Raw genomic sequence first — 121,896 nt, 5'->3', positions numbered from 1 at the left:
CCGTAAATTTTCCTTTGCTCCCTCCTCTAGTGATGTCTAAACACATCTAGTGAATCTGAATATTTAACCCAATGCATTAGTCTTGCCTCACAATTATCTTTCCTTTATTTTTATCACTGGTATTTGTTAACATCCGTTGATCAATTCCTGCTCTAGTTTCAATAGAAATGCTTACTGCTTCATCTCTATAATTACTTTCTTCATGCCACTTTTTTACTTCAATAATTTTAAAACTCTCAAGACCAGTCAACCCCATCTCTTCTTTTGTTTCTGCCTATAGTCCTGTTACACCTGCTTAAACTTTGTGATGCTCAACAATATGAAGGCTGGCTTTCCCCTCATTTCTTGGTTTCGGAAAAAAAAAATCGGTCTTCCATAGTACCGCAGTATTTTCTTAATACTAGTTTTAGCTTTTGATGGAAATTTGGGGCTTTCAATCCATTAACAAATTGGATTTTTTCTCTCATTGCACAACTGTTCAATGTGCTTGCAGTTGCTCTTTGAGATTTGGCATTGGGTGTCCCAATCTGCCAATAGGCGAAGTGGACTCAACGGAGAGCCTGTTATCTACTGTCTCAGGCTATATATCTCGATCAATCATACATTGTCATTGCTACTAACCCCAATAAGGCAAGCAAAGCAGGTGAGCTCAGTTAGCATAAGCTAGTCAATTGGAAATCAAGTACAGAAATAATTGAAGTGGGAAGTAAGGAATGGATTCAGAGATAAATTAAACAAAAACAAAAAATATTTAATTCCCATCGACAGAATAAGCCATAATATTTTCTGCCAGATTTAGTGGATGTGTATCAAGAGGCTACAAGAATTACACATTATTCCACACACTTCTATAGTTATTCTCTCAACAAGGAATGTTTCCATAAAGTTGGTGAAGGAGTAAGACTCTGCCAGAAGCTGCTGAATAATAACAGTTCATCAAGCTCATTGCGTTCAGATGTATTATGCTTCAAAAAAACATGCAGGACCAAGAAAACTGAGTAAAATTCTATCAATTATTTATTTCATTTTTTTTCACAACTATGTCCTGTAGACATACTGCTGTTCCCTCTATTTTCAACATCTCTCCAAGCAGAACATGGGCATCCTTGCATGTGAGACATCTCTGCATAATTAGACAATTAACAGCATGAGTAGCAAATGAACATTCATTACAGGATTTTTAAAATGTAGCTAAGTTTATAGAAAAATCTTCTTGAAGTGAGTTGGTATTTGGTGATAGTCAAGAAAAGTGTGCTAACAAACCATAGATCCCAAAAACAACCATGTAAGTTTCTTTTATTAAAACTTATTTCTGAAAGCTGGGCATCTCAAAGCTCTTCTTGAAATAAAAAAAAAATCCAGTTTGGAGCACTGGTTGACCTGTGCATAAATTATGCTCGCAAACACATCAATCTTTACTTTCTGCAAATCCAAAATTTGCGTCCCCAAAATCACTTCAGAATTAAATGTGGCTTCCCTAGTTTTGGTTCCTTAGGGTTGTTATAGCTGGGGGTGGTAATGGGGACAAGCCTTCACTACCTATTAAATACTCCCAGTGGTGTGTACCTCAAATAGTCTTTGACAACCAAGTCTAGCTCCTGGCCTTCACATGTGGCTTAGCTACTAAGCCCAGTGGAACCTTTTCTATTGACAGGAGAAGGAGTAAAGGTGGGTTACAGACGCCTTAAAACCAGTCGCTTCGGGCAGATGGGGCTCATCAGCCATGGTTGGCAACTCATCTAGGAGAAAGTAAATTCTGATCTCAAACCTCTGCTGCCTTGTGGCTATACCCACCTGTGAGGAAGCCTTCCGTAGTAACCCCAAGGGAAAAAATCCAGAGCTGGAGTCCCTAAGGCAGTCCTACACTGTGTTCAATGCTGACTGGCAACTCCTGCAATGCTGCTGGTACCAAACTGTATCGGCCTCTGCCGTTCCTTTTGGTTCACCAGTTGCTTGAAGAGGAGGAGCTTGCCATATGGACAACTGCACGCTCTCCATATCGTACTGCCCAGGCTTGTGTATCTAGACTGGTCAACTCTGTCTGACGGAGGGCTCAGATTCCTTTGGTGAGAAATAAGAATAAATCTATAATTCAAATATTTTTTTAAATGGGTGGTTTTCAGCCTCTTCCTTGGATTATTCAGGCATAAAGGCATATATCCTATCTCACCAAACAACCACAGGCCAGCTTGTATATGCTACTTTGTTCTCCATTCTCTAATGTATAAGCTTGGGTAAATACCATTTCAAATAAAAACATACCAGCTGTAAACAAAATTCACACTTCTTTGTTGTTACCAGTCTAACAAGACACTCTGAACCAGCAAGACTAAGTGGATCATTGCAGGTAGATACTGAACTTGTGCTACCTCATATGCTCTTTCCACTTCAGGAATCATGATTTTTTTTAAAAAACAAGCAAAATTCCATCTAAGCACTGTGATTCACACTGACTCATTTCAGCGCAGAACACGGTATAATTTACTTGAGGATTCACTGCTAAACCCAAAACCACTTCAGTTCAAGTTAATTCAGTTTTGCATTTTGTGTCAGCATTACCTGTTTTCTCCTGCAGTAAATATGTGATCAATTCAGCATAAACTCAGATTATTTTCCACACATTTATAAATATTTACCATATTTATCTAATGTAATTAGAGTGTAAGCATCTCTCTCTATGCACTACTCACAAAAGATCAACAACACCATTCAGCAAATCTCTGTGGAGGTTCTCCCATCTCGTGTGTTTGAAGGTGCAGTGTTTCATCCCTATACAGTATCTATAAAAAAAGTATTCAACCCCTGCATAAGTTTTCATGTTTTATTGTTTTACAACATCGAATCACAGTGGACTTAATTTGGCTTTTTTTGACACTGATCAACAGAAAAGATTCTTTCATGTCAAAGTGAAAAGTGCAAAGTGATCTAAGTTAATTACGAATATAAAACACAAAATAATTGATTGCTCAAGTATTCACCTCCTTTAGTACAACACATTATATCGCCACTGGTGCAGCCAATTGGTTTTAGAAATCACATGATTAGTTAAATAGAAATCACCTGTGTGCATTCAAAGGTTTCAGATGATTGTAGTAAACACACACCTGTATCTGTAAAGTCCAATGGCTGGTGTATCAGCACCCTGGCATAAACTACACCATGAAGACAAAAGAACACTTCAAACAGCTCTGCAAAAGGGTTATTGAACCGCACAAGTCAGGAGATGGATACAAGAACATTTCCAAGTCACCAAAAATCCCTTGGAGTACAGTTAAGGCAATCATCAAGAAATATTAATTAGCCTAGAGCAGGGCATCCTCAAAAACTGAGTGACCATACAAGAAGGGGACTAGTGACGAAGGCCACCAAGAGACCTGTGACAACTCTGAAGGAGTTACAAGCTTCAGTGGCTGAGATGGGAGAGACTTTTCAAACAACTATTTCCCAGGTGCTTCACTAGTCACAGCTTTATGGGAGAATGGCAAAGAGAAAGTCACTGTTGGAAAAAACCCACAAGAAATCCAGGCTAGAGTTTGCCAAAAGACATACGGGGAAACTCTGAAATCAGCTGGAAGAAGGTTCTATGGTCTGATGAAATCAAAATCGAGCTTTTTGGCCATCAGACTAAATGCTATGTTTGGTGTAAAAACCATGCATTATCAAAAACCCATGAAGCATGGTGGTGGGTGCATCATGCTGTAGGGATGCTTCACTGCAACAGGCCCTGGAAGGCTTGTGAAGGTAGACGGTAAAATGAATGCAGCAAAATACAGGGAAATCCTGAAGGAAAACCTGATGCAGTCTGCAAGAGAACTGCAATTTGGAGGAAGATTTGTTTTCCAGCAAGACAATGACCCCAAGCATACAGTTACAGAGGAATGGCTTAAAAGCAACTAAGATAATGTCCTGGAGTGGCCAAGTCAGAGTATAGGCCTCAATCTGGTTGAGAATTTGTGTCTGGACTTGAAAAGGAGAGTTCACTCACAAGCCTCATGCTATCTGCCAGAGCTTGAGCAGTTTTGTAAAGAAGAATGGGGGAAAATTGCAGTGTCCAGATGTGCAAAGCTGATAGAGACCTACCCACACAGACTCAAGGCTGTAATCGCTACCAAAGATGCATCTATTAAATACTGACTTGAAGGGGGTGAATACTTAAGCAATCAATTATTTTGTGTTTTATATTTGTAATTAATTTAGGTCACTTTGTGGAGATCTATTTTCACTTTTTCTGTTGATCAGTGTCCAGAAAGAAACAAATTAAATCCACTGTGGTTCAGTGTTGTAAAACAATAAAACATGAAAACGTCCAAGGGTGGAATGGTAATCATTCCTGCTACATAGTTGTAATGCTGCCATTTGATCTTTGATTCCACTATTGTGATGCAGAGAAATATTGAACTTGCATAGATAGATTCACTAATACTTGCTGACACATAACACATCTGCTGCATAACACTGTTGAACTGGTAATGCATGACTAGAATTTCATCTCTAATGCATCAGTAATTTGAAGATTGAACAATGCCAAAACTTAATATGAAATTAATCTTGCATGGTAAAAGAAGATCCATAATTTGCAAAATCTCCACCACATTTCTTTTAAATTCCCTTCTAAGCATTCTAAGCATTTAAAGTACATTTTGATGTACACAAAAGATATATACAGATAAGTTAACCACAATATTATGATTGCTTCTTAAAAAAATTAATGGCAGGAAAAAGAAACTTACAAAATTCAGCCATCATTCACATGCTTTATAGAAACAAATATATTATATTGACAGCTCCATTAGTGAATCACTGGCACTTTAACTTCTTGGAGCTATGTTCTTCTGTTTTCCTTTAAATAGTTCATGTGTCTTTCGTAATAGATCTAGAATAAATATTTCTAAATGCTTACAGTTACTGCAAGCAAGTCATGGATATAGGATATAGTCTTCCAATGTAGGATATTCTACAATCCTAATGCTGATGCAACTCACAGAATGTTGAATTCTGCAGGTTAAGTGATGGGTTGCAGTTTTATCAATGAATTTGCAAGTATCCCTGTACAAAATGTTGTTGTCTTTGTGTCAATATTGAAGTATGTGGTGATTACTAAACATATTATAAAAGAATTAACTTTTTTTAAAAAATTCTTACAAATATGAAAATAACATTCTAACATTTCCATTCTCAATGTTACTTCAAATCTCTGGAGTATCTTAAAACCTACCTAGTAACTCACACTTAAACATAAAATATTTACATTATGTTCTATGTAAATGATTTGCTCATGGATTTAACTAGCTTGCCATATCATACAAATCTATTGCATTCCGGTAACGTAAATGTGCGAACATTGTCATGAACATTATTATATTAGTATTTTTTCTATTATACTGACCAGCAGCCATTCAGAGTTCATTTTAATCCCAATATTTATAAGGCCAGGTGGAGACCAGCACCTAGTTCTGAGGTTCTATCTGAAACAGCAGAGAATAACCAGCTGCAAATGCCGAGGATCAATCCACAACACAAGTTAAATGACCTTCAACTGGCAATGAATTTGCCAGCACCAAGCAGGACCAAAACAAAAACACACATTCACATATAGTTCAGTGACCAGTGAAACTGGTGTCTATTTATGTTTTACTCTCATTGAAATTCATTGTCCTTCGTGCATGAATTCTACTCCACTGATGTCCAAGTCTCTTGCTCTTGAAGGTCAGTTATTGCAAAGCATCATACATTTGTGGCCCATTATAAAGTATTTTATGTCTGGGCTAAACCCTAGTTAGAAGTGTTGATCTGCAAGGAAAAGAAATACATTACTTCAAGCACATTCATAAGCAACGAATTAGTAAAAGAGGAAAATGGAAAAAAGTACTATGGTTGGCTTAAGTTGTTCTCTGATCTTGGCAATTTACTTACGAATGTTTCATCACCAAGCGAGGAGACATTGTCAATGTGCTGTTGACTGTGGTGTGTCCTCCAAATGTTTGACTTTTATATACTTTTCAATCAGCTGAATCGACATAATTTCTAAACTCAGTTGTGATGCGGCAAGGAAATCTCATCGCCAATTGACTGTGTGGCAAACATCATGTGTTGTTGTCTAGAATTTTGATCGCATCAGCTTACAAATATGATCAAGGATCAAAATCAGACTGAGTAAATTGCCAAGATTGGAAAGCAACTCAACCCAAGCTACACATTTTGCAAGTTATTTCCAGTACTATCAATTTTAAGTTTTATGACAAAAATCATGGCAGAATAATCATATCATTCAAAGACTTTTCTCGGTTGAATTATTACTTCAATTACTTCCAAACCACTGATTACTGAACGCCCAACATATGTAAACTACAATGGCCCTCCTAGGCATTAAGCTGGCCAATTCATGCAATCCTGCTCAGTCTCTCAACTCTCATTTCCCACAAACTTCAGATCATCCGTAATTCTGAGTTGTATTTCATGCCTTTTTACCCAGTCCTTCTCACACTAACCGGTAATTAAATTCCCGTTCTCATGGTTTCCATATTTATCTAGAATCTTGCTCCTCCCCATCCGCCATCTCTTCCAGTATAATGATGTTGCTCCATTTCTGGACTCTTGTCTATCTAATAACGTATTTGCTTCAAATTTGCTTGCTAAGCCTTTGCCTCCCAAGATCAATACTATGATATTTCCTCCAAAATTCTGTGCCTGCTTCCCTGCAATCCTCCCTTCACCCTACTCTCAACCACCATCCTCCTCAAAACCTACCATTGCTTGTCAGTTATGTTGTCATGCACTTCCGAGGCTAGATAAATATCATATCTTGAAATTGCAAAGCACGAGCTAAATTTATTTTAATGTTAAAACACTTACCACACAGTGAATTTCAGAATAGGTATGAGGCTAATTTAAATCATCAATCATCAGACCTCTACTTGTGCTATTATTAATCCTAATATCTGTACTCCTGAGGAAGTCCTGTCACCACCTGTCTTGCAGGTGAACCTGCCCTCAAACGGGTCAGGGCAAGAACCTTTCACAGAAGTTCCACTGCCCAACACTTTTTATAAAGGGATGAGTGTGGGTTCATGCCATTTTTAAAGCAATTACAGGATTTCCCTTTGCTTTCTTTTGTTTTTCCAGTCTCAAGCATCTGTTATGGTTTGGCAGAAGTTCAATGGAGAACTAATATGAAAGCTTACAGTCACTAATAGATCAAAACATGCTTATCCCATTGATCCTCAAACAAAAGCATATGAAATGAAAAATATAATTATTTCGTGTTTTAAGTATATGAATTACTGTGTAATAACTTGCTCATGAGGATTAGAGTTTTGATGTTTACCTCAGAGTCTTCCACCTCTCCTTTTCAACATGATTCTCTGGGCTTTCACTTTCATAGGATGCCAAGTAAAGTGCTAAGGAATAAAAGAAGAAGACACGGCATTATATTATTGTGATTGTCATAATCCAATACTTTGTACTAGACCCTCAGGGCTCATTCCACCAGGTTCACGAACAGTTCCTACCCCTCAACCATCAGGCTCTTGAACAAACAGAGGATAACTACACTCAATTTCATTTGCCCTACCATTGACATGTTCCCTCAACCTACGGACTCACTTTCAAGGACTCTTTATCTCATACTCTTGTTATTTATTGCTATCGATTTGTATTTGCATTTGCACTCTGATCTTTCATTGATCCTGTTATAGTTGCTATTCAATAGATTTGTTGAGTATGCCCACAAAAAAAAATCTCAGGTTGTATATGATGACATATAAAGTAGATAATAAAATTTACTTTGTGCTTTGAAGAATGTCGGGAAAACAATATGGGATTACTTTGGGATTGGTGTAAATAAATACTGCTTAGCTGATGGGCACAAGGACCATCTCTATGCTGGGTATCTTGTAACAGACTAAGAGCAGAAGATGTGCGTTTGGCTCTGAGATCTGTGCCAGTGCAACTCTTCAACCTGCAACCCTTTTTTTCCATTTCATTTAATCCAACCTCTCCACAGATCAATCTATCACAAATCTCCAGAAAGGTCTTCCAAGCTTTTACTTTAAGAAACCTGTCTCTGTGGGCTCTTGGTTGGATAGTGCTCCCTGTGAGTTCTATTGAAAGAGATGATTAGAAAACAAGAACAATATTTTATAGACTTTCATCAGCCTACAGCACAGTCTGAAGAAAGGAGACTTGCTGTCAAGTTGCCAGCTGTTACTGAGCAGATCCACACTTGCGATGATGCTCACATCCCATCAAAGCACTGATTCCAGGTGCGATTCGGGGAGGATTTTAGACAGCAGCACAGAAGACAAATGCAACGTCAATCACTGACATGAGAAATTCTGCAGATGCTGGAAATCCAAAGCAACACACACAAGATGCTGGAGGAACTCAGCAGCATCTATGGAAATGAAGAGTCAATGTTTCACACCAAGGCACTTCTTCAGGTCTGAGAAGGAAAGAGGAAGATGCCAGAATAAAAAGGTGGGGAGGGGAGGGGAAAGAAGCTAGTTGGAAGGTGAAGACAGGAGCATAGGAAAACTCCAGGGCTGGAGAAGAAAGAATCTGATAGGAGAGGAGAATGGACTATAGGAGTGAGAGGACCCATGGGGAAGTAACAGGCAGGTGAGAAGTTAAAGGTCAGAGTGCAGAATACAGGAAGTGGGGAGGGCAAATTTGTTCACCAGAAGGAGAAATGCAATGTCAAGAGGACTGGAACTTAAAAATATACTGCGGAGGTTTCATCAGGTGTTGGTCAGACTGTGTTTGGAACACTGTGGACAACATTGGGCCATGTATCTAAGGAAGGATGTGCTGGCCCTTGGGATAGTCTAGAGCAGGGCACAAGATTGATCTGAGAAAAGAAAGGCTTGATGTATGAGTAGTGTTTGATAACTCTGGGTCTGTACTCAGTGGAGTCCAAAAGGATGAGGGGAATCTCATTGCAACCTATCAGATACTGAAAGGACTCATTAGAATGGATGTGGAGAGGACGTTTCTATCAGTAGGAATGTATAGGATGAGCACACAGCCTCAAAATAGGACACTCCTTTAAAACTGAGATGAGGAGGTGGAAAATCTGTGATTTGCTGTCACAGAGTGTTGTGGAGGCAAGTCATTGGGCATATTCAAGACAGACTGATAGATTCTTACATGGTAAGGGGGTTAAGGGTTTCGGGAGAAGACGGTAAAATGGGTAGCCATGATTGAATGGCTGTGCAAATAGACTGAATGGGCTGAATGGCCTTACTCGGTTCCTATATCTTAAAGTGTTATAGATTCACTGTTAAATGCCAATTAATAAGGCCATAAGGCATACTAGCAAAATTAGGCCATTTGGCCCATTGAGTCTGCTCTGCCATTCAATCATGGCTGATCCTTTTTCTCGCTATTCAACCCCAATCCCTGGCCTTCTCCTCTTAACCTTTGATGCCATGTCCAATCAAGAGCCTATCAAGCGCTGCCAATGACCCGGCCATCACAGCTAACAGCGGTAATAAATTCTACAAATTCACCACCCTCTGGTAAAGAAATTTCTCCGCATCTCTGTCTTAAATGGGTGTCCCCCTATCCTGAGGCTGTGCCCTCTTGTCCATGACTCCCCCACATCTACTCTGTCTAGGCCTTTCAACATTTGAAGGGTTTCAGTGAGATCCCCCCTCATCCTTCTAAATTCCAGCAAGTACAGACCCAGAGCTATCAAACGTTCCTCATATGATAACCTTTCATTTCGGGAATCATCCTTGTGAATCTCCCCTGAACCCTCTTCAATGCCAGCACATCTTTTCTTAGATGAGGAGCCCAAAACTGTTCACAATACTCAAGGTGAGGCCTCACTTGTGCCTTATAAAGCCTCAGCATCAAATCCCTGCTCTTGTAATCTCTTCTTGAAATGAATGCTAACGTTAGAGTCCTTATCACCGATTCTACCTGCAAGTTAACCTTTAGGGTGTTCTGCACAAGGATTCCCAAGCCCCTTGCCACATCAGATTTTTGGATTTTCTCCCCATTTAGAAAATAGTTTGCACATTTATTTCTACTGCCAAAGTGCATGACCATGCATTTTCCACCTTGTATTTCACTTGCCACTCTCTTGCCCATTCTGCTAATCTGTTAAGTCCTTCTGCAGCCTTCCTGTTTCCTCAACATTTCCTACCCCTCCATAACGGTCTCTCCTTTGGGCCTGTTCTTTCTCCTTTTGACTTGTATCCCAGCAATACCTTGTCATATTATGTCAGTCACTTGAGTAAACACTCAAGTCAGCCTGGAAGATTGCTTCCAAATCTGGAGCTTGAAATCTTAATCTTGATAAGATTCCGTCACAACAACTCTTAGGTCAATATACTCCTAGGTAATTGCTCAGTTAAAATAAAGACAAATCAGGGGAGGAGAAAATCCAGCTGTGTGAAACATGTTATTTTTGATCATAAAAAGGAGACAAAACAGGTAACACTCAATGGCCTTATTTGCCCAGCCTTGTTACAGACGTTCAGCAGACATACAGTTTCAATCTGACAGTTTTGTATAATTGAGAAAGTTACTCTTTTTAATCTCTTTTGTTACAATTTGAAATTCAAAGGCAGCAGGAGATATATCTCAACTCAGGCTGCAGCTGTGGTTCAGCTTCCCTCTTAGAATCCAATAAAGGGACCATGTTTTATTGCTTAAAAATCATCTGATTCAGGAAACGATTAAACATTATAACATTCACAGCTGTAAATCAGGATACTTCCAGCAACTACCAGCCAATCCAATTAAATATTATTCCTCTGTTTTTGAAGTTATTACTTGATATTTTTAGTGGGAAAATTCTTAGTACTATATCACTGAATTGCTTTCTCATTTTAACATACCATTGCATTTAAAAAGTTATAATCTCACTATTGGCAGCCTTAATTTCTGTGCTAAGGATATGAACAGATAATTAAACTAACTGGAGCTTATTCCAATTTGTGTAATATATTCACACAAAATGCTGGCAGAACTCAGCAGGCCAGACAGCATCTATGGGAGGAGGTAGTGACGATGTTTCGGGCCAAAATCCTCCTGATGAAGGGTTTCGGCCCAAAACGTCGTCTCTACCTCCTCCCATAGATGCTGTCTGGCCTGCTGAGTTCTGCCAGCATTTCGTGTTTGTTTATTTATTTCCAGCATCTGCAGATTCACTCGTGTTGCCTTGTGTAATATATTCATGACTTCTAAAAATGCTAAGATAAATAAAAGATATATTTTTAATTTTATTAATCCTAACTATCAAGTTGTGTTTTCTGCACCTCACAAATTAATTGTAAGCTATTGATACCACTGGTTCAAGTGGGACAAAAGCATTATTATAAAATGGGAGTAACATGATCATATTTAATTATGGAAAGCAATTAAATTAGTACGTTTGTGTGTTTTTGTTTTAGGAAACTGATAAAAACCTTGGATTAGGTCAACTTGAAATTCAAGTTTATTGTCATCTGACTGTGCATATATAGAATTAATTCATTGACTGTGTGGATAGTCAGAGGCTTTTTCCCAGGGCTGAAATGGCTAGCACGAGAGGGCACAGTTTTAAGGTGCTTGGAAGTAGGTACAGAGGAGATGCCAGGGGCAAGTTTTTTACGCAGAGTGGTGGAATGGGCTGCCGACGACGACGGTGGAGGCTGATACGATAGGGCCTTTTAGGAGACTCCTGGATAGGTACATGGAGCTTAGAAAAATAGAGGGCTATGGGCAACCCTAGGTAATTTCTAAGGTAAGGACATGTTCAGCACAGCTTTGTGGGCTGAAGGGCCTGTATAGTGCTGTAGGTTTTCTATGTTTCTAAGTCTTACCTGCAGGCAGAGTGACCACCCCCACCCCCACTGCCCCTTCAGAAAAGATGTTATCCCAGATGATTTGAAATTCACTATGCTCTGGGTGTCTATATAGTAGTATATTATAATATGTAGTATATGTATATCTAAGATGGCTGGAGAGCAATGTGTATATTTGAGTTGAGATGCATTCTATTTTGAATTGGAGTTCACAGCTAAGCAGGGAAGAGTGTACTATTTCAGCAAAATTCGAGCAATATAGTATATCTTAACTGTTTGATTAAACATACTTTATTTGCTTCACCTAACAAACAAAGGGGAAAAAACTAAGCAGGCAAGTATCCTGGCTCCTCTGTTTTTCTTTCAATTATTTTCTGGAGTTACAGAACATAACAAAAACATGACCAGAATGAATGCTTAACAGATGCTCCTCTGGAAACTAAACATTTAAGTGCAATTTGTCAGAATTATTGTTCCTGAGCAATTATAATTCAATCAAGTTACATCATTGCCGCGAGTAATGTCTCACACAGTGCAGCTTATGATCTGCGCCTCAAACATAACGAAAGTGCTGATCATGAGCAGGAGGTGCAATGATATAATCCAAAAGAAATCAAAATGCAATATTGGTGTTTTAAAGTATCTTGCAGTGAGAAATTAACTGTCTATCATTGTTCAAGGAATTCAAAGATAAATGTGTGAACAATTCACAATATATCCATCCTTAGAATAAACTCATTATCCATTTCAGTCATCACTGTGGGATAGCAGAATCTTACATTTTTAAACTCTGTCCCTTGACAAGTCCAGTAAACACTATTAAAAGGCATATTGAAGTATTGATGGATACCACACACTTCTAAAATAAATTGCCATAAACTAATCAGAGGAAGTTACTTACCAAGTCTGGGAACAATTTTTATATATTTATTGATATAAAGCAAAGAAAAGGCTCTTCTGGCCCTTCGAACAACAACCCCTGCTTTAATCCTAGCCAACTCACAGGACAATTTATCTACCAACTGGTACACCTTTGGTCTGTGGGAGGAAACTGGAGCATACAGAGGAAACCCACACAGGCAGAGGAAGAACTCACAAGCTGCTTTCTGACAGTGGCGAGAATTGAACCCGGGTTGCTGGTACTGCAAGGTGTTTTGCTAACCACTATGCTACCGTGCCACCCCTCAGCCATATAATAAAAATACCTGAGCGGCAGAGTAGTGTTAAAAGGTATGAAGAAATCTAAGGCAATGTGATTTAATTTTATTGGAAATGCAATCACATATAAAATATGTTCAAAAATTATTTAGTTAGTGAAGTTGAAAGTTAACATTTGGACTTCAATAGCCTGCCTGATCCAAGCATGTAGACCTCAAGGCCGAGAAAGCTCGCTCAACAACACCTCCTCTTCTTTAGGAGGCTAAAGAAATTTGGCATATCTCCAATTTTTAATTTTTAATCATTGCACCATAGAAAGCATCCTATCTCGATGCATAATGGTTTGATATAGGAACTGCTCTGGATGTGACCACGAGAAACTGCAGATTTGTGACACAGCTCAGCAAGTCCTCTCCATGGACTCTGTCTATATTTCTCACTGCCTCAGTAAAGCAGGCAACACAATCAAAGACCCCTCAATGCACTATGTAAAGAATTGATCTGTTTGAATAGTTTGCAAGACAAGCTTCTCACTGTATCTTGGTACATGTGACAATAATAAACTAACTCTATTCTCCATTTCCAACACAGTAAATGGAAGTCTAATATTGGAAGTGATGTACTCACAAACTTCCCACTCATTAAATCTCAGTTTCAATTCCACCAGAGGTACTCAGCTCCAGATTGTATTTAATACCTGCCGCAAATATGGATAAAAACTCTGACTTCTAGAGGCAAAATCCCTGGCACGTAGGCAACACTTGAGTAATTGAAGTAACATGGAGTAAAGGATAGATGGAAAGGCTCCCACTGGCTGCAATTGTGGGAAGTTAATCTCTGCACCAGGACATCACCGTAGTTTCACAATGCGGTGTGCCAGATCCAAACATCTCAGCAACTTCATCAACTGGCCTCTCTCCATCACTTCAATACAGAATGTTGAGGACCACACATTTTTCAGTTCTATCCAAAGAAAATCTGGGGCCAATATTCAAGCTTGGGAAATATGTAACTGCAAAACGTACCTTCAGCAAGACAGAATCCATCTTCCCCAATGCACTGAGTGGAGTTACCGTCATTTAACTCATGACTATTAACGCTTTTGAAGGGATGCAGGGGGATGATATTACCACTGACCGGAAAATTACTGACAGCAGTCATATAGATACAGTAAATCCAAGACCATTTAAGTAGTCTTGTACTCTGTAACATGATATGTTACTAAACTTCCAACCATTCAAAGGCATAAATAATTAAGGAATTCCAGGAATGAAAGGGTTAACATGTGAAAGCACTTGATGGCTCTGGGCCTGTAATTGCTGGAGTTTAGAAGAATGAGGGAGGAAACTTATTGAAATCTATCAAATATATAAAGGCTTAGACGGAGCAGATCTGGAGAGGATGCTTCTTACAGTGGCTGAGTCAAGACCCAGAGGGCACAGCCTGAGAATAGAAGGATGTCCATTTAGAACAGAGATGAGGAGGAATTTCTTCAGCCAGAGGGTAGTGAATCTGTGGATTCATTAACAAAGACAGCTGTGGAGGCCAGGTTATTTGGGTATATTTAAAGCAGAGGCTAATAGGTGCATGATTTGTCAGGATGTCAAATATTACTGGGAGAAGGCAGGAGAATAGGGTTGAGAGAGATGATAAATTAGCCATGATGGAGTAGTGCAGCAGACTCAATGGGCTGAACTGCCTAATTCTGCTCCTATGTTTTATGGTCTAATGGATTGAATGTTCTTTATTTGTTTATGGGAGTACGGGTACAGCAACATTCAAACACAGTATCATTTAGCACCCACTGTAGTTACAGCAGACATAAGAAATAGGAGCAGGAGTCGGTCACCTGGCCCGCAGAGCCTGCTCCGCCATTCAATAGGATCATGGCTGATCTGACCATGCACTCATCTCCATCTACCTGCCTTTTCCCCATAACCCTTAATTAACTCTACTATGCATAAATCTATCAAACCTTATCTTAAATATATTTACTTAGGTAACCTCCACTGCTTCATTGGGCAAAGAATTCCACAGATTCTCCAGTCTCTGGGAAAAGAAATTCCTCCTCATCTCTATCCTAAATCTACTCCCCCAAAATATGAGGCTATGTCCTCTAGCTCTAGTTTCACTTATCAGTGGAAACAACTTTCTTGCCTCTATCTTATCTATCCCTTTCATAATTTTATATGTTTCTATCAGATCTCCTCTCGTTCTTCTGAATTCCAGTGAGTACAATCCCAGGGGACTCAATCTCTCCTCATAGTCTAACCCGCTCATTTCTAGAATCAACCTAGTGAACGTCCTCCGCACTGCCTCCAAAGCCAGTATATCCCTCCTCATGTAAGGAGAGCAGAACTGCATGTAGAACTCCAGGTGCGGCCTCATCAGTAGCCTGTTCAGTTGCAACATAACCTCTCTGCTATTAAATTCAATTCCTCTCACAATGAAGGCCAACATTCCCTTTGCTTTATTGACAGCCTGCTGCACCTGAAAACCAACCTTAGTGAATCATGAACAAGCACTCCCAAGTCCCTCTGCACAGCAGCATGCTGCAATCTTTTTACCATTTAAATAATAACCTGATCTTCCATTTTTCCTTCCAAATTGGATGACCTCGCATTTACCAACATTGTACTCCATCTGCCAGATCCTTGCCCACTCAGTTAACCTATCTATATCTCTCTGCAGACTCTCCGTATCTTCTGCACAATTTGCTTTTCCACTCAATTTAGTGTCGTCAGCAAACTCAGATACATTACACTCGGTACCCCCCTCCAGATAGCTAATGTATATTGTGAGAAGTTGTGGGCCCAGGACCAACCCCTGCAGCACACGCTCACCACTGATTGCCAACCAGAGTAACACCCATGTGTGCCAACTCTCTGCATTCTATTAGTTAACCAATCCTCTATCCATGCTAATACATCACCCCCAACTCCATGCATCCTTATCTTATGGATAAGTCTTTTATGTGGCACCTTATCAAACGCCTTCTGGAACTCCAAGTTAATAATATCCATCTGTTCCCCTCTATCCACTGCACTCATTATATCCTCAAAGAACTCCAGCAAGTTTGTCAAGCGGGACCTGCCTTTGCTGAATTCATGCTGCATCTGCCTGATGGATCGATCAATGGCTCGCTATTTCTTCTTTAATGATAGCTTCAACCATTTTCCCAACTACAGATGCTAAGATAACTGGCCTACAGTTACCTGCCTTTTGGCTACATCATTTTTTAAACAGTGGCATGACATTTGTTGTCTTCCAATCTGCTGGGACTTGCCCAGAGTAAATTATCACTAATGCCTCTAGTATAACTTCTGCCATTTCTTTCAGTACCCTGAGATGCATTCCATCAGGACTAGGGGCCTTATCTATCTTCAGGTCCACAAATTTGCTCAACTCTACCTCTTTAGTGATAGCTAAAGGTCCTCACCTCCCACCGCATCCATAACATTTCTCTTTATCATGTTAGATATGTCCTCCACCATGAAGACTGGCACAAAATAGTCATTCAAAGCATCTGCTATTTCCTCATTATCCAATATCAATCCCCCTTCTCATCCTTCCAGGGACCTACATTCACTTTAGCCACCCTTTTCCACTTCATATAATTATAAAAATTTTTACTATTTGTTTTTAATATTTTGCGTTAGTTTATTTTCATAATCTATCTTCCCTTTCTTCATTGCTTGCTTTTTAAAGTTTTCCCAATCTTCCAGTTTCCCACTACTCTTGGCGACTTTGTATGCATGAGCTTTTAGTTTGATGCCTTCTTTTATTTGCTTAGCTATTCAAGGCGGGCTCTCCCCACCCTTACTGTCATTGCTTTTAACTGGAATATACTTTTGTTGAGCACCATGAAAAACCTCTTTGAAAGTCTTCCACTGTTCCCCAACCATCCCACCACATAGCCTGTCTTCCCAGTCTACACTAGCCAAATCCTAACTTATCCCATTGTAGTCTCCATTGTTTAGGCATAGTACACTGGTTTTAGATCTAACTATTGTACTCTCCATTCGCATGAGAAACTCAATCAAACTGTGATCGTCCTTTCCAAGAGTGGTCATCAGTGAGACATTCCAAGTCATCTTTCAGCAACTCACAAATGCACCTTTGACAGCACCTCCCAAGTCCAGCACCTCTAATGCTGAAAGGACAAGGGGAGCAAGGATACAGGCCATCCATCCCCTCCATTATCTCATACGACCTCAGATTGGAATATTTCCATTCCCTCTCAGTCACCAGATCAGACTGAGGCTCCTCACCTAACAATAATGAGAAGACACCTTTACATTCTCCTGGCTCAAGAAGGCGGCTGACCTTCTAGCACAATCAGAAATGGGCAAAAAGAACCAGCCGCTCAAGTGTGAACGAATATAACTATAAGCTTACAATCATTGTAAGGCTGCTTATATAATGATGTTATTTGAATTTTACGCATTAAATTTATAAGCAGCATCAAAATCTACATGTTGTAATAATAACATACGCAGATAAATTATCATTAGAGAAATATTTTTGATTGGCCTAAACCCTACAGAAAATTAATTAGTCATTTTCATTATATATCTCTGTTTGCCAGAGGTTCTTTCTCTTTCATTGTGTTCGATAAAATGTATGGATTTTATCAACTTAGCAGCACAATTCATTTTCAGATGTATCGAACGACTTACTATCTTCAGAGAAGACAGGAGCTGTGAGAAGATACTGAAGGATTTTACGATCACGCTCAAAGGGACATTCCACCTGCTTCCAAGTCATAAACTCACTGACTTGCTTTGCCAGCTCCCAGAATTTCTAAAAGAAGCAGAAGTATTAAATCAAAACCTTTTAAACCAAGTTGGGACGATGATCTTGGAGGAGATTCAAGAACATCAATCCTGCTCGTTGGCAATAAATATTAAATAATTCACCAAAGTGATGCATTTGGATCAAAAATATACCAATGGTCAGGACCACGAACAAAAGAACAGTGTGAGTAAGTTACCTATAGCTGAGCATACACATATCTTGGTATTACTGATTGCATTTTCTATCTTACAATCTTTCTTTAAGGGATTCAGTTTAAGAAGTCCAAATGACATGGTGGTTGATATGTTAATGGACATAAGGTAGGTGGACTTAAGAACATCAGAGTGGAGCTGATAGGCATGTAAGAGAGAATAGGTTCCAGAAAACAAGTGGGAGAATGTGATTGGTAAAATAGTTCTGAAAACAGGCATGAAATTGATGGGCCCAATGGCCTCCTTCAAAGTCAAAATAAAATTTATGAATAACTGCTCATTCAGACCTATTATTAGAAGGTGTAACTCCTTCACACACTTTCAATCTCTCTTGTACAGGAGTGGAATCTGCTGAATTGGCATTTACAAACCCAGTAATCCGGAGATGTGTTAAATGAGCCCACAAATTGCAGCAAATGTCTTGCCAGAAGCTTTCCTGAGAAGCTATTTGTGGAGCAGCACCAGCAGCATCTTTTATGCCAGTAAGTAACCTTTTTAAAAGAGTAAAACTCAACCCCAAAATGAATTCTTTCATATATTAATTCCTTTTATCCTCATCAAATGAGAACCATGAAAAATATGCAACTTCTCAAATATAACAGATTTTATATGAGCTATCTGTGAGCTATCTATAGATATACTAAGCATCTCCATTTATCTAACTACTGTCTTAATTTCTTATTCTACAAAGGAAACAACATCACATTGTTTATCTTGTACCTTTTTCATCAAATGTGCTACGTAACTCATCTATTTAGAAAAATCTCTCATGTCACCTGTTCTGCTTGGATGTGGAACTTTCAAAGCTGACACGTTCACATGTCTGACATATCCACACATTCTTGGAATTACACATATTGGCCTGATTTTCACTTTTAAAGTATTTATTTTAGCCTTGCCCTTTTACTCTAGCATTTTCTATAAATGTTTAATAAATTAAATTTTTGGTTTTACAGCTTCCTATCAATTTGTTTGTGTCTTTAATGTTACACCAAATTATGCACCAAAGTCCAATCACTGTCCTTCATTAAGACCCTAAGACATAGAAGAAATAGGCCATTTGGCCCATCTTTTTCTCCCCTCCTCAGCCCCACTCTCCAGCCTTCTCATTGTAACCTTTGATGCCATGTCCAATCAAGAACCTATCAAGCTCTGCCTTAAATACACCCAACGAACAAGCCTTCACAGCTGCTCATGGTAACACATTCCACAAATTCACCACGATCTGGCTGAAGAGATTTCTCCACATCTGTTTTAAATGAATGCCCCTCTAACCTGGGACTGTGCCATCTTGACCTAGATGCCCACACCATGGGAAACATCCTTTCCTCATCTACTCTGTCTAGGTCTTTTAACATTCAAAAGATTTCAAAGAAAGCTTCCCTCATCCTTCTAAATTCCAGTGAGTACAGACTCAGAGCCATCAAATATTCCTCGTATGATAACCCCTTCATTCATGGAATCACTCTTGTGAACCTCCTATGAACCCTCTCCAACGCCAGCACAATTTTTCTTAGATGAGCACCTGACAAGTGTTTATACAGCCTCAGCATCACATTCCTGCTCTTGTATTCTAGACCTCTTGAAAAGAAAGCTAACATTTGCCTTCCTCAGCATTGACCCAACTGAAAGGTAACCTTTAGGGTGTTCTGCACAAGGACCCCCAATTTTGCATCTCAGATTTTTGGATTTTCTCCCTGTTTAAAAAATAGTCTACACATTTAATTCTACTACCAAAGTGCATGACCATGCATTTTCCAATACTGTATTTCAATTCCCACCTTCTTGCCCATTCTCCTAATCTCTCCAAGTCTTTCTTCAGCCTTCCTGTTTCTTCAACACTACCTGCATTTCCACCAATCTTCATATCATCTGCAAACTTGGCAACAAAGTCAACTATTTCATCATCTGTTATTGATATACTGCATAAAAAGCGGTTCCATAACTGACCCTGCGGAACACCATTAGTCACTGGCAGCCAAATAGAAAAGAATCCTTTTAGACCCACTCGCTGCCTCCTACCAGTCAGCCAATGCTCTAACCATGTCAGTAACTTTCCTGTAATACCATGGGCAGTTAACTTGGTAAGCAGCCTTATGTGTGGCACCTTGTCAAAGGCCTTCAGAAAGTCTAAATATACAACATCCTCTACATCCCCTTTATCCATCCTACTTGTAATCTCCTCAAAGAATTCCAACAGGTTCATCAGGCAAGATTTTCCCTTAAGGAAACCATGCTGACATTGTCCTCTCTTGTCCTGTGTCACCAAGTACTCCATAACCTCATCCTTAACAATTAACTCCAACATCTTCAGCTTAACTGATCTATAATTTCCTTTCTGCTACCTTCCTCCTTTATTAGAGTGGAGTGACATTTGCAAATTTCAAGTCCTCAAGCACCATGACAGAGTCCAATGATTCTTGAAAGATTATTTCTAATGCTTCCACAAACTCTTTCAGAACCCTAGGCAGCAGTTCATCTGTTCTGGTTGACTTAAGCAAGGAAATCCTGTTCTCTTAATATCTATGTTTTTATACTGTTGGGAAAGAGAATCGTGTGGTGTCCCTGCTTTACAACAATAAACATTCTTCAAGGCACGTTAAAAGCTCAACATAAATAATTAACCATGAGGTCTTGTAAATAAACCATCAGTACTTTTGAATAAACTTCATACGTCCTTCATTTAAATGCATTTTTGGTCATTACATACTCCTTCCATTTCAGGTCATCAGTGACCTGTCACTCTCTGTCAGGTTTTCCCCAACAACAGCTCTTTACTTAATTATCAAAAGCTGTTGCATTTTCTTATTTACTGAGCTTAGACATAGTCTGATCCACACATATTGAGACTTGATCAAAATGTTGCCCTATCACTGACAACAAGAGCTCCTAAATACATTTTATAAACACGAGAAAATCTGCAGAAATCAAAAGCAACACACACAAAATGCTGGAGGAAATCAGCAGGCCAGGCAGCATCTGTGGAAAAGAGTAAGCAGTCAATGTTTCAGGCCAGGACTCAGATATATTTCATATCTTGGCATATTTTGGAAGGGAACTGTGGGTAAGATGCAGGAGTCACTTTAGAATGCAGATTGGAATCAGTAGTAGAAGATGAAGCAATAGGGGCATTGAGTGCCATCAGAGGTGAAGAAGTTGGAACAGGGCTCTTTTGGCCTGAAGGAAGTCAGCCTCAACAGCTAAGATGAACTCCTGCTAAGATAAAAATGAAGCATTTCAATAAGAGTTTTGAAATATTAGTAAATGGTGATGCAGGATAGTTAAATTACGAGTCCAATGATTCTTGAAAGATTATTTCTTCATTTTTGAAATGTATCTATCCTGTCACTTCCCCATTTTCCCAAAAACTCACACTATTGCTGCTCTGCTGTCATCCCTGCCAGCATTTCCTTCCAATTTACTTTGGCCAACTCCTCTCTCATATTACTGTAATTTCCTTTACTTCACTGAAATACTGCAATGTCAGACTATACTTACTCCCTATCAAATTTTATTAAATTACTAAAATTAGTAAAAATAAATTGTAGTTATGAGACTGAATTCCATTTTGCTTTTATTCAATATTTCTCCTGATGGTTTTCCCATATTTAATTTTTGAACTTTCTGATTTGTCTCATATTTTCGGACCTACCATAAAATTGCTTTCAAATTTGAAAGAAATACTCAAATGGCAAAATAGTACAACCATGTGTCAGGTGTTGAAGGGAGTGAGGGAAGAGAAGTGAGTGCAGTTACTATTACAAGGGAGAAGCTGCTCAAAAAGCTCTTGACTGCAAATTCCAGCAGCTCAATTCTTTTTTTTTCTCTCTTTAGCCCTCACTTTATTTCCCTGTAGCACTGCAATCTGTCCTTTTACACATGCCCAGCAACGCCCCCTTTTAAGGAAATTTGAATATTTGGTGAAAGGCAAAAGTAGAACGTGCAAACTCCACAGACTGAACCTGTGTTCTGGAAGCTGTGAGGTAGCAGGACTGCCTTCCTAGTGCCCCTTTGTATAGTCTAATGTAGCTGAGTGGATTGTGAGGCCACCAGGAAGACAGTTCTGGGTCAACCATATCAACTATGGTGTCAGGAACTTGGAGTGGTATTATAGGGCAAACAGAGCAAAGGCAGCAGGTTTCTTTCCCTGAAGGGGATTACTCAACCACACGATGAAGTGCCTGCCTCTGCTTGAAACGTCGACTGTTTATGTTTTTCCATAGATGCTGCCAGACCTGCTAAGTTCCTCCAGCATTTTGTGTTTATTGCTTTGATTTCCAGCATCTGCAAACTTTTTTGTGTTTGGGATTAATCGACCACGTGGGTTCTTACAATGATCTGGCAGATATGCATCACTATTACTAAAAAATAAACTTTTAATTCAAGCTTAATTACGTATTTCAGTGAATTTACAGTCCACCCAACAAAATATGCATCAAATCCACTTCCACATTTTTTAGTCCAGGCTTCTGTCCAGTAACATTAACACAATGCTACATTCTCTTTGACATCATTTTGTATTTCAAAAGTGAAAGTTTTGTGTTTTTGTTAAATTGGATAGATTACTTAAAAGGAATAAGTGTAGTTATCAACTGGCAACTAATTGCAATCTCTTCATGTGCATCTATTCTTTTCTTCAAAATGTTTGATTGCTTTCAATATTTTATTTGCAGTTGCCTCGACTTTTTTTTTGCAAGACTACTTTATAAATGGGAAGGGAGCATCAGATTTTCTTACCTCAAAATTGACATGACCGTTCATTAAACGATTGGCACAGCCCTCATTTAAAAAGTAAATATCCTTGATCAGTAAACTGCAGAATGGAATCACAATCTGTCAAAAATGTAAGTGGATACTGTTAATTAAGTACTTAATTTACATGGTAAGCTTCAGCTAAAGAATTCTTTTAATTAATTATGGTATTAAATACAGATATTGACAAGCCTTAAAGGACAACCTTGTCTAACCGAAGATGCAGCAGGTTACAATGTAATTGAGAAAAAATGGTTTCTTCTAACACCATGCAATTATTAATTAGCAACTCTAATGTCTTGTGTGAAATTCTGTTTGCATCTTCCATTAGTAGAGGAATTTTGATAAGGAGTTTCATTAGGGAGCTTAATGTAAAGGAACCCTTAGGAGGCAGTTATTGTAATAAGATTGAATTCATACTGTAATAGGAGTGGGAGAAGCACAAGTCACATGCAACAGTATTGCAATGGAATAGAGGGAATTACAGAGGCATGAGAGAGGAGCTTGCCAAGGTGGATTGGAGGAACAGCAAAGCAGAGATAGCTGAAGTTTCTGGGAAGACGCTGGATAGATATGTCCTACAGAAGAAGTTGTTCTCAAATGGCAGGGCGAGGCAACCGTGGCTGACAAGAGAAATTAAGGATTGCAGTAAAGCCAAGGAAAGGGCAAGTGAGTGGGAAGTTGGATGATTGGGAAGCTTTTAAAATCCAACAAAAGGCAACTAAAAAGCTATAAGAAGGGAAAAGCTGAAATATTAGGGCAAACTAGCCAATAATATTAAGCAGAATACTTTTATCTTTGATGCTAGACATGTTTAAAAAAAGGAGGAAGGTGAAAAAAGGAAATTATAGACCAGTTAGCCTAACCTCAGTGGTTGGGAAAGTGTTAGAATCTATTATTAAGAATGTGATTTCAGGGTACTTGGAGACTAATGATAAATTAAGTCTAAGTCAGCATGCTTTCTGTTAGGGAAATCTTGCCTGACAAATCTGTGAGCATTCTTTGAGGAAGTAACAAGCAGGGTGGGCAAAGGAGAGTCAGTGGATGTCACTTACTTGGATTTTCAGAAGACTCGTGATTAGGTGCCATGCATGAGGCTGCTTAGCAGTATAAAACCCTATGGTGTTACAGGAAATATACTGGCATGCATAGAGGAATGGCTTGCAGGCAGGAAGCAGTGAGTGGGAATAAAGAGGGCCTTTTCTGGTTGGCTGCCGGTGACTAGTGGTGTTCCTCAGGTATTGAGATTGCTACTTTTCACATCGTTTATCAGTGATTGGGATAATGGAATTGATGGTTTTGCGGTAAAGTTTGCGGATGCTACAAAGATAGGTGTAGGGGTAGGTAGTGCTGAGAAATCAATGTGTTTGCAGCAGGACTTAGACAAATTGGAAGAATGCTCAAAAAAGTGTCAGATGGAATACAGTGTTGGGAAATGTATGATAATGTATTTTGGTAAAAGGAAAAATAGTGTGGAATATTATCTAAATGGGGAGAAGGTTCAAACATCAAAGGTGCAGAGACATTTGGGAATCCTCATGCAAGACTCCCAGAATGTTAATTTACAGGTTGAGTATGTGGTAAAGAAGGGAAATGCAATGCTGGTATTTATTTTGAGGGGAATAAATAATAGAGTATCAAAGCAAGGAGATAATGCTGAGGCCTTATAAGACCCTTGTCAGGCTGCACTTGGAATATTGTCAACAGTTTTGGGCCCCATATCTCAGAAAGGATATGTTGTCGTTGGTAAGAGTCCAGAAGAGGTCCACAAGGATAATTCTGGGAATGAAGGGGTTAACATACATAGACCATACAAACTTATAGCACATTGCAAGTCCTTCAGCCCACAATGTTGTGCCAACCATGTAACCTACTCTAGAAACTGTTTGGTATTTCCCTAGCGCATGGCCCTCTATTTTTCTAAGGTCCAAGTACCTAGCTAAGAGGCTCTTAAAAGCCCCTATTGCCAGCAGTGCATTCCACACACCTACCACTCTGTGTGTGAAAAGACATCTCCTTAGTACCTATTTCCAAGCACCTTAACACTATGCCCCCTCATGTTAGCCATTTCGGCCCTGGGAAAAAGCTCCTGGCTATCCACACAATCAATGGCCCTCATCATTTTATACACCTCTATCAGGTCACCTCTCATCCTACATCACTCCAAGGAGGAAAGGCAAAGTACACACAACCTATTCTCATAAGGTACGTCCTCCAATCAAGGCAACATCCTTGTAAATCTCCTCTGCGCTCTCTCTATTGTATCTACATCCTTCCTGTAATGAGGTGACCAGAAATGAACACGATACTCCAAGTGGGATCTGACCAAGGTTTTATCTAGCTGTAACATTACCTCATGGCTCTTGAACTCAATCCCACGGTTGATGAATGCCAACATACCATACGTCTTCTTAGCAACACTGTCAACCTGCGCAGCAGCTTTGAGTGTCCTATCGCCACAGACCCCAAGATCTCTCAGATTCTCCACAATGCAAAGAGTCTTACCATTTATATTATATTCTGTCTTCAAATTGGACCTACCAAAATGAACCACTTCACTATCTGGGATGAACTCCATCTGCCACTTCTCAGCCCAGATCTGCATCCTATTGACGCCCTGCTGTAACCTCTTACAGCCCTCCACACTATCCACAACACCCCAACCTTTGTGTCATCAGCAAATTTACTAACCTATCCCTCCAATTCCTCATCCAGGTCATTTATAAAAATCACGAAGAACAGGGGTCCCAAAACAGATTCCTGAGGCACTCCACTGGTGACCGACCTCCATGCAGAATATGACCCATCCACAACCACTCTTTGCCTTCTGTGGGCAAGCCAGTTTGGGATCCACAAAGCAATGTCCCCTTCGATCCCATGCCTCCTTACTTTCACAATAAGCGTTGCATGGGGTACCTTGTCAAATGCCTTGCTGAAATCCATATACACTACATCTACTGCTCTATCTTCATCAATGTGTGTAGTCACATCCTCAAAAAATTCAATCAGGCTCATAAGGCATGACCTGCCTTTGACAAAGCCATGCTGACTATTACGAATCATATTATGCCTCTCCAAATGTTCATAAATCATACCTCTCCGGATCTTCTTCAACACTTGCCCAGCACTGAAGTCAGACGCACTGGTCTATAATTTCCTGGGTTATCTCTACTCCCTTGCTTGAGCAAGCAAACAACATTTGCAACCTCCCAATCCGCTGATACCTCTCCCGTCCCTATTGATGATGCAAAGTTGATCGTGAGACGCTCAGCAATCTACTCCCTCACCTCACACAGCAGGCGGGGGTATATCTCATCCAGTCCAGGAGACTTAACTAACTTGTTGCTTTTCAAAAGCTCCAGCACATCTTCTTTCTTAATGTCTTAATGTCATTAAGACATTGTGCCTTAATGTCACAAGTGTTTCAGTCCACTGTAAGTCATCCCCACAATTGCCAAGGTCTTTTTCCCTGGTGAATACTGAAGCAAAGTATTCATTAAGTGCCTCCACTATCTCATCTGGTTCCATACACACTTTTCCACCGTCACACTTGATTGGTCCTATTCTCTCACATCCTATCCTCCCGCTCTTCACATACTTGTAGAATACCTTGGGGTGTTCCTTAATCCTGTCCACCAAGGCTTTCTCACTGCTCCTTCTGGCACTCCTAATACCATTCTTAAGCTCCTTCCTAGCAACCTTGTAATTTTCTAGAGCTCTATTAGTGCCTCATTTCTTGAACCTTTTGTAAGCTTTTCTTTTCTTCTTAACTAGATTTTCTACATACTTTGTACACCATAGTTCTTTAATTCTACCATCCTTCCCCTGCCTCAATGGAACATACCTATGCAGAACTCCATGCAAATGTTCCCTGAACATTTGCCAAATTTCTGCCGTGCTTTTCCCTGAGAACATCTGCTCCTGAGCTCTTGCCTCATAGCATCATGTTTCCCCCTACCTCAATTAAATGTTTTCCCAATTTGTCTGCTCTTATCCCTCTCCAGCACGATGTTGAAAGAGATAGATTTGTGGTCACTACAGCCAAAATTCTCTCGCACCAGGAGATCTGACACCTGACCAGGTTCATTTCCCAGTACCAGATCAAGTACAGCCTCTTCTCTAGTTGGCTTATCTACATATTGCTTCAGCAAACCTTCCTAAATACACCTAACAAACTCCTCTCCATCTAAACCCCTTACGCTAAGGAGAGGAATATTAGGAAAGTTAAAACATATGACGAGTGTTTAGCACCTTTGGGCCTGTACTCACTGGAATTTAGAAGAACGTGGGCAACCTCATTGAAACCTACCAAACGTTGAAAGGACTAGATATGGTGGATGTGGAGAGGATGTTCCCTCCAGTGGGGGTATCCAGAACTAGAGGGAACAGCCTCAAAACTGAGGGGTGACCTTTCAGAACAGAAGTAAGGAAGAATTTTTTTCGCCAGAGAGTGATGAATCTATGGAGTGATCTGCCACAGACTCAGTGGAGGCAAGTCCATGGGTATACTTAAGGCAGAAGTTGATAGATTCCTGATTTATCAGGGCATTAAAGGATATGGTGAGAAAGCAGGTGTATGGGGTTGAGAGGGATCAGAGATCAGCCATGATGGAATAGCAGAGCAGAATTGATGGGCTGAATGGTCTAATTCTGTTCTTATGTCTTATGGTCTTAATTTCTCTGGTTTGACATTAACCTTCATGTAGTATTATTTCAAAGTTATAGTCTTGTGCATTTTCCCTAAATATTTATACCTGAGAAAAATCAGCAACCAAGCTTGCATATTTCATAATTATCTTACAAAATATGGAGCTTAGCATATCATTATTGAACAGAGTCTCTGACAAAGTTATTTCAGTTAAATTAGTAGAAGCTGCAACGTATTCCATTCCAAAAGACTATAAGGTATAGGAGTAGAATTAGGCCATTTGGCCCATTGAGTCAGCTCCACCATTTCTTCATTGCAGATCTGTTTCCCCCTCAGCTCCATTCTCATGCCTTCTCCCCATATCCCTTCATGCCCTAACTACTGAAGAACCTATCAACCTCCGCCTTAAATATACCCAATGACGTCCTCCACAGCTGCCTGTGGCAATGAATTCCACAGATTCACCACTCCCTTGCTAAAGAAATTCCTCTTCATCTCCATTCTGAATGGGCATCCCTCTATTCTGGGGTTGTGTCCTCTGCCTTAGACTCCTTCACCACAGGAAACATATTCTCCAAATCGACCCTATCAGAGCCTTTCAACTTTCGATAGGTTTCAATGAGACCCCCTTCATTCTTCTGAACTCCAGTGAGTACAGGCACAAAACCATCAAACACTCCTCATATGACAAGCCTTCCAATCCCGGAATCATTTCCCTGAAACTCCTTTGCACCCACTCCAGTGTCAGCACATTCCTTCTAAGATATGGGGCCCAAAACTGTTCACAATACTCCCAAGTGAATGTGTTATAAAGCCTTAACATCCTAACCCTCATGAAATGAATGCTAGCATTGTACTTGCCTTCATCACCACCAACTCAGTTTTTTAATTTTTAGTTTCTCATGCTTTACAATTTTCCTAGTTATTTGAGCTCTACTGTGAAAAAAAAAACAGGAGCATGCAATGCACAAATAAAAATTCTCAGTGAAATTAATCAAAACCCATTTGTAATATTCATTTATGTGAACCAACAGTAGTGGGCTGAATACTTTGACAAGGCACTATATCTGAATAATGTCAATATTACTTTGACAATGACAATATTTATCATCTGCCTAGCCTTAAAGAGAGTTGACTTTCCTCTGATGTCTTTCCTCTATTATCAAATAGCTTTCATTTGACTTGTTTTTTGTCAATCCAGTTACAACCAGGTAATTACAACAGCCATGCACTTCATTATTATCTCTGGCATTCCCCAACGATTTACACTCACTTTCCCCTGAGTTTTTATCTATTTTCTGCTCCTCAGCAACATATTTAAAAACATAACACACGGCTTCTTAAGCACTCATTCCTGTATGCACCTCAGCCATATGTAATGTGAAACGAGGAGGTTAAACATGCCTTTGTAGTTATTTCAGTGCCAACTCTATTCATGAGGGCTTTGCCAGCACATCATATGGCGAGTTTGATTTCTACACGCAGTTATGTATGAGTATACTCTGGAAGTTGTTGTCAGCAATGAAAGGCTTCTCATTATTGTTATCACAAATTCTGGGCCATTATCTATCAGGGATCTCTAAATTAGGACATGAAGACAGGATAAATAATAAACCCAATCAGCATGTTTACAAGTCACTCAAAGATAAAAATTGGTTCTGGTTACTAAATGGACCGTCATGGCTGTTTTCAAAATCTGTTCCACCTACAAAAAGTGGTGTATACAGCCCAGTCCATCACAGGAAAAGCCCTCCCCACCACTGAGCACAAACACAAAGTGTGCTGCCACAAGAAAGCAGCGTCCATCATCAAGAATCCTCACCTTCTCCGTTACTGTCGGTAAGGAGGTCGAGGAGCCTTTGGTCCCGTATCACCAGATTTAAGAACAGTTATTACCTTTCATCCAGGAGGCTCCTGAACCAGTGTGGATAACTTCATTCAGCACAACATTGGACTGATCACTGATTACAACCTACGAACTTACTGTCAAGGACTCTACAACTTCAATTCTCAGTGTGATTTATTATTATTGTTGTATTTGCAGAGTGCATCTTCTTCTGCATACTGGTTACTTGTCAATCGTGTGCAATCTATCATTGATTATATTGTATTTCTATGGTCTCCTGTGAAAATGAATCTCAGGGTAGTATAAGTTGATAAATACGTACTCCAATAATAAATTTACTTGGAACTTTGAACCTTTAACCTCAATTGTTCTGCTTTGAAATTGGTTATACAGTATATTTTTCTAAGTATTGGGTTGAAAGAATGGGAAAGGTGGTGGTGAGATAGAACTGGGTATCATCAGTGATTCTATGAACACATACATTGTTGCTTTTGAATATGCCACAAAGGAGAAACATGTAGATATAGGATCTACGTGTCTCAATCTAATTTCTCAAAGAGCCTCACAATCGTGCTGTTCCCTGCTTCGTGAATGCCTAGAAATCTCATTTTGCTTGAAAGGAAGGTTTTGCGGGGAACCCTCAGCTGAGATGAATCCTTGAGAAGTTGTTAATAAGTCATCAGTAAGAGCAAAATACAAAACAACAAACTGAAGAAGCCTCGATTTTATTTAAGACTTTTTTCATGTTAAGGCTTATCAGAAATCAAATGACAAAGGATTTTTAAATGCTCTTATTGTGTATGATCAAACCCTACCTTTTCCCTGGTGCTATGGGCTGTTGTTGATCTCTGGGCTGCTCCTCGCAAAGCCGTCCTGTAATTGTAGAAATTACTAGAAGGATCCATTTGGTGCTTAAAAGGAAAGCAAAATCAATGATTAGTTTAAAGTTGAAAAGTACACATTAGAATTATTTTCTACAATATGAATTTAATTGACTAACTTGAAAAAATTGTTTCTCTTATTAATCACACTCCTATAATATTTATTTCAATAAAATTCAGATCTTATAGAAAAACAAAGAACGTTTGAATTATACTAATATTTAATTTAACAACACAGTGGAATTGATTTTCTGTTTTTCCTAACTATGATTTAAAGTAACCTGATCTCAATTAGATTTGTTGATTGAATATATACCGTGAAACATAAAGCAAAGCTACCAAATGATACCCTAGCGATCAAAGAAGGAGAATTCTGCCAAAGGCAAGCAAGGAAATATAATTGAAAATAATGTCATTAATCAATATGATATTTTACCTGTTCAATCAACAGAAATAAATAGTGTTCTGTGTACCAGTAAATCTATCAAAATATGAAATGATTTGATATTACACATTACAAAATATAAGAGCAAAGATTTGAAAAATAATAATGTCAATAATTTATTCTAAATGATTTGGCTCATCAAGGCTGTACCATCTCAACGATAGAGCTTTCCAAATAGTCCGTTCTCTTGGCCTCTGCCTAGAGTCCTGTAAATACTACTCTTTCAGACAAGTATGTATTTAGTTTCATAAGAACATAAAATAGGAACAGTAGACCATCTGGCATGTTGAACGTGTTCCACCATTCAATATGATCATGGCTGACCTGGCCGTCAACTCTGCTCCACCTACCTGCCTTCAAGGTTAAGTTCAAGAATAATTATCGTTCAACCATACATGAATACCCATGAATAAAGCCAAACGGAACAGCATTACTGCAGGGCCAAGGTGCAAAACATAACACCAACAGTCAGACACAAAGCACATATAAGATAGCAAACATATACAAGATACCAATAAAATACAGTCACACAAAAATGTATGTAGTCCAAGGCCCTGAGTCCATGAATGTTTAAGCAGACTGCAATCAAATATAATACAGCTTGACTTCCTGCCGAGCGAACACTGGGGGGGCAGCACTGACTCTGGCTTGGATGCCGCGCCACCCTTCCCCCGATACTCCAGTGGAACACACCGACTCCAACGCCCCTCTCCTGAGCGACTGTAAACAGGCATCGCCACGACTTGACGCCTGATCCACACTACGACCGATGCCATGCAGCTAGCTCCACATCCCCCACCGCACCTGCTGCCCGTCAATAAATCAGTGAATCAGACTTCCAACATTCCATATTAACAATGTCCAACAGGGTCTTGCAATCACAAGAAAAGTGACTAAGAGAATCACTCACTGTTAGCTGCACACCACCTTCGCACACCGACTCCTCCGCCACTTCTCTGACGCAGGCAGCATCACAATCTGTACCAAGCCCAACTCTTTCAGTTTCTCTGTCAACGAGCAACTCGCTGATGGGGTAGACCTGCAGTACTTTAAGTTCTTAATGTCCTGCAGGATCTTGCAGTCGTAACACATACATTTATAAAAGACAATAACACCTCTGGTTGACCCTGTAGAAGCTGCTGAAATTGAATGCCTTTTCCACAATTATACAAGGATTCATTTAACTATGCTTAAACATATTTTAATGTTTAGGTAGCATCTATTGCCTACTTGGGTAAAGTAGCATCCTTGCTCCTAAATTCAACCCCTCTAGAAATAGGCCAGCATTCCATTTGCTTCTTGATAACCTGTTGCACCTGTAAACTTCTATGATTCAAGCACAAGCACACCCAAGTTCCTCTGCACAACACCTACTGCCATTTAAGTAACAATTTTATCTTCAATTTTTCCTTCTAAAGTGCAAGACTTACATTTATAGCATTGGACACAACCTCCCAGACCCTTCCCACTCACAACATATATTTTCTTTATGACCCTCTGCATCCTTCCTTTTAAATATGACCATATTTCCTCGTAGAATTATTTTTGTTCTATCAGTCATACTGTGTCCCTTGTTGTCTGACTGTACCATAAATGGGAAGTTTTCTCTCTCTCCCTCTCTCATATTTCAATGTGCTTTCTGACTTTACCTATATCAGACATGTTAGGAATTGCCTTTGTTCCATTGAGAATAGCACCACATCTTATAGTCTTTTCAGATATCTACAGTCTTTTTTTCCTGTAACCCTTTCAGCAAAACTACGCATCCTCTCTGAAACTTTTACATATTGTATTTCCTAAGGTATGATTATAACACCACAAGACATATGAACAGAATTAGGTCAAACAGGCCATCCAGTCTTCTCCGACATCCCATTATGTTGGTTCATTTTCCCTCTCAACCCTGTTATCTAGACCTCTTCTCGTTATCTTTGATATCTTTACTAATCCAGAACTTCTAAATCTCTGCTTTAAAGTGACTTGGCCTCCACGACTTTCTTGAGGTAATAAATTCCACAGATTACTGAACCCCTGGCTTAAAGAATTCTCCTTCACCTCTGTTCTAAGGAGAGGCCCTTTATATTCTGATGCTCTGCCTTCTGGTCCGGGACTCTCTCACTAATGGGAATGTTCTCTCTACGTCCACTCTGTCTCAGGCTTCCTTCTAAATTCCAACAAGCACAGGCCCAGAACTAAACAATACTGTCTATAAGCTATCATATATTTACATGTACTGTGTTGTTTTATTATTGTGTTTGTTATCTCATTTTGCATTTTTTGTACTGTATCAGATGGGGAGTAACAATTCATTCTCCTTTACACTTGTGTACTGGAAATGATATTAAACAATCTTGAATAAAACACTCCTCATGTTAACCCTTTCATTCCCTGGAGAATTTTCATAAACCTCCTCTGGACCCTCTCTAATACTAGCATATGCTTTCTTAGATATGGGGTCTAAAACTGCTCACCATGTTCCAAATCTGGTCTGACCAATGCCAGATAATCTCTCAGCATGTATGGTATCATCCCCAGTACAGGAGATCCTATTCTGGTTGTGACCAAACCAGTCTATCTTTTATAAAGGTTCACCACAACTTCATGACTCTTTCACTCTGATGTCCAGGATCCTGTGTGTTTTAATCACTTTCTCAGCCTACTCTGTCACTTTTAATATAGTATGCACATGATCCCTCTGTTCCATTAACACTTTTAGAACTATGTTCTCTAATTATACTGTCTCATTGAAACATAGAAAACCTACAGCACAATACAGGTCCTTTGGCCCACAAAGCTGTGCCGAACATGTCCTTACCTTAGAAATTACCTAGGGTTACCCATAGCCCTCTATTTTTCTAAGCCCCATGTACCTGTCCAGGAGTCTATCATAGTCACCTCCACCACCGTTGCCGGCAGCCCATTCCACGCACTCACCACTCTCTGCGTAAAAAACTTACCCCTGATATCTCCTCTGTACATACTTCCAAGCACCTTAAAACTGTGCCCTCTCGTGCTAGCCATTTCCGCCCTGGGATAAAGCCTTTGACTATCCACTCTATCAATGCCTCTCATCATCTTACACACCTCTATCAGGTCACCTCATCCTCTGTTGCTCCAAGGAAAAAAGGCCGAGTTCACTCAACCTATTCTCATAAGATATGCTCTCCAATTCAGGCAAAATCCTTGTAAATCTCCTCTGCACCCTTTCTAGGGTTCCCACATCCTTCCTATTGTGAGGCAACCAGAACTGAGCACAGTGCTCCACAGTATCTTTTCTCACTATTCCAACTAAATTGGAACACATTACATTCTTCTCAAAATTAAATGTTATTGCTATCTATCTATCCATTCTACAAGCCAGCCAATACCTCCCTAAGGGCTATTATCTCCTTACAATTACAATACCTCCATCTTCTGGGTTATTTGCAAAATTGGAAGTGGATCTCTGTTAACCCAAGTCTAAAGTATTAATAAATGTTAAGTAAAGCAGTACTGACCCTCATGCCCTATGGAAATTCTTGTACACCAAGTCGACTACTTTTCCTTATCAACTCGTCATTACTTTACAAACAAAACTCTATTGAGTTAATCAGTCAGAGATTGCCCCTAATAAATCCACATTTAATTTCACTAAGAGACTAGCATTTCTGTGCTGATGATTGTTTTTAAAACTTCCTTCATTACCTAATTTAAATTGCCTGATTTGGGCTTCCTCAATTTATCCTTACACACTGACTTAAACAAGTGAACAACATTTACAATTTCCAATCATTAGATATCTAGATTTATCTGAGAAATCATAGCTATGATCTCAGCAACTTCCTCATTTACTTTCCTCAGCAAATTAGGATGCATTCCATCTAGACCAAGTGATTTATTGCCTCTAACTAGCTTCTTTAGACCTCCTCTAGTCTAACCAAGTCCTCAATTACATCTTTCTCCACTTAGGCTCCAGTAGCATCTCTGTCCTTGGTGAAAACTCAAAGTACCTCAGTCTAGCAGATCAACCATGTCTACTTCCTCCATAATCAGATTTACTTTTTAAGCATAATTAACCAATACAAGATATTTCTATTTTGAAAATGAATACCCCGTGGTCTTGCCCATTGTAGTACACTCAGTATTATCAGGACTCAAGGTAGCTGAATCACAATAACAAATTTTGTGTTGGTTGAACTCACCTCAAGGATATGAAATTTGGCTGTTTTGATTTTGGCCCAGGTTTTCTTTAGTCTGGAAACAGGGCTCATGTTCATGCCAGCTGAAAAACACAAATTGAGATGATTCTGTTTATGTAATGTACTGCAGAGTAAAGCATGGTGACCTAATCTAACTCTTAGAAACCCCAACTATGAGTGCCAAAGTTGATCTGGGTTTTGAAAAAGTACTCAGGTTCAGTTTGGATCAACCTAGCTCAGTATTTTATCCAGATCAGAGTAATTCTACTTGGTATTATTCTCTTGTTTGAACGATTGGCATAGCAATTCTTTGCTACAGATTTTCCACAAATGCTTCTGGATCTGGTTGAGTCAGGTGTGGGAACAAAGGGTCTTAGTATTGTCAGACTGTGGTGGTTAGTTTGTACCAAAATTATTCTCTGTAGAGCTCTACTGCAGAGACCAAACTTCTTCAGTGATATTTCCCATGACTCTTGTGAAAGAGAAAGGAGGAATAAGTAAGTAGTTCTACAAATAATTGAGATACACTTTTCTGATAAAGGCTAGCACAATAATATGAGTGACAACACTACTAAGCTTAACACCACCCATATGTATACAATTCCTCCAACAGAGTAAAGTATTCAATGTAGAATTATCAAAACAAAAATCAGTATGAATTACATATTAGACCACAATCTCAGTCAATGAAGTCAGTTTTAAGAAATCTATTACAGAAGAAAAGTGAATCAAAAACTATTGGTGGAGAGAAATCAGAACATAGGACCTTGGAAACCCAAATGTATAGCCATCAATGTTAGAACAATTACATTTGGGAATGATGAAGAGATTATAAACAGAGACAGTTATCTGGAGGTTAATAAGTTTGAAGGAGTTTAGAGATAGGCTGAGGAAAGACCTTGAATGGACTTGAAAACAAGACAGGAATTTTAAAGCAAGGTATGATATATTCATAAGACAATGCAGGTGAGCAAAATCCAGGGCAGTAATTGAACAGGATTTGGATTTTCACGGATGTTCAAGTACATTGTTTGAACTCATGGATGAGCCATGGATGAAATGAGCTGAGAAGAAAGTAGAATTTCATGAATTTATAGATATGGGAACACATGGTCTCACTGAGGGTGCAGACATGTAGTCTGATGCTCACTTCTGGTTAAATATAAAATACTTGGTCTGTTGCCAATAAGAGTCATGATTAAGGAGAGGAAATTAAGACTGAGATAAAGGACAACAGATTCAGTCTAGAGGGGATTTATTCCTATCCAGTACAGTGCATCAGACAAGCAATCAATCAACATAGAGACCGCACAGGCATGGAAAAGAAATAATGGCTTGGCCAAGCTGGTGGCCATTAACTTGGCCACGCCGCCATTAGGGTTTACCAAACAATGCTGACAAGAAGTAGCAAGAAGTTGTAAAGGGTAGATTCTCAGGTAGTGGTGTGGATATGAGAAGAGAAACTGTAACTGCTTATTTTTTAAACAGATTATTGTACATGGTTCTTTGTATACTTCTTACATCTAAAACAAATGCTCATTACTGCTTTTCTATGACCTTTGATAAGAATAAGCAACCTGGCTGCAGGGATCCTTGACTATCGAATGCTTCAGCTTCACTTGTGGCATATGCTGTATATCCTACAGGTTACTGTGTGTGTGTCTGTGCATCCAAAATTACACTAGACTATTAGAAATTATTGATACATTTATCAACGTTGGACAGAGCCATGAACAGAGACCTGTTATGATGTACTATTGTTCAGAAATTTATTTTTATAATAAAAGATAATTTAGTCAAACTTGTAAGCTGCTCAATATTACTCTAGTGATTTATGGTTATAAATACAATTATGCTTGATTCAATTAATTTAGGTTGCATCAGCAAACCCATTTGTCAGCACGTTTGCTGAACATTTCTCTTTGACCACTTGCAGATTGAATATGAAACCAGAGATGTTGCTGTTGTGCACATACTGCAAGATCTCTTATAGCATTGCCCATAAGCACATCTTTGATTTTCGTCTACTAACAGCGATTGTGTCTGTATCAAACATCATTTAAATGCAAACACGAGGAAATCTGCAGATGCTGGAAATTCAAGCAACATACACAAAATGCTGGTGGAACACAGCAGGCCAGGCAGCATCTATAGGAAGAAACACTGTTGACATTTCAGGCTGAGACCCTTCGTCAGGACTAACCGAAAGAAAAGATAGTAAGAGATTTGAAAGTAGGAGGGAGAGGGGGAAATGCGAAATGATAGGAGAAGACCGGAGGGAGTGGGGTGAAGCTAAGAGCTGGAAAGGTGATTGGCAAAAGGGATAAAGAGCTGGAGAAGGGAAATAATCATGGGACGGGAGGCCTCGGGAGAAAGAAAGGGGGAGGGGAGCACCAGAGAGAGGTGGAGAACAGGCAGAGTGAAGGGCAGAGAGAGAAAAAAAAGGGGAGGGTGTCCGCCAGAGAAAGCAGGATCTCCCAAGGCCACATATTTTAATTCCACATCCCATTCCCATTCTGAGATGTCTATCCATGGCCTCCTCTACTGTCAAGATGAAGCCACACTCAGGTTGGAGGAACAACGCCTTATATACCGTCTGGGTAGCCTCCAACCTGATGGCATGAACAATGATTTCTCTAATTTCTGTTAATGCCCCTCTTCCCCTTCTTACCCCATCCCTGATTTATTTATTCCCCCCCCCCCACTTTCAAATCTCTTACTATCTTTTCTTTCAGTTAGTCCTGACGAAGGGTCTCGGCCTGAAACGTCGACAGCACTTCTCCCTATAGATACTGCCTGGCCTGCTGTGTTCCACCAGCATTTTGTGTGTGTTGCTTGAATTTAAATGCACCCTGATTGGAAATGCTAACAATAAGCTTAGGGGCTCATGCAGGCATACAGACTTCAACTTAAAACATGCAATAAGATGTGTGGTTACTTTATATTTAACCAGGCATTGTAAGAAGACAAGTTAAAAAGTGATATACCATAAAAATTCCACGTGGACATTTGGCATTTGACAAAACTACAGAAACATTTTAAATAAGAAATCACCAAACAGGACAAAAACACTTGCTTCTTCAGATTCTTTACAATTTGTACATCAACCTAATCTCTATTTATTGCCTTAAAAGAAACTTCTCAATGCTTTTTCCTGTTTATGCACAAGGCAGATATAGTGATCCTGAAATATTTTTATTTACTGTACCTTTTACCTGTTTGGACAGGTACTCCTATCAGTCCCAGAACAAAAATGTTAAATAATATAACATTTATAATCCTCATTCACAGTTCTAATCAGATTTGACTTCATCAGCCTTTTCATGGATATTAAAGAGAGTAATTTGTATAGACTTGTCTTCTAATTCATGCAAAATTTCTTCTGCCGGGGAAAAATTTATTTCATTGCCTTTGAGATGGTTCATTTTATAATTTGCAACTTGAACCACAAATAAATAAAACAAGATATCTACAATGGCATTTATTTCAATGTTTTGAAACTTGGATTGAGTCTGCATTTTTTTTTATTTTGCAATGAAATCATTTTTCCAATGAAAATAATCAGTTCATTGAATCTGGCTTGATATCAGAACCCCCTGAAGCCCCAACCCTGCCTGCCAATCACTGTTTGGACTGTTTCCAATGCACCAATGTCATTTTGAAGTTAAGGTCTAACAATCTCCAAATGTTGTTTCATTTGTGTTTAAATCAATGATCTCTAAAATTTTTGTATAATTTGTTTTGACTGATACGCAAATGCCCTTGAGAGTTAGTCTAGTAAATAGTTAGCATTGTTAATAACATTATATTAACATTTTTCAAAAGACATAAACGGTAATGGGGCATTTTGTTTACCATCCGCAATACCAACGTGACAACTTAGATCTAATAAGGTTACACAATTTTTTTTTTTCATTTACCTTCTGAATATTAAACTCCTAAATCAATAGCTTATCTAAAACTGGGAAATAGGATTGCCATGTCCAGGGACCAGTGCTGCTGACTGAATAAAATTTAAAGGTAATATGGATATGTTTTGCAAACAATATTGTTTGAATTTAATGAGAAGCTACTAAAGTGATTGATCTGTCCTGTATCTCATTAAATCTCATCTTATGAGCAATACTCACAAATAATTGCCATCAAGGAATTGAAGTTGCCGATGTTAAAGCACTCACGAGCAACATCTATGAAATATTCTATTACCCGTGCTCTGTGTTTCTTCTTTACTGGCTGTGAATGACAGGTGAGAAAATTAGACTTTAGGTGGAAACAGCGCCTTTCACTAAAAGGAACTGACAGTTGAAATGCATAATAATGAGAAACAATTATCGTGATAGACATAATGAAAGGATTCCAGTGTCGGAACCTGGTAGGTTCTCACTCACCATACAGATTTCTGTTGCTACGAGATAGCTCAGCCTGTTAAACCACTCTACATAGGCTTCCAGGTTGCTTGTTTTCTTCTTATCATTAAAGCAGGACTGAAAGAAGAAAAATGGAATAACAAACTGGTTTGCACATGGGACATACACCATGAAATACTAACTCATTTCAAGAATAATGAATTCCAAAAATAACAGATAAAACATCACAATTATGTGATGTTTTGTTTGAAAATGTAAGGCTGACAATTCAAAGCTAGGTTATGGTCTTCACAGAAAATGAGACACTTACATTATATGATTGTCCCTGCCATATTTCATTGTAATCTCTGTTGGTTATTTTTAATTAAACTGCAGGAAAGCAAAGCATGTGTGTCTAGAAAGTGGATTTAATGTGGCCTGGGCTCAATTCTCATAAAATATTTCCCATGTGTTTCAAATAACATCATCTAGTGCATGGTGGTCATTGTTATGTATTTAATATTAAAGTAATATCTGAGTAGTATTGTAAATATATTGTTTGATAAAGCATTTTTGTTTGTTTAAGTAATTCATTATGGTTATATGTATGAAACTATTTGTAATGTGAAAGCTTTCAAAGGTTCATTTATTATCAAACCGTACAACTCTGAAATCTGTCTTCTCCAGATAGCCACATCAATCCCCTCCCTGTACAAAAAGAACAGCATCTCGATCATCAACCCCCCCCAAAAAAAACACAAGCCCTTCCCTGCACAAAAACTAACAGAACACAACAGAACATCAAACCCCAAGTAAGCTTTGCTGATATCATGAAAGTAAGGCCCATCTTGCTTCAAGTAAAAAGAAAATTAGACTTGCATTCCAGATTCCCTTGCTTTTCTTTCAATTAGTTTTATGTTTTAAGAGTTACAAGACACACAATCATTTCCATCTTTGCCATCAGATATAATAACCTACTACCTGGGTAAAAGTCTGCAGCAATAAACAATCTCCTGGCAGATCTCAGCGACTCATGCAGCATCTGTGGGGGGGAAGGAATTGTCAACTTTTCAAAGTGAAACCTTGCACCAAGACCCCGCATTCGTCCTGATGCAAGTTTTTGACTTGAAACATTGAATATTTATTTCCTTTTTCTTTCCAGATTCTGCTCAATCCATTAAATCCATCTGGCATATTGTTTGTTGCTCCAAATTCCAGCATCTGCAGGTTCTTGTGACTCCACTCTAAAACTCTGCACTGTTGGCAAAGAGACAAAAGCTGAAAGTTTTCCACTGGGACATTAATGCTTTGCCCATAGCAAAGCACAGACTCATTCTTCTCTACTCCAATGTTAACCAGAAACATTACTTGGGATGACTACCGAACCTCCATATTAAGCACCTGAAATAAACAGGCTTTAATCAATGGCCCATTTTGATGTGCTCCTTTTTTTTTGCAAAACTACTGAAGTTTATTCACATAAAAATCCATGAAATACTAGCAACATTTACAAGACAGTAAACAAATTCAAACTAAAATACTATTACTGTCTATAAAACAGCCAATTCCCTGGGGAGGGCCCACCATTCGACGAAATCCCTCATTGTGGTGATGGCATGCCCCCTCTACAAGGACAGCTGGGCACAAAAGCATACCCCAAAGTGGGGCAGGCAGTTGGCCCAGGCAGAGCCGCTGTCTGCCCGCTGCTTGGACCCGTGAACAGCCATCCTGGCCCAGCTCAGGAGCTAGCTCGACAATAGATCCTCTGAGTGAACAATCCCATTCCATACTGAGTATCTGCCCATAAATCAGGAACACAGGGCTGAAGTGCAACAAATATCTGGGGAGCAGCCTCTTCAGATAGTCAAATGGGGGCTTTAATGTACTCCTATCTCATAGTGGCCTGTAGCACAACTCAAAGAGGGGAATGGTATCAGCCAGGGCCAGCAATCATGGCAGCCCATCACATGTGAGTGGCCTGATATACAAGAGGTCACATGGTGGGAATGCTGATACGCTATGCTAAAATAATTTGTGGGAGGTGGAGGAGGGAGGAATTATGCTGCTTGCACATGAGTAGGGGGCGGGGGGCTTTGGGGTTCTTGTGGTTTTTTTCTATCATACTTTCTTTGGGGGGTTTTCTTCTGTTTCAAGGATGCCTGCGATGAGTAAGAACGTCAGGCTGTATATTGTATACATTCTCTGATATTAAATGGAACTATTGAACTTTTGAACCACCTCTCTATTCCTCCACATCAAAATGATTATCATTGATACTGGTGTATTCTGCTTGCCATGAAGGCCTTTAATGTCTGACTGATTCCAGCATTCAGCACTGCAATGGTGTGGCAATTAGATGCATAAGTAGCCACAATCAAGACCCCACAGGTAAAGGTTTCGTACGTTGTTTGAGAAAAACCAACCTAAAGATTCTTCAACTGCTTTTTTTCATCAATTTCCTTTTTTGTTTGAGAGTCATCAAACTGAATGCCAGCACTACATTTATACAGCAACCCCACCCAGCACCACACAGTTAGTGAACTCTGCTTGCTAGCCATTATCTTGTACCACCAAAGTAAATCTATAGTGCTTTCTGATTATTTTTACATCATAATACCTATAAAAATTATAAATTTGCTTTGCTAGTTTTCCGTAAAACTATTCTAAAAATTGCACAACTGAGATGTATTTATTCAATAGTTGCAGACTTTTTTAAGAAAACGCCACTTTAGAATTTCATGTAAAAAGCACTGAGTGGCTTAAGCATTCTATCGAAAAAGCAAATGTTTGCATATCATTAAGTAATCTCATGTTACATAACAGGTGAGCTTTGTTCTGCAAAGAAAATTAACATGGCAACCCAATGTCGGAAGACCAGAAAACTAATCAAGAATCCAGAAAGTATAAGAACACACCTGAGGAAAAGAACTCTGGCCCTGAAGCAGTCATAGTAATTGAAAAACAAATGAATTAAACAGACAACTGATCCTGGCACATCTGTGAAAAACATGGAGAAAGATCCCTTATAGTTCAAAATTAACAGGAAGAGAATCAAAGTACAGGAATCTGAAGCAGCATGTGAGTATGAACATTTTCTGCAATTCCCATTCATAGGGCAAGACCTTGAGAAACTCTCAGGATGGCACTTAAACCTTCAAATATTTCATAAAATGAAGAGAATGCTTCAGAAAATGACACTGCAAATTTCATCAGGTGAGTACATTATCTTTCCTTCTCTTGTTTGGAACTTGACAACAATACTGGGTGCTGTTCCATGTTCAGCAGTCCTATAAATTACCCTCATATTCCCTCTGTAAAAGAGCTTCAGTGCTTTTGACTCGTTAGATACCACATTAAAAGTCATGCACCCTTCTGGTTTGGAAGTATATCAATGATCTTTCACTGTCATCTGATCCAAATGCTCAATTAATCAACAAGCACCAAAACCCGGGCCTCTGTGCCTCCCTCTGCAACCGGATCCTTGACTTCCTCACTGAGAAACCATAGTCAGTGTGGATCAGAAGTAACATCTCCACCTCTCTTACAGTCAACACTGGTACACCTCAAGGGCGTGTGCTTAGCCCACAGCTCTACTCTCTACACCCATGACTGTGTGGCTAGGCATAGCGGTAATGTCATCTGCATTCGACCCTCCTTATCTGTGGGGGATTGGTTCTGGGACCCCACCCCCATGGATACCAAAAAATGCGGATGCTCAAGTCCCTTATTTAACCTGCCTCAGTGTGGTGGACTTTAGGATCTGGCAGAGCTCCAGACCTTATTTAACTTGTCTCGGTGTGGAGGACTTTAGGACCCGGTGGAGTTCTGGAACTTATTTAACTTGTCTCAGTGTGGTGGACTTTAGGACCTGGTGGAACTTGGGACCCACTGCCTGCAGTGTTTCTGTTCCATTGACAGAAAACGATCACAACTGAAAATAAAGTGGAAGTAATAAAGCATTCAGAAAGAGGTGAAATGCCATCAGTCATTGGAAAAGTGTTAGGCTATGGTCAGTCAATGATCGGAACAATTTTAAAGGATAAAATGAGAGTAATGGAGCATGTGAAAGGCCCTGCCCCGATGAAGGCTACAATTATTACTAAGCAACACAATGGTTTAATTATTGAAATACATATGTTTCTTAAGTGTTCTATATGCATAGAAAAGTGAAATATATACTATATACTAAGACAAACGTTTGACTAACAGATACTAAATAATACCAGATGTACCTGTTCAATGAGTGCTGGAGAGAAAACTTCCTTTTTTTCTCTATCCCAATCCACAGTAACCCATGCACATCTTCCCGTATACTTTAAATCATCTCTAGATTACTTATGATATCTAATACAATGTAAATGTTATGTAAATAGTTGTCATACTGTATTGTTTAGGGAATAATGACAAGAAAAAATAGTCTGTACATGCTCGAACAACAAGTGCCGGAGAGAGAACTTGCGGGTTTTCCCAATCCGCGGTTGGTTGAATCCGTGCATGCGGAACCCACGGATAAGGAGGGCCGACTGTATATATTTGCTGATGACTCAACTCTGACTACACTGGAAGGATACTTTAAACAGATGCACAAATACCAGATATATATTACTTAATTGAACAATAGTTAATTAGGTATTATTCATGTCACAAATGCCAAGCAGTGACAATCACTAATAAAAATATCTAGCTGCCTTTTCTTGCAGTTACATAATTGACTCTCCCACCATTGATATTCTGGGGCAGACTGGTTACCATTGACCAGCCACTTAAATACTGTTGTCATAAGAACAGATTGGAAACAAAGCATCTTTATCAAATGGCCCACTTCTGGAGTCTCCACAGCCTTTTCACATCTCATACTGGGGGGAGGACTCATTCTCGTCAGCAGATAAGAACAATTCTGACAATAACTGAGAAACTGGAAGCCATCCAGAGTAAAGCAACCTGTTTGTTGGCACGCACTATACAACTCTAAACGGCCCCTGACTATCTCACTACCAATAATGTAGTTTACAAAAGGCAGTGCAGTAAACCAGCAGATTTCTCACAACCGCAAGCCCCTAGTTAGAAAAGCAAGAGCATTAAACGTATCAGAATGCTGCCATCCACATGCTCCCGTTCGAAACACATATACTTATGGCCACTGTTCTTTCATCATCATAAGGTCCAATCCTAACATTCCTTATTACCAGACCTGTGGAGCCGTCCTCAGCATAAAGGATAATGAGGGATGGGCAGTAAATGTTCACACTGTCAGCCACACACACATCCCATGTGAGACCGTGAAAGGAACAGTCAAGTTTGCCGCAGTAAAGCAACATACTAATTTGATTTATTTGATCATTTTTACACATTATGGGAGTTTAAGATTTGTTTTTATCTTATTTACCGATCTAATGTTCAACAACTCTTTTAATATTCTCAATAAAAAAATGCACAGAACAGCCTGGGCTTGGTAAGCACAAACTGTGGTATGGACAGGCCAGAGCTAAATAATCCAAAAACTTTCTGTTCCTGCCACTATCTGAAATTAGTACAAATTTCTATGACAGCACAGCTTGTTGTGAAGATACAAAATGCTGGCAGAACTCAGCAGGCCATACAGCATCTATGGGAGGAGGTAGTGACAACGTTTCGGGCCAAAACCCTTCATCAGGAGTGCAGTAACATGGGATGGTCGAGGGGGGATAAGAAGTGGGTGGAGGGATAAAGTAGAGAGCTGGGAAGTGATAGGCTGGAGGGAAATGGGCCGGGGGAAGGTGGAGAATTATGGGAAATAAAAGAGAAAGAAAGGTAGGGCTGGGGAGAGATTATAGTGAGGGGGGAAAACAGAGAGAGAAAGAGAACCAGACTAAAATAATAGGTAGGGATGGGGGTAAGGGGGGCAGGGGTATCAATGGAGGTCTGTGAGTTGAATGTTCATGCCGTCAGGTAGAAGTGCTACACCTGCCCCCACACTTCTTCCCTCACCACCATCCCAGGCCCCCGACAGTCCTTTCAGGTGAGGCACCACTTCACCTGTGAGTCAACTGGGGTGATATACTGTATCTGGTGCTCCCGATGTGGCCATTTATACATTGGGGAGACCCGCCGCAGACTGGGAGACCGTTTCGCCGAACACCGGCGCTCAGTCCTCCAGCAGTGGCGGGATCTCCCTGTGGCCACACACTTCAATTCCACAGACCAGTCCCACTCCGATATGTCTGTCCATGGCCTCCTCTACCGTCAGGATGAGGCCACATGCAGGTCAATGGATCAATACCTTATCTCCCGCCTAGGTAGCCTCCTACCTGCCGGCATGAACATTCAACTCACAGACCTCCGTTGATACCCCTGCCCCCCCTTACCCCATCCTTGTCTATTATTTTAGTCTGGTTCTCTTTCTCTCTCTGTTTTCCCCCCTCACTACATCTCCCCCAGCCCTACCTTTCTTTCTCTTTTATTTCCCATAGTTCTCCACCTACCCCCAGCCCATTTCCCTTCAGCCTATCAGTTCCCAGCTCTCTACTTTTTCCCTCCCCCCACTTCTTATCCCCCCTCGACCATCCCATGTTACTTCACTCCTGATGAAGGGTTTTGGCTCAAAACGTCGTCTCTACCTCCTCCCATAGATGCTGTCTGGCCTGCTGAGTTCTGCCAGCATTTTGTGTTTTTATTTATTTTCAGCATCTGCAGATTCACTCGTGTTGTTGTGAAGATTATTTGTTTACATTCAGGTGCATCTATTCACCTAACATTGGTAAGAGGACTCAGATGCGACAGAATTGGATATTTTTGGATGGAAGCTTGATAAACCGAGGCATAAGACCCCAGTTCAGGTTAAATGCACATCCTCATGTGTCCTGGACAAAGACATTCATTTGCTGGAAATATCAACGGCCCATGCTCTGGAAGGTTAAGGAGTAGTAGAACCTATATTTTGGGCAGAGATCGCCCCACCCATGCTATGCAGTAGGAGAGAGGGTGGGTAACCAGGAGAGCCAGAAGGTGCTGCGGGGATTTCCCTAATGCATCTTAGACCCAACCTGACATTCTTTTCTGAACACAGATAAGGGTGAGGGACATGGGTTCTCTGGCAAGCACAATTAGAATCATAGCTACATAGATACCTCAGGGTGTGGAGGAACTGAAGTGGTAGCGATATTTATGGGGTGGGGTGGGGTTTGCTGGCCACTGACATTGTGAGAGACAGCGCAGCAAGTGATAGAATTAAAATGATATCCACTTTCCAATAACAACTTAGTGAAATAAAAATGTACATAGTAATACTTCAAAGGGCAAACAGGAAACTATCTCTAATGCAAAGTAATGTCTTAGCCCTTACACTTCCTGTCCATGGAATGAGGGAGGAACGTTGCTGGATCCAGTTGTGTTGGATGAGTTGGTACCAGTGCAAGAACATTAAGGGAACAGAGATCATGTACTCATAAGGTTTATATTAATGAAGGTAAAGAAACAGGAACAATTTAAAGTAAAAAAGCTTAATTGGCAGTGGATCAATTTCAGTGTTTTGAAAATGGATATGGCTACAGTAAATTGCAATCAAAAATTGGCAGAAAATTCTATAATTAAACAATGGGTAGTCTATAAGGAGAGACTGGTTTGAATATAATTTAAGAATATTCCCATGAAGGCAAAATGTCTGGCAATGAAAACCAGAGCATCCAATATGATAAAAGGTGGGCGGGCATCTTGCCAAAGAAGGCATTTCAATTACTTGAGCTTCCATTAAGTATCCTGCAGCAGTTCAGATCCTTTCACACGATACTCCACCTAGATGTATCGTCAATAAGTGTTACTGAATAACAAGCTAGAGTCAGAATCAAGGCTGATTTCTTTCCATCCCCAGCTTATGGACAAACAGCATCCCTTGTACCAAGATCAATTAACAACAGGGATCGAACATTTGACATATTCGATTTTGCATTTAGTTTCAGCTTGGTTTTTTTTCATCATCTATATCAAAGACGTTTATTATGTAAACCATCTAGCAATAACAGAAATTATAGGAAAGATGTCAACAAAATAGAGAGAGTACAGAGGAGATTTGCTAGAATGTTACCTGGGTTTCAGCATCTTAGTTACAGAGAAAGGTTGAACAAGTTAGGTCTTTATTCTTTGGAGCGTAGAAGGTTGAGGGGGGACTTGATCGAGGTATTTAAAATTATGAGGGGATAGATAGAGTTGACGTGGATAGGCTTTTTCCATTGAGAGTAGGGGAGATTCAAACAAGAGGACATGAGTTGAGAGTTAAGGGGCAAAAGTTTAGGGGTAACACGAGGGGGAACTTCTTTACTCAGAGAGTGCTAGCTGTGTGGAACGAGCTTCAGCGCGGACTAGAAGGGCCGAGGTGGCCTGTTTCCATGCTGTAATTGTTATATGGTTATAATAAGGTGAACACTGACTATAATTGTTGTCATAATTTCTCTGTCTTTATCTTTTTAAGAAATACAATGCAACTCTTAATTGGGCACCTTTTTTGTTGTCCTCTTCTCATTGCTACTATCAGGAAGGAGGTACAAGAGCCTTGAGGCAAAATGTCAACGACTCAAGAACGGCTTCTTCCCCTCTGCCATCCAATCCCTAAATGGACATTGAACCCATGAACATTACTGCACTATTTTTCTCACAGTAATTTCACTATCTATATATATACTTATCTACCTTCCCCCCCCCCCCCCCCCACCAATTGGTGGTATATGTGTGTATTTTTCCCTCAATCTTGGATCTTCTACCAGAGGCCCGGGAACTTGAGGGTTCAGCGTGGTATCCTTGCTGTGCCTAGTAGTGTGCTCTTCTGGACTGGGATCTCAGATGTTGTTCCTGGGATTTGTTGGAGCCACTCTCCCAGTCCAGGTGTCACAGCCCCAAGTGCTCCTATCACCACCAGGATTACCCTGGCTTTAATCTTCCACATCCTTTCTATCTGCTCTTTCAAGCCCTGTAATTTCTCCAGCTTCTCACATTCTTTCTTCCTGATGTTACTGTCATTGGGGTTTGCCAAATCTATTACTATTGCTTTCTTCTGTTCCTCGTTTTACACACACACACACATATTCTTACTGTAATTCAGATTTTATTATTATACATTGCAATGTACTGCTGCCACAAAAACAAGTTTCACAAAAATTCTGGTGATATTAAACCTGATTTTGATTCTGATTGTTGGATAGACTCCTGAGACTTTGTTAAAATGATGAATTTCAGTGTAATAGTTTATACAAAAGGAATAGGATGGTCAAGTACATTTTAAAACTTGTCTTCAGGCAGTTGCCTTTCTGAGCAAAGTCTGTCACTTGTGTGACAATGTTGATTTAAATTCCTGACCTCAAGGACAATTAGACTGTGGTAACAGTAGATGCATTTTATGCAAAATTTCTGTTTTATCACATCTCTTTTGAAGTTAATAAGCTCTGAAGTTTGTCTGGCAAGGGCTGATTTCCTTGTCTATTAATGTGTGTGAATTGAAGTATTGTTGAAATGTTAAAATCAAAAGAAACTTTAAAAATAGAGTCTGCATTTTAGGTGACAAATATTAAAACCAACATTAATGTGTAACTGGAAACAAAGCATACCTCACACACAAAATGCTGGTGGAACACAGCAGGCCAGGCAGCATCTATAAGGAGAAGCACTGTCGATGTTTCGGGCCGAGACTAGTCCTGACGAAGGGTCTCGGCCCGAAACATCGACAGTGCTTCTCCTTATAGATGCTGCCTGGCCCGCTGTGTTCCACCAGCATTTCGTGTGTGTTGTTTGAATTTCCAGCATCTGTAGTTTCCTCATGTTTGCACAAAGCATACCTTATTATTGTCTAAAGGATCTTTGTGTACAAAGGTCTGAACAAATTCTTCAGGTCCAATATGACTGAGCCGTTCCTGCAGAAAACAAAAAAGAACAAGTCAAACTTAGTTTATAAGTCTACTTATATTTAAGGCACTATCATTGAAGGAGGCAATTTACTCTTCAGTCTATCATAGCTTTGAATATTATGTGCATGTACATGAACAGAGTTGGCAAATCTTATCTGAAAATCAACATTCCTGATGGTTCAGCAGTTCTTAAGGACTGAAGCGTCCTTGAATTATCTGTTCTTTCTACTGGAGAAGATCTTAAATGACAACAAGGCAATGTTAGCACAGCTGACAAAACTCGTAAGAATTACTCTTATGTACAGGGGTAATTAGGAACAGATAGCAAATGTGACAATGCTAGTAATGCCAACATCCAATAAATTATTAAAGGACCTCTCCTCAGGTACTAACTTTGTAGAAGAACACTAAAACAGCTTTCATAATTACTTTTTGTGTGAAATGATTGTTTGCTAATTTGTGAATATAATAATTCATTTTTAATTTATACCTGGTACCTGTCCATTGTATCTTGGAGTGAATCCAGCCACCATACTTTCAATGTTTTCTCAACCACTAGATAGGAAAAAAATCTAAACCTTACAAAAAGTATCTACTCAACTGTAATCTCAATGAAGAGAAAATATTACAGAGTACTCAGTAAATCAGTTACAAGCCCTATTGCTTACTGGAGAGACCTTTGTAAATTTAATTTGAGAAGCGATTAGGAGTGGGAATGTTGCTTGCTTGGTGGCACGACGGGTGGTGAGACAGCTGTGTGGATGTGGTTCTTGCAAGGACTACACCTACTGCTGCAATCCAGGCAAAGAGATTCCAGAGGCGGTGTAGCGTGGCGTCCATGCTCGGTTGGGGGCTGGCCTCTCCCAGTGGTGCTGCCCTCCAGTGTCCGATTGGTGGAGTGACAGGCTGGATTGTGTGTGTTTGTGCACTGCAGAGAACTGTACCAGCAATTTGCAGGACATATCAGTTTGTCAGTCAGGGACTTGGGCTAAATATAATATTTGCATGACTATGTTTTTGATATATATATATATATATGAAATAATTGCATGATTATGTTTTTTTGCTCAATATTTTGAATCTGTTGTGTACGTTTTACAACTTGACCCCAGAGGAAAACTGTTCATTTGGATGTATTGATGTATGATTGAATGATAATTGAACTTGAATTCGATTTGATTTGATTTTGAATTTGATCTATTCAACAGCACCTTTTGAAGAAAGCAGTGGTTGGTTCGAATTTCATCTGAACCAGCCACCGGGTTAAAACACTGCATTGCCCAATCTATTCTTTATGTTCTTTTCGTACATAACATTATATTTCTAATCAATACACATGCTCTCACAAACCAAATGTTAACTTTGTACAGAAAGCCTTTAGGATAACTTAGCAAATGTACCAGACACTGCACCATGATACTGATTGTCTTGATTCACCTTTGTTGTGAGCAAAATACCAGATTAGATAGATCTCAACAGTCCATCTAAGTTTCAACAGGTATCATAGAAACACTGTGTTCTTCTAGTACATTTAAATGGAGCAAGTAAATTAAACAGATCTTCCAAATATTATGAAAGAGTGCGAAATTGTCAGAGATGCTGCTACTCAGATGAAATTAACATACCAAAAATGATTGCATGCAGAATGCTGATTGTCAAGATTTCTCCTGAAATTTTGGCAAAATTCATCTTTCAGCCAATCCCACAGGTTGGAAATTGACTACCACATGGGTGCTGATCGTGGAGAAAATCCGGGATTATTTGTTTTAGATTGAACACGGTGGTGATCTGCAAAAGTTCCTTATCTTCTACCACTCACAATCCAAAGCCAATTTAACTCTTGAGGTTGCAAGTCTAGCTGCTCTGGATGGTGTTTCAGCAATAAAGGGCATTTTCCCATGCCATGAGATTTATACAATGTAACTGGTAACAATAAATGTTACACCAGCACCATGAACTCCCAGACATAAACTTCTAAAACTTGGGAAATGAGTACCTGGCAAATTGAGTGAGTTGTAAAGAGCATCACCATAATAAAATTTAAAAATGCAGCAGAAGTATTATAAATAACCTATCAATGTTATGCTAAATATAAGATACTAACCAGTTCTATGTGTGTTAGTTGCTGAGCTAAAGTATATGGGTCATTGCAGATGGTCACTATGTCCCTCTGGATGGATTGTGGTTTGGTCCTTAGCACAGTTAACCGGTCGCTGACTGACGTATTTAATTTTGTAAGAACTTCTTCGTACTGGTTAAGAGTAGCGAGCTTCCTGATCAACTTCTGAGTCAATTGCTGCACGGGTTTTTGATGTAGCTGTCAGAGAAGAGGAAGAAAATGTAAAGATAATGTCCGAACAAATCATTATATGTGTATCAAATACCTCTTTCAGAACTCCTGTCAATTAAATTACAGGAAATGTGCCCGCTCAGTTCAAGAGTTTTCTGCCCATATGTGAACAGCCAATTACAATTTGTCCACTTCTGAGAATGGAAGGTTCTGTATGACCCCAGATGACAGCACACATTGCTACGCAGCAGACAGCAAGGCGAATTATTAGCACAAATCTCTGAGGAGCTGTTCTGGAAAGATTTCAAATACAAAAGCCAATGTATTGGTCACAAAAAGAGCCAGGGATTAATATTTCAACCTGTATTGTAAACTGGATGGTGTTTTACAATAACTTGCAATTATATAATCCTACATGTTGTAAAATTAGTAACTGTCATATAACCATTCGGATAAAGCATTGAGCTTTCACTACAGCATTTAATCACTACAGTACATACAGTGAGCAATAAACAAAATTTGATGAATGAAACATTAGAATGAAGCAAATTTAGAGACTTAAAAGCTGCACATGCCTCTCAAAGTTCAACCCTACCGCCCTTCGTGAGAGTGGAAACGGGTAAAGCCAGCTAACAGGGCTCCGGTGAATTGAATAAGCCAATCCCATGTACAGTGGATGCAATGGATTGCAAAAGCATTGATGAACTCCAACCATACCATGGGCTTCAGAGGGCAGTGGAGGTGGGAGGTCATCAATGGCCTGTGCTCTACCTGGAGCCAAGGGCCCTGGTAAGTAAATAAGTACAGACTGCACGTAGATATAAAGTCATTCCCATAAACTGTGATGTTAAGCCCACAGACAAGTTGAATCCTATCTGCACTGTCAGCAACGCAGTGGCAACTCTGACTTGGAGCAATAACATATTGGCCAATCATTATACAGATAGCTCAAGTTTGGTTTACATGAAAATTAATGGAAATCTGGCGCAAAACGAAAAAATGCTGGAGATACTCAGCAGGTCAGGAAACACATGCAGAGGAAGCAGCAGACTTAATGTTTCTGGTTAATGAAAACTGAGAACTACAACAAGTTAAAACCATACACATTTTGAGTTGTAAAGAAGGGGAAAGGATGGGAAGAACAAAGGAACTATCTGTAATACAGTGGGGGACAAGAGACACTAGTGTTGGTGGTACCAGCTGAGAGACAGTTATTAGGATTATTGATCATTGCTGATCTCTGGAAGACATATAAGAGAAATGATTTGACTGAAAACAGAACAAGAAAGAGAATACAGTGCTGGAAATTAAAGCACAAAACACTGATACCAGAAATCAGAAATAAAACAGAACGTTCTTCAAATACTTGGCAGACCAGGCAGCATTTATAGAGGGAGAGAGAAAACCACATTAAAAGCTGACGCCTGCCATCAGAACTAGACTGCTCTGATACAACCTGCTCACCTAAAAGTGTTGAATTCTATGTGAATTCCCTTGTGTGGTTACATGCCTAGTCAGACCATGTGATGACGCTTCTTGAGTTTGCATTGAACTCTGTGGGGGCAAGTGTCAAAGGCATAGAGGTCAGAGTGGGAGTGGAATAGACAACAATGGAAGCAATCACAGGACATGCAGCAGCTGCCTGTTTAGCTTTTATCTTCCCATCTTTGAGGGACACAGATTCACGTGCACTGGTGGGGAATGTACTGCATTCAGTGCTCACAATGTGGTCCTCTCCACCCTGGAGAAACCAAATGCAGATTGCTACCCAGAATACCTCTGGTCGATGCACACAAATAACCGAATGCTTCTAGTTGCCTTTTCCACACTGCAGTCACCTTGCCAAGATTGCTTAAATATTTTTCTGGTTATTCACTTGTCGTACATATAAACAGGAGCAGAAGACAGATTCTGCATTGCTCAGAGAAGACCACTGAGCCTAAGGAGTGAATCTTCTGTCAATTATGTTTTGCTCCAAGCTTTTTTAAAACTGTGTTCACTCCTATCTAAATCGTACTCACACATCACCCTGGCTGCACTTGTCACTTAGATTGCACTTTAATTTGCCACCCCCTGCACATCATTACCATTCCCTCCCCATCATTAAATCCAGCACTTGTGTGTCTTCAAACTTCTCCCACCCAATACATCACTTTGAGACAAGATCTTTGTATGTGTTTGTAAAAGCAAGGCTACTTCCTTCACAATGTCTTGACTATGTGGAGAACAAAATATTGCTGATAGGGCTGTGCACAAAGCAGCCAAAGCCCCTCAGTACAATTAGTTAATGCTCTTCCGAGGTACAGGAGCACTTCTGAGGCTATTACTCGTTAAAGTCTTTCAAAATACTTCAAACTATGGTGGTACCTATAGACAAAGAATCATTGACAGTCTAACAGTATCTTTAGAAAACCGAGCCTCTTGTTTACTTTTGTTTCATTGTGAACAGAAGCTATAGATGTATTGCTTTCATATTAAGGATAATCTCACAGAAATGCTGACACAGTAAACAGATCAGTATTTCTATTCCTGGATAGCTTTCCAAATTCATCAACAGTATCCAGAAGGACCACATGGCTAATTTTGCACTGTGATCACACTGCCTGTGAGATAAGGGCTTTGTTAACTTCTGCATGCTGCACCTGAAACAGCTTCTTAAAGCTGCTTCAGTTGACTTCTAAGCACAAGCGTTGGGAGCCAGTCATCATTCAGTCGAACCCCACAGTATGAAAGGAAATAGAGGTCTACAAAGCAGGATGAGGTGAGAATAAGGCAACAAAACTTATTCAAAATGGATAAATCATAATACAAGTCAAACATCAACACTATACTTGTACTCATGTACTTCACTTCATTGTCACCAAACAATTGATACCGGAGCGTACAAACATCACAGTGATATTTGTTTCTGTTCTTCACGCTCCCTGAAGTACAAATCGAAGTAAATATAGTAAAAATTTAAATTATAAACCATAATTAGAAAATAGAAAAGGGAAAATAAGGTAGTGCAAGTCAGGTCCAGATATTTGGAAGGTACAGCCAAGACCCGGGTCAGGATCTGTTCAGCAGTCTTACCACAGTTGGAAAGAAGCTGTTCCCAAATCTGGCCGTATGAATCTTCAAGCTCCTGAACCTTCTCCCAGAGGGAAGTGTTGGCTGGGTGGGTCGTTTCCTTGATTATCCTGGCAGCACTGCTCCAACAGTGTGTGGTGTAAAGTGAGTCCAAGGACGGAAGATTGGTTTGTGTGATGTGCTGGGCTGTGTTCACTATCTTCTGCAGCTTCTTTCGGTCTTGGACAGGACAACTTCCATACCAGGTTGTGATGCACCCTAGAAGAATCTTTCTACGGTGCACCTATAAAAATTAGTGAGGGTTTTAGGGGACAGGCCAAATTTCTTCAGCTTTCGCAGGAAGTAAAGGTGCTGGTGGGCCTTCTTGGCAGTGGACTCTGCTTGGTAAGACCAAGTCAGGTCATTTGTGATATTCACCCCGAGGAACTTAAAGCTTTTGACCTGTTCCACCTGCGCACCACCGATGTAGATGAGGTCGTGTGGTCCGTTACTCCTTCTGAAGTCAACAACCAATTCCTTCGTCTTACTGACGTTGAGGGATAGATTATTGTCTTCGCACCATGCCACCAGGTTCTTAATTTCCTCTCTGTACTCAGACTCATCATTACCCAAGATATGGCCAATACAGTATAAAGTTCAAGGGTAGCACACTTAGCCCTTCCAGTGGCCCAACCTCAATTCTGTGTGGACTGTTATGTGTATCCTGTAACCACGTGATTTTTCCCTAGAGAGCCCCAGTTTCCAACCACAGCCCTCTCCCATCAGGAATACGATACAAAACTTTGAAAGGACGTCTCACAGGCTCAAGAATAGTTTTTATCCTGCTGAGACCATTGAATAGCTCTCCAGTATGAAAGATCAGCTTTGTTTGTCAGAAGTACATCGAAACATACAGTGAAAATGTATTGTTCGCGTCAAATGAAACCAGCAAAGATTATTCTGGGGGCAAAACTGTCACCACACTTTTGACACCAACATCGCATGCCATCAACTCACTAACCCTAACCCTCTTTGGAATAGGTAGCCAATGCTGAGTACCCCATGGTTGTTACCCCTCAGTAATGTATACCACGTTAGATACCGTTGAGGGGGGAGGGGGGATGACCTACCAGGAGAAGCCACAGTGACAGAAGGAAAGGGTGGAGAAGAGGTGTCCAATAGTGACAGGGGATTCAATAGTCAGAGGAGCAGACGGGAGATTCTATGGAAGAGGCACCTGGATGGCAATTTGTCTCCCAAGGTGCCCGGATTAGGGAAGTCTCAGAACAGGTCAGTGGCATTCCAAGGGGAGAGTGAGCAGCCAGAAGCTGTGGAACATATTGGCACAATGACATAGGTAGGAAAAGGGAGGACACCATGGGAAGAGAATATAGGAAGTTAGGCAGAAAGCTGAAATGCAGGACCTCCAGGTGTGTAATCTCTGGACTTCTGGACTGCTGCCTGTGCCATGCACCTCTGAGATAAAAATATGATGATTAGGCAGATGAATATGTGGTTGAGGTGCAGGGGGCAGGGTTTCAGATTTCTGGATCATTGGGATCTCTTCAGGGGAAGGTGGGACCTGTACAAAAAGGGACTGGTTACACCTGAACCCGAGGGGGACGTATATCCTCGTGGGCAGGTTTGCTAGAGCTATTGGGGAGAGTTTAAGCTAACTTGGCAGGGAGATGGGAACCAGAGCTGAGGGCAGAGCAGTTGATATACAAGGAGAAGCAGTGTGTAGAGAGACTGTGAGGAAAAACAGGCAGATAATGGGGCAAAATTGTAGTCAGTGGGATGAGTTGAAGTGTAACGTGAGGTCAAAATTGAAATGGGTGATGAATACAGGCTTGAAGGTGTTATATTAGAATGCATACAGTTTATGGAATAAGGTAGATGACACTTTAGTGCAGTTAGAGATTGCATGTGATGATGTTGTGGGCACCACTGAATTGTTGTCGCAAGATCATTGTTGGGAGCTTAACATCCAAGGATACACAATGTATCCAAAGAACAGGCAGGTAGCCAGAGGAGTTGGGGTAGCTCTGTTGGTGAAAAGTGAAATCAAATCCTTCAGAAAGAGGAGACGTAAGATCAGAAGATGTAGAATCTTAGTGGGTAGTTAAGAAACTGCAAGGGTAAGAGACCCTAATGGGAGTTACATACAGGCCTCCGAATAGTAGCTAAGATGTGGAAAACAATGGGAGATGGAAAAGGCATGTAAAAAGGGCAATGTTACATTAGTCATGTGGGATTTCAATACGCAGGTGGATTGGTGCCTGATCCCAATAGAGGGAACTTGTAGAATGCCTATGAGATGGACTTTGAGGAGTGTGTGTTTGAACCCACTTGCAGAAAGGCAGTTCTGAATTGGGTGCTGTTCAATGAACTAGATTTGATCAGGGAGCTTAGGATAAATGCACCTTAAACAGGCAGAAATGATAGAAATCACACTGCAGTTTGGGAGAGAGAAGCTAAAGTCAGATGTTTCAGTATTACAAATTCAGTTCTATGAAATAATGAGGGGTATAGATAGGGTAAATGCAAGCAGGCTTTTCCCACTAAGGTTGGGCGAGACTACAACCGGAGATTATGGGTTAAGTGTAAAAGGTGAAGTTAGAGTGATTTTTGTGTTTAGGACATATACATTTAGCAAATGACTTTGGCTACCAGTCTTCACATCTGAATATGTATTGTACATTTAATTTGGAGTGCAGCTCTGAACAATGGGTTCCTAAAAGCTGTGAATTTCAGACCAGACAATGCTGATTAAAATTAATTTAAATGTCTGTGGTATGGATGCAAATCAGGAGGTATGAAGGTTGTACATAGTTTTAAAGAAAGTATTGTCCATACATTGTAAATATGGAATTGTCCTTTGATGTTCAACCGAAAGCATCTCTGTATGATGCCTGTTGTACCTGGTTTTGTTGAATAGAGAAGCTGCTTTGATCTATCAGTAATTTTCTCCGGTGACTTCAGTCACTCAACAGCAGGTGAACACGAGGGGAAACTTGACTCAGAGAGTGGTGAGGGTGAGAAGCAAACTGTCAGCACAAGTGGTGGATCTGATTTTGATCTCAGCATTTAAGTTGGGATAGGCACATGGGTGGTAGGGCTATGGTCCGGTCAGTGGAAGTAGACAGCTTAAGTGGATTGGATAGGCTGAAAGGCCTATTTCAGTGCTGCAGCGTTCCATGACTCTACAGTGGAGTAAAGGGAATTACAGGGGCAGTAGAGAGGAGTCGGCCAATGGGATACTAGCAGAGATGATGGCAAAACAGCAATGGCTGGAGTTTCTGAGGGCAATTCAGAAGAAGCAGGATAGATACATCCTAAAGATGAAGTGTTCTAAAGAGAAGATGATGCAACCATGGCTGACAAGGGAAGTTAAAGGCAGCATCAAAAGAGGAGAGAGGGCATAAACAGTACTATAACACAAATTAGTGGGTGTTTAAAAAATTGGAAAGCTTTCCAAAACCAACAGATGGCAACTAAAAAGCCATAAGGAAAGAAATGATGAAATATTGAGGTTAGCTAGCCAATAATATAAAAGAGGATACCAATTTTTTTCAGATATATAGAGTAAAAGAAAGGTGAGAGTGGAAATTGAACCGCTGGAAATTGGCACTGGGGAGGAAGTTATGGAGCACAAAGAAATGACAGACATATTTATTTTGAGCCAGCCTTCACTGTCGAGAACACTAGCAGAATGTTGAAAATTGTGTCACGGGACAGAAGTGAGAATAGTTGCTGTAACTAGGGAGGAGACAATTGGGAAGCTGGAAGGTTCAAAGGTTGATAAGTCTGGACTAGATGAACTACACCCCAAGGTTCTGAAAGAGGCAGCTGAAGAGATTGTGGAGGCATTCGTAATGATCTTTCAGGAATCACTGGATTCTGGAATGGTCCCAGAGGACTGAAAAACTGCAAAGTCACTCCACACCTTAAGAATGGGGGAAGGCAGTTGAAGTTAGCCTGACTTCTGTGGTTGAGAAGATGCTGCAGCCTGTTATTAAGGATGAGGCTTCGGGGTACTTGGAGAAAATAGGCTAAAGTCAGCATAGTTTTGCAAAAGGTAAACCTTGTCGGAGAAATCTGTTGGAATTCTTTAAAGAAAGAAGAGGCGGGATAGACAAAGGAGAAAGAGTGAATGTTGTTTACTTGCATGTTCAGAAGGCCTTTGACAAGATGCCACACATCAGGCTGCTGAACAAGATAAAAGCCCATGGTATTGCAGGAAAGGTGCTAGCACAGATAGAAGATTGGCTGATTGGCAGGAGGCAAAGTCACCGAATAAAGGGTTTTTTCTCATTGGCTGCCAGTGACTAATGATAGTCCAAAGGGTTCTGTGTTGGTTCCACTTCTTTTCATGTGATATGTCAGTGATTTGCATTACGGAATTAACGGCTTTGTGGCCAAGTTTTCAGATAGGTGGGTGGGCAGGTAGTGCTGAGGAAGGAGGGTTTCTAGAAAACAGTTTGGGAGAACGGGTAAAAAAGTGGAAGATGGAAAATATTGTAGAGATGTGTATGGTCACATAGTTTGGTAGAAGGAATAAAGACATAAAATATTTTCTAAACAGGGAGAAAATTCAAAAAAAAACAGAGGGGGAAAGGGACTTGAAAATCCTTGAACTGGATTCCCTAAAGGCCAACTTGCAGGTTAAGTTGGTGGTGAGGAAGGTAAATGTAATATTAGTGTTTGTTTCAAGAGGAATAGAATATAGGAACAAGGATGTAATGCTGAGGATTTATAAGGCATTAGACAGGCCACACATGGAGTATTGTGAGCAGTTTTGGACCCCTATCTAAGAAAAGATGTGCTGGCATTGGAGAGGGTCCGAAGGATGTTTGCAAGAATGATTCTGGGAATGAAAGGGTTAATATACAAGGAGAATTTGATAACTCTGGGCCTGTACACACTGGAGCTTAGAAGAATGAAGAAGGATCTCATTGAAAAATACTGAATACTGAAAGGCCTAGATAGAATGGATGTGAAGAGGATGATTCTTATAGCGGGGAGTCTAGGACCAGAGGGCACTGCCTCAGAACAGAAGGATCATCCATACAGAACAGAGATTAGGAATTTATTTAGCCAGAGGGTAGAAAATCTGTGGAATTTATTGCCACAGATGGCTGAGGATGGCAAGTCACTGAGTGTATTTGTAGTGGGGGTTGACGGGTTCTTGATTAGTAGGTGTCAAAGGTTACAGGGAGAAAGCAGGAAAATGGGGTTGACATAGATAAAGCAACCATGATGGAGTGGTAGAGCAGATACAATGGGTTGAAAGGCCTAATTCTGCTCCTACCTCTTAAGTTCTACAGTTCTGTGCATTTTTTCCAGGTCCCTCCACAGCCTCCTCCACTACAAGAAAAGTATATCTTCATTCCAATTCTTAGCAGTGGTTAATAATTACATTTGTTTCTTCTAGAGATTTGAACAGTTCTTCTAATGTGAGAAATATTGATGTGAATACTCCTTGTTCCCTTAGAAATAAATTCACCATTAACAGTTAACTATGACCATTTTATTTATTGGTTATAAGTGTGCATTTTAAAGCCTTAGTTGAGTAAGAATGTATGGAAGATGAAAAAGGTGAGGCTAACCGGTTCAGATGAAATAAAACTACATTTTAGCTACCTTAGGGTGGATTTTATGAATATTTGGGTAAATAAATATTCCATATTCAAAACAAATGGAATAATATTTGGTTCAATGAGTTACTTTAATTACTTTGAAGGATTCTGTGCATACAATTATATAAAGTAATTTGTGCTTTAAAAATGTAGTACCATTATTCATCATGTGCAGCTTTCTCCAAACAAAGTATTAAGGTTCTGCTTTTTATTTATACAATGTATAATCAATAAGTGACATAAGTTTCTTGTGACTTCACTTTTGATCCAATTTCCATCTCAATCTGGATTACGCATTTAACAGAGAGTCTGAGATGATCAAATTCCACTGTTCGACTGGCATTGCCCAATTCCTTTGCTGGAACATTTCACTGATTAAGGAATCTTGACATTAACCCAATTCTATCAGTAACATGGAGCAGCTCTCTGGATTGGATTCAAAATCAGGATAATCTAATTGGCAGTTAGCCTTATAATTAAATGATGCCAACCCTGTGATCATCCATCCATTTATTTGGAACAACTCTGTGATAAGAGTTTATCAAAATTAAGACCTGATACTCAGTAGGCAGTGTATTGCTTATGGTTATTCAGAATGACATAAGGAGTAATATATTATGAGACTAAGCCAGATTCCTTTTGTTTTGATAAATATCTAGTGACCCCTGATGGAATGGGACAGTGTCTTTGTAAAGGAACTGGTTCCACCAACCAATTGTCCAGACTCACAAGTAGTTTGGATTGCACCATAACCCAACAAGAACCGATGCTATAAGTGTCATGGGTGACAGGTGACAGGCGAAGATGTGCCATTAAAATGCTGCTCCAATGTTGGAATACTCTTGAAGCAGTACACCACTGCTGAATGCTTAACCATGATGATCTCATGGCATTTGTATGAACTATTAGAGAAATAGTGAACTCATAGCATGTCAAGTGCATAAAATTAAAACAAATTACATGAAGAAAAGTAGAAGCATAATTTGCATTGTTGAAGAAATTCTTCTAAGAATGCCTAATTTAACTTAATTTAATCTGAATTGGATGTTGAGGTATTCACAAAGTGAAGACCAGAAAAAAAATAAATCTATTCAAATTTTGCCCCTCTCGTGGCAGCAGAATTTTAAAAAAAACTGGACTAAACAATCAGGAGAATTTTCAGCTACTGCAGGAAGACTTAACAGGTTCATAACAGATGAGAGTAGGTGCATGTGATATACAATGGGAAGCCAATCTAATTTCATCCATTCTACATCCCTGCATAATTGAGAGTTTCAGTCATTAAATGGCTTTTTTTAAGAAGGACAAAAAACTGAACAATAATGATGACATACCAACGTTACTGTTGAACCCAGGGATCATCCATTACAACCTCTTTCATTCTGTATTGCAACTTACATCAGTTAACAGTTTACACTTTCACTTCATTTACTGGCTACACTTTCACTGGTGTCAGCAATTTGAAAATAAGGAGGAAAATAGGCGAGAAGAGTAATTTCAATAAAACAACTGATGCATGAAACTTCAGCTGATGCCAAGGTCACTGAAGAACAGCCAGTTTTCTTTTGAACATCTTTAATAGTCTGATTTCTGAACACATCGGTTTGGTTATACAGTTTAGGAATTTGTGCTCCAAGAAACTTTATGCATCGAAAATGAAAACATCGTAAATTTTATATCCAACAAAATTAGTAAAATTCTATGAAACACAGCCTCAAATTATTTAATCCATTTACTTTAGACAGAATAGTTATTGGAAATTATGATGGAAAGATCTGTTCTAATTCTGATCCTGCCTTTTGCTCATTTTGGACTGGACAATTGAGGCATTATGTGAGCAGTTAACCCAGCCGGGGGTCTCTTCTCTTTGTGTCTGCTTTTCATCAGTCCATATCGTGCCAGAGAAATCAGCTGACAGAGAATTAAGGACAACAGTTGTAAACTTCAGGGCAGGATGGGGGTCAAAGAAAATGCTCATGAAACTATTCCATCATTTCAGGGCTCCACTTTCATTAGTTTCTGTTTGAACTCGACAACATTTCTTGGCTGCCAAAAAGTCAACAGGCAGGTTGCAATACAGCACAAATTATAGCAAGATTCATATTGCAGGAACATGCCTAAGAACAGCCAATTGCTCCAGGTAAGGCAGAAGATTTAAAGATTTTTTTTTTTGAAGTTTCACCACTTGCTTCTTCCCTGCCCAAGCAATTAACCTAGAATCTGTGCCTATAAATTAACCAAAATTATAATGACAACAACTCAATGGAATCAGCTGGTGTCATGTCCAAAAGCCAAGTGCAGGCAGAAGCCCTATCCCATCAAGTTGTGAAATAATGGTGATTTTAATCACCAGAATATGTCATTATTTATTATAATGATCCAATTTAGTGTATTAATAATTAGAATCCATTTTTAGAGTCATGGGATCCTACACAGCAGGCCTTTTTAGCACAACATGTCTACAATAACATCAAGTAGCCATTTACACTAATCTCACTTCCCAGTACTTGCTCTACAGCCCTCTATGTCCTACTGATTCAAGTGCTCATTTAGATACCTGTTAAATGTTATGCAAGTACCTGCCTCTGACACCAGCTCAGGCCGTGCATTCTAGATTACAACTACTCTCTGGGTGAAAACACTTTTTTATCTCAGTTCCCCTCTAACCTCTTACTCCTTACCTTACAGTATTTTGTTGTAGGGGTCCTTGAGAGAGGGATTTAAACATATTTAAATATCTGACCTTGCTCACAAATGGCTAACCAACTTCAACCCTGAAAGATACAACATTGTTCTGTTTAAGATAGGTGGGATCCTGTAATTTTAAGTGGCCACAGTCAGGGTTAAAGAATTAGATTGTTGTTTATTTTTGTTCTTCCAGGCACAGAGGAGGATCCAAGAAGATCTGATAAATTTGGACAAAGTTGATGGAGAGACATGATTGTATAGTGCCACAAAAACAACCTCTCACCCAACATCATTAAAACTAAAGAGCTGCTTGTTGATTTCAGGAAGTGGCATTAGGGCAAACATGTGCCAGTTTACATTGGGAGATCGGCAGTGGAGAGAGTCAGCACCTTTAATTTTCTGGGCATTGACATTGGATGATCTATCCTATAGATACATCACAAGGAAAGGGTATCAGAATTGTTACTTCTAGAGTTTATGGAGATTTAGTTTGTCACTGAACACTCTAACAAACATCTACTGATGTACTGTTGAAAGCATTCTGACTGATTGCATCATTCCCTGGTACAGCAATTTAAATGTGTAGAATCATTAAAAACTGCAGACATGGCATCAAAGGTTACGGGGAACTGGGGTTGAGGAGGAGTTAGAAAAAATGATCAGCCATGATTGAATAGCGGAGCAGATTCAATGGGCCAGATGGCCTCATTCTGCTCCAATGTCCTATAGTCTTAATATATCATGGACACGTCTCTTCCACCACTTGTTATATATACAGGTGGTGCTGCCTCAAGAAGGCAATATGTGTCATCAAAGAACCCTGCCAAGCCATCTTCTCACGGTTACCATCAGGCAGGGGGTACAGAAACCTGAAGGCTCACACTACCAGGTTCAAGAACAGCTATTTCCCTTTAATCATTGAACCAACTGGCAAAACCCTAATCATTAAGTAACACTATGACCAGTTTGACCATTTTGCACTTTTTAATATTGTAATTGTATTCTTTCTTTTGAGAATGGCATTGGTTTTTCATGTGCTTGCTGCTTATATGATGCTCTGCTCCTGTGATGGTACTGACAGTAAGCTTTTCTTTGTATACATATATTTGTAATTAGACATTAACTTTGTAGTAATAACTTCCATCACAAATTATATGAAGTGGAATCATATCCTCAATTCTGAGTGATTTTATAGTTTTCCAATCATAATGCCATAATCCTCACCTCAACACCTCCAACCTACAACTCTGACCCAATGGACTGCACCTATGCCGTCAACATATCAAGTTGGGAGCACAAAAGTTACATCTGAAATCTGCATTGTAGAAATTATATCAACACATTTTTTTCCCCAAAATGGTGACTCACAGAATTTTGAATAATAAAGAATGGAATTGTTCTCTGTTATACATTAATGTTTATACAAATTAACGCCACATATTAAAATTGCAAATGGAGCTAATTACATTTGTGAACAAATTACAGAGTCTGTAATAGACTGTGTACAATTGTGGCACTTAAGGAGCCTTTAGAGAAGCCAATGAATATGCAGGGATTGGAGGGATATGCATTGCTTACAGGCAAAAGAGATTTTGTTTAATTTGACTCCGTGTTCTGCACAGACTTTGTGGGCCAAATGGCCTGTTTCTGTGCTGTTCCGTTCTATGTTCTGTATCGGACAAGAGATAAAATATTGTATCCAAGTTGGATTCCATTCCCATTTCATGTCTCTTTTTAATTCCTTGGATGAGTTTTCTTTTACCCCTCTCTAGAAGTATTATTCAATCAATATTAATTAATTTTAAGTAGATAAGCTTAAGAGAGTTGCTGTTTTAAAATAACTGACCTCATCCATTGTCGCAATCTTGTGGGTCATATCATTTAAATTTCTCATCATCCGCTCATCTCGAAAATCATAGGGAAATGTTTCAGTCCAATCAGACAACAGCTGTACTACTTTAGCTGCAAATTTCCCAATTTTGGCCTGCAATTAGTCAGAAAATTGCATTAGTTATCAAATACTACAGTAGTAATAGATCTGAAGTAAAATATATAACATCTACTTAGCCTAAAGTACAACATGTGAGGCCATGTGAATGTAGACATCTGAGCAGTCCTTCTTCCAATTAAGATTCACAAGAGAAAACAGTTTGTGTTAATAACGCAACATCTGTCACAAACAGGACTTCCCAGTGGCCAAACATTTTAATTCTGATTCCCACTGCTGTTCCAATGTGTTAGTCCATGCATTCGCCTTGTGCCACAATGAGGCCACCCTCGGGGTGGAGGAGCAACACATCATATTCCATCTGGGTAGCCTCCAAACTGATGACACGAATATCTATTTCTCCTTCTGGTGAACAAATTCTCCTCCCCTCCCCCAACAATTTTCCCTACCCTGACCTTTTACCTCTTCTCACCTGCCTATTACTTCCCCCGGGACCCCTCCTCCTTCTCTTTCTTCTATGGTCCACTCTCCTTTCCTATCAGATTCCTTCGTCTCCAGCCCTCCTCCTGTCCCACATACCTGAGTCCTTCTATCACCTTCTTGCTATCCTCTTTCCCCTCCCCCAACCATTTTATTCAGGCACCTTCCCCCTTCCTGAAGAAGGGTTTCAGCCCGAAACATCGACTATCTATTCATTTCCATAGATGCTGCCTGACCTGCTGAGCTCATCCAGAATTTTGTGTGTGTTGCTTTACATAACTCAAAGCTGCAGTTGCTCTAATTATGAACACCCCAAAAATTGTTCATTTGTTGATATCTGCAAAGTCATTTTGCTTAAGAACAAACTTACCTTATCTAAAATGGTCTCGTTCAATCTCTGTTGTTCAATGCATATAAGACAAACCTTTGCTAGAAGCTCATAAGGCCGAATGAAAATTCGGGAGCTTAGCAGAAAGGTAAATAAGTAGGTCCTCTGTAAAAGAAAAACAAGACCTCATAAAAATTGTCACCTAAATTACTTTTAAATATTTGCACCTATAACTGGTCTCTTTTAGAAACTCTGATTCACAGAGCTTGCTGCTCTAAATATTCTTTCACAAAAATGATATGAATAAAAAATTCTTATCAAAAAAAAACAGAAGAACTAAATGCTCAATTTTAAAAGGAATTTTGTTTATTTTCGTTCCTTCCCATCTCCTTCTTTGGTCTTTTTACAATATTCACCTGGAATGATGAGCATGTCTACTCCCACATACCAGGCCTCTTTCCGTATTTCCATTGAATTTTATTGGGAAGCATTTTACCATTAATCTGTCCCACTCAACAGTGTTATGATATGTAACTCCAGAAAGTAGTCAAAGGAAAAACAAAGGAGCCAGGGTGAATTTGTCTACTCGGTTTCTTATTAGTAAGGCACACGTATATGACGTGGTGACGTAATAACACCTGCCATTCACGTACTTATTACATAAACCCATAATGTATTATGAAAACAAACAAGGAATGATTAATCAAACAATGTATTTACTGTATTATTCAAATATTGCTGAAATATTAAATATATTACACTTTATGCTGCTTAGCTATAAATTCCAACTACGTTTGTAATATAGAATCAAAAGAACTCAAATATTTAATGTTTTCCTCTTTACTCATTATATATATGTAAGGGAAATTTGCAGGCTTCTGATTCAATGTTCTGCTGATGATGCTCACAGTGACTTATTTAGACTCTGGACCAACCTTACTGCCAAGATGTTTGTAGCTGGGTGGTACAGTACAGATGTAATATGCCTTATTCCATTTATTTTCAGGAATGACTGGAACTGTTCCGCAACAAACTGTGGTCTATTGTCACTAAGTGCTGTGGAACTTCAGTGCTTGAGAAGAGGCTGCTCAACCCATCAGCAGGGTGCAGGGCTGAAGAGGAGGCTATTGGGGACACTTCTGGCCACTTTGTGTCGACATTCGCTACGACTAAAAGATTTGTGTCTGGCAAAATCCACATGAACTCTCTACCAGAGCAATGCAAGCCATTCCCAGGGAAGGAGAGGCTCTGCTCTCGGTATGTTCTGGACATGTTGGCAACCCAAACAGTGCATGGCTTCACACAAAGAGTTTCACTTTGACCACACATTGCTGACAGGCATGTAGTGTAGCTCCTCCAACACTAACTCTCAGCTTGGACATCACAACAACTCTCAATCCCCACATAAGGCAAACCCTATCAGGGGCAAGTTCACACTGGTGCTGGTAAAAACGGGGGAACAAGGAATTCTGCTAGACATTTCAGACATTTTGGGTGGCTATGCAGACCTGAGACAGCATGGGTTTTTTTTGGATTTCCCTCTAGGTCATTTTTGCCCTAATGGAGATACTTTTGATTTGCTTTAGGAAGAATGCATCAAGAGAAGTGTCCTCTGTTTTAACTTCTTTAGGTATTTCCTTTCTGAAGAACAGATGGGACAATCCATCTGTATTTTGGTAATTAGCTGTCCTCTTTAATGTTTATTTATTTATTAAGATACAGAATGCCCTTTGTGGGCATTCGAGGCCCACCAGCCAGTAACCCTAGTGTAATCCTAACCCTAGTCTAAACAGGGGACAATTTACAAAGACAAATTAACCTCCTGACCGGTATGCACTTGGACTGTGGGAGGAAACCCACGCGGTCAGAGAGAAGATACAAACTCTATAGAAGCAGCAGCGGGAATTGAAACCAGGTGACCTGTACTGTAAAGCATTGTGCTAGCCACTATGCTACTGTGTCTGCCCCTCCGCAGGTTTCTCTTTCGATCCTGCATGGAGCCCATCTCTGCATTTGTGCTGCTGCTGTGAGTGGAACACCAGTCTGTGGACCAGAAGTAGACACTAGTGGTTGATGATCAGTGGAGAGGGTAAACATTCTCCCATTCTAGTACTGGTTGAAACGTTTTACACCCCAAACCAGACTCAAGGCCTCTCTGTCAATCTGTGCAATATTTTTCTCTGTAGCGGTAATGGATGTGATTTAAAGGTTATGGGGCAGTCACTTCCATCACTCATAACATGTGACATGACTGCATCACAGGTATGCCACTAGATAATGTGGATTATCATGTGTGAGTAATGTCTGGTATTGCCATTTTCTCTGCCCTTTGCAAAGTCACCTGACACCGCTCTGTCCATTTCCATTTCTTCCCTAACTGTGGTAATGAGTTCAATGGGTGGAGCACAGTGTCCAGGTTTAGTAGGAGCCTGTTCCAGTAATTGACAAATCCTTAAGAACTGTGACACATCCTCTGGCTTTGGGGCATCCACCAATGCTTGAATTTTCTCAGTGTACTGTGTAATTCTTGTGCATCAATGGTGTGACCACAATAAGTAATACTTCATGTAAAGAATTTACATTTGTTATGTCATGTTCTGAACCCATAATCTTCTAATCTTTTTAATACTCTCTTGTGATTTTGGAGATGTTGCTTGTCATCCTCACCAGTAATGATGGTGTCATCCAGATAACACTGAGGGCCTGGGCAGCCTTGCAGCACCTGATTCATAGCTTTCCGCCAAAGTGCAGGTGCAGACGCTACTCCAAAAACATGCCTATTATTGCAATAAAGTACTTTGAGAGAGAAGATGGTGGAAAACACTTCGATCTCCATCTGTAGGTAGGCCTCAGCTAAGTCCACCTTTCTGAAGTGTTTTCCTCCAGCAAAGTTTGGAAAGATATTCTCTGTCTCCTGGGCAGAGGGCATTGATCTACTTTCTGTACTGTGTTGACGGTCTCCACAGATCCCAATAGACCCATGTTTCTTGGCTACAGGGACCACTGGCATTGCCCATGGGCTCCACAACCTTAGAATGAATTCTGTCAGCCTGCATGCGATCCAGCTCATAGGCTACTTTATCATGGTTAGTATAAGGAACCAGATGAACTTTGTAAAAGTTGGTTGTGCCATTTTCATTTAACACTATTTTACTCTTAATATGTTTTGTTTTACAAAGTCATCCCTGAACACTGCTGTGGCATCATTTAGAACTGTTCCTAATTCACTCTCAGCTGACTCTATGGCAGGGGATGTGACATGTAAATGGTGGATACAACTCCAATCAAGTTGTAGTTGTCTCAGTCAATCACATCCCCACAAAGGTGGCCCTCCTGTTTTTATCACATACAAGTCCAATGTGACTTGTTGATTGTTTTATTTCACTGTTATGAATGCTATTTCCAGACTTTTTTTTTTCAGTGTAAGTTCTTAGTTGAATATCTGCAGGCTTCAGCTTAGTATGTTTGAAATGCCATTCAAACTCACTTTGTGGAATGACTGAAGCAGCAGAGCCAGTGTCCAATTCCATTTTAATTAATTTGTCATTCACCTCTGGTATAAGCCATATTACTTGTCCATTGTTAGTTTTCACATTGTAAATCTCAAGGTTACTCAGTTCTATGTCTCTCTCATCATCATCAGATTTTTCATTAACAACATGCAGATTAGTGTCTTTTCTGAAGGTGCGACTTGATCTTTTATCTTTTCTCTTCCCTGAGCAGTCCATCTATTTCTTTCTACCCAACATGCTCTTTGCATGTATCCTAATTTGTTCCATTTTTGTAAGTTACACCTTTAAACCTGTATTGGCCTGGTGTATGAGAGCTCCTGCCATCACAGTAACACAATATGTTGGCCAGGTATTTTTGTTCATGCACACTTTTGTTCCTGCCTTTGTGGCTCTAGCTGCTGTTTCCATTGATACAGCAATTTCAACTGATGTTTTAAATATGAGTTGTGCTTCAGTTTGGAGCTGTTTTTGAATGCTTTCTTACAGGATTCCACAAACGAAGTGACCTCACAGTGTATCATTAAATCCATCACTGAACTAACAATGCTCAGACAATTCTTTCAATTCAGCCATGTAAGCTGAAATGGACTTCCCTTCCTTTTGATTTCCCTTATGAAACCTAAAGTGTTCTATAATCAACAATGGTTTGGGTTCTAATTGTTCCTCTATTACTTTCAAGCTATTAGCATACCTCATTCTGACTGGTTTAGCTGGAACAGTCAAACTTCTAAACAAATTGTAAGACTTTCCACCTATTGCACTCAGTAACGCTGGCACTCGCTTTTCTTTGGCCATTTCATTTACTTCAAAATACTGCTCAATTCATTCAGTGTACACCATCCAGTTATCTATTGCGCAATCAAACACATCGACCTTTTCGATATAGCCAGCTTTTTATATATTATTGTTATCACCTAGCACTCATTGTTTATGAACCCATGAATTTTGTCTGTTTACTGCTTTTTTTTCCCAAATGTAATGTCTTTCTCTCTCGTAAAAAAACACGCTGCACTTCAGCAGATAGGTAGTCGTCTCAGGTTCACTTTAAACCCATTTCATCACCACTGTTATGTTTTGGAACTGCAGAATCTGATCAAAACAAAAACACAGGAACCAGGATGAACTTGTCTGCATGGTTTCTTTTCAGTGAGGCAGCACACACGACATGGTTGCACAATGACGTATGCCACTCATGTACTTTTTATGTAAAACTCAATGGATCATGTAAACAAGTGAAAAATGCTTAATCAAGCAATATATTTGCAATATTATTCAAATATTACTGAAATATTAAATAGATTGCAAACAATCGGCTTGGTAACTCTTTGTTTGTAGAATTTCTGAAGTAAGCTTAGCGTTCTGCATTCAGTGGAGTTTTGAAGCAGCAAACTTTTGTTTTAGTGAAGTTGGTGTCTCCATTTGTCATTTTGTCCATGGACTGCCTTGTTTAACCTCTGCAAACAATGGCATTAATATATTTCCACAGTGTTGGCAGTGTCATCCAAGATACTAGCCCAGTGATGAAGAGATGATGGCGGTAAATTTCCACCAGCTAGGAAAGTGCATCTTCAAACTGAATTTTAAGGAGGCTGTATTTTCATGTGACTGCTACATTTGGTCCTTTTTATTTGGCAGTACTCTCAGGGTTGGGAGGTGCTATTACAGTGACCTTGGTGAGAAACAGACATGCCCATGGGGAGGAGGGAGTGAATCTCCACAGACAACACCCTGGGGTAAACGAGATGACAATCAAAAAATTGCCTTGGTCCTGGAAGACAGTGAGCTTACTGAGTGCATTTTGGGCTTAGTCATTAAAGTAACTGCACTGTAATCCATCCTCCTCCTGAATTGTAGGTAGCAAAGTGCCTTCAAGGGGCCCAGAAAAGTAACCTACATCTTGCTTTTGTTGTTACAGAATTTATGCTGTGTTAGCATCATCTCTGGTCAATTATAACTTCCACAAAAACCCATATCATCCACCAAGAACTGTGACTCATTTGAAGACTGCAATGCACTCACTGAATGTTAAGAGGAATTGGCTTGAGTGTCTACAGTAAGAGACAGCGTGAGCCTTCACACATTTGTGCTACATCTTTTACCTCTGTATCGTTGCATTTTCTCCAGAATCTCCTATTTAATGTTAACATAAACCGCAAAACTAATAAAACTTGGAGAGCAGTAAATCAAACTAAGAACAAACATTAGAAATGATAATGCTGTTACAAATAATATTCCCCATAACTCTTCAGTATTTTTCTGACCTTTCATTCTATACGTCCTAAGGTTGTCATTCATCATATTAAATTGCGCAATTTCAGAAATAATGAATTGTTAACAAATGCAGATAAAAAGTACCATAACAACAGCTGAATACTAATCTAACTTGGAAATGTACATGTGTAATTTTGGCATTAATCATCAGTGCTTAATATTGTAATAAAACAAGCTTGCTAACTCTCAGTGTTCATTCTGTGCTGGTGAAGTTTGAACGAATGCAGTTTTCCCCTTTCTCTCAGCAGCTTCCCTCTGATATTTTAATCACCTTCCTATCCACACAATCCTGTTAATTTTTTCTTTCTCACCAAAACTTCCCGCAGCCAAAACAGGTAAAAAGCATACTGACTAGTGTGCTCAGAAAGCAAAACAACTACTTGTTTCTATATGAAGTTTCTGATCAGCTGCCAGAGAAACACCAAGCCAACAGGTAGAAATTTTCAATACCTGCCTGAAGAAAAACTCAATTTCCCAGCACAATACATCTTGCTTTTGTTTTATTAAAAATAAAAAATGTGTGATGTGGCATGAATAAGGAATGTAATTCTTGCTTATCTATCTTAATTTTACATTGACATATGTAGAAGTGTTATGTGCCAAGGCCTGTCTTTTAAATCAGCAAACAGAACCCTCCTTTATGAATTGCCAGGTTTTTTTAATGCTCTCAGAGAGATCAGAATACTAATGGTTAGTTAGCTCCTGCACATCCTCTACTCTGATCAGTGCCAGAGGCCACACTCTTTCCATGTCATTGAGTCCCGTTGAAGGCTTAGCCAAATGAATTGTTCTGTGATTTATAGTAACATGCTGTCTTCATGCAAAAAATCTGTTGTGAGGCATATGCAGACAATTAAGTTATACATACGTCAGGATAGTAGTCTACCGTTGGCACAAGGTGCTGGATGAGTGCCTCCAGAGACCCTGACACAAGATTGTTGTCTTGGTAGAACAACCCTCCACAATTATCTTCTCGGGATGAGTACAGATGTCGGCTGTAACCACTGCTGTTAAACATGGCAGCAAATGTTGGTGTTTGCGGCATGGTTTCCTGTAATTTAAGAAGAAAGTGTCTGAAGCTGATCCATGTATCAGTTCAACAAGATGGTAAACTGTTTATAAGTGAAACTATAGTCCAGCTAAAACCATTCTGAAGCCTGGTCAACATTTTCAGATCATTAGCATCACCTCACCTTTCCAATCAGGATTTATTTTTCCATTGGTCCACTACCACATGAGAACTGGAAGGAGACGGCCTCATCCCGGACATGTCTAGCTGGTTACTACCACTTTCTGTTCTAGCAACAAAATCCACGGGCCTGGAAACTTAAGAATGAGGGGAAGCTCCTTAATTCCTCAAGCCTGCTCCAATATTTACTAAATTTATGCCTGATCAGTATCTTAACTCCACCCCCTGCTTTATAACCATAGAATGACAAATTTCAAATTATTACTTAAAACTACAACTTACTACAACTAGAATTCTAGACTTCTGTAACTTCCTGTATCCAAATTTTTCTTCCCAATCCACTGCATCTGATTTTAGCATCCACAGCATGAGGTGAAAGTGATACCAAAACCAATCCAAGGATAAGTATTGCCTTGCAACATCTTTAACTTCCTCCATCTAATCCTCACTCCCTTTCGGTATTGTTGCAGAATCTGTTGCTAACTACCAGTGTTTGCTAGACCTGGTCATTAATGGTTCTTCCACCAACTTCCTTCCTGTCTCCCTATTTGCTGCATCTCTGACTCACCCAGTGTCTAGGGCTGGGCAACGATAGGTTCGATGTTGTCAACAAAAGACTTGATAATAACATTGCTCTGCATGCTCATTGTGAACCCTCAACTGGGTCAGTTACTGGGGGATAAAAAAATAAAGCAGAAGATCCACTTTGTGGCCACAGAACCATCAGAAGGACAATGACAATGACAACTGCCCATCTTGGGGGTGAAATTGTTTTGAAGCAGTTGAAATTTCCTAAATGCACTGAAATTTATTCAATTCTAACAAATATTGTGCCAGTATTACAAACATGTAGGTAGAGTGAAATCCATCTAAATTCCCTCATATTGCTTTGCTAATTCCCTTGCTCAACATCCCATCAATTATACACTACATCCCTATACTTATCAATGAATCATGTTTTTCTTTAAATAAAGCTCTGTGACCTCTACTATAGCTAATTATAAATAAGTAAATTTACTTGGACTTAGACAGTGCTAAAAGCACTTGGCAAGTCAGGTAACATCTGTGGAAAGAGAAATATTTATTTATTTAGACATACAGCACAGTAGCTGGTCATACTGGCCCAAAGAGCCTGTGCTGTCCAACTAAACCCATGTGACCAATTAATTTACTAATCCATAAGTCTTAACATTTCAAGTCCAGGACTATGTTATAACTAAGGGAGAGAAAAAATAGGTGGTGTGCAGTGTCATTTTTTACAGTTTCCAATTGCCTGATCCCAACTGGTTTATTTTCACCAGAGACAGACATCTTCATCAAGAGAGTCTTAAATCCATCACTTCTCCCTTAATGAAGGCCCAACCAGTTCCCCGAGGCCAGCACACGATATTCTCTGTTACTGTTTACTTACAAGCATTTTGGCCATGTAGTGTAACACTCCAATGTCAGGTTAGTAAATTCATGATCTTCTGAGAGTTGACTTGCAGCACGAAGTACAGTATATTTAAATAAAATTAATTTTATTGAACACCACACATCACATAATGCTTTAACACAAAAATCAAAAAAACAAAATTTTGGAAATACTTAGCAGGTCAAGTAAAATCTGTGGCAAGCAGAAGCTATTGGTTGTTATTGGGTTGCTGCAGACATGTTTATAATATACAATGTATAATTGAAAAAGTTTTAACTGTGTGGTGAACTATATATACCTGTCTGGACACGCCCCCCCCCCCCACTGACTGCTCCTGTGGCTCCTCCCACTGACCCCAGTATAAAGGCGATTGAGGCCTGAGACCTGCCCTCAGTCTCCAGGATGTAGTATGGTGGTCAACTACTGCTTGTTCTTTCTTCCAGTCAATAAAAGCCAATATCTTTCCTCCTGTCTCAGAGAGTCATTGATGTTGCATCAAACTGAATGCTGGGAACCTTTTTTTGGTACTTTTAGTGACATCTTGCTAAATTATTTGTAAATAAAATAATAAGCAAGTCAAATGAGCTATTAATTGAAAATCATCTTAATCACTCTTCTATCCTCTTAATTTTATAAACATGGTTTTAGTTTAAATGTATCATTATAATTTCATACTTAATAGTCACAACGGATGTCACACAGTATCCAGGTAAAATCCCCAGCTCCACAAGTTTTTGATTTCTTCCATATTAGGAAGAAGCTGAGAAGAAAACGCTAAATATTTCTTCATAAAGAGAAAGGAAAAAGAGCAGAATTTCCAGATTTAGCCCTCCAAGGAGAGCAGTTCATACAAAACCTGTGAAGATGTAAAACACTGTAGACAAATCGAATCCTGGAAAATAAATCAAGTTATTCAGGACGCAAGTTGTGTCACAAGTTTACAGTGGTAAAGATCAAGCTTGAGACCATTATTGGAAAGTCTTGCTTCCAGCAAGAGAGGATTAATACTTGAAATTTACTGGAGTTAGTCAGTGATTAGGAGCCAAATAAATATTGTAACTATAAAAATTTCACATTGTTCTACATAGATGTATGAATAGGAACTTTCTTGGAAAAGGCTTATTTTGATCGAGAGAGACTAAACGACCATGGCAAAGTCCTGGTTGAACCTCCGCCACACAAAACTGTCATCATCAAAATTGTGCTTGCCAATCAGAAATATTAAAAAAATGTAAGTGTTAATATGTTGAGAAATATGCAAATATAGAGTTATCACATTAGGCTAATAAAAACAGCAAGAGAACTATCTCCTCCTTGGCACAGGATTTGAGAGGTGAATCCCCAGCGTCAAGCAGAAGGTGTGAGCTGCATAAGCAGACCATGTGTGGAGCAAACTTGACAGCTTTGGCATCCCCAATCTGTCAGAGAATCCAGGACTTCCATATTTGACAACGTACTGCCGCCACTTACATGACAAAACATTGGCAGTTTTATTCTGAACCACCAGCATTAAAGTTCAAAAGTACAAAAAAAGTCAGTGAGACCCAGCTAATAATTTGTTCTCTTTAAGTGAAGCTATTTCACTATCATAAAAGTTAAACTAACTGGATTTTAAATTACAGGTGGAGCTTGGCATCTTTATTTTTAAAAAATGGGATCTAGATCCCCCTTTGGGACTCGTCTATGCTGAACAGATGCCTGAAATACACTTTCTATAAGTCTCAGCAAATTCATCCATCAACACAAACAGGATAGGGCATAATGATATAAGGCCCAGTATCTAACTAAATCCTTCTTCAATCAATAATAATATTCATCTTGCTATCTCTTTTCTCTTTTCTGATATTTTCCTCAAACATCAAGCTGAAGAAATTATTAAATACCCCTGATATTTTGATCATCATCTTGATAATAGTCCTCTGTGCTCTTAACCCACTCTTAGGATTGACTTCAACACACCTTCTGATGTCATCTTACAAAATTTAATTTTTTTCCTTTGCTTCTATTTTCTTGTCTTACTTTCTCACATTCATCTTCAATTATGTTCATTATCACAATATTCACATTTCTTATAAGGACTTCGCAGAACTCCGTCCAATCGAACATGCCACGCAGGTTTATCCTCTTTTCATTTAGATACTGTACCATGTTGTGATCACTACTCCCAAGATAACTGCAATCAGCTCATTTCATTCCAACAAAATGCATCCATTCCTTTGTGTTTGAGAAAGGAGCTCTGAGAAATATTTTGGCAACTCCATTTCATTTTCAGTCATTCATTGATTTGAGTATTCAATTTACTCATTTTCTTGATCTGGTCATTGATACAGTCATAGAGTCAGAAAAGTACAGCACAGAAACAGGCCCTTCAGCCCATCTAGACTGACCTTAACTATTTAAGATGCCTAATCCCAATGACCTGCACTGGGACCATAGCCTCCATATCCCTACCATCCACTTACCTATCCATACACCACTGGCAGCTCATTCCACACTCTCACAACCTCTGAGTGAACTTTCCCCTCATGTTCCCCTTAAGCTTTACACCTTTCACCCTTAACCCATGACCTCTGGTTGTCGTCCCACCCAACCTCAGTGGAAAAAGCCTGTTTGCATTTACCCTACCTATAGCCTTCATAATGTGCAATTCAGAAAACTGTTTCTTGCTTTTACCAAAATGACTACACATACGAATGAAGTGCAGCCTAGCTCCAAAATGCATTTCTGCATTGAATTATTCACTTTTTATGAAAGCATCACTTTTGTAAATCAAAGAATTACCATAAATAATTAACATCACCCAAAAATATTTCTAATCATGTCACTAATCTGATGGTTTACACTTCAGCATTCCTTCTTATTAATCTGTTAAAAATAATTCTAATGTAAATAGAGCTTTTTATAGCAATTCATTTTAACTCCTGTCATAACAGTAGGGGTTCAGGAGAATTTTGCACTGATGTCTGAATCAAAACAAAAAATGTTTTGTAAGCATCATAAACACAAGAGATTCCACAAATGCTGGAAATCCAGAGCAACACATACAAAATGCTGGAGGAACTCACCAGGCCAGGCAGCTTCAATGGAAATAATAGTCAACATTTCGGGCTGAGACACTTCTTGAGAAGTGGAAGGGGGAAGGGGGACTAGCTAGGTGAAGCAGACTGGGTGGGAAAGGTAAAGGGCTGGAGAACTAGGAATCTGATAGGAGAGAAATGTCTACCAACACCTTTTATAAACCTACCGATTTCCATGGCTATCTCTTCCCACACTTTCTCCTGTAAAAATGCTATTCCTTCATCTATGCCACAGCTGTTCCCAAGATGAAGCTTTCCTTGCCAGAACATCAGAGATGTCCTTCTTCAAATAGGGCTTTCCTTCCTGCACCTTTGATGCTGCCCTGACCCACATCTTCTCCATTTCCCAGACATCCACACTCACCCCATCTTCCCACCTTCTTAATAGGAATCGAGTTCTTCTTTTCCTCACCTACCACCCCATGAGCCTCCACATTGAACACATCATTCTTTGCAACCTCTGCCATCTTCAGCCAGATCCTTACAGCAAGCATCTATTTACCTCCCCTAATTCTCTGCTTTCCGTAGGAATTGCTCCCTCTGTAATTCCCTCGTCCATCCCTCCCCACTAATCTCCCTCCTGACTCATATTCCTGAAATGCTACACCTGCCCATTCACCTCCTCCCTCACCTCCACTCAGGACCCCCAAACTGTTCCTTCCAAGTGAGGCAATACTTACCCTGTGCATCTATTGGGTCATCTATTGTATCCAGGGCTCCTGATGTGGCCTCCTCTATATTGGTGAGATCAGACATAAACTTTGTTGAGCTCCTCCATTCCATCCACTAAAAACAGAATTTCCAGGTGGCTAGCCATTTTAATTTCTATCCCCATTCCAACGTGTGGGTCCACGGTCTCCTCCCTTGCCACAATGATGGCATGAACATTGATTTTTCCTTCTGTTATTTTAACCCTTCCCCTCCTCTCTTCAATTCCTCACTCTGGCCTCTTACCTCTTCTACTCACCTGCCTATCACATTCCCTTGGTGCCTCTCCTTCTTCCCTTTCTCCTATGGCCCACTCTCGTCTCCTATCAGACTCCTTCTCCAACCCTTTCCCTTTCACATTCCCTGGCTTCACCTATCATCTTCTAGCTAATCCTCCTTCCTCTCTCCCCACCTTTTTATCTGGCATCCTCCCCCTTCCTTTCCAGTTCTGAAGAAGAGTCTCAGCCCAAAATGTCAACCGTTTATTCACGTACATAGATACTGCCTAATCTCAGAGTTTTTTAAGCATTTTGAAGGCATCAGTTGTTTTCCCTATTATCATTCTTCACTCAAGGTATTAAAAAATCTAAACTAGCTAAGAGATTGTTAGAATACAAGATTGTTTCAACACAGTACTGTGCATGGTACTGCAAAGATAAAGCTTCTCTACATAGTTGTTAGTAGAATCAAGTCATGATTAATTGCATGGCCAATGATGTTACTTTAAGTCCAAAAAAACTGGCACAATTCATGCTGCAAGCCCAACTACTTTCTTTTTATTAATAATTTTTAGTTCATCTCTATGTCAACAGCAGTGTACATGCTGCTTATTTTTACCTCAGAGATATATACCTTTACAAACTAGTGTTTCAAATGGCACTTCAGACACAATGCTTCAGTAACAACGACCAGTCTATCTGTATCAATACCACCAACAGCAGCTGGCTTCTAAAGGAGGCTTTTATAAATTATAAGATTTCATATGGACTCTTCAGGTGAGTGAAGTTGATAGATTTTGCAACCTGTGATACAATAGTAGTATTCAGGATAATACAAAGCACAGGGATTTGGAAGTAAGTGGTAATAGCAGAAAATTACATCCCTACTGAGAAAGACTAATAGAGAAGTAAAAGAGAGTGCATTTCAATCTCTTGAAATCCTAGTTAATCCTTTCTTAATGCCAATAAAATTTACATCCGAATGAACAGTGAGTTCACTAAAATAACAGAAACAATTTACATACGTTTTATTTTGTGCTGAAGTTCTGGCAGCAAGGATTGGAGAAAAATAAGTGAGCTGTGGAATATATGAAGGCACAGCATGTGTTCGCCACCACAGAATCACATTCACAGCTTGCAGACCACATTGTCCAAAGACACTACACCACATACATTGAGTGGCACTCATTGTTAACCTTCTTTTCCTTCAGGAAAGGTGGAGCTTAACTCAGGCCTGCAGTCACTAACCCGTGCAGTCAAAGCACTTACAAAACCTAAGCCATATTGAGAAGATTGTGGTGACCTCGTCATCAGCAAACCCTGGATTGGAGAACGACCTCCTTCATGGTTCAGCGATGGACCCTCATGTTTCTCAACCCACAATTCTACAGTAAAGGCAGATGCTCTATACAGCAGAGTTGCATCACAGCCTGGTATGTAGCCTCCAATGTACCTGCAATTTTCTTGCAGGCAGATTTGTTACAGCAGTTGGGGAGAGTTTAAAGTACTTCAGCAGTGAGGGTGGGAACCGGAATGATGGGACGGTAAAAAGACAAAGATAGCATGCAGTCAGACTGTCAGGAAGAGCAGGCAGATAAGACAAAAATTGCAGCCAGCAGGGTGAGTATCAGTGCATTAGGAATGCAGAATCAAAAGGGTAGTAAATATAGTTCCCGAAGTGTTGTATCTTAGTGAACAGAGTATAAGAAATAAGGTGGATGATCTTGTTGCGCTATCACAGATTGTCAGGTATGATGTTGTGGCCATCACTGAATCGTGGCTGAAGGATGGTTGCAGTTGGAGCTGAATGTCCAAGGTTACACGTTGAATCAGAGGGATAGGAAGGCAGGCAGACTTTAGCCTATTTTATCAAAGTCAGCATGGTTTCCTTTTAGGAAAATGTTGCCTGACAAATCTACTGGAATTCAAGTATGCTAGACAAAGGAGAATCAGTGGATGCTGTGTACTCTGGAACCATGCCAGAATCCACTGATTCTTGAAAGATCATTACTAATGTCTCCATAGTCTCTTCAGTTGCTTCCTTCAGAACCCTGGAGTATAGACCATCTGGTCCAGGTGACTTATCTATCTTCAGACCTTTCAGTTTCCCAGCCCCCTTCTCCCTAGTGATGGCAACTTCACTCACTTCTGCCTCCTGACACACCTGAACTTCCAGCATCCTGCCTGTGTCCTCCACAGTGAAGACGGATGCAAAGCACTTATCCCGTTTGCGCGCCATTTCCATGTCCCCCATTACCACCTCTCCAGCATCATTCACCAGCTGTCCAATATCTACTCTCACCTTACTCTTTATAAATATGAAGAAACTTCTGGTATCCTCTTTAATATTATTGGCTAGTTTGCATTTGTATTCCATCTTTTCCTTCTTTATAACTCTTTTGGTTGCCTTCTGATGGTTTTTAAAAGCTTCCCAGTTCTCTAACTTCCCACTAAATTTTGCTATCATTTTATGTCTTCTCTTTGGCTTTTATGTTGGGCTTGACTTCCCTTATCAGTCTCAGTTGTGTCATCCTGCCTTTAGAATGCTTCTTCCTCTTTGGGATGTATCTATCCTGTGCCTTCCAAATTGCTCCCAGAAATTCTGGGCACTGCTGCTCTGCTGTCATCCCTGCCAATGTTCTTTTCCAATAAGTTCAAGCCAATTCCTTTCTCATGCCTCTGAAATTCCCTTTACTCTATTGTAATATTGATACATCTGACTTCAGCTTCTCCCTCTCAAAGTGCAGGATGAACTCTATAATATTATGGTTACTACCCCCTGCTTAAGGGGGCTTAAGGTCTCTAATCAATTCTAGCTCATCGCACAACACCCAATCCTGAGTAACTGATCTCCTACCAGGCTCAAACATGAGCTGCACTAAAATGCTATCTTGTAGGCATTCTACAAATAACCCATCATGGGATTCAGTACCAATCTTATTTTCCCAATCTACCTGCACATTAATATTCCCCAAAACTATCATAACATTACACTTTTGACATTCCCTTTCTATCTTCTTCTGGAATTTGTAGCCCACATCTTTGGGCTACAAAAATGTGGGAGGCTTGTATACAAGTCCCATTGGAGTCTTTTTACCATTGCAGATTCTACACCTTCCATTCCTGTCACCTCCTAAGGAGCTGATTTCATTTTTTTACCAACAAGGCATACCCTCTGCCTACCTGAAGTCCTTTCAATACAATGTGCATCAATGGATGTTAAGCTCCCAGCTATAATCATCTTTCAGCCATAATTCAGAGATGCCCACAACATCACACCTACAACCTCTAACTGTGCTACAAGTTCATCTACCTTACTCCATATACTGTATACTTTCAAATATAACATCTTCGGTCCTGTACTCATCACCCATTTTGATTGTCACCTTTTTCGATTTTGTCCTCCTTTTAAATTGACTGCAATTTTGTCCAAACATCTGCCTCTCCTTGCTATCAGTCTCACTGTAAACTGCCTCTGTTTGTAAACCATTCTCAGCTTTATCAGGGAGCCATTAAGGTAAATGTCGCAGTGAAATGCTGCAAGAAGTCACGGGAAGACATTTTTGGTGGTGAAATTTCTGTAAAGATGAAATTGTGGAGAATAATCTGTTGAATTGAGAGGCTGATAGGACAGAAGGCAAGAACCAGCAGAGAACTCTATGCCTGTTCTGTCATGGAGGAAAGAAGGTGACAAAGAGACACGAGAGATGGCAGCACAGAAAGAGCTTGTACTGATGCAGGTGCCCCATCATTCAGCCAACAGCTCACTTAACAGATAGAGGCTTAGTAGGATAGAGACAAGAACTTTGAATGATGGAGAGTCCAGAAGCAAGTGGTCGTCAGCATGGTGAATTAGATAGTGGATGTGTCAGCTCAGAGGACAAGTTTCCATAAAATGCTCAGTGAAAGACAAATGAGGAATAGTACAAGTATACTGATAGTAGAAGGCAGCTTCTTCAGATACCAATTACAAATTACCTGAGTAACGAAATACTTGAGTAACTGGAGCGGCTGAAAGAAAGCCCGCGGTCAATAAGAATCATAGAGGAACACCAAATAAAAAGAAAATCTCAGCCAACACCCAACCCAGGAAGAGAAAAGCTGGTGATCAGTGAAACAATTGGAATAATGGCAAAGAATCTCACTGAACTGCTCTGAAGAGTGTACAGAAGTCATTTATTAGGATGTTATCTGGAATAAAACATCTCGGATATAAAGAGGAATGTATTGTTTTTCTTGGAGTGGATAGGGACCTGATAGAGGCACAGTATCTAAAGCTAAAATGGACATAATAAGCTCAATATTGAGTAACTTTTTCTTCCTATAGCAGAGACCTTTCAAATCAGAGAGCAGTTATGGTGAAGAATAACCATTAGAGGGGAATTGAGAACTTTTTATACTCTGAGAGTGAATGTAATCTAGAATACACCGCCTGTGAAGGTGGTGGAAGTGGAGACTCACATAACATCGAAATCAACTAAAGGTTCAAAGCGTACATATTATCAACATATGCATGGAGTATACAACTCTGGGATTCATCTTCCTGCAGGCAGCCATGAAACAAAGAAGCACCAGGGAGCCCGTCAAACAACATGCAAAAATAGAGCAAATCGTGCAACTGGGCAAAACCGAGACAATAACAGTCTAAGAATGCTCCGTTTGGTTCAGTTCAATTCATACGGTATTGTTCATCGACTGCAGGCTGCAAAGCCAGTCCGCCCTAATCAAAAGCACAATAATAAAGAGGAGTAACCAGATAGCAGAAACATCACCAATCACCAGCATGAACTGCACCAATCAACCTTGCGCAAGGCTCCTGCACCTTCCTCTGGCAACATCAAGGGAGGATGAGAGGGCACTATTCAAATGCAGGCAAACAGCACTGAACACCCGCTCACCTTCCACTCCCATCCTCAATTATTTCAATTTTGCTCGATGGTTTAATTGGCAAGTTGATCAATAATTGGAGCCAATCCTGGACTCACACTTCACCATTGGGCTACAAGCTCGGTTCTTGACCACACTGAGTTCACTCAGAGACAGCAAGAGTGCCAGATCGCTCAGTCGGCCCAAAAACACATCATCAAAATGTAAGTTACAGGCTCCAGTCACACACATATTAGCAGCAGAAGTATATTTAAAAGAAGGGGAAGTGGTTTTGTGAACTGTCTGCTGGACATCACCACTAGTCATGCTGACGCCACCATGCAATTAAACATTAAGGCATAGAAGGCTACTGAACAAGCTAATATGAGATGGACATAGACAGGCCACGTACACAGTGGGCTGAGAGCCTGTTTCTGTGCTGCAGAACTATTGCAATGTAGTTTATTGTATGAAGTTTAGATTCCATAAGACCTTCTCAATGAATATTTATCTATAATGAAATCTTCAAAGTAATTATACTAATGGTCTCATTTCATAAACATATGAACTAACAATAGAATTACCAAATATTCTAGTTTCCTTTCAATTTGTATCCCAGTATCGGAAAAAGAAGGCAAGTCTGATTTCAGTATCTATGTTGGATCTATTCTGAGGTAGTATGTGATGACGTAGAACTAATTAACAGTCTTTTTGGAAAACAAGGAAATTTGTGCTACTTTTAAATAATATTATGAGGTCTACAAGTTGTTTGCCAGGTTATAACACTTTAATCAAAAGCGTTTGGTAAAATGTTTCTTATTTATTCCATTTCCACAAAAGGATTTTTTATTTTGCTGTAAGCAAGAACCTATAGCACATTTACAGCTCAGAACCCACCAGCAGGGGTTAGACTCATCTGGATATGGGGTTAGTCTCATTGGGATCTCTCGTCTGGATATGGGGTTAGTCTCATTGGGATCTGGGGTCAGTCCCGTCCGGATCCGGGGTCAGTCTCGTCTGGATCTGGGATGAACAGAAGCAGCAGTGAGTGAAAAACCTTAACGCACATCTTTTAACCACATTATGCAAAATCTTGGTAATTCTCTGTTATTCATTTGGCCAATATAATTTTAATGGTGAGCCAACCCCCTCACATACAAGTACCTGTAATAGCACTCTGTGATACTCTGCCTGGGGACAATGCAAGCTGCATTGTATAAGACAAAAAGCTGAACTGCCTCTTATAATCCATTATCAGAAGTTAATTAACTTAGACTCATTTTCAGTCACTATGAAAAGCTGAAATAAGTGAAGTAAATGCATATACTGTAAAGCATAATGTGCCAAGTATGGCTGAATATTGCGCCATATAGGAAAGCATGAAACAGCAGCGGCAGTAAGTCATCTAGCCCACCAAGCCTGTCTTAACATCGAGATCATGGCTGATCTGGCCATGTTCACAGCTCCAGCTACTTGCCTTTTCTCCAGAGCCCCTCTGGTGCCCCTCTGCTGTTCTTTCTTCCATGGTCTTTTGCCCTCCCCTATCAGATTCCTCCTTCTCCAGTCCCGTATCTCTTTCACCAATCAACTTCCCAGCTCTTTACTTCATCACCACACTCTCGCCCCCCCCCCCATTTCACCTCTCACCTTGAGTTTCTTCCTCCCCTCTTCCCACTTTCTAACTCTCTAACTTTGACTCCGCATCTTTTTTTCTCCAGTCCTGAAGGGTCTCGGACGGAAATGTAGACTGTACTCTATTTTCCATAGATGCTGCCTGGCCGGCTGAGTTCCTCCAGCATCTTGTGTGTTGCTTGTATTTCCAGCATCTGCAGATTTTCTCTTGTTTGCCTTTTCTCCATAACCCCCCACCTCTCTAATTGTGTCTTAAGTGCATTTAATGAGGAAACTTCTCCTCTTTCCTTGGGCAGAGAATTCCAGATTCACTACTTCCTGGAAAAAGCAATACTTTCTCAACCTCATCATAAATCTATTTGCCCAAATCTTGAAGCTATGTCCCTTAGTTCTAATTTCATCTCCTAGCCAAAATAACTTTCCTGCCTCTATCTTATCTATCCCTTTCGTAATGTTATGTTTCTATAAAATACCCTCTCATTCTTCTGATGAGTACACTCCCTGATGACTCATCATCTAACCCCCATTGTCATCTCTGGATTCAGCACGGTGAAGCTCCTCTGTCACCCCCATTGTCATCTCCTCTGTCATCTCTGGATTCAGCACAGTGAAGCTCCTCTGTCACCCCCATTGTCATCTCCTCTGTCATCTCTGGATTCAGCACGGTGAAGCTCCTCTGTCACCCCCCATTGTCATCTCCTCTGTCATCTCTGGATTCAGCACGGTGAAGCTCCTCTGTCACCCCCATTGTCATCTCTGGATTCAGCACGGTGAAGCTCCTCTGTCACCCCCCATTGTCATCTCCTCTGTCATCTCTGGATTCAGCACGGTGAAGCTCCTCTGTCACCCCCATTGTCATCTCTGGATTCAGCACAGTGAAGCTCCTCTGTCACCCCCATTGTCATCTCCTCTGTCATCTCTGGATTCAGCACGGTGAAGCTCTTCTGTCACCCCCATTGTCATCTCCTCTGTCATCTCTGGATTCAGCACGGTGAAGCTCCTCTGTCACCCCCATTGTCATCTCCTCTGTCATCTCTGGATTCAGCACTGTGAAGCTCCTCTGTCACCCCCATTGTCATCTCCTCTGTCATCTCTGGATTCAGCACGGTGAAGCTCCTCTGTCACCCCCATTGTCATCTCCTCTGTCATCTCTGGATTCAGCACGGTGAAGCTCCTCTGTCACCCCCATTGTCATCTCCTCTGTCATCTCTGGATTCAGCACGGTGAAGCTCCTCTGTCACCCCCATTGTCATCTCTGGATTCAGCACAGTGAAGCTCCTCTGTCACCCCCATTGTCATCTCCTCTGTCATCTCTGGATTCAGCACAGTGAAGCTCCTCTGTCACCCCCATTGTCATCTCTGGATTCAGCACAGTGAAGCTCCTCTGTCACCCCCATTGTCATCTCCTCTGTCATCTCTGGATTCAGCACGGTGAAGCTCCTCTGTCACCCCCATTGTCATCTCCTCTGTCATCTCTGGATTCAGCACGGTGAAGCTCCTCTGTCACCCCCATTGTCATCTCCTCTGTCATCTCTGGATTCAGCACGGTGAAGCTCCTCTGTCACCCCCATTGTCATCTCTGGATTCAGCATGGTGAAGCTCCTCTGTCAACCCCATTGTCATCTCTGGATTCAGCATGGTGAAGCTCCTCTGTCACCCCCATTGTCATCTCTGGATTCAGCATGGTGAAGCTCCTCTGTCAACCCCATTGTCATCTCTGGATTCAGCATGGTGAAGCTCCTCTGTCACCCCCATTGTCATCTCTGGATTCAGCATGGTGAAGCTCCTCTGTCACCCCCATTGTCATCTCTGGATTCAGCATGGTGAAGCTCCTCTGTCACCCCCATTGTCATCTCTGGATTCAGCATGGTGAAGCTCCTCTGTCACCCCCATTGTCATCTCTGTCATCTCTGGATTTAGCACGGTGAACCTCCTCTGTCACCCCCATTGCCATCTCCTCTGTCATCACTGGATTCAGCATGGTGAAGCTCCTCTGTCAACCCCATTGTCATCTCCTCTGTCATCTCTGGATTCAGCACGGTGAAGCTCCTCTGTCACCCCCATTGTCATCTCTGGATTCAGCATGGTGAAGCTCCTCTGTCACCCCCATTGTCATCTCTGGATTTAGCACGGTGAAGCTCCTCTGTCACCCCCATTGCCATCTCCTCTGTCATCACTGGATTCAGCAGGGTGAAGCTCCTCTGTCACCCCCATTGTCATCTCTGGATTCAGCATGGTGAAGCTCCTCTGTCACCCCCATTGTCATCTCTGGATTCAGCATGGTGAAGCTCCTCTGTCACCCCCATTGTCATCTCTGTCATCTCTGGATTTAGCACGGTGAAGCTCCTCTGTCACCCCCATTGCCATCTCCTCTGTCATCACTGGATTCAGCATGGTGAAGCTCCTCTGTCAACCCCATTGTCATCTCCTCTGTCATCTCTGGTTTCAGCATGGTGAAGCTCCTCTGCAATACCTTTGAAGCCAGTACATCCTTTCTCAAGTGTGGAGACCAGAACTGAATGCAATACTGCAGGTGAGGTCACACCAGTAGGTGGTACAATGAAGCCGAACCTCCCTGCTTTTAGTTTCAATCACTCTAGCAATGAAGGCCATCATTTCATTTTCCTTCCTGATGAACTGTTATACCTATACACCATTTTTTTCGCAAATCATGCACTATAGCACTTTGCCTTCTTTTGCCATATAAGTAATAACCTGACCTCTATTATTCCTCCAAAAATTATTACCTTGCATTTATCTATATTGTATTCCATCTGTCAGCCCTTGCCTGCTCATTTAACTTACCTACATCTCTTTGCAGATTCTCTTCAATCTGTTTTTACACTCAATTGAGCATCATCAGCAAGCTTAGAGATACTACACACAGACCCCTCTTCCAAATTGTTAATGTACATCATGAACAATTCCAAGTCCAGCACCAACCTCCAGCTCCCCATTTACCACAGACTGACAATCAGAGAAACACCCATTTACTCCAACCCTCTGCCTTCTGTTGGCTAACCAATCCACTATCCATGCTGATATATTACTCCTAATTTCATGCATTCTTATCTTATGGATAAGTCCTTTACATATCCCCTTATCAAACACCTTTTGGAAATCCAAGTTCACATGTTCGCTTCTATCCAGAGTTCTTCTCAAAGATGTCCAGTAAGTTTGTCAAACAGGACAATACCTTCCTAAATCCATGCTGAGTCTGCCAGATAAAAACATTTTTTTTCTATCCAGATGTCTTGCTATTTCTTCCTTAACAATGGCTTCAAGCATTTTTGCTGACTACAAATTTTAAGCTAACTGGCCTTTAATTATCTACTTTTGCCTACATCTTTTTATTTATTTGCCATTCCATCCACTGAGATATGCCCCAAAAGGGGAGAACTTATGCAACTTACCACAAACGTCACTATTACAACTTCCACCATTACTTTTGATACAGTATTATGCATTATCTTTTATTCAAAAAATAATGATACTGAAAATTAAAATTTTCTGTGATACCCATTAATGTTTCTGAATATATCTCATGGTTAATTTGAAGTACATTCAATGCATGTCACCTCTATTTGTCCACTATTAAAATTCTGTCTGCATAAGTGTGGCTGACTGTATTTCTCAACATCATTTCAATCATGAATTAGTAACTGATTTATTAAAGCCAATAAACAATGACTGTCAATACTGCTTCAAAAGTAGTTTTTTTCTACAATTTGATTATTTTGAAATGAGAAGTTTCCATGTAGCAAAACAATGCCTGGATACCTTTCATGAACAACTCACTCACAACAGACAAGTGTTATCCTGTTGCCTGATTATACCTTCTGAACCATTGCTGCGGTCCAATTCACAATGCAAACCTACCTGTCATATAAAATAGGAACCCATATATTAGAACAAGCAATAAAACTTACAATGCTACAATTCTAACCCAAGTCTTTTGTAGAGAATACTGCTGTGTACTGATGATAAAGTTTTAATTGCCTTGATAGTGAACTCATGGCTTCAACCAGGGAGGTGGAATGCAAAGCAGCAGCTAAACTCTTCTCTACAAGAACAAAAAGATAAAGAAATGCTATGGGACCAGCAATTGATTTCAGCACCTTAAACATTTTTTTTTGCAAAAACAGTATAATTGATAGATTTTACCTGACATGGACCATGCGATTTGCTCTGGGGAAGATAACAGCCCTTGCCTCCAGGTATACATGCTTGCTATGGCAGGAGGACAAAGGTACAAAAATGCATACAGAATCCAGCTAAACTACGAAATGTTGGACAGGACTTTTACGCCTTTCATTTCTAATAATATTTTCATGTACCTTTGACCTTTGCCATGTTATTATTAGAAATTAAACAGCTTTGTGTCAAAGAAGCGGGACAATTTTGGAGGTTATCAGAAACACCCTTGTTCTGGCACCCAACAAAGCAATGATATCGCAGGTCACTTAACATAGAAAGCAAAAAAAATAACTATATCACTACCTTGATCAATTATGAAAATAAAAAATTCTGATCATTTGCAATGACACACTAACCATTGTGAAAATCAGAGATATCTTGAGAGTCAATATAAGGTAAAGAGCATTTTGCACAAATTAAGCTCCAGTAGGTATGGAAGTAAACAGTAGGTATATCAACTTGATATTTATAAATTGCAGCAGGATTGATAAAAATGCTTGAACCAGGAAAGGAATATTTAATCATGAATGATAATGCATGGCTCAGACACATCTGGAATACTGTGTATAATCCTAGCCACCATGAATGTCATTTTAGAAACGTTCAACGTTACTGATATAACTAGCTCATAGCATCTACTATAAGAACAGAAAGCCTAGGGTTAAAGTGAAAGCATTTGAAATATTCAGCAGGTTAGGCAACATCTGTGGAGAGCAAAGCTAAGTTACAGGTCAATGAAATGTTAACTCTACCTTTCAGCAAATGCTAACTGGTCTGCTTGAAATTTCCACATCTCTTCTTTTATTTCAGATTTCCAGTAGCTGCATTTGTTTTGATTTTGAAGAACCATGTCTTGTCTATTGAGGAGTTCAGGGAAGATACTATTCAATTAGGTAAGACGCTTAGTGGAAGAGGTAGACCAAACACTGAAAACATGTCCAGAGCTGCACAGTAGTTATGAGGAGAGTGTGTACAGGCTGGGTGTGTTTTCCCAAGAGTGAAGAGGGAAGGGTGCCCTTACAGACATTAATAAAATAAAAAGTGGCTTAGATACAGCAGACAGTCAAATCTGTTTCTGATGGTAGGGGTATCAGGAAAACAAGAGGTGTAGTTTTAAAGTGAGAGATAGAGGTTTTAATCGGGATCTGAGCTGCAGGTTATTATTGTAGAATGGTTGCTATCTGGATCATGCTGATAAAGGTGGTGGAGATACAAATACTATGGCTCACAAACCCATATTCAAATGAGAAAAGGTAGATAACAGTTAACCACTTCAAACAAATGATGGTAAATATGTAAAAACAGACAATCCATGGAGGCAAAGCAAAGATCAAGTAACATCTTGCCAGCCAGATGGATTTCCCTATGCAATTCATTAGTTTTAAATGTTTGTGATTCATCAGTTTTCCTTGGAATAAAGAAGATTTTTTTTGTTTTTAACCTTCTGGCATGGTGCCAGAAACCTGTGTTAAAAGTGTATCGATAAACATATCCCTTTCTACTAGCCTTGAGAATTCAAAGTAACATTTTTGAACATCACCATTCAGATCAAATGTCACTTAATTTGTGGACTCAAGCAGACTGGTAACAACAGCTGGTATTTGATTAAAGCCTTTGGCATAAGGAGATGTCCCAAGACGCCACCTTATTAAAACACGAAGTTGTTCACATTATCACAAATTTAAATGACTGTATATTGATTTAAGGATATGTAAGAGAATATTAAAATAGGTAACATAACTGGAAAGATGAATGGATGGAGACTTCCTGCAATTTATTCTTTAAATCTGAAGATACAAAAGGTACTGCTGACTGAAGTAAGTGATGTTAGTAAGCAGAAAATAAATAGGAAAGCCAATCACTTTAGGCAGAAAACTTCAGCGATCCATACAAGTGGTGGTTCTCTGGAACACAATACCGCTCCTGATAGGTTTCCACCTTTCCTGAGCTGCAAGTCAAAACGCACATGCTTCGTATTTCACCCACGGTATCTGGCGTTCAAGTTTAAATATCAATCAAGTTCTTACACTCAATAGGAAATGTTACAGTTTCACTGTGGACTCATTCCTGCTTGCTGTTCCGCCCTAGCAGTTTTGTAAAGGTTATTACTAACAAGCTTTACCTGTTGGTTTCTTGTGGCGGGAACTGCTACCACAATATTTTATCATCATAATAACCATTCAATAAGCGTATTAGCTCTTAAAATATTGGTCTCCACATTTGCTGCATTTTGTTCAAAAAATTAATGCCCTTATCTATTTGTGTCCCAGCACATCAGTCAGAGACAGTGCAAAATGTTAAATAGACAATGACATACTTGGAAAGTGCAGCCCGATGTTACAACGGGGCCAAAGAAAGGAATGAGTAGAACCTTTCTAGATTGCACGTGCGTAAGAAGTAATTTACTTGTATGTCAGGAAAAATAGCAGCTCTTCATTTTAAAAGAGCCGTGTCTTCTCTAATGCCCAGCAGATCCACGCAGCTCCGGTGCGAAGGACAGCGTCCTTGACGATGCAATAGTTCAGTATTTCGAGTGATAGCCTAGGACTAGGTTAAGAATTGGTCTGAATCCACAAAAAGTGCTAGCAACTAAACCAAGCTGACAGAAGACTGAGAGAGGAAAAAATGTGCCCAAAATAATAAACCATACTTATTTGCTGTATCCTGTTTATAATCTAAATTTGCGGAGATTTAACATCGTAGTCCCCGCTGTACGTCCACCCTGGTTCCGCTTCTCTTCCTCGCGCTATTTGCTCCGAACTCCTCCTCCTACCTACTCCAATTAAACAATCTAACTTAATGTGGTCTAAAATAAAACTGCAAAAAATACGAAGCCAGGGGGGCAGTGGGTGTGTGGTGGTGAGGGTCGAGATGTCTGAACTAGGCGCTGATCCCTCACTGGAGTGCGCGTTAAGCTGCAACTGTTGCTGAACAATACCCTTGCCCCCGATCTGCCATAATGCGAGCGTTGAACAAGAAGCTTGGGGGGTGGGGGGAGCTTGACATCAATTTTACCTTGCCTCACTTCGCCTTGCTCTCCGTAAGCCCGCACTGCACAGAGCTTTGTGATCTTTTTAACCAAGCAAATCCCGCCTGCAGTCATACTAACACACGAAATACAGAGAGAAAAAAATCAATTGAACAGAGACTACGTTAAGTTGCAACCTGTTTGGTTCAATGACGGGAAGAGAAAACATACCTTCAGAAGGTGCACAGCTACAACTAATAAAGAATATTACGGAAACCAAATTTCAAGGCTCCCAAGTAAATGAGGCAGAAGACCACTGTTTCATTTCTCGCAGGCACAGCCAATTCCAAAACAGTCCTTCATTTGCTCGAGTCTTCTCGTAATTCAGACCGGACTTTCAGCTTCACAAATCGCTCCAGCCCGTCTTCACGGAGGGAGCTCGGCAGACTGCGACTTCTGCACATGTGCCCGCTCCAGGCTCCCCACTTGAGTGACACACGGGCGTTCGAACGGAATGAGTAGCCCCGGAGTATGCAGAAGCCAGCCTCCTCAAGTATGTAAGCGTTTGTGCAAATCAGAAGCACAACTGCTCCGGCATTCGTCGGCTCTCGGGTGTCACTGCATTTATACAGCTGCGACTCCTCTTTCAGGCTGCTCTAGCTGCCTGTGCTTGAGGAAAATGTAAGTTCCAAGGTTAAGGAGTGTTCCTCATTGGTTGCTATTTTCTCTGCACAAACCTGTTTTTTTTTTGTGTGCGGGTGGAATAATATTAGCACACAAATAAGAAGGAACACCCCGGCATCAAACAAGCGTTTTAAATATAAAATGAGTAGGATAAATTAATAGCTAAAGAGTGGACTTGTTAGCAAAAGATCTGTGAGGTCTTTGATCAAGAAGGCTTGATGAGGCTTTTAAAACACGTCAAGATAACTGATGAAGAGAATGAGGGAGGGCTCAGCATTCTGTGGGCAGTCAGACCACAAATAATGGGGTGAAGCTCTGGCTGGGATGGGGAAAGCAGGTTTCCAAAATAAAGATGAACAGAAGAGTGGGGTTGGGATAGGACGTTATATAGTCACAACAAAGAGGAGTGGTGGGAATTCTGTATTAATTCAGTAGGGGTGAGAATGCCAGAAAGCAACATAATGACTATGACAATGCTTAAAGCAGCTGACTTTCAAGCAGAGTGAAGTTCATTGGGGCAAGGAAACAAGAGTGTCTGCAAGAAAAAAATGGGTTTTATTTTCAGAAAACGTGTAAACTTTTCCTTTTGTTTCACCTAAGGCCAAGAGAACAATATTAATTCCATGGATAATGTAATAAGAACTTTGCACACAGTTTATTTATTGCTGAATCTAATGTTACTGATAGAGATTTATGGTTGTTAATTAAATACATAATGTTTTCAGCACTTTTACGTCTCTGATGGCTAATGCACAGGGCTCACTCAATGGCTGGCCTGTGGTGTGTACAGAGAGTTGAGTAATCAATAATATTGTACACCCATCAAAATATAGATACAAAAATCGATAGCCAAAGTTTGCTGCTCTTAAAGCAAGAGTGGGAGAAATTCATTAACATTGCTGTACTGAATTTGAGCAAAGTACAAACAAAAGAGAAAGCATTTTATGATTGTGACCTCCATGGTGATCTCCACAGTTTAAATGCCTCGCGCATTGGATCTGCTGTTAGTAAAGTAATTTGCGTCCTCAAAGGCCACTTTGTAGTGTTTGTAAAAGCAATATTAACTGATTGGCTGTGCAATTTTCCTTCAGCTATTGCTCAGACAATCTTCCTAACACAAGTCTGAAGCAAAGCAACAATAACACTTCTCAGATAAACTTAGCCGATTGTAACTCAAGTAATAACATTACTGTGAGCCTGCAGTTTTTGTACTAAGTTTGCTGATCCCCGCTTTTTAGACAATCTGCGTGACATGCGTACAAATCCCACCTGACAGACCATGAAAATCATCCTGTGAAAGCCAGTAATTTAGCTATTGACAGATTCCTATTTACTCTGACATCTGCCACTTCTCCTCAACACTTGAATAAGCATTAAGACTTAAAGCTGCACACAGACAGTCACTTTAAAGTTAGGCAGTGACTTTTCACATCAAACTTCAAAGGTCAATATATGAGCAAGCATTTGGCACCAAAACCATTTTTGTTCAGATATATCTGGATTTTACCAGCAATTGCTTTATTGTTTGGAGCAAAACCTCTAAATAATTTCATGCCACTAAAAATTCTCTTTTCAAATAAACAGCTGGGAGCTCAGTGTTTCTGTGTGAAGGCAACAAAAGAAATGAAAAAATGGGATTTTAAAATGCTATTCTGTCACAAAGAAGCAGAATAGGATTTCAAACCTTTTCTGCAGGATTCTGCTACAGACATATGGGACAAACTGATTATTTTAACCTGTCAGGTGGAGGACAGCATTTTGATGAAATGAGTCGAAAATGGAAGAAAAGTTTGAAGGAAAGCAAGTGTAAAAATAAAGTGTATGTGTTAATTTATGCTTGGTAAAAGTACCAAAATTCCCTTTAGGTTAATTATCACTGCTGATTATTAAAGGCCTTAAAAGAACTTAAATGGTTTCTAATAGTCTTTACAATGGGTTTTGGATGTTTAATTTAAAAATGTAACTTTAAACAGAGATGCAGAAAAGCATAGCAGCTTAACACAAAACTCAAGAAGCGCTGGCATCTTTTATTGAGAATTAGCTATTGCTTTACCTCAGGAAATTTTCATTGTGAGTACCTAAGCATTCCTTTCCATGGTTTTTAGTCATTTCATTGAACCATAGACATTACATCCACCTCCACCACAACACAACAAAAGTCCAAAGGTCTGTGTGAAACAAACTCTCCCTCGCAGTGAAGTCACAGAAGTCGAGAGGTGACCTTCCACATTACTGACCTTCTCGGCATGTTTTAATGCCTCGCACTTCACGAGGACTTAGTTCATAACTGATTTATGTCAGCATTTCATAGATCAGAGCAAGGTTTTCTAGGTAACTTGAGGGCCAAAGGCAAAATATTCAGAGATTTCAAAGCTGGCAGTAAAGTCAGATGTGCTTTCACCTGTCACTCATTCTTCAGTTATTTTTACTTATCTTCTGAGTTAAACATACAGCTATAAGCAAATGGGGACTGAACATTTTCACAGATTTCTCTCCTTGTTTAGAGCAGAAGAATCCCTAATTAAAACAATTATGGCGGGTGCTAGGAAAATTGTCTCCTGAAAATGAGAAAAAAAACAGCAAGAGCAAATAAATCGATATTCTTACAAAACAAAATGTAGTCATTATTTCATACAAAAGTTCTTCACAGGAAACAAATGAGATGAGTAACAAGGCAATCTGGAACTGTAACACGGATTCCTGTTGTTAGCTGATGTCACCTTTGCTCTTTTCAATGCAAAGAAGAGCACCCGGGACATGCATCAGTGTGAAAGGCTTAACTTGAAGGTATGATAAGATTAAAGAAAGCTTAATATATGGGAATGTGTAGAAGCAAAGAATCCTGAATATGAACAGGGAATCAGTAAACTAAGGGGAAAGCACCAGATGGAACAAAAAGATGAACACGATAGGAAAAGTAGCAAAATATTGAAGTGGCAATTTACCTTAAGGAGGAAAAATTAGTGGAAGCATCAGCTCACAAGGAGTAACTATGAAGCAATCCAACTCGTATTGAAATGCTGGTGGAGAAATTGCAACTTGGAACGTGGGATTGATCCCAGAGGAGGCTTTGTTCAGATCGGTAATGATAGCACAGATCGGAAGAACCTATTTATAATGGAGGAATGGGAGAGGATAGGAGGATCAGTAACCAGGTGCCACTGATTAAGGGATAATTGACAAATGAATGAGACGGGTGATGAGGACATCTTCGTCATTATATTAGATACTCTGTGGCAAGGCATGCCTGAAAGAATGGTAGGAAGATATTCAATTATAGTTCTCAAAAGGAAAATTGATACATACTAAAAAGAGGAAATATTCAGTGAGATTGTGGGAATGTCTAGGGGAGTGCAGCTTGCTGAGTTGAAAACTAATGAATCCTGTACAGTACAATTATAAACACAAACATGAAAGATCTTGGCCCAAAACAACAACTCTTTATTTCTTCTATAGATGCTGCCAGACCTGCTGAATTCCTCCAGCATCTTGTGTGTTTTATGCCATATAATAACTTCAGTTTACGATCTGTATTGGAAAAATAATAAAAATGCTTTGATGAGCAAACAGATTGTTTGAGATTTGAGGAACAGACCTTTGTTTCTCTGCATTAAGTCTGGAGAAGATGACCTCCAGATGCCCTTTTTAAATGGATATAGGGTAAGTGACAGATGACGTAAATTTGGGAAGCAGTGGCTTTCGTTGATCTGTTGAAAATGCAAATACTACTTATGTTTCTCCTTTCTGCCAAATGAAAGATCTAGCATGTGATGCACCCATCAGCTATTACAGAAGCACAGCAGTTTTTCACATCCAGTATTTGTACTTGCTGCACCCATTTGTGAGAAATAAGTATAGTTACCACAAAATCTATGTATAATCAGAGGCCTATTCTTAAGTTATCAATGTTTTGGTTTTTAGAAAGCTGTCACCAATTTGCTAATTTTCTAATTTGTCATCTACAGTATGTTTGCCTTGGAGCCATTTTATATTACATTGCTTTAGCTGCAGACCGCCTCGACTGGAATGCAAATGGCAAGAGAGAACAGCTCCTGATGCCATAGGGCAAAGTTTGTTCAGGCTGATGCTACCAGAAGAAATCTAAACAGATACATAATTTATAAGCAAAAATAAATCTTATGAAGCTTGCTGCAAGGAGGGAGGCAAATTGGGCATGATACGATCACTAGAAAGGCAAGGCTTGGTACACAGCCATTAAATTTCTCATTATAATCATGATAATCATTACCCCAGTGGGGCAGTGAAGTTTGCTGCTCTCACAGCTAGAGTAGAGAATCGTGATTCCTGTGTCTTCTTCAGAAATGTTATAAGGATAGCAGGCCCAATGAGGCTAGCCATAATTCCAGAGATAAACCCTTCAAAAGGTACTTTATTTCAGGTTATGCGGCAGTGTATATAATAAGGGAAATTAGTTAAGACAATTAGAATGTTCATTTGGTTTGACCACGTCAGATTGCAATGGAGAAAGATGATGGAACTAACCCTACACTTCAGGATCAAATAATCTCTCAGGCTACATTCAGTTGGAATCCGGCAGAATCATGCCCACAAGCAATTCAGCATAATTACTTGAGGGAAATAAAATTACAAAAACATTTATATTTGGTAATGGAAGAGCACATCTGACAGATTGATTAATAAATACCAAATATCCTAAATGACAATGAAGACAAATTAGGGTACAGTGTCAGAGTAAACCTATGATAAATTTAGGCACATTATAAATTTTTAGGGTATAACTTAGCTAAGTATGCATCAAATGGCATCTATACATATCCTCCACATAAAACACACAATAATTCTCTATCTGTGCATTACTAGCCAAAAATTCTGAACAATGATAACTCGCCAGTGTTGGAAAGACAGGGATTTGAGAAATAAGTATGGCAAAGTGAAAATACTGCAGATATTGAAATCTGAAATATATACAGAATATATGTGAAATTCTGATCTGGCCAAGCAGCATCAATGTTAACAGAGTTGACATTACAGCTTATAACTACGGTTCTCTATTCCAAGCAACATCACGGCAAATCACTTTGCACTCTCTCAGTTGCTATCATACCCTTCCTTAGTGTAGTGACCGGAACTGTACATAAGACTCAAAGTGAAATCTAACCAATGTCTTGAACAGTTGCAATATGTGATATGTTATAATATCTGTTAAATATCTTTATACTATTACATTGTATGGAATATAATAGCATAATAATAACAGAATTGAATGGCAAGTGTCTACATCTATCTCGTTGCTGGTAAACCAATAACAAAAGGCAAATTGTTGTGCCCAATCTTTAACCTTTCCAGTTGAGGCAAATAAAGATCTATAGAAACCAACAAAGCACGCAGAGGAAATCAATGCTGTTTTGTACATAGTTCAGTCATCAAGAAGTCAGCCCTCTCAGTGCGTGCCTTTATATCTGCTGAGGAATTTGAACTTGGGCAAGGAGACATTCTCAAATTTAAATTTACTGATGAATAAGTATCTGGTCACAGTGACAAGTGACATTATACTTTACACCAAAAATGAGAAGCCAGTAACCCTGAAAGTTACCCTATGTTTGCTTGTGCCCCTAACTGCTTCTCCAGTAAACAGTATCAGGAGGACATTTCACTTCCACAGATGGTGACTGCCCTCACTGCCATGATGATATCTCAGAAATTCACTTGCTTATTCCGCAGTGGTAGTCACAGTCAAAACAAAGCTGCAAGGGATATTGATCAGACATTGGAATCAACATAATGGTGATATCACCTAGCTCGATCTGTCGAGCATAAATTTTAGTACGCCTGTTCCCACTGAGTGAGGCTTGCCTTTAGTGCATTAATCTCTCCTTTAGAGAACCATGTGCCTTATCCTGGAAAGCAGAGATAGTCCACTAGTTCATTTCCCCACTGCCCTTCACCTCTTTAAACCCATTAATTCTCCTTAATCCTCACTTCCAACGATCCAAAGGTGCTCAGGACATCTTGGTCATTAATGTTCATCTGTACAGATAGCTCTACAGATTCTCTACTATTTCTCTTGTCCACCAGGCCCAATTTATACCCAAGATCTCTCTATCCTATCTCTGAATGTCACTTTGTTTTTCTTTTTCCCATTCCCTCTTTCAAGAAACTCATCTTTTGGCCTATTAACCCATATTCCACGACGGTTGGTCACCTTATACCCCTGCCTGACCTTCTGCTTATTTACAATGACAGTGGTTCCCAAACCCCTCTTACAAGTCTGGCATTTCCTTCACAAGAAGCCTTTAAATAGTCTATACATGAAATCTCCCAATTAGCCATTGACTTCCTCTATGTTATTAAAGTTCTTGAAAAATTGTCATCTTCAGGATTTATCACCTCTCCTAGTGCAGTATATAAAACCTCTCTGATACTCTTTATGATTTCATCTCAAGATCATAATGAAATACTAAAAGAAAATGTCCAGCAGATCAGGCAGGATGCATGGAGAAAGAGTGATAACCTTTCATAAGGATAGGATAGTGGAAATTAATAGGTTTTAAGATGCTGAGTAATGTCAGGAGAAGAAAAACTAAGAGCAGCTTTGTAACAGGGTAGAATGCAGGAAAAATTAAATAGTAAAAAGAGTGATATTCAACGTAACAAATGCCAAGGGGGAACATAGGTGTAGAGTGATTTTGTGAAACTATACAAAGAATGTGGAGGATTGCTGGAAATCTGAAATAAAATAACCAGAAATGTCTACAACTAGAATAGTTAAACTGCGTGTTAAGTCTGGAAAGCTACAATGTAATGAAACTAATGAGAGGATGAAGAATAACCCTTGAACTTGCATTGAGCTTTCTTAGAGGAGTGTAGGACTCCAGTGATTGAGATCAGAGAGGGGGATAAATCACTATAATCAAAATTACTGAACCACTCATCAGCTCTATTTAGGGTCCTGCCCCACCAAGGTGCAACTCTTCGCATTTAGATGGATTAAACTCTATCTGCCATTTCTTGGCCCATATCTGAAGCTGTTCTATGCCAGTCTTCTATGCTATCAACACCACTAATCTGTTACAAGGGGCATTGGGAGTGGACACAAGTGCAGGACACAGACACAGAGGTAGTATATTGAGTTTATTGAGAGTTACTAGGAAGACCAGGGAGCGAGGACAAAATGTCAACATGGATGTATACATTGGACAACAAACCGGTAAAACCTGGACTAGGACTTGGACTCAGAACTTGACTTGACTTGACCCAGGAACAGCGGACGACAGGCTCTCGACTCGACCCAGTCTCAGGTGGCCACGAAAATGACAGAATTCGTACCTTATCCAGAACAGTGACAAAACAGCCAGCAGCTCATCTGGACTCGAAAACAACTGAATTCGCTAAGCAGCCACAGGCACCGAGGCAACTAGAGTCCACGAATCTCGGTGGTCCCGGGATGAGCAAAGCTGCAATAGCTACGGTGAGAGGACTGGCTTCCGGTAACTGGTTTCTGGTTGATGTGCTTCTCGTGACAGTCCAGCAAATCTCCACTGGAACATGGAGCCTTTATGTTCCCAGTACGAAATGAAGTTCAGGTGTCTTAATCAAGGCGCCCAACGGAACACGGGGCAGAGGAAAGAAATAGAATGAGGAATCCATGGACCGGACCATGACATAATCTTCATATCATCTGCAAACTTACTAACCCACCCATCTACATTTTAATCCAGATCAGTTATATACATCACAAACAGCTGAGGACCGGTACAGATCCCTGTGGAACACCACTACCCTCCAGCTAGAATAAGCCCTTTCAACCACTGCCTGCTGTATTCTACTGGCAAACAAATCTATTCTTAAACACAAAGTACACTGCAGATGCTGTGGTCAAATCAACACGTACAAACAAGCTGGATGAACTCAGCAGGTCGGGCAGCATCCGTTGAAATGAGCAGTAGTCAATGTTTCGGGCCATAACCTGACAAATCTATTCTTTGTTTGAAGCCTCCAGCTAATAGTTAGCATCCACTAGCACTTCGTTGGTTGGATGTATCATTAATCATTACAAATGGCCTCCTTCATTTAAAGTAAGCCTGCACTGCTTGGAGCTAAGCTACACCTTTCATAGGGCTTGTGTCTAATGGCTAGAGTACTGTCTGCAGGTGTTGAGCACTAGCCCAGATTTCGCTGCTCAGGGGCTTTACACTTTGAGCGCGCTCTGAGCCATCCACATGGGCTATGGAAAAAAAACACAACTTGTAATACTGCAGGCAACATGATCTGATTATACTATACTGGAGATAGCACACCATCTGGGATATGTCCTCTTCTCATTACTTCCATCGGGGAGGAGATACAGGAGCCTGAAGACCCACACTCAACATTTTAGGAAATGCTTCTGCCCCTCCACCATCGGTCCATGAACCCATGCGAACTATTCCGTTTAAGGTGGTGCTATGAATGATGTGTGACAGCTTACTGGTGGACTTTAAGCAAGAGATTGGACTAAAAACATTATCTATAACATCTTTTTTGAAGTAGATAGTGGTGAACAGTGAGGAGGCAGGTTCGGGAGATGAGCAATGCTGGGGCCTTGTGAGGTGCAACGTGTTCAAGCCAGGGTCACAGGTGGAGCTCATATTGCTGCCGGAGATGGAGTGAGCGTTTTGGAGAGGAGTCCATCCACTCCCAGTGCCGAGCTGATTTAGTGAGATCAAGAATGGTTTTGGGCTGGGCGGCCCAAGTGTATCAGGGCACCGCGATCCCAGTGCCAGAGCGTGGCACTACTTAGTGCTTGGACAATTTAAAAATCAGCCCAGACAGATTGGAGTGTTGGAATCGGAGGCGAGGGTCAGGTTGATTTCCTGTGAGTGTTCATTCCCTTCTCTGTGGGCCTGAGACTGTGAACTGATCTGGCTGCTGTGCGTTTTTGCCCCACTGGTGTGACGGAATGGGACCGAGGCTTGGGCCTACACCAGCTGCTCCGGGAGCGGATGTGGGGACTCCGTCCAGATCGGAATGCTGTTGGCTTGTCTCAGTTGGTTGCATGATGTACAGTATTCTATTTTCACTCTCTCTTTCTCTGTGCAGTGGCTTTTGGGCTTATCTAAAATTGGGTCATTTGGGTTTCCTGCTTGGTGTCTGCCTGTAAACAGACAAATTTTAAGATGTATAATTTATACATTCTTTGATAATAAATGTGCTTAGAATATTTGAATCTTTGAACTACCTCACTATTCCTATTTTGTACTATTTATTTGTTTGTTTATTGTAACTTTTAGTAATTTTGATGTCTTGCTGTAAAACAACAAATTTCATAATATATGTCAGTGTTAATAAACCTGATTCAGATTCTGATCCTGAAAGATGGGGAAAACAGGAATCCTGTGGCATTCCACGGGGGAACAGTAGCCCTTCCAGAGACACTGTTGGAAAACACTGGGGTTAACTGCTAAGAAACAAGCTCAAGGAACCTGGATGAAGTTGTACACAGAAGTTCAGTTACATAACTGGAGTGGCCAGTCCGAAAGAATGCATCCTGAAATTGCACCAGTTGCTCAACTAACTACTGTTCAGTACTCAGTTATCAGTCACCCAAAAAAAGTCTTCATTAACCAGGATTCATATCTTTACCTTTACCCTCATATGCAGTTAGGTGTGCTGTAGGCTCTGTTTCTCACAGTGCGCACGTGCATACGCTCTCAACCATTTAACCAAAATAATCACATCATCAAATAAGTTTCAGGACAGTCACAGGTCCAGTTCCTTCTGTTCAGCAGGCCATGATGCTGCTTTTCTATGTAACCAGCAGAGAAAGGCTCCGCTCTGTATATTCTAACCCAGGGGTGGGCAAACTTTTTGGCTTGTGGGCCACAAAGGGCTCTAAAATTTGACAGGGGGGCCGGACCAGGAGCAGATGGACGGAGTGTTTTGGTAATACACCTCATAAGAGAAAATAAAATATCATGGGATATGTAGAAAACATGTGCTTTAATTTCAATTGAAAATGAACAAATGCATTACAACAAAATATCTGTCTTTGAAGTCCCATGGTATTTAGCTATTTATTGAAATGACTTTTAAAACACTGAAAATTAAATGAATAAAATACAGCTTTTTTAAATAGTAACAGTTATTATTTTAAAGCACTGAAAATTCTGTTATCCTTCAAGATATTATCATCATCACTCTCCTCCGGACTGTCTTTATTTCAAAAACGGTAGGAGATGCAGGTCTACTTGTCCTGCTCCTTCTTATTCAATTGTCCCCTGTGCCAAAACTCAACAACGACCCGCACAAGGACAGAACAGTGAGAGCGCGCCAATATGCGAGCGCGTTATTTGATCTGGAGCACATTTTTTATTTTGAGAACGTACGTGCACCTGCGCACTACTCATGTCCTTCACTTAACAGAAATGACATGTAACATGTAAGGCTTATTGAAAAAAATATTTTCAAATGCATTTTTTACATAACACAACGAAGAAACTTACTTTTAATTTCAGTGGGAACAGTGTTGTTGGTCTCCCTTTTTAGCCAGCGCATCAAAGTCTGGATTTAGTTTTGTTGTGGCGATTCTCAGGATGGATCTGAGGTGTTGGTCAGTTAACTTGGATCTGTGGCTGGCTTTGTTGATGTTCATGACGCTGAACGCCTGTTCACACAAATAGGTCGAGCCGAACAAAGAGTAAAACGCAAATGTGGAGTAATACGCTGCACCTCAACAAAGGTCAATGTATATAGAGTGCGTCATCTATTGGGAAAACACCAGAATTGCGGGGAAAAAACGTTAACTAGGTTTATTAATATAATTTCATCAAGTTCTGCGGGCCGGATTGAAAAGCTTAACGGGCCGCATATGGCCCCCGGGCCGTAGTTTGCCCATGCCTGGTCTAACCACAACAGAGGATATTCCTGAGATACCATTGAGGCCCTGGCCAATGCTGGTACTGACCCTGTGAAACCTAACAATACCCAAACAAACAATATGTTTTCTTACATTTCATTTCTTCCTCGGTTATGAAATCTACTGATTCACAATCTACTAATTTCCCTACACCACAGCTCTACATTTGTGGCTTTTTCACTTTGGGTCCACAACAAGCACAAACTTTCCAGTTAGTGCAAGCGGAGTAAGAAATCAGCTATCATTTCAGACAATGCCACAGTTAAAAGATGGAACAGAAGCTGCACCTGAATGTGATGTGATGCCAGGTAGAAGTGGCCTGCAGCAAAGGAGAGGTGAAGGTAGCTCAAGTTCAGTCATAGAGGAATCAGCAGGAACATCAATGGCGCTGGCTACAGAAAGTCACCAATGAGAAACCTGCCATAGCTTGTTGAGGAACTTGAAAGCAGGACAGCATCAGTCTTTCCTTGGCTTTACATGGATCCCATCTTTCTCAATCAAGAAGTGATCGGCAAATACATCAACAAGATTCAAAAGCCAGTGTTTCAGAACCCAGTGGAGCACAATAATATTGAGATTGCTGAGGCAGCATCCTGGGGAAGCAGCAGTAGCTCCGTGCAGCAGAAACGTGTTGTCATTCACTTGCAAAAAAAACAGATATATCCTTCCATCCTGTCACTCTGTAAATGCCCTTGCTGTTGTCTGTCAGTTAGGCAGTTGTCAGACATGTGAAAGCATTGCATTTGAAAGCAGGCCATTTTATTTAATATACTGTAGCAGTTTTAATGAAACAAACAGCTTGCTAGGAACAGTTTAAGAATCAACAACATTGCTAATTCAGAAAAGCAAGCCCGGAATCTCATATAGTCCAGATACTTAGTAAGGCATTAGTTAAGCAGATGTGTTTTATATAAAGATATGTTTCATAGTTACCATATTGACAGTCGATTTCTCTCCTTAAGCTGTTAACTTAATCACCATTCCCTCATTTCTTGTGGAAGTATAGATTTGATCATGGGACTGTAGCTTGGATCGCAGATCAGAGCCAGCAGCCACACCTCAGCTGAGTACTTGGTTCTCAAATAAGCTCCCTTTGATTTGCAGTGGATGGTCAAACACAGCAGTGAAGTCTCGTCATATGAGGAGCTCTGGGCCTCTACTCACTGGAATTCAGAAGAATGAGGGATGACCTCACTGAAATCTATTGAATGTTTGAAAGCCTCAATAGAGGGCATGTGGTGTGATTGTTTCCTGTGGTGGGGGAGTCTAAGACCAGAGGACACAGATTCGGAAGAGAGGTGTGCACTTCTAGAATGGGTATGAGGAGGAATTTGTTCAGCCAGAGATTGGTGAATCTGTGGAATCCTTTGACACAGACAACTGTGACGCCAAGCCATTGGATATATTTAAGTCAGAGGTTGATAGATTCTTGATTAATCAGGACATGAAGGGATTCGGGGAGAAGGAGGGATATTTGGGCTGAGAGGGAATGTGGATCAGCCATGATGAAATGGCAGAACAGACTCGATGGGCCAAATGGCCTAATTCTGCTCTGATATTTTATGGTCATATAGTCAGACAGGCATGATTTACCTCATGCATAATGGTTACAGGGCAGCTGGTGGCTGAGGGAATAATCCCTTTGATGCTTGTACAGGTTAAAGTTGATGTACACGACAGTGAAATATGCTCTTGCAGTCAATGGCAGCCATGAAGTGACGAATCTCTATGCCAAATATAATAAAGCAAGTCTAAGCCACCTGTACATCCAAACTATCAGGGAGCACTCATCCAATATATACATTAATTCCAGTACCATGGCCAGTCCCATGGCCAGTTCCATGGCCAGTCCCATGGCCAGTTCCATGGCCAGTCCCATGTCCTGTCCCATGTCCTGTCCCATGTCCAGTCCCATGGCCTGTCCCATGTCCTGTCCCATGCCCTGTCCCATGTCCTGTCACATGACCAGTCCCATGTCCTGTCCCATGTCCAGTCCCATGTCCAGACCCATGTCCAGTCCCATGTCCTGTCCCATGTCCTGTCCCATGCCCTGTCCCATGTCCTGTCACATGACCAGTCCCATGTCCTGTCCCATGGACAGTCCCATGTCCAGACCCATGTCCAGTCCCATGTCCAGTCCAATGTCCTGTCCCATGTCCAGTCCCATGTCCTGTCCCATGGCCTGTCACATGACCAGTCCCATGGCCTGTCCCATGGCCTGTCCCATGTCCAGTCCCATGTCCTGTCCCATGGCCGGTCCCATGGTTGTGGAGCCAGTCCAATGGCCAGTCCCACATCCAGTCCCATGTCCAGTCCCATGTCCAGTCCCATGTCCTGTCCCATGTCCAGTCCCATGTCCAGTCCCATGGCCTGCCCCATGTCCAATCCCATGGCCAGTCCCATGTCCAGTCCCATGTCCTGTCCCATGTCCTGTCCCATGACCATATCCCACTTACACAAAGATTAAATCCTTAACTTCTAAAGATGAGTATGGAAATGTTGAAATTCATATTCTGGTTTCAGAAAAGATGCTGAGAACTATGGAGAAACAGAGAGGTTAACGTTCCCTTTGTGTTCCAAATCCATGCAAAGCCACTAAAATACTAACACTATCTTTAAGTAATGATGCAGTATGAGAACAAAAAGAAAATGATAAGCTCGCATAACATCAGAGCATAGCTTTTAGTTTTAGTAGGATGTGGTAAACTATGTATACCCGTCTGGACACGCCCCTCTGCTGACTGCTCCTGTGGCTCCTCCCACAGACCCCTGGATAAAGGCGATTGGAGGTGCTGCTCCTCCCTCAGTCTCCGAGATGTCCTGCTCCCTTTTGCTGCTAATAAAAGCCTATCGTTCACTTCCTGTCTCCGAGAGTTATTGATGGTGCATCATAGGACCAAGAAAACATAACCATTTAACACAATTGGAAAGTTATTACAAGGAGAAAATTGAGCGCTGGAAATGTTTCTGATGTTTTATAATAAGTTTTAAAATCATGAAGATGTTTTAAAGAATATGATAAAATTGCAGGGAGAATTTCAACCTCTCTCCTTGGCAGAAATTGTTTTTGGGAAGGTAAGAGGGCCTTCTGTCTGGATATACATCAGGCCTTGGATTTAAAGTAACCAGGGCATCAAAGCTGAAACCTTTGTTGTCATTGACAGTGGTGGTTGAATGCAGGGGACTTACTTACCTGTCACCCACTCAGTACATATTCAGACCTAATTTCCTACCACCCCTTTTCCTCTGGGTAACCAGTTTGTAACAAAGGAAAATTAACTTGAAATAGGAATTGAAAGCACAAAAAGTATTTTAGGGGGAAAAATTCATACACAGCTGCTGAAGCCAAGAACATTTTGCCAAAGGAAATAAATTAGGTCAAGAACGCTGACTCATTTTGACGATGAGTAGGTAAATATTGAAACAAAATAATAAAGCCTTTTTGGGAGAGATACATGAGTGGGATCTGTTTTGTAGTTTTTTTGGCAAAGGCACAGCATGGCTAAATAACCACTTTCTGGTCTGCAAATTTTGGCTCTGGAATAAGGGTAGTGTCACAGGAAGAAAAAGATGGGTCCTTTCGTGACTGAGCACCTGTTCCAGATTGGTTTAGGATGATCTCCACACAGCTTGATTACCCCGGAGAGCTGCATATACATGACATGTTTCACCAGCCATTTTTCATTACCTTCAACCTAGTCACAAAAGCAGCACTAAAAGCATATTAAGTGTGCTGACTATGCTGAGTCAAGCAAAGACTAATTACCGCATTTATACAGATTTAAGATCTCTGCTGGTGTTATGGGTCAGGTACTTGCATTTTTAGTAATTATGGGAGGCCATAAGTTGGCTTTTCAGGAAATTTTGGAAGCTCTTCTGTTTCTTTGCCTTTGCTCTCCATTGCGCATAGAAGATCAATGATATCAAAGTGACGCCAGTGATTACCGGTGGCATTCTGTGGGCGGCAGACAATAGTTCCAAGTACTCTTTTAAATAGACCTCTTTCGAGTGGTCTGCGGCATGTAACTTCCCTTTAAGCAATGTAATTTTAAATTTACTCAATGCTCTTCAGGTCTCACCATAGTCTGAAGGACTCAGCTGGACCAGAATCAGGTTTATTATCACCTGCATGTGTCGTGAAATTTGTTAACTTAGCAGCAACAGTTCAATGCAATACATAATCTAGCAGAAAAAAATTAAAATAAATATAATAATAACAAATAAACAAGTAAATTAATTACATATAGTGAATAGATTTAAAAAATGTGCAAAACAGAAATACTGTACATTAAAAAAAAGTGAGTTAGTGTCCAAAGTTTCAATGTCAATTTAGGAATCAGATGGCAGAGGGGAAGAAGCTGTTCCTGAATCGCTGAGTGTGTGCCTTCAGGCTTCTGTATCTCCTACCTGATGGTAACAGTGAGAAAAGGGCAAGCCCTGGGTGCTGGAGGTCCTTAATAATGGACGCTCCCTTTCTGAGTCACGGCTCCCTGAAGATGTCCTGAGTACTTTGTGGGCTAGTGCCCAAGATGGAGCTGACTAGATTTACAACCTTCTGCAGCTTCTTTCAGTCTTGTGCAGTAGCCCCTTCATACCAGACAGTGATGCAGCCTGTCAGAATGCTCTCCATGGTACAACTATAAAAGTTTTTGTTGACATGCCAAATCTCTTAAACCTCCTAGTGAAGTATAGCCACTGTTTTGCCTTCTTTATAATTACATCGATATGTTGGGACCAGGTTAGATCCTCAGAGACCTTGACACCCAGGAACTTGAAACTGCTCACTCTCTCCACTTCTGATCCCTCTGAGGATTGGTATGTATTCCTTCGTCTTACCCTTCCTGAAGTCCACAATCAGCTCTTTTGTCTTACTGACGTTGACTGCCAGTTTGTTGCTGTGTCATCTCTCCACTAGTTGGCATATCTCACTCCTGTATGCCCTCTCGTCACCACCTGAGATTCTACCAAGAATGGTTGTATCATCAGCAAATTTGTAGATGGTATTTGAGCTATGCCTATCCACTCAGTCATGGGTATAGAGAGAGTAGAGCAGTGGGCTAAGCACACACCCCTGAGGTGAGCCAGTGTTGATCATCAGCAAGGAGGAGATGTTATCACCAATCCACACAGACTGTGGTCTTCTGGTTAGGAAGTTGAGGATCCAATTGCAGAGAGAGGTACAGAGGCCCAGGTTCTGCAACTTCTCAATCAGGATTGTGGGAATTATGGTATTAAATGCTGAGCTATAACCAATGAACAGCATCCTGACATAGGTGTTTGTGTTGTCCAGGTGGTCTAAAGTCATGTGGAGAGCCATTGAGATTGCATCTGCTGTTGACCTATTGTGGCGTTAGGCAAATTGCAATGGGTCCAGGTCCTTGCTGAAGCAGGAGTTCAGTCTAGTCATGACCAACCTCTCAAAGCATTTCATCACTGTCGATGTAATAGCTACCAGGTGATAATCATTAACGCAGGCCACATTATTCTTCTTCAGCACTGGTATAATTGTTGCCTTTTTGAAGCATGGGGACTTCCGCCTGTAGCAGGGAGAGGTTGAAAATGTCCTTGAATACTCAAGCTAGTTGGTTGGCACAGGTTTTCAGAGCCTTACCAGGTACTCCATCGAGACCTTCCGCCGTGCGAGAGTTCGCTCCCTTTAAAGACAGCCTAACATCAGCCTCTGAGACAGAGATCACAGGGTCAACAGATGCAGCAGGGATCTTCACAGCCGTAGTTGTGTTTTCCCTTTCAAAGCGGGCATGGAAGTCATTGAGTTCATCTGGTAGTGAAGCATTGCTGCCATTCATGCTATTGTGTTTCACTTTGTAAGATAATGTCCTGCAGACCCTGCCAGAGTTGCTGTGCATCCGATGTTGCCTCCAACCTCATTTGAAATAGTCTCTTCACCCTTGAATTAGTCCTCCACAAATCATACCTGGTTTTCTGGTACAGGCCTGGGTCGCCAGACTCGAATGCCACAGATGACGTACCTCTTGGTTCAACCACAGCTTTTGGTTTGGGAATGAACAGTAAGTCTTTATGGGCACAGCCTCATCCAGGCAGGTTTTAATGAAGTCGTTAACAACTGCAGGCAGGTACAACACCTTTAATAGGACGAAGGTTCGTTGCCATGGCCTGAAATGAGGCAAGAGGGGGACTTGCAAGCCAGGCTGAAACACAGAGTGATGAGGCCTCCTCTATCCAGCATCTTGCTGGCAAATATGCTCTCGCCAGAGAACAAAGTTGAGGCCTTGAGGCAGAAACACGAGAAAATCTGCAGACGCTGGAAATCCAAGCAAGGCACAGAAAATGCTGGAGGAACCCAGCAGGTCAGGCAGCATCAATGGAAAAGAGTAAACAGTCAATGTTTTAGGAGTGGAAGAAGATGAAAAGTCAGAGCAAGAAGATGGGGAGAGAGGAGGGGGAGGAAGAAATATAAGGTGGTTGGTAATAGATGAATTCAGGAGGGGAGAGGGATGGGTGAACTAAGAGCTGGAAAATTTATTGGGAAAAGAGATAAAGGGCTGGAGAAGGAGGAATCTGTTAGGAAAGGGTAGAAGACCATGGAAGAAAGGGAAACAGGAAGAACACCAGAGGGAGATGATGGACAGAAAAGAGGAGAGGGTAACAGGAATGGGGGAATGGTGAGGGGGTGCCAGTTACTGGGCGTTTGATAAATCAATGTTTATGCCATTAGGTTGGAAGCTACACAGAAGGAATATAAAGCATTGCTCCTCCAACCTAAGTGTGGCTTCATCGCAGCAACAGAGGAGGCCACGAACTGACATGTCAGAATAGGAATGGGAAACAGAATTGAAATCAGTGGCCACTGGGAGACATTGCTTTTTCTGGTGGCAGAACATAGGTACTTGATGAAGTGGTCTCCCAATCTATATCCCTTCTCACTGAAATCCAGGATACCATACCAGGAGGCTTTATCAGTATTGCTTCGGTAATTGCCCCCCCCCCACCATTCCTCAATCATGTTTCCCTCTCTGATCTCCTCACCTACCCTTCACCTCTCTCTACTTCTCTTCCCCTTTTCTTTTCTTCCATGGTCTTTTACCCTCTTCTATCAGATACCCCCTTCTCCAGCCTTTATCTCTTTCACCAATCAACTTTCCAGCTCTTACTACACCCTTCCCTCCCCCCATCCCAGTTCCATTTAATACCTACCACCTTGTATTTCTTCCCCCCTCCCATCTTCTTCCTCTGACCTTGCATCCTTTTTCTCCCAATCCTGATGGAGGTCTCAACCAGAAACGTCGACTGTTTACCCTTTTCCACAGATACTACCTGGGTCTGCTGAGTTGCTCCAGCATTTTGTGTGGTTGAGGACCTGAGGGTGAGGTTACTCTATCAAAGAGAAATGAGAGCCTGTTCTATTCTATGCTTGACCAAAATGTGGCTTTCTCCCAGCATCAGACCTTAAAGCTTTTCACCATATAGAATGGACTAAACTGCTTATCCAGAGAGAGCAAAAGGAGGAGGTGTGCGTTTCATGATAAAGTCTCGATGCTGCTCTGATATGGTGGCTATGTTGAATTAGTCTTTCCTCAACTTGAAACACCTAACAGTCAAAATGCCATCCGTTCCATTTACCTAGGAAGTTCTCGTCCGTGATGTCGACTGCAGTTTACATATCACCAGCGGGCGACTGTAATCAGTGCCCGTGATACTGCATGTTGCTGTCTCCAAACAAGAAACAATCCATCCCAATGCATTTCAAACCAAAGTTGTAGACTTCAAGCAGGCTTGTTTGAAGAAACCATTGGCATGTAGCATATAGCACCAGAGGTCCCAACATACTAGACCACTGTTATACCAAGATAAGGAATGCCTACCATTCTATGTCCAGACCACATTTTGGGAAGCCTGATCACTTGGATGTTCTTCTCCTACCCGAATACAGCAAGAAGCTAAAGAGCAAAGCTCCAAAGGTTACGACAACTACGAAATGGCTGAGGGAGGCAGAGAAGTGGCTACAGGATTGCTTCAAGTCAGTGGACTGGGTTGTGTTCAGCGACTCTTCTGTAGATCTGAATGAATATACCATGGTTGTCATGGACTTTATAGAAACAGCTGTAGATACGTGTGTCCCCACAAAATCATTCAGAGTCTTCCCCATCCAGAAGCCCTAGGAGAACCATGAGAACTGAAATCTGCAGAGAGCCAGGTCCAAGGCATTCAGGACTGGTGAACAAGAAAGCTACAAGAAGTCCAGGTACGATCTCTGGAAAGCACCTCACATGCAAAGTGGCAGTTCTGGTCTAAACTTGAATCAACAAAGGATGATTGACAGCTGTGGCAGGGTTACAATACTGTCACCTCTTATAAATTGAAATAAAAACGATGCAGGAGACAGCAGGGCTTGCTTCCAGGTGAGATCTATGCCTTCTGTTCTTGCTTTGACCATTAAAACATACAGAAATATTCAGAACTCTCTCACCCCCTGGTGATCCTGTGACTTTAGTCTCTGAAGCTGATGTGCAAGCAGCCGTCAGGAGGGCGAACCCATGGAAAGCCTCCAGTCCAGGTAGGATACTTGGCCAAGTACAGAAGACCTGTGTTGATCAACTGGCCAGTGTGAGATCTGTAACCTCTCACTTCGGCACTGTGTGGTATCCACCTGCTTCAATTATCCTGGTACCCAAGAAGAACATGGTGATCTGCCCTAATGACTATCACCCAGTAGCACTTACATCCATAGTGAAGAAGTGTTTTGAGATGTTAATGATGAAAAACATCAACTCCTGCCTGAGAAGTGAGTTAGATGCCCACCAATTTGCCTAGCAGATTAGCCGGTCCACAGCAGATGCCATCTCATTGGCTCTGCATTCAACACTGGGATTTCTGGACTGCAAAGATACACACATCAGGATTCTGTTCATTGACTACAGCTCAGTATTCATTAACAACATCCCCTCTAAGACCTTGGCCTCCTTTCGCAATTGAATCTTTGATTTTGTCACTTGCAGATCCCAGTCAGTTCAGATTGACAACAACATCTTCTCCACCATCCTCATCTGCACAGGTACACCAAAAGGCTTGTGTTCTTAGCCCCCTGCTCTACACACTTGACACTTATGACTGTGGAGCTCCAATGCTATATTTGTTTGCTGATGACACCACTGTTGTAGACTGAATCAAAGGCGTTGATAAATCAGCATATAGGAGGGAGAGTGAAAATCTGTCTGAGCATTGTCATAACAACAACCTATTACTCAATATCAGCAAAACCAAAGAGCTGATTGTAGACTTCGGGAGAAGGAAACCAGAGGCCAATGAGTCAGTCCTCATCAGAGGTGGAGAGGGTGAGCAACTTTAAATTCCTAGGTGTCATTATTTCAGAGGACCTGTCCTGGGCACAGCACATAAGTGCCATTACAAAGAAGGATCTTAGGAGTTTTCTGAGATTCATCATCTCATCTAAAACTTTGATTAACAACTCTGGATGTGTAGTGGAGGGTTCATTGGCTGGCTACATCACAGATAGGTATGGAAACACCAATACCCTTGACTGGAAGAGCCTACAAAATGTCACGAATATGGCCCAGGCCATCATGGGTAAAGCCCTCCCAACCACTGAGCACATCTACTTGAAACACTGTCATGGGAAAGCAACATCCATCATCAGGGTTCAGCACCACCCAGGACCAGCTTTCTTCTCATTGCTGCTATCAGGAAGGTTCAAGACCCTCAGGACTTACACTACCAGGTTCAGGAAGAGTTACTACCCCTCAACCATCAGACTCTTGAACACTGTTTCTTCTTTTTGTATATGCACAGTTTGTTGTCTTCTAAGTTCTGGTTGAATGCCCTAGTCTTTCAATGATTCTGTTATGGACATTATTCTATAGATTTTTGAGTATGTCCACAAGAAAATGAATCATATATCCACTTTGATAATAAAATTTACTTTAAACTTTGAAATGATGATAGCAAATACTGTATGTGCCTCTAATGTACAGCAATGATTGTCATCAAACACGTAGTCAGGTCAATGAAAGCTTAAAGGACAATTTCACCTAATGAGCTCTTAAGTCATCATTGAGTTTATTAAGATATAGGTTTCTTCAGCATAAATCAATCTATGGACTAATCTAAATAATCGTATCCAATGCTGACTGATATAGATAAAAATCTATCCCAAATTTGAACTACAAATGGACCTATCCCTAGATTATCCATTGCAAGACATTCCACCTTCAGTCAAATAAAGTTTTTTTTTCCTGGTTCTAATAGTTTGATAATTAAGAAAAATTAAAACATTTTGAATATATCCTGAATGTCTATCAACCACTTCAGTATTCCTAATTACTTACAGGAGTGTTCAGATCACAAATGAAATTCCTGATTTTTTTTTATTTATTGGAAATGCTGAATCCCAGCATCCTGCTACCAAACATTGCCCCAATAGTTGAACTGTTAGATGCTTTCATTAAATATATAAAGTAACATTCATATTTCAATCAGTCTTAATTCTTTTTGACTCTTTCGATGGTTTTGTGATGAACATCAAAAATGCACTGATACTTATGAACACCTAACGTCATTTTGGAAATGCTGCCAAGTTTTCTTTTGCAGATAATAACTGAAAATTAATAAAGTTACCTTCAAAGTACAAGGATTTTATTGTCTAAGGTTATATGGTATCTGAAACAAGAATGAGGTAGAGTTTGGTTTAATGATTCACTTGACTAATAATCGATAAATTCCTTTTCTGAAGCTGGCTAACCTCAATTCCGGCAGAACTGCAAGCCAGCCCGTTTCCTTTGCTGGTCAGGTCAAGGGTAAATGTCCTATCTAGACTGCATACAAATGACAAAATGTAATATATCTTCCTTGTCCATGATCTGTTTTAAAGATATATTACCTTGCCAGTAAAAGCTGACCATTGAAATGCTGCAGTAAATTCACACCTGAACCATCATAGTAAGTTTTTAAATTAATTATTTCAGTACAATATACCCCTAGTGCTGAGGATCATCATTAATTCTTAAAAATGGTAACAGCTGCTCATTACTGGATCTCAGGTATCTGAGTTAATCAAATGGTGATTAAGCAAATTTATTGAGAAATCAAAGAAACTCATTTTTATAATCAAAATTGATTGAATTACTTTGATACTGTAGAATATTCTGCCTTAAAGTAGCATCATTGAATTACTAAGATGTCATCATTGCACATATAAATTGTGTTTTCAGCAAGAAATAAAATATAGTGAAAGCAAAAGTTTCTGAAAAAGGAAAGTTTACTGATTTGATCTTTTACTGCAAGAAATAAAATGCATTCTCCATAACTAGACCAATTTATGCAATTCCAGGACAAACAGTTCTCTAAAGTAGTAGAGTTCCTTTGACATTGGGCAATGATATAACTGGAGATATTGCCCAGCCATCTTGCTGTCTTTTCCAGTTTTTACATCCTTTGAAGTCAGGTCCTTGCCAAAATGAGTTGAGAGGGGGTTGGAGCTTGCAAACAAGTCAAGAATGTGTGGTACCATTAAAATCACTGTGCATTTTGAATGGATAAGAAATGGCCACCAAGTTCATTAAAATCTGCGAAGAGAGAGCAGTGATTTTATAAGATCAATGCTAAATTTGTCCTATCCAATAAAAGCTGGATTTCTCTATCAAATTCAAGGTCGTTTATTATCATGGATATATATCCATGGTAGAGGCCATGAAAATTAGCTTTATGCAACAGCACAATATATTACAAACATTATAAATATAAATTGCATAAACTTAAATTAACATAAATTATGCACAACTTACACAGCAAAATAAACAAAAAGTTAACATAGTGCCATTGGTGCAAAACGAGGGAAATATAGTCCAAGGCAGAACTAGGATTCCTTCAGTCAGTTGTAGAACCTGTTGACAGTGGGCAAGAACCTATTGTGAACTCAGAACTGTAGGTCTTAACCAAACAGAAAATTTGAATCTCTTGTTTTGAAGTCTCACCCCATTGTGAAGTTATTTCTTGACATGAGGAATCAGTAAAGTCTACAACAGTTCTGAAAAGGGGAACACAATTTACCTTTGAACTCTTTAGGGCTAGCATAAGGCTAGATAAAATGGTACATTTACCAAACTTTCTCAAGGTATTTATTGAAAATGTATCAGCCATACAGGATCTTATTTCCATGGTACTCAAAGTTCAGCATGACTCATGTGGACATAATGAAGGGAATTCCATTTGCTGAGATAGAAAAGGATTAGTTATTGATTATCCTTTCAATGCTTCCAAGTGAGACAAAGCTGCCATCAATAACCAACTGCTCAGAAGAATTTCAAGTATGTTGGCTTACAGGATAAATTTTCCTTCATAGTTTGCCTTTGGAACTAGACAGGGTGTATTATAAACATGGAGTTGGTGTCAGGAGCAGACATGGAATGGACCCAAACACAGGACACAGGCACTGAAGTACTAGGGGTAGGACAGGATGGGGATGTCATGGCATGCAAGGGGTAATGCAGGCAGGGCTGGATCCCAGAGGTCAGGCAGGCCAGGAGAATCCCAGAGTTCAGGCAGGGCAGGCACATAACTCCTGGGCAGGGCCACCTCCCAGGCAGGAACAGAGGCCCAGTCAAGACACAGACACCTGGGCAGGTGCAGGCACAACCCATAGGGAGCAAGGGGTGGGAAGGGTCAGAGTCCTCAGGGCAGGCCACATGGATCCCAGGCAGGGCCACCTCCCAGGTGGAAACACAGAGGCCTGGGCAGGTGCAGGGCACAACCCATCAGAGGTGAGGGGTAGGAAGGGACAGAACTACCCACAGGGTAACAGCAACAGCCTGACTTACCCAACAGGGAAAGGGACAGGAAAGGGCAGAACCACACAAGAGGTAACAGCAACAACCTGGCTTACCCAACAGAGGCAAGGGAACAGAAGGGAGCTGGGTCCAGGGTGAGCAGCAGGTCAACCAGGATATACCAGTAAACAGGGAGAAGCAAGCAGATTGCATGACAGCACAGGCAAGGCAAATACAGCCAAACAATAGAAGCAGAAAACCAATACAACCCCCAACTAGGCTCAGTCCCTGAGCCCCTTATAAACACCTGCCCCCTAATAGGCAGCAGGTGTACCTCCTTAAACCAAGATGATCCAATGACTCTGGGTGACAGAGGGCTGGCTGCAAGGCCCAGAGTCCGGAGTCCACGAACCGGAGCAAGACCCAGAAGGCGGGCTCCGGACCGGATCCTAACTGTTGGATTTGTTCCTCAATGCCAAAGATAAAAGCATTAAATCTGTGGGCTTGTAAACTGGCTGCAACCCTAATTTGCACTCCTGTGACACCAGTTTCCTCAGTAATGAAAACATCTTTGAACATGAGGGATAGTTGGGGGTGTATGGGGTGCTCAGGGAGGGGAAGCACCTCTAGTGAAGGGGCTTGTCGGGCCCGTTCTATGGCAACTCACTCACCTTTGGTTCCTATTGGACACTCCACTCTCACCTGTGGCTCCAAGTAGCTGTTTGCATGTGAGAGCAGGCCACACGCCGGTACACCGCTTCGACAGACAATAGACAATAGGTGCAGAAGTAGACCATTCGGCCCTTCGAGCCTGCACTGCCATTCTGAGATCATGGCCGATCATCTACTATCAATACCCAGTTTCTGCCTTGTCCCCATATCCCTTGATTCCTCTATCCATAAGATACCTATCTAGCTCCTTCTTGAAAGCATCCAGAGAATTGGCCTCCACTACCTTCTGAGGCAGTGCATTCCAGACCCCCACAACTCTCCGGGAGAAGAAGTTTTTCCTTAACTCTGTCCTAAATGACCTACCCCTTATTCTCAAACTATGCCCTCTGGTACGGGACTCTCCCAGCATCTGGAACTTATTTCCTGCCTCTATCTTGTCCAATCCCTTAATAATCTTATATGTTTCAATCAGATCCCCTCTCAATCTCCTTAATTCCAGCGTGTACAAGCCCAGTCTCTCTAACCTCTCGGCGTAAGACAGTCCAGACATCCCAGGAATTAACCTCGTGAATCTACGCTGCACTTGCTCTACAGCCAGGATGTCCTTCCTTAACCTTGGAGACCAAAACTGTACACAATACTCCAGGTGTGGTCTCACCAGGGCCCTGTACAAGAGGATTTCCTTGCTCTTGTACTCAATTCCCTTTGTAATAAAGGCCAACATTCCATTAGCCTTCTTCACTGCCTGCTGCACTAAACCAGATGAGGGTAGACAGCAGGCCTCAGACCTGTCCTAGCATGTGAACTTCAGCTCCAGTGGACTAGTTAGATGAGATCAAAGGTGAGATCCAACAGCCAGGAACGTCATTTTGCAACACTTCATGGAAAGCAAAGGGCACAGAGGACATCCACTGCAACCAAGAAAGACCTTAGTTTCTGACTCTCATTCGTACCACTGGTTCTGGACTTGTGAGGTCAAGAGAGAGTGGAACTGCAATCATTTTTCTACCTTAAAGGCTCTCCTGCACAAGTTTTTTGTCTTTGTCAGTCATGATGGACAATCACCAATAGAGTCCAGAATGCAATAATAATGTTCATTTTACATTTAAAGAGAGCTAGATATATACCTGATAAGAAGGAACTTGCTGGGCAATGAGGATACGACCTTTTTAGGAATATTGCTCTTCTTGTTACAAACTTGATGTACCCAATGGCAACTTTCCAGCAATAGCAATTCTGGGATTCTGTGAAGAAAGTTGAAGACAAGTATTTACCTCTGTAGTCCAAGCTTTTTATTTTGAGGTATCCATCACTTATGAACTACATCCAGATACAGTTAAACATCCTAAAATTAAAGGGGTTTTAGTTTTCAGAGGGTTAAGATGAATGCTTATGGATGAGCCTCACATGCAGATCAGATGCATGGAAGATGAATTAACCACAAATCCATCATAACTATGAAACAAAGCATTGTAAGAGCCCTGGTACCTAGTACCCAGAGCTTCCAAAGCTCTTTTGCTGCAGGTGTTAGAGAACATAGTAATATCTCTAACAACAATTATGGACAATCTGGCACATCCTCTCCATCATCGACTGAATAAGCAGAGGACCCTTTCAAACAGAATCATTCAACTCACAAGGATCATTACAGAAAATTTTTTCTACCAAATGCAATAAGCATATACAGCAGGTCATCTCTGTGCAACAGGAGAACACGCATCAGAGTACATAGTCTCTCTTTTATTATTATTGCACATGGGTAAATTATTATTGTGTATATTATAATTCTGTATTTTATTATTAGTTAAGTCTCCACACTGCTGTGTGATTTTAAATGCTGCTGCTGTAATGAAAGACTTCCCCACTCAGAATCAATAAAGTGCTTATTATTATTATTATTATTATTATTAAAACCAGTTCCATGAAATGAAGTTTGCAGAGCTGAATTCATTTACATTGGAAAATATTTCTATTTGGAATGACAAAGCAAGTTTTAAAAATATCATGTGGCTTAAATAGAAACATAGAAACATAGAAAACCTACAGCACAATACAGGCCCTTCAGCCCACAAAGCTGTGCCGAACATGTCCTTACCTTAGAAATTACCTAGGGTTGCCCATAGCCCTCTATTTTTCTAAGCTCCATGTACCTGTCCAGGAGTCTCTTAAAAGACCCTATTGTATCCACCACCACCACCGTTGCTGGCAGCCCCTTTCACCACTCTCTGTGTAAAAAAACTTACTCTGACATCTCCTCTCTACCTACTTCCAAGCACCTTAAAATTGTACCCTTTTGTGCTAGCCATTTCAGCCCTCAGAAAAAGCCTCTGACTATCCACACGATCAATGCCTCTTATCATCATATACAGCTCTATCAGGTCACCTCTCATTCTCCATCGCTCCAAGGAGAAAAGGCCGAGTTCACTCAACCTATTCTTATAAGGCATGCTCCCCAATCCAGGCAACATCCTTGTAAATCTCCTCTGTACCCTTTCTATGGCTTCCACATCCTTCCTGTAGTGAGGCAACCGGAACTGAGCGCAGTACTGCAAGTGGGGTCTGACCAGGGTCCTATATAGCTGCAACATTACCTCTCGGCTCTTAAACTCAATTCTACGATTGATGAAGGCCAATACACCATATGCCTTCTTAACCACAGAGTCAACCTGCGCAGCAGCTATGAGTGTCCTATTGACTCAGTCCCCAAGATCCCTCTGATCCTCCACACTGCCAAGAGTCTTACCATTATTAATATATTCTATCATCATATTTGACCTACCAAAATGAACCACCTCACACTTATCTGGGTTGAACTGGATCTGACACTTCTCAGCCCAGTTTTACATCCTATCAATGTCCTGCTGTAACCTCTGACACCCCTCCACACTATCCACAACACCTCCAACCTTTGTGTCATCAGCAAATTTACTAACCCATCCCTCCACTTCCTCATCCAGGTCATTTATAAAAATCACGAAGTGTAGGGGTCCCAGAAGAGATCCCTGAGGCACACCACTGGGACCGACCTCCATGCAGAAAATGGCCCATCTACAACCACTCTTTGCCTTCTGTGTTTAAGCCAGTTCTGGATCCACAAAGCAACGTCCCCTTGGATCCCATGTCTCCTCACTTTCTCAATAAGCCTTGCATGGGGTACCTTGTCAAATGCCTTCCTGAAATCCATATACACTATATCTATTGCTCTGTCTTCATCAATGTGCTTAGTCACATCCTCAAAAAATTCAATCAGGCTCGTAAGGCACGATTTGCCTTTGACAAAGCCATGCTGACTATTCCTAATCATATGTTCATAATTGTTCATAAATCCTGCCTCTCAGGATCTTCTCCATCAACTTACCAACCACTGAAGTAAGACTCACTGGCCTATAATTTCCTGGACTATCTCTACTCCCTTTCTTGAATAAGGGAACAACATCTGCAACCCTCCAATCCTCTGGAACCTCTCCCATCCCCATTGATGATGCAAAGATCATCACCATATGTTCAGCAATCTCCTCCCTCACTTCCCACAGTATCATGGGGTACATCTTGTCTGGTCCTGGTGACTTATCCAACTTGATGCTTTCCAAAAGCTCTACCCACAGACACTCAGTAAACAATCCCTCCATGTCTTCCTCCTTTTCTGCAGCCGTGACACTATCTCTGATTGACAGTGCCACACCCCCACCTCTTTTGCCTCCCTCCCTGTCCTTTCTGGAACATCTAAAGCCTGGCTGTGGTAAACTATGTATACCTGTCTGGACATGCCCCCCTGCTGACTGCTCCTGTGGCTCCTCCCACAGACCCCTGTATAAAGGCGATTGGAGGCACTGCTCCTCCCTCAGTCTTGACATGGTTGTGGTCCCTTTTACGCCATTAATAAAAGCCTATCATTCACTTCTAGTCTCCTAGAGTTATTGATGGTGCATCAACTTTATTAACAGCGAACTTAAAACATGGAACGAATTTTACGACCCGACAGGTTGGATATTGACCCTCAATCTCCCGAAGCCAGCATCTCTTTTGAACTCTGACTTGCATGCTTCGAATCGTACCTGGAGGAGATTCGAGTGACCGAGGCTGCCACGATGCACAAAGTTCTCCTCTCCAGGGTCAGTCCACGGGTCTACTCCCTGATCAGGGACCTGCCGACCTACCAAGGGGCACTGGACGCCCTCAAAAGACAGTACCAGTGGCTGGTGAACACCGACTATGCAAGACATCACTAAGCAACATGGCGGCAGCGGGCAGGAGAGTCGAGCGCTGAGTTTGTCCAGGCCCTACAGACACTCGTGCGGGCCTGCAACTGCAGGGGACAGACGGCGGAACAGCATGCAGAGCTGCTAGTAAGAGACGCCTTCGTTACAGGGATCAGGTCAGTGTACGTGCTCCAGCGGCTGCTGGAACACACCGATCTTACCTTACAGTCAGCGATTGAGCTGGCCAACACGCTAGAGGCCGCTCTGCACAACGCTGACGCTGTCCAGGCGCGCGATCTCCTGCCAGCCCCATGGGCGCTGCAGACCCCGCCACCCACCGGCAAATCAACCTCAGCTGCTGCCAGTCGCGAGTCTGTGAACTCCCCGCAACCCTCCGTGAACTCCCCACAACCCGCCGGCAAATCAACCTCGACTGCTGCCAGTCACGAGTCCGTGAAGTCCCCACAACCCGCTGGCGTATCGACCGCGGCTGCTGCCAGTCATGAGTCCGTGAAATCCCCACAACCTGCCGGCGAATGGACCGGAGCTGCTGCCAGTCGCAAGTCCACGCAGTGTTACTTCTGCTGACTCGAAGAGCACCCCTGAAAACGCTGCCCGGCCCGAGAAGTGACCTGCTCCAGCTGTGGGAAGAAGGGCCACTTCGCCAAGGCCTGTACGTCCAAACCGCGAGCGGGGTCGAGCAGCGCCGCGTGCGAGGCATGGCAGTCGCCATCTTGGCCGCTGCCATCTTGCCTGCCCGCCGCGTGCGAGGCATGGGGCGGCCATCTTGGCCAGCGCCACCTTGCCCCACCTCCGACCCACGGGTGCTTACCAGGCACCAAGACGGCGATGCAACTCTGGCCTCCGTGACCCTTGACCAAAGCGCTCCACACCAGCTCACAAGGTCAATGATGGAAATCCTGGTAGAGGGGCACAGGACTAGCTGACTGTTTGACACGGGCAGCACTGAGAGTTTTATTCACCCAGACACGGTGCAACGCTGCGGACTCATGACACAGAGGGTCACCATGGCTTCTGGATTGCATTCCACAGACATCCGGGGGGGGGGGGGGGGGTTGTGTAGCGACACTGGTGGTGCAGGGCACAGAATATCGGGACTTTACATTACTGGTCATGCCTCAATTGTGTGCCCCTGTGCTATTGGGGCTGGACTTCCAGAGCCACCTGAAAAGTGTGGCTATAGCATATGACGGGCCCCTCCTACCAATCACTGTCAGAAATCCCCAGTTCTGTGGGACTTAGTCACATACCCCACTACTGACCACACACACACACCGACCTGC

The 121,896-nt window shown here is 40.8% G+C and overlaps 1 protein-coding gene across 5 annotated transcripts; it reads right to left on the bottom strand.

The window, feature by feature from the left end:
• Positions 1-781: 781 nt before the first annotated feature.
• Positions 782-92,740, bottom strand: rasgef1ba (RasGEF domain family, member 1Ba). 5 transcript variants are annotated; one of them, XM_059988710.1, is made up of 17 exons: positions 91,632-92,740; positions 83,553-83,626; positions 83,501-83,517; positions 72,000-72,182; positions 65,391-65,513; positions 64,439-64,576; positions 51,029-51,241; positions 48,856-48,930; positions 39,098-39,193; positions 38,840-38,942; positions 34,713-34,792; positions 30,523-30,567; positions 30,021-30,116; positions 22,697-22,792; positions 17,630-17,753; positions 7,325-7,397; positions 782-5,790 (listed from the first exon to the last, which is right to left on the bottom strand). In XM_059988710.1, the coding sequence occupies exons 4-17, from the start codon at positions 72,174-72,176 to the stop codon at positions 5,766-5,768; spliced, it is 1,464 nt and encodes a 487-aa protein (XP_059844693.1). In that variant the 5' UTR covers positions 72,177-72,182; positions 83,501-83,517; positions 83,553-83,626; positions 91,632-92,740; the 3' UTR covers positions 782-5,765. The 5 variants fall into 5 exon arrangements, with proteins under 5 accessions (XP_059844693.1, XP_059844694.1, XP_059844692.1 ...); XM_059988711.1 differs by having other exon boundaries at positions 83,501-83,626; XM_059988709.1 differs by lacking the exons at positions 83,501-83,517; positions 83,553-83,626 and having other exon boundaries at positions 91,632-92,739.
• Between the last annotated feature and the right edge of the window lie 29,156 nt (positions 92,741-121,896).

Source organism: Hypanus sabinus, chromosome 14, assembly GCF_030144855.1.
Source record: "Hypanus sabinus isolate sHypSab1 chromosome 14, sHypSab1.hap1, whole genome shotgun sequence".
NCBI lineage: Eukaryota > Metazoa > Chordata > Chondrichthyes > Myliobatiformes > Dasyatidae > Hypanus > Hypanus sabinus.
Note: the sequence above shows the minus strand (reverse complement) of the source record. Positions and strands in the feature narration are given on the sequence as shown.

Coding starts and splice junctions, on each gene's coding strand:
- rasgef1ba (XM_059988711.1), bottom strand. CDS start 72,176: ATGCCGCAAACACCAACATTTGCTGCCATGTTTAACAGCAGTGGTTAC. Junction 34,793..38,839: donor TTCCTTGATGGCAATTATTT/GTGAGTATTGCT, acceptor TGTGTTTTTCAG/CTGGCATGAACATGAGCCCT. Junction 22,793..30,020: donor CCCATAGCACCAGGGAAAAG/GTAGGGTTTGAT, acceptor CATTTTTGACAG/ATTGTGATTCCATTCTGCAG.